At 48.8% G+C, this 106,340-nt stretch overlaps 12 protein-coding genes, 1 long non-coding RNA gene and 1 pseudogene across 24 annotated transcripts; 10 read left to right on the forward strand and 4 right to left on the reverse strand.

Moving 5' to 3' along the window:
- Positions 1-4,805: 4,805 nt before the first annotated feature.
- LOC120668634 (ubiquitin-like protein ATG12) lies at positions 4,806-7,150 on the forward strand. Of its 3 annotated transcripts, XM_039948378.1 has the most exons (6): positions 4,809-5,257; positions 5,486-5,551; positions 5,649-5,707; positions 6,080-6,148; positions 6,232-6,294; positions 6,810-7,150. In XM_039948378.1, exons 2-6 carry the CDS (start codon positions 5,527-5,529, stop codon positions 6,867-6,869), a joined length of 276 nt encoding a protein of 91 aa, XP_039804312.1. In that variant the 5' UTR covers positions 4,809-5,257; positions 5,486-5,526; the 3' UTR covers positions 6,870-7,150. The 3 variants fall into 3 exon arrangements, with proteins under 3 accessions (XP_039804310.1, XP_039804312.1, XP_039804313.1); XM_039948376.1 differs by lacking the exons at positions 5,486-5,551; positions 6,810-7,150 and adding an exon at positions 6,670-6,803 and having other exon boundaries at positions 4,806-5,323; positions 6,232-6,420; XM_039948379.1 differs by lacking the exon at positions 5,486-5,551 and having other exon boundaries at positions 4,809-5,323.
- A 22,099-nt stretch (positions 7,151-29,249) lies between these two features.
- Positions 29,250-30,574, forward strand: LOC120668638 (xyloglucan endotransglucosylase/hydrolase protein 22-like). Its single transcript, XM_039948382.1, has 2 exons — positions 29,250-29,838; positions 29,938-30,574. The coding sequence occupies exons 1-2, from the start codon at positions 29,378-29,380 to the stop codon at positions 30,344-30,346; spliced, it is 870 nt and encodes a 289-aa protein (XP_039804316.1). The 5' UTR covers positions 29,250-29,377; the 3' UTR covers positions 30,347-30,574.
- A 3,676-nt stretch (positions 30,575-34,250) lies between these two features.
- LOC120668641 (xyloglucan endotransglucosylase/hydrolase protein 24-like) lies at positions 34,251-36,137 on the forward strand. Its single transcript, XM_039948386.1, has 2 exons — positions 34,251-34,817; positions 35,295-36,137. Exons 1-2 carry the CDS (start codon positions 34,551-34,553, stop codon positions 35,889-35,891), a joined length of 864 nt encoding a protein of 287 aa, XP_039804320.1. The 5' UTR covers positions 34,251-34,550; the 3' UTR covers positions 35,892-36,137.
- Positions 36,138-42,420: 6,283 nt separating this feature from the next.
- LOC120668640 (probable xyloglucan endotransglucosylase/hydrolase protein 23) lies at positions 42,421-43,943 on the forward strand. 4 transcript variants are annotated; one of them, XR_005672507.1, is made up of 3 exons: positions 42,421-42,859; positions 42,969-43,651; positions 43,688-43,943. XR_005672507.1 is itself a non-coding variant. In XM_039948385.1 (2 exons), exons 1-2 carry the CDS (start codon positions 42,545-42,547, stop codon positions 43,548-43,550), a joined length of 897 nt encoding a protein of 298 aa, XP_039804319.1. In that variant the 5' UTR covers positions 42,421-42,544; the 3' UTR covers positions 43,551-43,941. The 4 variants fall into 4 exon arrangements, 1 of the variants encoding a protein (XP_039804319.1); XR_005672508.1 differs by having other exon boundaries at positions 43,697-43,943; XR_005672509.1 differs by having other exon boundaries at positions 43,700-43,943.
- A 4,948-nt stretch (positions 43,944-48,891) lies between these two features.
- On the reverse strand, positions 48,892-50,379 carry LOC120668643 (probable xyloglucan endotransglucosylase/hydrolase protein 25). Its single transcript, XM_039948387.1, has 2 exons — positions 49,710-50,379; positions 48,892-49,603 (listed from the first exon to the last, which is right to left on the reverse strand). Exons 1-2 carry the CDS (start codon positions 50,168-50,170, stop codon positions 49,189-49,191), a joined length of 876 nt encoding a protein of 291 aa, XP_039804321.1. The 5' UTR covers positions 50,171-50,379; the 3' UTR covers positions 48,892-49,188.
- A 19,875-nt stretch (positions 50,380-70,254) lies between these two features.
- On the forward strand, positions 70,255-71,268 carry LOC120670305. Its single transcript, XM_039950390.1, has 2 exons — positions 70,255-70,848; positions 70,886-71,268. Exon 1 carries the CDS (start codon positions 70,418-70,420, stop codon positions 70,790-70,792), a length of 375 nt encoding a protein of 124 aa, XP_039806324.1. The 5' UTR covers positions 70,255-70,417; the 3' UTR covers positions 70,793-70,848; positions 70,886-71,268.
- A 1,625-nt stretch (positions 71,269-72,893) lies between these two features.
- Positions 72,894-75,809, reverse strand: LOC120668645 (DNA-directed RNA polymerases II and V subunit 8A-like). Its single transcript, XM_039948389.1, has 5 exons — positions 75,652-75,809; positions 74,933-75,010; positions 74,572-74,723; positions 74,294-74,391; positions 72,894-73,220 (listed from the first exon to the last, which is right to left on the reverse strand). Exons 2-5 carry the CDS (start codon positions 75,003-75,005, stop codon positions 73,109-73,111), a joined length of 435 nt encoding a protein of 144 aa, XP_039804323.1. The 5' UTR covers positions 75,006-75,010; positions 75,652-75,809; the 3' UTR covers positions 72,894-73,108.
- Positions 75,810-77,398: 1,589 nt separating this feature from the next.
- Positions 77,399-79,192, forward strand: LOC120670745 (AAA-ATPase ASD, mitochondrial-like). The gene has a single exon (XM_039950891.1). The coding sequence runs from the start codon at positions 77,477-77,479 to the stop codon at positions 78,803-78,805; it is 1,329 nt and encodes a 442-aa protein (XP_039806825.1). The 5' UTR covers positions 77,399-77,476; the 3' UTR covers positions 78,806-79,192.
- A 595-nt stretch (positions 79,193-79,787) lies between these two features.
- On the forward strand, positions 79,788-81,609 carry LOC120668646 (probable protein phosphatase 2C 59). Its single transcript, XM_039948390.1, has 7 exons — positions 79,788-79,911; positions 80,124-80,222; positions 80,316-80,471; positions 80,733-80,819; positions 80,884-80,975; positions 81,064-81,138; positions 81,216-81,609. Exons 1-7 carry the CDS (start codon positions 79,839-79,841, stop codon positions 81,375-81,377), a joined length of 744 nt encoding a protein of 247 aa, XP_039804324.1. The 5' UTR covers positions 79,788-79,838; the 3' UTR covers positions 81,378-81,609.
- Positions 81,610-82,403: 794 nt separating this feature from the next.
- LOC120668648 lies at positions 82,404-85,100 on the forward strand (annotated as a pseudogene).
- A 3,426-nt stretch (positions 85,101-88,526) lies between these two features.
- Positions 88,527-89,926, forward strand: LOC120670759 (homeobox-leucine zipper protein HOX18-like). Its single transcript, XM_039950903.1, has 3 exons — positions 88,527-89,159; positions 89,385-89,464; positions 89,588-89,926. The coding sequence occupies exons 1-3, from the start codon at positions 88,803-88,805 to the stop codon at positions 89,841-89,843; spliced, it is 693 nt and encodes a 230-aa protein (XP_039806837.1). The 5' UTR covers positions 88,527-88,802; the 3' UTR covers positions 89,844-89,926.
- A 2,386-nt stretch (positions 89,927-92,312) lies between these two features.
- Positions 92,313-94,706, reverse strand: LOC120668650. Of its 5 annotated transcripts, XM_039948393.1 has the most exons (5): positions 94,588-94,706; positions 93,800-93,827; positions 93,569-93,651; positions 93,202-93,221; positions 92,313-92,821 (listed from the first exon to the last, which is right to left on the reverse strand). In XM_039948393.1, the coding sequence occupies exons 1-5, from the start codon at positions 94,653-94,655 to the stop codon at positions 92,679-92,681; spliced, it is 342 nt and encodes a 113-aa protein (XP_039804327.1). In that variant the 5' UTR covers positions 94,656-94,706; the 3' UTR covers positions 92,313-92,678. The 5 variants fall into 5 exon arrangements, 2 of the variants coding, with proteins under 2 accessions (XP_039804327.1, XP_039804326.1); XM_039948392.1 differs by lacking the exon at positions 92,313-92,821 and having other exon boundaries at positions 92,828-93,221; positions 94,588-94,704; XR_005672513.1 differs by lacking the exons at positions 93,202-93,221; positions 93,800-93,827; positions 94,588-94,706 and having other exon boundaries at positions 93,569-93,655.
- Positions 94,707-94,854: 148 nt separating this feature from the next.
- LOC120668651 lies at positions 94,855-98,163 on the forward strand. Of its 3 annotated transcripts, none has more exons than XR_005672516.1 (3): positions 94,855-95,064; positions 95,144-95,287; positions 95,740-98,163. It is a non-coding gene; the product is annotated as an uncharacterized LOC120668651 (long non-coding RNA). The 3 variants fall into 3 exon arrangements; XR_005672517.1 differs by having other exon boundaries at positions 95,180-95,287; XR_005672515.1 differs by having other exon boundaries at positions 94,857-95,064; positions 95,164-95,287.
- Positions 98,164-100,196: 2,033 nt separating this feature from the next.
- On the reverse strand, positions 100,197-103,743 carry LOC120668649 (protein ENHANCED DISEASE RESISTANCE 2-like). The gene is made up of 3 exons (XM_039948391.1): positions 103,224-103,743; positions 102,475-103,063; positions 100,197-100,607 (listed from the first exon to the last, which is right to left on the reverse strand). The coding sequence occupies exons 1-3, from the start codon at positions 103,599-103,601 to the stop codon at positions 100,600-100,602; spliced, it is 975 nt and encodes a 324-aa protein (XP_039804325.1). The 5' UTR covers positions 103,602-103,743; the 3' UTR covers positions 100,197-100,599.
- Positions 103,744-106,340: the final 2,597 nt, after the last annotated feature.

Genomic DNA, 106,340 nt, shown 5'->3' on the forward strand with positions numbered 1-106,340 from the left:
TACGCGTGCGCGCGTGTTGTGGCACGGCCGCGTGTGTGTGCGTGCGGCTCGGCGTGAGCGCGGCGAGCGGCTCGCGCGGCGTGAGCAGTGGGTGGCAGCGGCGGCGTGCGCGTGTGCATGTAGCGGGGTAGGGGAGGCGTGCGAGCGGGGCAGGCGGCCGAGGCGTGGTGCGGTGTGGGCCAGGGGCGGTGTGCGAGCGCAGGGGCAGCGGGAGCCGAGCGCGCGGGCTGGGCAGGGCGCGCGCGAGAGTGGAGCAGAGGAGGGAGAAGGAGAAGGAAGAGGGAGGGAGGAAAAAAAGAGAAAGAGAGAAAAGAGAAAAAGAAAAGGAAGAAAAGAAAAGGAAAAAGAGGAAAAGAATTGGGAAAAGGGAAGAAAAATAGGAAAAAGGGAAAAAGGGGGAAAAGGGGCGAGCGCGCGCCGGCGGCGTTCGCGGCGGGCGGTCGCGCGTGGCGACAAACCGCCGAGCGGCGCGGAACGGGGCGGTGAAAAGGAAAGGGTAACGTCGGCGGAAAAATGAAACGATGATGGAAATTAGATGTCAGGACAGCGGAAAAATTGAGGGAGGGGTTTAGGGTTTAGGATTAAATGAGTTCAACGATAAATTTTGAAGACAACTTAGCGCGTAATTTAATTAGTAGATTTTTTCCGGGATGTCACACTATCCCTTGTTTAGTTGCCTTCAAATTCCAAAATTTTACAAGATTTCCCATCACATCAAATCTTTGAATGCATTCATGGAGAATTAAATGTAGCTAAACAAAATAACTAATTACACAGTTTATCTATAATTTGTGAGACGAATCTTTTGAGCCTAGTTAACCCATGATCGGATAATAATCATCATATACAAACAAAAATACCACAGTACTTTACACCAAAACTTTATGCATCTAAACAAGGTATTTTTCAGCGGGATGGCGAGGAACCTATATGTCCCATGCTGACCCACCTCACCTCTACAGCCGTTGCTTCCCCGCGCAAGCCTGCGGCCCTGCTCCTCCAACCGGCTGCGGCGGAGCTTGAGGGAGTGGATTGGGAAGGAGCAGATCCACGCCGCCGGCCACTGTGGGGAGGGCGAGATCCGAAGTTGCTCCGGCTCGGCTCGCTTTCTCGTCGGGGAGGGGAGGATCCGGCAGCGCAGGACGCAGATTCAGTGACGTACGTCGTGACTGACCAGTCATAGAGAGAGAGGAGGGGGGCCGGATCGCGATGGCCTCATGGTGGAGAGGGCCAGATCTTGACCGCGCGGGGGCATGACGCTGGAGACCAAGTAGGGACGGCGCAGGCCGCGCGCCCACACCGATGCCCTCACGCTCTCCGCCCGCGCGCCAGTTGCCTCTTTCGCGGGCCCCTGCTCGCCTCCGCCGCCATGGGCCCAAGCTCCACCGCGGATGCTGGTGCCCTGCCGTAGGCCCAAGCTGCGGGAGGCGCTGGAGGCCTCCATGGCGGGGGCGCGAGGAGGAAGAGGTGGGGAGGTGGCTCCGGCGAGGCCATGGTGCGAGCAGGGGAGCCATCGGCGCTTCCGGCCATGGAGGCGGAGGAGTCGAGGGTGAAGAGGAGCTGGCGGCGCTTTCGGCCACCACGCAGAAGCTCCGCTCCAAAGGAGCGGCCGACGCTGGACGCTGTCGGCATCGGATCCGGCTGCGAAAGTAGAGGCAGGGGAGGCGGCGAGGGTACAGGAGGAGGGGAGCCAACGGCGGAGAAGGCGGGGGGAGGAGCAGGAGGAGGAGAGAGAGAAAGAAAGAGAGAGAGGAGAAGGAGGGTGTCAGGTGTCATTAAAAAAGAGAGAAAAATTGACCCGTGGATTCGACCGCTTGGTAGTTGTATAGAGGTTGAGATATACGATATGACGGATGCGGGGGAAATTGGGATGGGTTAGAGAATTTCGATGGCCGGGATCGAATATTCGTTTTAGAGGATTCTCTAAAAGGGAATTCGTCGAGATTCTGTCCTCTATACTCAGTTTGTCTGCACCCGTCATACTCTATATTTTATTAACTATACCAATTAATATATATTTTATTCAACCATCTCGAACTACCATCTCTTTTTAACAAATAATTTTTTTCCTTTTCTTTTTTCTCTTCATTTCCCTTTTTTCAGTTTTTTTCTTTTCGTTTTTCTCTCTTTTATTCTCCCTTTCTTTTATTTCCCCTCCTCTCTTTCTCTCTCTCCCCTGCTCGCCCTTAGGGTTGAAAACGGACGGGAACCTGCGGGAAACACTCACTCCTGTTTCCATTACCATATTTTTTGACTGAAAACGGGAGCAGAAGTGGAACAGCCTGTAGAGTAGAATAGCCGATTATACAATAACAGATAAATACAAACAGACATGCAACGGAAACGCTCAGAAACCGAGAACTTAAGCCGGAATCACAGCAGCCAGCAAGCTGCACTTGCAGCTTGCAGGGCAGCAAGCCTGCATCGAAGCACGACAGCACAGCACCACATGAGCAGAGCCCGCACATGGCACACAAATACACAGTGACATAGCTATAATTGGACAAGTAAATTAGACAAACAAGAGAATAACTGAAGCACCATAGCAGCACACAAGTCACAGCAACAAACACTCTATTCATCTGTCTTGTTTTTCTCTCGCATCAAATCAGTATCAGCCACCAGTCAGTCAGCAGTACTTTTCTCTTATAATAAATCAGCACCAGCTACCAGCCACAGTCAGCCGGACAAAGTTAATAGGGTCCACAATTCCACATGACCAAACAACAAACAATCACCGCGTTCGGCAGGCTGGAGCTGGAGCTGGAGTGGTGTGAGAAAAAAACACTATTACCTGGCTGGTGGCTAGAGCTGGAGTGGTGTGAGAGGAAATTACTGTAGGGATGGAGTCCTACCCACCAGCCGAACACGGTGAATAGGTAACTTATGGAGATTGGTAGTATCAGACTCCCTGCCTCAAGGGTTGTTTGGTTTCAGGGCTAAAGTTTAGACTACGTCTCATTCAAGAGAATCTTGATATTTATTAATATTAAATAAAATATGATTACAAAACTAACTGTAGAACCTGTGGCTAAATTGCGAGACGAATCTAACGAGGTATATTAATCCGTAATTAGCAGATGGTTACTGTAGCATACTATAGTAGATCATGAATTAATTAGGTTCATTAAATTCGTCTCGCAAATTAGCACCCATCTGTCAAAAATATTTTATAAATAAATTTTATTTAATCTCCCTAAATAATAAGATTCTCTTCGATGTGACAGAGACTAAAAAGAAATCCCTGAAAACAAACATGCCCTCGAGCGCCTCCGCAGCTGATGGGAGATTGGTAGCATCAGGCTCCGCCGGTCCGCCCATAGTGCTGTCGCGGGGCTCACAACTGCACCGAGCTGTTTGGTTTTGATGGTGTGCCGCATGGCCTTAGGCTGTCCACAATGGCAAGAGCAAAAGCAAATTTGCTCTTGCCTCGTTTCCCACGGCTTCTCTGTCTACAGTGCCAAACAGTACATCTACAGTACCAAACAGTAGATTTACTCCTCCATTTCCTCCTATCGCTGTGGACGGTCTTATCCTATAAAATCCGCGGTGAGCGAATCGAGTTGCGAGCGTGGTTTATTTCACCATGGGCAGTCTGCAGGTGCAGCTCCGCGCCTCCGCAGCTGATGGAGGCCCGTTTAGTTCCCAAAATTTTTCCTACAGTACCCATCACATTAAATCTTTTGAAAAAAATAACTAATTACATAGTCTAACTGATTAGCACGAGATGAATCTTTTAAGCCTAATTAGTTCATGATTGGACATTATTTATTAAGTAACAACGAAACGTGCTACAGTAACTTTTCACCCTACTTTTCGCAAACTAAATGCGGCCGGAGATGGGGAGCAGCGTTGGCAGGCGGTCACACGGCGCGACCGTGTGAGGATGCCGATGCGCCGTTTGCCCGAGTCGGATCGGGGTCTGGGGGTGTGGCCGCCTGGGGCTCCTATCTATCTTGTGGAAGATAGATAAAATATATATCTTTAAAGCCCACTTTGACCCAATTATTTGTTATAAATATGTTCAACATCTTAGTAGAATTAAATCAACATTTTACTAAATATGTTCAACATTTGGCTTTCAAAACGTTGAAACTGTGAAAATAAAATATTGAAATTGGAAACATAAAATGTTGAGAATATTAAAATAGAAATGTTGAACGGTAATTTTTTTCGGGCGGCAGTGTGCGCGGGTGCGGCATAGCAGCAGCATCATCCAGCAGTGCGCAGCCGCATGCAGCAGCAGCAGCCACACACAGCAGCGGCGGTGGCAGCCAGCAGCCAGCAGCGCAGCAGCAGCGGCAGCCCGCGCGCGCAGCGCAGCAGCCCCATGCAGCAGCGGCGGCGGCCCGTAGCGCGTAGCACAGGGCGGCAGCAGAAACAGCGCGCAGCGGCGACGGCGTGCGACGCGCAGGCGGGCGCAGTGCTCGCGACAATGCGGTGGGCGAGGCGGCGGCGCAGCGCACGGTGATGAAAGGGGCAGGAGAGGAAAGATGATAGGGTTGAGGAGATCCAACGGATGAGATGATTTGTACGAATCTCAAATATTGGAAGATGAGAAAGAAAAAATTTTCCGGAAGATATATAGGATTTTCGGGCCGCCTGTGCCTGGATGCGGGCTGGGGTTTTTTGGGCCAAAATAGGCCTTTGCTAATGGACTTCTAAACCGGGCTAGAATCTAAACGGGATGGAAACGGAATATTCCAAATCCCGTTTGCAGTAATCCCGCACGATCCCGTCCCGTTAGCGGATTTTTCCCGGAAACCCGAAAACAGACGGGATATAAACAGTATACGGTACGGGACTGTCCCGTCCGTTTTCAACCATTGGCTCGTCCTCCTTGCGGCCGCACCGGTTCCCGTCTCTGCACTCTCTATCTCCCCGTCTCCGGCGGCCACACCGGCGCCGCCCCCACGCCTGCTCCCTCCACCGGCGAACCGCGGAGCTGCACCGCCCCTCCCCTGCTCCCTCCGCTCGGTTTGGCTGGAGGTGGACCGAAGCGGGGCGGTGGGGAAAGGCCGGCGCGCCTCGATCTCGTAGATCTGGGCGGCGGCCGCGGCGCAGGGCGGCCCGGAGCGGCGGCGGAAGCGGCTTGGCGCGGAGCTGCTGCGGCGGAAGCGGCGGGGCGGTTTCTTCCGCGCTACGCTTGCGGACGGGCCGGCCACTGCGGGTAGCCTAGCCCCAAAACTCCAAACCGAGTTCTGATAGACTTGAGAGGAATCAGGAATCAGAGGGTGCCCGATTTCCAACTTCCGAGGAGCCGTTGCCGTCACCGGACCTGTTGTCATCGTAGTCCCGATGGCCGCGGAAGTGGATCAGAAAGGTTCTTCGCAACACCGGCAACTCCGGCCACCTTTGTGAGTTGTTATCTTCTTCCCTTTTTCATCTTTCCTGATCTCCCTACCGTTATGGGATTGCAGTGGTGGTGCACGTGCGATCGACGGGTGATGCCCCGATACTGAAGCAATCCATTCCAACTTCCGAGGAGCCGTTGCCGTCACCGGACCTGTTGTCATCGTAGTCCCGATGGCCGCGGAAGTGGATCAGAAAGGTTCTTCGCAACACCGGCAACTCCGGCCACCTTTGTGAGTTGTTATCTTCTTCCCTTTTTCATCTTTCCTGATCTCCCTACCGTTATGGGATTGCAGTGGTGGTGCACGTGCGATCGACGGGTGATGCCCCGATACTGAAGCAATCCAAATTCAAGGTGTGAGTTCCGTCTCCTCGTCATCCCTCTTGTTTCCATACTGAGAGAAGGGTAGAATACTAGATCGATATATCGATATATTTCATGCAATGGTTGTGATGCTTGTGAAGTAATTGCGACACAGTTGCTTACATGCTGCATATTGATACCATTTTTTTTCCTGTTTTCTGAAATAGTGAAATAAGTATTTCTCTATCGTAGTTCTATAGACACAATTTTTTTCTCATGTTACTTAGGAAACTTTAGTTCAATTGGTTGATTCATTAAGTCCTACCATCTTTTGTTATTGCTGTGCTGAAATTGGTTTAAGGGGTTCTCCTTATTTTTCTTACAATCAACTTGATTAGGCTGTTTTTTGTATATCTCTACCAGATTTCGGGACGAGATAAATTTTTGAAGGTCATTGAGTTTCTTCGCCGACAACTTCATCAGGATACACTGGTAGGAACAAGATTGTTAGTTATTTGAGAATTTAGTCTGTGACATGCTGGAATGTTACTAACTATTGTTTGTGTTGTCAACAGTTTGTCTATATCAACAGTGCATTTTCGCCAAACCCAGACGAACTGGTAATTGACTTGTATAACGTAAGATTCTTACCAAAAATGTACTTACACCAATTTTTCTTGAATCTTTACTCGAAAATTGATGTCTCTGCATATTTTTTTTGTATCACTTTGTTACAACATCTAATAGTTCTTGAGTTTCCTTTAGTAGTTTGTTTTCGTATATGTTCAAAGATTGATGTATATCAGAACAACTTAATCACATGAGTTTTCATCTAGAAACATTGGCGACTATAGAGTCCTGGTATTATGCATTCCTGCCTGTCGATGTCTATCAGAACAACTTAATCAAATACGGTTTCATCTAGAAACATTGATGACCATAGAGATTATGCATTCCTGCCTACTAGATTGATGCCTATCACAATTACTGAATGATTTCATGATTTCGGATAGGTTACTTCTGCAAACAATGACCACTGACCACCATAAAGTACCGGCCTTGATTGTACTTACTAGTTTTTAGATTTCTTCTGTCCATGTGACATACAGACTAGAAAAAAAGGGTGGCTAACTTCTTATTTTTGACACTGCAGAACTTTGGAATTGATGGGAAACTGGTGGTAAATTATGCTTTATCAGCAGCATGGGGCTGAAGTTGCTGCAGCAGCAAAGAGATAGACCCTGAAAATTCTTCCTAGCGATTGTAAATCACATCTAGTTTTAGTGCTAATGAGACTGTAAATGTAATTTTGTAAAGGTTATTATTCACCTGTATTTCTATTGTAGACGATTCCACCTGTACTGTTCATCACGTTGCACCACAGCCCGTGCTCGTGCATGTGGCTTTCTGGATTGTGTAATGCACCAGCGCAGGTGGTGGATTGGAAGGACTGTCTTAACCACTTCATTATGTTGACCCCTTTTGTCCCTGAAATGTGGTGGTTGTTTCTGAAACTGGGGCTCTAGGGCTTAATTTTTCCTTGGGCCGAGTTGATTGCCATCAAATTTCCCGTTCAAGATTTGTAGCATGTGACAACGAGATGAGATTTTTTTTTAGAAACAAAAATGAGACGTGCAGTCTCTTCTTTCTCCGTTTGTGGCCCAGTTCATGCGTGGGTACAGAAAATAACTTAAGGGAGCCCCTAAATAACTTTATCGCAATGTCTAAGAAGCGACAGGTCGCGCTAGCGACCTTTCGCGCAACCCCTGCGGCACAGCAGGCCAACACGGGCCTAGGTGTGAAACCTTTCGCGCAACCCCCACGGCCCAGCAGGCCAACACAGGCCTAGGTGAACATCCGGCCTCCCTCCACATAGACAAGAAGCCTTCTCTCTTTGTCAGCAGTTCAGACACAACAGGCGGGCGGCCTCCTGTGGCGGCGGAGCCAAGAGCGCGACTTCGGCGACTCCGCGATTCCGGCGACCGCGGGAAGACAACTTCGGCGAGGACACGGGCGGGCCCAGGATTTGGAGCATGGGTATTCAAAATTTTCAAAGACTTTTTTTGACAGCCTCAAATATAGACTCATATCACATAATCCATTGCTACCCTTTCCAAAAAAAAGACCTCATCAAGAATTAGTGGTGGCACTACCATTCTTCTCTAAAAATTTAACGCAAATTCGCTATCAGTTTATCACAAACATTTTTTGCTCACTGCATTGCTAACGATTCACCACAAATTCACAACTATTCACCTATTACAAGGGTTTATTAACAAAGCATGAAACATTAGACCTGCGATGCTGCCGCCCACCGTCCTTGCGGCCTTGGGCACTAGGCTGTGCGCTGTGCGTGGCGCTTGGGCGTGGCGCCTCCGCGCCGAGCAGCTTGCAGGCAAGAGGGGCTGGTACCTTGGTGCCCCACGCCATGTGCCTGATGCCTATGCGCCTAGCCGGCCTGCTCGGAGCCGCCTCCCGGCAAGCGGAGTACCGGAGCCGCAACAGTCTGGGCTCGGGCCACGACTAACTGCCGCCGTCCGCCCATTCCTCGTTCGCCGCAGTCTGGCCGCCGGCAAGGGTCCGCCGATGCGCACCTCCAGTCTAGGATTCTTGGGCGAAAGGGCGGTCTTGGAAGGGGGCAATACTGCAGGATGGATCAGGTGCTGATATGGGCCATATTTTTGGACGGCAGGTGAGGAGGGTGAGGAGATGGACTTACTATTATTTTTGGGCTTGAACAAGAGAAGGAGAGACGGTAGGCCTGTTATACTGTGGAGTTCTTTTTTTTTTGAATCATATACATGGGATACAACACATATACAAAGTTTTATGCCAAAAATAATGGGTATTCAGTTGAATACCCTTGAATTCAACTGGGCCCGCCCCTGGGCGAGGAGCGACGGCAAGAGAGCGCCCCAATCTTCCCGCGGTATGAGCCCGAACCCCACCCCCCTCTCCCGCAGCTTTTGGTACCCAATCCCCATCATTTCGATCCGATTCAGGCGAGTGGCTCGGCTCTGCGGCGTGACGCGCTGCGATGATTCGTGCAGCGGAGGGCGGTGGAGGAGGACGGGGAGGCGCTCGTGCAGTGCTGCGAGCTGCAACTAGTGGCAGACCCAGAGATTTTATAGAGTCTGGGCACATATAATAGTTGATAATAAGCTTACACAAGCATATCGACTACTAACATTAGCAAAGTTGACTATATTAGCTTGATTTAGTTATTTTTGGATGATCTTATTAGTTAAGTATAACTATTGATTGACAAAAAACGAGTAAAAAACAAATTTTCAGTAAGTTGTTTGGCTCCGGGAGATTTTATAACTAACAAATCGTCTTGTTACTCATATGCAACGAAGTCGCGCTATTTGCCTGCTCTTATTGTGCCTTACTCAATTGGTATTGGCTCCTGCTCACAGTTTAAATATGTGCCTGTAAGACTGCAACTGCTCAACTGCTACTGGCTCCCTCCTGCTCCTGCTCACGGGAGCCCGGGCCAGTGCCCCGGCTAGCCGGGCCCTGGGTCAACGAGGGCGCTGGGTGGTCGGAGTGGGGACTGCCCGTGCGGTGGTGCGCAGGGGTTTCGAGGGGGGAGCATGACGCACGCGGGTCTTGAGCTTGAGTGGGGTTGGCGTCCGGGAGGCATAGGATTTTGGTCGCGGGAGGGAGGTAGGGAGGGCCCTGGTTGGGGAGGATTTGACCATCACACCCCCCCCCCCTCTTGGGGATTTTGATGCTTAATCATAACGAATTTGATGCCCTAATCCACTGGCGAGCAACATCCCCCTCTGAAAAAATATTACAAGTCGTGCTATTCCTTTTTGCATGTAAATATTGTCAAGTTACAAAATGTTGTAGCGACAAGTTTAGAGAGTCATGTTAGGGCGAGGGCACTGTCAAATGCTACAATATAAACTGTCAAGTTACTTTGAGATTAATTTGAGATTGTGATTCTAGTTTGTATCTGCTTTTTCATGCATGAATTTCAACAATATATGTACTATGGGCCATCTCATTTTAGAAAGTAAGATCTATTCTATTGAAATTTGACCAAAAACATTTTGTGTTTGGCGAAATTGAGTTCTACTTATAGTTGATCATATATTTTCAACTACCAACATAATAGCTATATACAAGATATATGCAGCTAATGTTCTGAATGTATTGTGCCATGCTTTCATTTTTCAGGCTGCAGATATACTAGCCGAGGGTATCAGTGCCGAGGTATTTCATTTTCTCATGCAGGCCATCATAATTTACTTATGGTTTAGTAATTCTTTGTTCAGGTAATCAATCTTCATTCAATTCGACTGCTGGATAGAGCTGCTATCAACATGGGATTTGTAGCGTCAAGTTTTACAGATTTATGATATAGTGTCAAGTTACATTTTAACTGTACCACAAGCTATTTTTGTGATACAGTGACATGTTTTTGGTCTTTTCTATGTGTATGTTCAGCATGGCTAGAAAACGGAAACTTGAAACTGTCGATCATCCTTTCCCACCGAGAAGGAGTATAAGAGCATCTTCTAAATCAGACTTAGAAGGTGGGGTGGAGGGGGGACAGGGAGCTCACAAGCAGAGGATGATAGTAATGATGCCCCCTCGCCAAAGAGAGTCACTAGAGCAAGTTTCAGAAATATCAAGGGAATCCCAAATCAAGATGCTGCAAACAAAAAGGTGTAAGGATATCATCATCATTGGCGATGAAGTAAAGCACAAATCAAAGGGGAAAGAGGCAATGGATGGATGCAAAACAATTAAGAAGCAATCGGATAAGGTTCAACACAACCTTTTTTTGGTTTGCAAATTTTTATATGTTCTACATTTGAGTACCTTTTTTTGTTCTTTTCCGCGCCCATTTTCTGATTTTTTTCACAACCTCTTTTTTTCCATGGTTCAGGATTTGAGGAAAAAGGGATTAGCTAGAAGATTCATGTTTATCAATAGTACACTAGAACAAGAACAGAAAAAAAAGGCCATCCAACGTTTTGATTTCGAGGGGTTGCTTTTGATTCAATGTTGGCCAGTTCCAGAGAATATATTTATGGCTCATCAAAAGATTTGATGTCACAAGATCCGAATTGGTCATACCTTACAGGGGCAGAATAAAGGTTGATGACCATACTGTCCAGAAGATACTGGGGATCCCAATGGGTGAAGAGCATATTGATTATGCAAAGAATAGCTTCTCTGATACATATGAATAATTCTACAAAGTTTTCAACCATGAAAATGATCAAAGAGCACCATCATTCACTAAAGCTGAAAGTTGGTTATTGGGAAAGGGAAAGAAGAGGAGTGATACATTATGGCTGTGGTATTGGCTTGAGTTCGCTATCAGCTCATTCTTGTGTCCCACTTCAAACACACCTTTGTGTGTGCGGGCCTTCCATGCGATTGCAGATGCAGGAAAGATCAGAAAATACAATTGGTGCAGGCATGTGGTTGAAAGGTTGATTAAAGACATCACACATTTCAATCAAGGAGGAAGGAAATCAGTGTCGGGCTGCCTCCTTTTCCTAACGTTATGCCGCAGCATCTTTATTTTCACTCACACAATGCAAGTTGTTTGTTTTTTCCAACTATATATTCTGACCCTCCCCACCAATACATACGGTACATGCATATTTTGTATTTGGATGCCCTCGACATCGGAGATGTTGTAGATCAATCTGCAGAAGTAAGAGTTTTTGTTTGGACACGAAGATCAATTTGGGAAGTTACATGTAAGTCATATGTCCAGCTTTTTTCAGCTTTTTTTTTCTCGGGGAGTACCAATCCGCATCTTACCGAAGTAGCAACTTCACTTATGGACATGTACCAACTTATTCACTAGCATGTTGCAAGTTCACTAATAATTCATATAATGTTTTTCGCACCTCAGCTAAATACCAAAAAAACTCCACCACAATGTTGATACAACCTCAAATGATTGATGACTTTGTTAGCTCAAATATGCCTGTTGAACCAATCACCATGGCCATTGCCAAGTCTTGATCGGTGATAATATTGACGGGATCCTTGTTACCCATAGCCTTCTTAAATTCAGTAAACAACCACACAAAAGCTTATGTATTTTCATTCCTCATGAAGCCACAACCAATATGTATAGTTATACCATTTCTATCAAATACCTATCAAATTTGCACAGTAGAAATAAAATAAGTTGCTACAAAAGTTAAACATAAGTTGCTACAGAATAACACATAAATTGATATAAGGGGGAAAATGAACTTTTTACCTATGAAAGGAGCACAAGGCATATTATACATGTTGGTCAAGTAAGATGTGTCAAAAAATATACAATCACCATAGAGCTCATATGATAGAGCATATGATTTTCTTGCTGCACCATCGACCCAAAATAGATTCTCAACCCTATCAAATTCATCAAGAGTATAACTGTAAATGAAATCAGGATCTTCCTTCTTCAGCTCCTCAAAGTGATCAAGGGTTGCCTTCATGTCCTTTTCTCGATACTTAGCACGGTACTGCACTCGCAAATCTTTTGCATCACCTTCTGTGTATGGACAGTTTTCAATACCACCATAAAGCTAAACCATTATCTCATAGATTTATGCATGGTGCTGAAGTAAAAAAAGGAAAAAGTCCACTTTTGGCCCCTTAACTATTGTGTTGGTCTAATTTTAACCCTCGACTACAAAACCGTCTGGGATCAGTACCCCAACTACCAAAACTGTTCACTTTTAGCACTTGGACTTGATTTTGGTGGTTTTCATTTGACGTGGTACATGTTGACCGGTATTGACCCGATGATGTGGACAGAGAGGGCCACGTCGGCCGGCATCTCCTCCTACCCTGTTCCCCTCTGCCTGCCACCGCCATCGGCCTCCCCTCCCGCCCCGTTCCCCTCCGCCAGCGCCGCCTCCCCTCCCACCTCCATCTCGACCTCCGCAACCGACCCCGCACCATGCCATACAGGCTGCAGCAGCGGCCCTGCCACAAACCCCCACGGAGGCGTTGTAGGGGGCGAGCGCGGCGTGGCTCGGACGTCCTCAAGTCCGGTGACGGGGCAGGGCGGTGAGACCTCACCTCCGAACTCGTTCTTCTTCGATTGATGGCACAAATAGCATCGTTCGGCTCTCGCGTAGCTCGTGCTCACACTAGATAGACGCGTTTGCCGCTGCCATGACCGGAACGCGGCCGGCCGCCACCGGCCAGCCTGCCACCGCCGCGCGCATGCTGCGGGCCGCCTCCGCGCGCCCCTGCGTCGCGCCACTGAGCACCGCGGCACCGCACGGCGGCACTGACCGCCGCCCCACTGGCCCCGCTGCCGGTCTGCCCCCCTGCTTGCACCGAGTTGCGCCACTGCCCGCCATGGCCGCTACGCCGGCAGAGCCTGCCTTTGCCACTGCGCCCGCTTGCCTGCGCCGCCGCGCGTGCGCCGCGCACCGCCCCTGCGTAGTGTTAGAAGGGGCTGGTTAGGGGTGTGGCTGAGTAGGAGGTGGTGGCCTGGGCCGGTGGGATTTGATCCGGCGGCGGTGGAGTCTGCTCTGTTTTTGAACCGAGGAAGAAGGAGACTGAATGGGAGAGGGAGGAAGATGGAGAGGTTCTAGCGTGGGTTCACCGGCGGCGTAGGCGCGGTCCCACGGTAGCGCGCATGGGGCTCCCCGGTGGTGGCGCGCAGAGGGATCCTGGCATGGGCTGCCGGGCTCGTCGTGCTGCTTCCCCACTGAGCCAAGGTGTTGGAGAAATTCGCCATCATCGGAGAAATTCGTCGTCCCCGAGCAAGCTTCGGCCGATTCCTCCAGCTTAGAGCCCCGTGCACACCCCACCTCCATTCCTAACTCATCTGTTCAAGCCCTCGTGCCTTGAATCGACGCCGAGTACCCTGCCCTGTTCTGCTCGCCGCCGGCAAGGTAGTTCACGGTGAGCCCTATGCTCCGGCTGATTTTCTTCCAATACGACTGCATGGCTAGCTTTCCTAGGTTGTGTAGGTGCTTGTTGTGCCGTTTGTTGGCTTGCTGTGCGCGTGCCATCGCCGGGATGCCTGCGCCGCCGTGCATGGCGCTGCCGTCGGGTTTTGCTGGTTCCCATCTCGCGCTGTCCAAATTAGGGAGCACGCCGCGTATTCTAGGCTCTCATGATGCTACCCATGCCGCTTGTTGCCCTGGATCTGCGCTCCTCGCGCCTACCGGTCGCTTCGCCGCCGCCGGTCAAGCCCTAGCCGCCGCCGTCGCCGTTAACCGCTGCTTCGCCTTTGTCTTTGAGCTCTAGCGCCACCCGTTTGTTCGCCATGTTGCGCTGAGCCCCGCTGGCCGAGGAGGTTCGCCGCCAGGCGTTCCTGGCCGGGTCAGCGCCGCCGCGCCTCGGTCAAGCCCGGCGTGTGCGCGACTTGGCCATGTGCGACGCCAAGGGTCGGAAGGGGCCATATTGCAATTTTGTTCCCCTCCCACGTGGCCCTTTGTCCACACTGGCCCTGCCACGTAGGCGAAAAGCTGTCGTGTCATGGTCAATGTAGTCAAAACCACTGCCACATCAGCTCAATACCAACCAAATCAGTCTCAGGGTATAAATTGATCTGGTTTTGAAAGTTCGGGTGTCCACTGTGCCCAGTTTCGTAGTTTGGGATCAAAGTTGGACAAATCTAATAGTTGAGGGGTCAAATGTGGACTTTTTCCTAAAAAAAAGCATGTTTGTGAGAAGCTTCTAGAAGGTTAGAGAGTATGCATGAACCATGTTTACTATGCTTAATGGTGAAATATGGAATACTGTAGAAATTAGATATTTGTATAGTTCGATAAGCATGAGAAAAATTTTAGAGTTAGATATTTTGTAGAGAAGTGTGTAGAAGATGAACACATGGCAAAATCATATGAGCCATGGTGTACTATAAATAGGGTGCTCTCCTCCCCTCTTGCCATACCATGGCATAAAAGGTCTCAAGCAGTAGACGACAAGGTTGCCATGTAGCGTAGTAGTGTCATAGTAGGGTAGCAGCATAAAAAGTGAAAGAATCTTGTGTTGTACTATGAATAAAGAGTTGAGTTTCAATATAGAGTTGAACTCTCATATTACTGTCTAGATGAAAATCTTCTTCGTGTAGTGTGGATATAGGATTCATGGAAGAAGTCGTATCACACAACTTTGGTACCGATTCTCGAAAATCGGTGTAAAGATTAGGGATGCCGATTTCTCAATACATAGTATTTACATAACCGCTAAATGGGTTAGCTAGACTATAATCCGCTGTAGCCTATCTTAGACTCTACAAACACCAACCGCTAAATGTCTTAGCCTGCTATTTTAAAAATTGGTTCCGATAAACTCAAGAGAAATCAGAGGGTGTCAAGTGAAATATCCGGGTTTCTTGTGATTTTCGACTTCTGAGTTGTGTTGTCGTTGCCATTGACGGAAAACACCAGCTCCTGACCCTGTCGTTGTCATAAACCCGATGGCCACAGCTCCTGACCCTGTCGTTGTCGTAAACCCAATGGCCGCGGAGGTGGATAGAAAGGTTCTTGCAACTCCGGCCACCATATGCCTTGCGAGTTGCTATCTTCTTCTTCTTCCCCTTCTCGTACCTCTCTATTGCTACGAGATTGTTGTGGTGGTGCACGTGCGGTCGACAGGTGATGCTCCGATACTGAAGCAATCCAAATTCAAGGTGGAAATTCCGACTCATCGTCGTCCCTCTCCTTGTCCCGCTTGCAATTCAAGATCTGTTCTACTCCCAGCATAGTTGGAAGTTAGGGTTTTGTGCCTTAGTCTCTAGGTCGCGACTTCAGAATTGGGGACTTTTCTATCTATGTTCGAACTCATTTCATACTGTGAGAAGGGTAGAATACTATATTGATATTTCATGCAATGCTTGTGATGCTTGTGACGTACTTGACACAGTTGCTTACATGCTGCATATTGATATCATTTTTCTTCTGTTTTCTATAATAATGAAATCACTATTTCTCGGTCGCAGTTCTATAGACGCAATGATCGTTCAAGTGGTTGATTTATTAAGTTCTGTCGTCTTTTGCTATTGCTGTATTGCGGACTGTCCCTGAAATTGGCTTAAGGGGTTCTTATTTTTCTTACAATTGACTTGTATAACTAATATTCTTACCTAAAATGTACTTACACCAATTTTTCTTGAATCTTTACTCGAAAATTGATGTCTCTGCATATGTTTTGTTTGAGAGGCTGGCTCCATATTTTTTGTATCACTTTGTTACAACATCTAATATTTCTTGAGTTTCCTTTACTATTTTGTTTCCCTATATGTTCAAAGATTGATGTATATCAGAACAACTTAATCACATGAGTTTTCATCTAGAAACATTACTGCAATGATGTTATTACCATAAGAATACGTTGAAATAAACCAGGAATGACTTGCTGGAACTTAAAATAAGTTACTAACCATCGAGGTCGTGATTATATTGAGCTCGTTACTGTACTCCACATAAGCCCGCCAAGGCCTGGCGAAGTCAACTCTGACCTGGTCTCAAAAGTACGCAACGGTAGGTCCAAGTCGCGGTTCGGCTACCTCGAACCAGCGAGGTGGAGCAAGAACTGTGGGGCGCCCAATCGGTATACAGAACCACATCCAAACCTGCAGAAGGCACACATAGCCGCCTATGGACCCGACTGTGAAGTCCGTCGGCACGCCTTGCAGAGCTAGCGGTACAAGAAACCCAGCACCTTGGACCCCAGCTGCGCCCCCCCCCCCCCCCCCCGCTGCGTCCCCCCCCCCCCCCCCCCCCCCCCCCCCCCCCCCCCCCGCTGCGTCCCAATCAGTCAAGCAATGGAGGTATATCCAAGACGCGCTGTCACCTGCACATTGGTGAATGAAACGGTATTCATATTAACTCTAAATTATGAACTGGCGAGATGTAATTGAAGCTATAATGGTAATGTGAAACATTGAAATGAAATATGAGATCTCACCTGTGCTATCTAGGAAGAGAACGCTTCCAAACAAGTGTAGTATCCAATTCCGTCAGTGCTGGGACATTGCCAGGTCGAATGCACCATCCGGACAGTGCCCAAAGGTGCCGAAGACAACTGATAGGTACACCTTAGGTCCGGGTAACTGGTCCCGCTGCAGGAAGCTCTCTCCCGAGGAATCCCTCCACTGGAGCTCTCCAACCATCTGGCCTGCAATGCTCTGTCACTGGACAGCCTCTAATATTGTGGCCAAGGATTTGCAGAACGTCCTGCAGCATCACTGTCATCTCACCACAGGGAAGGAGGAACGTATGGGTTTCCGACTTCCACCTACATCAAATATGGCAAAATGTAATGATGTGTTACGAACGTTAATTTAAATAAATCAATTAGAATAAATCAAGGTTATTGTGCTCATGTGCTGGAGACGGAGCCCCGGCAGTTAGCTTTTTTTAAAAAAAATGGCACCGCTAGCTCTGTTGAAAACATGAAGCTGGGTGCGTGTTTGGAACTTGGAACGTAATTTTCCGGAACATGGCGGCACGGAAACCCTGCTCCAGACTCTGATGCGATTCCGGTGACGGAACCATCACGGAAACATGCATCCACAATACAACTACTTCATTCCAGGTCCCATCTTTGATGCGTCGCGCACTCGCACGAGTAGTTTTAGTTTACGCACCATGCGTGTTCATGCAATGACTGTAATCAAAGTGACGCGTCATTTTGTTTGGTTGGCAACGACTACATGGAATTGATGAGACCAACAGCACACCGCAACGCTGACGTGACAACAAGAGCCGGCTCTCTCTCTCTCCCCCCTTTCCTTTCTCAAAAGTTTTTGTTACGTCGTAGTAGTACCTATCGTTGGAAGATGAAAAATGGTGAACTGTATTAAACGGGTACGGTAAAAATAAGCAAAGAGTTCGTGATAACATGAACATGAGCGCTGAACTGCTGATAGACACGGATTGCGCTAGGACTGGAGTTTTCGGCCCATGTAGTTTGGACTGGATTGCGTTAGGACTGGAGTTGTTGGTCCAAATTGTAAAGACGGGCCGGTCACTGGGCTGTGGATGTTCTTCAAACCAGGCCGGACCCGGACCAACTCGATGCACCTTTGGGCTAGGAAAATACACTCTGAATTCCTTCCTCAGAGACCTTTTCTGCATTTTCCTCAGAGTGTTGAAGTCTAGCAGCAAACAATATGAGGTGAGGTGTGCAGATAGAGACTGTACATGACGAGTGCATGCCTACAAGGGGAAGTTCAAAAAACACTGGGAATGTTCAATTGTTACACCACAAACTTGTAGATTGACAGGTGTTGTGGGACATCACCGTAATATCACATCTACTTTCGTGGCCAAGAAGATGTATGTGGTGATTCTTGACAAAATGGATTACGAGCCTGCATTGATAATTAGAGACATTGAATAGAATTTCCAGTATGTGATCAGCTATGCAAAGGCTTGGCGGGCTAAACAAAAAGTGTTTGAGATGCGGTTTGGCACTTATGAGGCTTCATATGACAACCTACCTCGTATGCTTGAAGCAATTGTGCACAGAAATTCTGGAAGTACTTTTGATACATACAGTGTACCGAGCTTGTCCGGGGGGCCAAGCATTTTGCTGCGAGCTTTCTTCTGCATTGGTGCATGTGTGAGGGCCTTTATTTACTCCCTTCCTGTTCTGTGTATTGACGGCACTTTCCTGAAAGAAAAATATAAGGGAACAATATTGACGGCGATCGGAATTGATTGCAACAAGCAAATAGTTCCCATCGCCTTTGTCTTTGTTGAGAATGAGAACACAGAAAGCTGGTACTGGTTTCTTGAACGTCTGAAGAATCACGTTTTTGCTGGAAGGCCTAATGTTTGCCTTATCAGTGATAGGCATGCAGGTCTCCTTGAAGCTATAAGGCAGCTCCAAGAAAGTAGTCCATTTTCACCTCATATATGGCCAGATGTTGTCAGTAGGTGGTGTGTGAGGCATATGGCTGCTAATTTTTATGAGCGGTTCAAGAATAAGGATTTGATGAGTTTGTTCAAGTGATTGTGTACTCAGAATCAGCAGAGGAAGTTCGATGCTTTGTGGGGTATAATTGATGATATGAGCGCCGAATTGCTTAAAAGCCAGACCTCATCATCCAGCAGGAGACGTTCTACAGATTCATTAGTTCGAGCTGCTAAACTATTTACACAGATGAGAGGCATTACGGGATCGAGACGACCAACCATGCTGAGTGTTACAATATGGTAATGCGTCGTGTTCGTGGATTTCCTTTTGTTGGCATTGTTGAGTTCATCATGTATGGATGTGTAAGGTATTTCAGGGAGCGGTACGCATCAGCCGCTTCCTTACTTCATGATCCAGGAGTGTGTTTTTGCGAAAGGGTCAATGAGTACATGGAAGAAAAAAAAGATGAAAAGGTTCAATTTCACTCAGTTATATCGATGGGCACAAAAGAGCAAAGGTTTGAGGTATCATGCAGGGACAGGACCGGACAGGGTGTCCGCAGACAAAAGGTAGTTCAAGAAGTTTTGATAACCATTGACGTGAGGGTGTTCTGCAGATGCTAGAAGCCAAAGGTGCATCACTTACCATGCTCCCATGTCATCGCGGCTTGTTCTGTATCTAGGTTAGATGCTGCGTCATATGTTTCTCACTATTTCACAAAGGAAGTCGCTGCATAGACTTGGTGTCATGAGATATACGGCATCGGTATTCTAAGACCATTCACTCAACAAAATTTCCATCCAATACTCATCCCAGATCCAGCTATGAAGAGGGGCATATGCCGACGGCAGACGCATCGTATCCAGAACAGAATGGACGAGTCCGAGGTTGGAAAGAAGAAAAAACGTTGTAACTTGTGTGGAGCAGACAGTCACACTTATAAGAAGTGGCCACAGCTTTCAGTACCCACTGCTGCTGCCGAGACTGGACCTTCCGGGAATTCGACGGATGGATCTGCTCCACCTACAAGAATTCGTCGCATCTAGTTGTGCACGCAACAGCTTGCAATGTATTTGTGTGTACGAAACTAATATATTATGTATACACTATGTCTAGATGTCTTGTTTAATTAGTTGGCAGTGTGTATTTCTCTCGAATTTGGTTGTAACGAATGAAACCTTCAATATAATATGTTATGTGGTATTTTGTTTAACGTTCTATTTATATTTCGTTCATTTTATCTTATGTGGTATTGTATCATAGAGCCACACGAGGTTCAAGATTCACAAATTAATATAATCATTGCAATCAAACATAGCAAACATATAAATATTGCAATTAAAGGTACATGAGGTCTGCCGTCCCGTCACAATTTACATCACAATCTAAAACCGATGAACATCATATGTTATAGATCATGTCATGAAATCATCTAGGTCGTCATCCCAGTTGACAGATGGTGGTGCTGCAGGTAGTGTAGCGTGACTTGACGAACCTCTCGACTTTCCCTTTCTCTCTTTTCTGATTCTAGGTTCATGTACAGGGGGACAAACATCATGAGTTGGAGGCCATGGTTTTGGGGGTATGAAGACATCTATATCGTCATCCCAGCTAACACAAGTTGGTGCTTGAGGTGGTGCAGCATTACTTGACGAACATCTTGCCTTTCCCTTTCTCTCTTTTCTGGTTCTAGGTTCGTGTACAGGGGGAGGAATATCATGTGTTGGAGACCACGGTTTGGGGGCATGAAGTCATTCATATCGTCATCCCAGTTAACACAAGTTGGTGCTTGAGGTGGTGCAGCATGACTTGACAAACCTACGGCATCTGTTCTTGCGGAGGCCAAGAACTATCACCCGAAAAATTTCTCCACCTCCTTCGTCTAGTTTGCGGCATAAGTCCACCGAAGATACATACCAATTTACGGAAATTTGGTATCGATTTGTTAATCAACTCCGTGTCCTCGGGGTAATTCTAGCATATAATTACACAATAATTTTACTATTTCGTAAATATGGATTACAAATGATGGACGGGATTAGAACTGAATAAGAGTTACCTTAATGTGCATCTCATACACCTCTGACCGCATCCATATCTTACAAGTATTTTGTAAGAATCCAATAACATTAGGATGATTCGCTAATTCACATACCCTCATGTATATCTTCCGACGTTCTAGCAGGTGTTCATTTACATCTTGCGTGGTAATACCTTGAAATAATGTGAAATTTTTAAACTCAACTAATTTTGACAACACCATCTCTATCGTACCATCCGCTAATACATCCAACTTCTTACTGATTACAAGATGTGTCATGATCTCAAGTATTATACTAGATTTTTCTTCGGTCCATGAAAATCCTCCAAAATTGGAGGCAGCCATTGCCTTATGCTGCAATATTTAGAAACAAGTTTAATACTATATTTCACTATCCAAAACTTAATTCTATTTTAATTTATAATTAATTTAGAAACAAGTCTATAATAAACTAAAATTTTAATACTGAAATGAAATTTTAATACTATAGCATTAATTAAATTAAATTGCTTTACAATATTAATGGATTCATACGTAACTTACCTGCAGATCACAAGTGCGGAATCCGGCAGGACTTCGCTGCTGCAACTCCCTCCCTCACACCACGTCTCTCATTTTTCCCTCTATGGATGTTGTTTGCTGCAAATGCAGGTGTGGGGGGACCTCAGCTTTTATATTGGGGAGAGCCTGCCGCCCCCCTGCCGGGCGGTCGGCCTGCCTGCCGCCCCTCCACCGGGCGGTAGGGGGCTCCATGCGATAGAACTCAAATTTTAATTACATATAGGTCCCTACCGCCCGGCAGGGGGCGGTAGGGGGCCGGCCGGCCCGCAGACGGGCGGTTGGCCCCCTGCCGCCCCCCTGTCGGGCGGTAGGGGTATAGAACTATAAATTGTGAAACCAAAAATATATTTCTGTAAAAAATGTTTTTAAAAAATATAAAAATAGAAGAATGCGTTTTTTACCCACGAGCACAGTGTATAATAGCCCACACGCAGGGAATTGCCGAGGCCCCGGCCCGTAGTTGCACTGCTGCAAGAAGCTGGGCTGAGAGACAGCTCTTCTCCTTCCTCTCGACTCATTCCCCATCTACAGTAAAAAAGAGGGCGAACCGAGAGTGACTGCTCTTCCGACGACGATTTCGCTGGTTCCCCCTTGCCTCCGGTGGCCTCGACGGCACCGGAGGTTGGGGGGAACCTCGATTTTTGTCGTGCGGTGTACATACCCGTATCTACTAGGTGTGTATTTGGTAGAGTAGGGTTGGATCCTTCCATTCCGGAGATGCGGAGTGGGTTCTTGTACTAGTGCTGTTGCGGCTTCAGCGGTCGACGACGAGAAGGCGACGGTGTCTTCCAATCGAGTTTTGATGGGAGCTTCTTCGTCGTTTTCGGCTTTCCTGTCTCCGTCATCGGCAATAGCTTCAGGTTAGGTTTAGGTTTTGAATCTTTCCCGAGCTTCTCCGGCATGGGTACTGTTGTTGGGCGATGGGTTGCTGGGTTGCTCCATGGGCGAGAGATGCATGGCGATGTCTTATGCCTGGGGTTTGGCATCGACGGTCTTTTCTTGGTCTCATTCTTCTGCGTTGATGCTCAAACCACCTGTGTGCTTCTTTGGGTTGTCTGTGTTTCTCTCATCAATGGTGGCGCCAAATCCGTTACCTATAACGTGCCTGCTGCTCGAATGAGTTTCGGTGCTTTTGCCGGTGAAGTGCTCATCGGAAGGTTCTTCTGGTACTCCTTTGTTCATCGGAGGAGTTTTATGTACCAACACAAAGCGAAATTGGGTTGGTTGCTTGATCCCACTTTTGGTGGTTCAGTTCCCCTTCGGGGTTCTTCGTCGCCCGGCGATACGGGGTTCCTAGAGGTCCTTGAGACGTCGGATCCCTTGTTGCCTGTCGATGCGATGGTTTCTGACCATCATCTTCAGCCAGTTCGTTCAGCGTTTATAATGCATGTCGATCCCGATGTGCTACTCAAGACGGCGCCAAAAATTCATGTTCTTCGCCAGGGAGGAGGTCGGCATCAAGCTGGGAGCTCCGGCCGGCGGCGGCGAGGACGACCGGGAATGTACAAGGACTTGAATGTAACCTCCAATTCATTTAAGGATGTTTTTGTAATTTGGGCTGTAATCACCAAATATTATGAATCAATGAAAACCCGGTTTCTCAAAAAAAAAGCTGGGCTGAGATTTCTACTTTTTTTTGTGGGGGGAGGTAGCTGGACTGTGAATTTATTCTCTTTTTTTTGCGAGGTAGCTGGACTCAGAATCTGACCGAGATCGTCGTATCGTATGCCACCCCTAGTTCCTTACCTAGCTTGAGCCAAGAGGAGAGCTGAATCGTCTTCGCAGTCGCAGCCAGCATCTACCAAGCATGCAATTTGGCAACTGGGATTAATAAAAAAAGCTGCTTTTCTATTTCCAAATAATTTGTGTTTTTGGTGAAAAGTCATTTTTTACTAGCACCGTGTTTGATTAGCCTCCTGAGAATTTTCTCACAAAAAGACGAATACATGCATAAAATACTAGACGGCGAAGTTTATTTGCGAAACTTTTTCACGGATGGGTGTAATTTTTCGAGACGAATCTAATGAGACAAGTTTAACCCTGATTGGCTACAGTGATGCTACAGTAACCACGTCTAATTATCTCCATATCGTACGGTCAAAGATCTCATTAGCTACAGTAATTGCTACGGTACCATAGTTGTGGAGGTTGTTTTGTAATTAGACTTCATTTAATACCTCTAATTAAAAGTTTTCATGAATTTTTTCTCAAGAAACAACCAAACACGGCCTAGATTTTGGATTATTATTGAACTCTTGAAGTGACACACGGGAATAACCGATCCGATGAGGACGACTCTGACGCGGTGCCGTGGTGGGTAAAGCAATAAGCAAGCCGTTCATGGCAGCGCTGGCGTAGCCGTGCTGTACTCTCCTCCTAAAAACGGCCGGAACAAAGAGCATTCTGCCGCCCGTGCGAGGCGGCGACCGCGAGACGGCGAGAGCTTTCCTGTACGAGTACGAGGAGACTAGGCCAGGCCAGGCCATGCGTGAAGCGCGCGGCGGCAAGTAGCTGCAAGCCGCCGCGCCGCGTGAACATACGCACCCGGCCTCCCTCCCAAGCACGCTCGGCGCGTGGCAGCGCCCGCTCGGGAGCGGCGGCCGGCTGGCAAGGCAGCACGCGTCGCGGACGAGGGCGCTCCGTGCGCGGTCATGGCCCCCCTCGCGTTCTGCTGCTCCTCCTTATCCTGGCGCCGTATGGGCAGGGCATGCACCTCGCGGTCCCGGCCGGGGGTTTTCAATGGTGACCCGTCGCGCGCCGGTCTGGCCGGCCGGGGCTCATCGGGCTGGCACCAGTGCGATGCTCCTGGACGAGGTCCGGCAGGCGACAGCTAAGCATCCGATCCTGTCCTGTCCTGTGTCTTCCCTCCGTCTGCTTGGAGCGGCATGGGCATGGCAGTGGCAGTACTGGTACCGGATTGGAGGGGCAGCAGCGCATGACGCACTGATGAGTAGGGCCAGCCATAGGAGGAGGAGGAGGCTGTGCGGGAGCGAGCCCAGCTGGATCCCGCGAGGCAGGCGGGGCCGTGTCCGGCGCGTGACGCCATGGACGCACTGATACTGCAGTGAACGGACGCGTCGGGCATGCCAGCGTAACATCGCGCAACGGATGCGGCTCATCAGAAGACGGCAATCCAATATGACCTCGAAGGTGCCAGAAGCCAAGACACATCGATTGGGCGAGAACATACGCTGTAAACCTCCATTTCAAAGTTGGAAGAAAAGGATTCAAATTCGAAAGTCGCGGGACCCCTGAACGAACCGACAAGTACAAGAGCGCTCGTGGAGACGCGTCGGCGTGTCCCGTACCCATCAAACCCAGCCGCTCCAGCCCCAGTCTGTACGTATCATTGTAGCATGCCAGTGCCTCTTGGGAGGAGGAGAGGTTCCCCTTAACAGTCCTAACTTTAACCAGAATTGGCTCAGATCACACACCCCTACTTCTTGATACTGGTGACTCAAAGAAACACCCACCAAGACAATTTCACTTTGAGAAGCAGTGGTGCCTGGAAGAGGACTTCATCACATTAGTCCAAGATAAGTGGGACAGACGTGCAGAAAAGTGGCCTCAACAAACTTAGGGGTTGTTTGGTTCCAGGACTTTAAGTCCCTGGAACTTTTTAGTATTTAGAAGTATTAAATAAATGTTAATTATAAAACTAACTGCAGAACCCGGGGGCTAAACTGCGAGACGAATCTAATGAGGTATCTTAATCTATGATTAGCGAATGGTTACTGTAGCATCACTGTAGCAAATTATGAATTAATTAGGCTCATTAGATTCGTCTCGCGAAAAAGCACTCAGCTGTCAAAAAACATTTATAAACAGATTTTATTTAATACTATAAAATATTAAGATTCCTTTTGATGTGATAGGGACTTCTGAAAAAATTTGGTTCCAAACAGGGCCTTATTCTCTGGACAAGTGGCATGGGGGGATTTGCTGTCTGCTACAATTTCTAAAAGGATGGGGGGATAACCTCAGAGGAGAGTACAAGAGAAAGAAAATTGACATGCTGTCTCAAATTCAAGTACTAGATGACCTAATGGAGGCAAAGGCCACAGATGAGGAATTAAATAAGAAAAGGCTTCAACTGGAAGTAGAGCTGGAAAAGATTATGGAGGCTGAAGAGATGTACTGGCAACAAAGAGGGGGCGAAAAATGGACACTTGAAGGAGACACCTACTCCTCCTTTTTTTCATTTAGTAGCCAATGGGAGAAAGAGGAAAAAGACAATTCTGTCACTCGAACATGAAGGAGTTAATGTAACAGAACCAAGGTCAATCCAGAGTATCATTTACGATTACTATAAGAACTTATTTTGTATGAGACCTAATGGAAAAGTTAAGCTGGGAACAGGGGCCTGGTCTGCTGGTAGGAGATTAAATTCAGAAGACAATGTGGAATTGACTAAGCCTTTTTCTGAATAGGAGGTCAAGAAGACTGTTTTTTATATGAAAGAAAATACAGCCCCTAGACCCGATGGATTTGGTGTAACTTTTTGACAGGGATACAAACCCAGGACCCCTAACGGGCCTGACTCATGTAAAAGAAGGCCCAGCAAACCTATTGGGCCAAGAATGGGACAGCCCGCTAACCCGCGCGGGGAGCTGCCTTCGCTGCTAAGCCAACGGGTCCGGGAGCCCGACCTCCCAGGACACGTGGCGGCCCCCCGACCTAGCACCCCGGGTCAGAACCATGCCGGTGACCCGGGACGTGCGCTCCAAGGGCGCCGCGCCTCCTGACAGGCGTGCCGGCCAAGACAGACTCCGTGCAAGCCCCGAGACGCCAGCCATCCTTATCTTGCGGCAAGGGCTAAGCCAGCAGGACTCCCTGACAAGGGGACAACGCCGCTCGCACGGGCCCAGCGACACAACAGGAGGGGGCGTCCACAGACGCTGCCTCCCCTCACTGTAATGATGGTTGCCTCTGTGCCCCACCTCATTACGCCAGCGAGTGTGACCGGACGCCACCGGACAGGCCTCGGTAAGACACCCCTCACCAGGCGTGCCGTCCGGTGACAGAGCTACGTAAGATAGCCCCGCGGGTAAGGAACACAGGCTCTGGCGGACAAGACCGGAAGAGACCCCCGAACGATCGTCCGAGTGGTCGCGCCGCCCCGACTAAGCCAGGATGGGACAGCACCGGGGGAACGCACCGCCCAAGGAAATCGCCAGGATCACCCCCTGCCCTAGAAGATCGCCAGGATCAAGGCTGCCGACTCCCGACCGACCGAGTGGGCCCCGACGACTGAGAAGGACGAATTGCACCCCGGCGGTGTCAAGACACAGCGCTAGATATCTGTAAATGGGGGCCCCACCTTGGACTATAAAAGGGAAAGCCCCCCACGTAGGAAAGGGTTGGACTCCCACGGTTTCGACACTGCTTGACCAGCTTGTAAGCTCCCCTCTGAACTTTGAGCACCTGGGCTCGAGAGCAATAGAGCGAGAACACCACCCCCCATACTGGACGTAGGGCATTTCAGGCCCGAACCAGTCTAAATCCTCGAGTCTTTGTGTGCTAGACCATATCCGATCAAGCGCACAACAAATGAGCAATTGAGTAGTTTTGTAGTCGCCCATTTCCCGCATCGACATTTTTTATAAAACTTGTTGGAATACTATCAAAGGAAACTTGATGGAGATGACAAATGACTTTTACATGGGCCAGCTAGACATAGCAAGGTTAAACTATGGGGTGATTACTCTGATCCCCAAAACATCTGATTTTGGGAAGTCAGATTTTGGCAGGGAAGTCAGATTTTGGGAAGATGTTTGGATACTCAATATTCCACTCAGACTAGCTTTTTCAGACCTGTACGGCATTTGCTCTAACAAGGCTACCTTGGTGTCAGATTATTATCAGGATGGGGAATGGGTTGTCAATTTCAGAAGATCCCTGTTTGGCCATACTCTGGAGAGATGGCAGGAGCTGAATAGTCTATTGGCTAATATTCAGCTTGAAGAAAGGGGGTGGGGGGGGGGGGGGGGATAAGGTGAATTGGGCTCTGGAGAAATCAGGAAAATACTCTACTAGATCGATGTATCGCTGGTTGTCTCACAGAGGGATAGTTAACAGAAGAATGATGAGGATTTGGAAGAACAAGCTACCTATGAAACTGAAAGTCTTTCTTTGGTTAGTCTATAACAACAAGTTACAAACCAGTGTGGAACTTCGGAAGAGGAATTGGAAGGGCAATCCGTTATGTGGAATTTGTGGGAAACTGGAGACTGCTGACCATATTTTCTTCACATGTATTACAGCCCGGTTCACTTGGGCCTGTCTGAAAGAAGCTCTGGGATGGACAAGAAACCCTATCTGTCTACAGGAATTCCTAGACAATTGGGTTCCGTTGGGGTGTAAACAGTATAGCCTGAAAAATTTTCTTATGACAATAGTCCTCTGGGGTTTGTGTACTTCGCAAAATAAACGCGTTATGAAAGGTAAATTTACACGCACGCCTTCTGATATCATCTTCAAAATTAATGCTTTATTACAGAGGTGGCAAAAGCTTCTGCGCAAGGATGATCGCGGCGCCTTGGAGGTTATGGTGTCTCAGATCAGGGGGTAGGTGGAAGAATTCCAGGAGAAGTTAAAAGACTGTCCGCCGGATGATGTTTTTTTTAGTGCTCCTCAGTTGTTCTTCTGGCCTTGCTCTGGTAGCCAGCGTGTTCTACTTGTGTCGTTTCTCAAATAGGCGTATGGCCCGCGCATTTGCGCGACTAGTATTGAAAATTTAAAAATTTATATGTCATTGTATCCTTACTATTTTTAAAGATTATACTATTTGTTATTATACATCACCCTGTTCATTATCATAAATTATATCTTATTGTTGGTTAAAACAATTCAAATATTATCTACTTATAATAACAATTTAATTTGTTGAGCTCTAATAATATTATGCATTATAATTATTCTTATTTTCTTTTTATATTGATTGATTGTTGTTAGCTTTAGTTTTTATTAATAGTATATTTGTAACTGATACATAGCTAAATGATATTTTATATTTAATTTTTTATAATGGCATTGGTGGGTAATTGTTAATTAGGCACACGGGTATTTTAGGCTAATTTTTATTATAATGGCAGTGGTGGATAATTTTTATTTTTCTATTTTTCTCTGATTAACGTGAGAATTTCTAGGCCTAGAGAACGAACGTGAAAACTCCGTTTGTTGGCCAAATAATAAAATAATAGATCTCTTATGACTTTCTTAAAAGCAGGGTGAACCTTTTATCAATAAAAAAATTGTAGCATGCCATGCCATGGGCTCATGTCGCCGGCTACAGCGACCTCGCCCGCCGGGCGTAAATGGCGGATCGAACACTGAAACCTACCGGGTCGTGAGATGAACTCACCAGCAGGTAGCAGACGGTTCCACGGTTTAGACCCTTTACCGTGGACAGTATGCACACTTGCAGCTCGCAAGTACCAGCCCTGCGTCCAATGCCCCATGCCACATGCGGACATGCCGCGGCCGCCCGCCGCGTTCGCGTTCCTTCTCCTTGGGGCAAGCGGCCGGACACTCGCACGCACGCACGCGGCGAGGCCGGACGAACCTTCCCCGAATCCCAGACCCTGCACGCACGCCCATGCCACATGCCGCCACGGCCCTGCCGGATCGGGGATCACGCCGCGCGGGCTGGCACTGGCAGCACAAGCGGAGCAAGCAGCAGGCAGGCAGGCAGGCAGGCAGGCTGCCCACCACCAGCCGGCGCCTCACTGGAAAGCAGCTGCGCGCGGGCGAGGCCAAGCAAAGCACCCGCAAAAGCTGCCGCTTTCCCCATCCCTTGCCCGGAAGCCGCCGCGGGTGGCCGGGCGAATGGGGCTCGCCGCCTGCGTGGCCGAGTAAAGGCGCCCCGCGCCGCGCGGGCCCCCACCGCCGGAGCCTCCTCCACTGGATCCAGTGCGCGGCCAGCCATGGCTACCCTACCGTGTCCCAAATCTACCCGCCCCGCGCCGCATTCACTCCGCCATACGCGCCAGCCAGCCGAGGCCGAGCCGGCACCCGCCCGTTGGTTTCCACCTGCTGCCCGTGTCCCCCCCCCCCCCCCCGGCGGCTGCCTGCCTGCCTGCCACGGCCTCCTGCAACACCCCTTATAAATACCCACCCCGCCCCGGCTGCCATCTCCATCCCACCAATCTACTCGATCAGTGACCACCTCCGATCCTCAACCGAGCTCCCAACGCTTCCGTACTCTCGCTAGCTAGAGCAGCTGCTGCCTGCAACAATCAGCTGAGAAGAAGAAGATGAGGTCGTTGGCGGTCGCCGTCGCGGCGATGGCCTGCCTGGCGGCGGTGGCGCGGGCCGGCAACTTCTACCAGGACACGGAGATGACCTGGGGCGGCGGGCGCGGCAAGGTCGTGGACGGCGGGCGCGGGCTCGACCTCACGCTGGACCGCACCTCCGGCTCCGGGTTCCAGTCCAAGAGCGAGTACCTCTTCGGCAAGATCGACATGCAGATCAAGCTGGTCCCCGGCAACTCCGCCGGCACCGTCACCACCTTCTACCTCTCGTCGCAGGGGAGCACCCACGACGAGATCGACTTCGAGTTCCTGGGCAACGTCACCGGCGAGCCCTACACGCTGCACACCAACGTGTTCACGCAGGGGCAGGGGCAGGGCCAGCGCGAGCAGCAGTTCCGCCTCTGGTTCGACCCCACCACGGCCTACCACACCTACTCCATCGTCTGGAACCCGCAGCACATCATGTGAGTATCAATCATCTTCTTTCCACAGACCACATCACCATTGTTAGGCATGGACGCATGGTCGCTGACAGGCAGGTTTGGTTTCCTCGTGTTGTGCAGCTTCGCGGTGGACGGCACCCCGATCCGTGACTTCAAGAACCACGAGGCGCGCGGCGTGGCGTTCCCCAAGAGCCAGCCGATGCGGCTGTACGCGAGCCTGTGGAACGCCGACGACTGGGCGACGCAGGGCGGGCGCGTGAAGGCGGACTGGTCCCACGCGCCGTTCGTGGCCTCCTTCCGGGGCTTCCGCGCCGACGCCTGCGTCTGGTCCGGCGGCCGGCAGCAGTGCCCCGTGGGCACCATGGAGGCCGCCGCCGCGGGCGGCGGGCGCGGCTGGTGGAGCCAGCAGCTGAGCGACACGAGCTACCGCCGCATGCGCTGGGTGCAGAGGAAGTTCATGATCTACAACTACTGCACCGACGCCAAGCGCTTCCCGCAGGGCGTCCCCACCGAGTGCCACCTCCGGTGAGCTGCTAGCGGCTGCCGCAGTGCCGTGCACGCACGATGGTTCCTCGCCGTCCCAACCCATCGCATCATGGAGAAGAATAAGGGTCGTTTTTGCATGATGGGGCCGGGCGATGTACAATGTAAATGGAGCAGCACGCGTATCGCATTCTTTGATTTGTTTCTGTAACACCAGATGTGCACCTGTCATCAAGTTTCTTTCAGCATAATCTTCCGTCAGCGTCCTTGATTCTGCATGCGTGTTTCTGTGTGCGTGCCGCTAGATGATCTAAGCAGGCAAGGCTGGCTGGCGCCAGTGGCAAGACATGCCATGGCCCATGGACATGGAGTGATGGAAAGCAGGAAAGGGACACTGGGACAGGGACACCCTGTAAGGCTGGGAGAGGGCCCGGGAGGAGGTGGAGCTTATCCGGATTTGATTTGATTATTTTAACCGAGGAGGAAGACGACGTCCATGCGTTGCTTGCTCTTGTCGATATCGAGAGTCGAGACTAGGGACGACCGACATCCGTGATGGATTCCTGTTCATGCGAAAAAAATATTCTAATCTAAGTGCTAATGATCTGACGATAACACAGTTACCACGTGCTAGGGCTAAAAACAACAAGCGACACTGGCGTCATCCGTCCTCGGTTTTCGCTGCTAACCACAGACGCGTAACGCGTTTTCCTCAGAGACTGCACGTTACCGGCTCCTCCCCACGGAAAGGAAAACCACACGAGTGGAGTCGGGCACTCAGGCTCGGACCCGAGTCACATGCCCCTGTGTTCGAGTGTGGTCTTCTCCAAACTTCCAGATAGAGCGACTCCGGCCGGTTTTCCCCTTTGTTGCTGTGCTTGTGATGCAGGAGTATCTCCATTACATGCATGTCCAGTAAATTTAGAGTATTATTGTTGTTGTTGGTGACTTGATGTAATTTACCTCCTCTCTCTCAGTACGTACCCGGTAAATTCCTTGCCGGTTGCTTAGAGTCTATGATGCGGTTAAAAACCTGCGGCCATGTTCATCTGTTTTTTCTTTAGCAACCCTGTTTGGTTTAGGGATTTTTGTAGAAGTCCTAGGACTTTAGGGACTTTTAACTCAAACAGGGTGGGATTTTTAGGGACTTTTTTTTTTGTAGAGATTTTTTTAGAGAAGACCCTCATGAGGAGCTTTTTTGAGGCTTTTGGGCTATATTCCCATCTACTGCCCCTACCCTACCCCCGGTCCGCCCCTCCCCCACCCCGACGTGCCCTCCCCCATCCACATCCTCTGGCTCTCTCGTCCTCTCCCCTACCCGTTCCCCTCTCTGCCGCCACCACCACCCCCCATCCCCCCCCCGCCACGCGCGCCTCTACTCCGCCCGCCCGCCGATTCGAGCCGCGCCGCCGCCAGTGCTCGCTCCACCTCGCAACCGCCGCCCGGCCCGCCCGCCGAAGCCCGCCGTGGGCTCACCCACCCGCTCCACCTCCCGGCGTTGCTCCCGCATGCCGGCCTGGAGAGGTCCGAGCTCGACGCCCGCCACCATGGCCGGAGCTCGACGACCGCCGCGGAGCTCGCCGTCGCCGCAGATCCTCTCGAACTCGACGACCGCGCGCACCCGCATGCTGGCGCAGGGGATGGAGGCCGCGCGCCGGAGCCGAGCCAGCCGACCGCGAGGGAGGAGGAGGGGCGCCTCGCCGCCACCGGCCGTGCGCCGGATCCGAGCCCACGAGGCCGCGCCCTCCCGTCGGCACCCGCGCCGTCCGCACCACCCCGCACCCGCACATCGCGCCGTCCCGCTGCCTCGCCGCTGCGAGGCCGCACCGCCAGGAGCCGCGCGTGGGCCAGGAGTCCCAACGACTCCGCACGCCTCCGCCTCTCCGCCTCGCCGCGCGCTGGCGACTCCGCCACGCCGCCGCCGAGCTTGAGGCCGGCGAGACCGAGCTTGAGGAGCTCGCCGCCGTCGGGAGGGAGCCGCCGTCGGGCGCGTCAGACATGCCGGAGGTTCGGCGCAGGTGAAGGGTAGGGCGCCTCGGCGTATGCATGCAGGAAAAGGGGTAAAGAAGTCTTTTGAACACTCCATTAAATGATGTTTAGACCATTCAATTGTTGAAACCAAACAGGGTGGGACTTTTGTTTAGCCCCAGGGACTTTTGGAGAGGCTAGAGACTTCTGAAAACCAAACAGGGTCTAAGGATGAGTTGACTAGCAAGGATCTTGCCAAATAATGCCCCACTGAACCCAACGATCGTAACCGGCCCAAACGATGAACACAGACGTGGCCCAGGCTCTTAGCCATCCATCATCTGGCCTTATCGCCGGCCCAGATGAGGACAGCTGCTTATTTCAGCCTTCCGAACTTAAAAAACAGAACTGATTTCCTTCCCCCCTTCAGTCAAGTGACCCACCAAAGTCCCTTTCTTGAAGGATGCTCATTTCAATTGCGAGAAAGCAATGAAGGAGCCCTTGTGAATCTCGTAAAAATATCTAGAAGCGTGTGGAAATGTACAAAACTACAATGTAATAAATATGCATGATTTGATTGGCTATATATAGAGTCTGGAATAATAAATAAAATAAGAAATACACCAAACAAATCACTTGGATTTACGTGCTGTTGTACTGCTACTATACTATGGGTTGATATATAGGATGGCACATAGGCACTAGCAGCGGCAAAAACATGCAGCCAAGGGCACGGCTGTAACGAGAGGTGCTGCTGCATACTGATATTTTGCATCATTGAATTTGAATCTTTGCTTGAGGGACCGAGTCCCCAGCTTTGCCATACCTTAATCTTTGTTGCTTAATTGTTGGCCTTCTTATTCTTAAAAAAATTGTTGACCTTCTTATATCTCCAACCAGTATGTATGTAGATACACGGTTGACGGTGGAATGATGATGATTCAAGTTCCATGAGACGACGAGTGTAGGAGACATGATGAAGAGAGTGCAGCTCGGAACGAAAGGTCGCGGGGTGCAGAAGTTGGCCCAGGCAGGCGCTCTCGATGACGGCGGCGCGGGTGATGCCGCGACCAGGGGATTGTTTGATTTTATCCTCGTATTATTTTAACTGCTAATTACGGTATCAAATAAACCTAGTTTATAAAATTAACTTCAGAACCCCGTGCTAGTGACTCTAAAGAATCTAATGAGGCCTTTGATCGCGCGAGGATATTTACTGTAGTATTAGTGTAGCAAATCATCGATTAATTACCGTCATTAGATTCGTCGTAAAAAATTACACACATTTCTAAAAAAATTTGTAAATAGACTTCATTTAATATATCATACATGCGAAATTTTCATTTCGAAAAATGTGCACACTAGAATTGTATTGTTGCAAAACCAAACAAGTCCCACAAACGGGAGGGACCGCGCCGGGGCTGCCGCACCGGCCGCACACCCCGTGAGTGAGGCACGGAACGCCAGAGTGAAAAGTTGGGCTCACCACCAGTCACCACACCACGGATCCCTCCCTCCTCCATCTTTACTGCGCTACGGCGGAGCTGTCGCCGGGCAGCTCCCACCACCCACCCCTCATCCACCGTACCACGTACACCTCCGCGCTCCCACACCGTTGCTCGCGACGCCATAGCCATGGCCCATGCCCGCAGATTCAAAGCCAGGACGGACGGGGCCAGCCAGGCCTCCGCCTCCGCCTCCGCCTCCGCCTCCGCCTGCGTCGTCGTCGTGCCCTCACGGACGGAGCGTCATCAACTCGCCTCAGGCTCAGCACAGTGGCTGCCACGTCGTGCTGCCACGTCGTGCTGCCAGGGACGACCCCACATGGCGCGCCCCCATCCGCTGCGCCGGCGACTCCCTGTGCCCAGTCCTGCTTGCGCCGCCGGTTTCCCGTAATCCCATGGCTGGCCGTTGCGCCACAGGAATGCCTCGCCGCAGAAAAGAGCGCGCGTGCCGGCTCGCCCTGGCATTTGGCGAAAGCGCCCCGGCTACGTGCCATCAAACTGGGCGCCTCCCCGGGGCCCGGCCTCTTTATCTTGGCGTGCCGCAGTGAGCAGTGACGCACACCACCACCATTTCTTCTCCGCAGGACACACACCACCTTTCGGCTTTCGCCTGCCTGGGTGTGCGGTGTCTCCTTCCTTATTCCTTCCACCACCTGTTCGTTTCGTCCTCACCTCGCCGCAGCCTAGCTGCACACCCGTCACATTGCCCCCAAGCCGATCTCCCTGCGAATTCACTCCCTCCTGCTGGGCGGTGCTCACTGCTCTGGTCAGTCAGGCATGCGCGCCTCCCGCCCCTGCCGGCTGGCGCTCCTCCTCCTCGCCGTGGCGGCGGCGGCGGGCGGCCACGACTTCCGGCGGGACTTCGACGTGGTGTGGGGGGAGGGCAATGCGCGGTTCCGCGACGGCGGGCGGGAGGTGGAGCTGTCGCTGGACGAGCGCACGGGCGCGCGGCTGCAGTCCAAGCAGCGCTACCTCTTCGGCCGCTTCGACCTCGAGATCAAGCTCGTCGCCGGCGAGTCCGCGGGGACCATCACCTCCTTCTACGTGAGCGCCCTACATATACTCGCCCGATTATTACTTTTTACTGATCGATCTGCGGCTTGGTCGAACCGCATTGTTGCTCTTCGAAAAGATTACTGGTCAATGTCGTTCGAAATTACCCCATCCCGTGAGTAGCTAGTTGAAAAGGTTGTTGGGGTTCGCCGCGCGCGGTGAATTCTGTACGAGTTGGCGAGTAAATGCTGGTACTAGTAAATAATTGATGGATTCAATTGGCATTTGTGATGAACAGTGCGAGGTAGCTAGACAGTCTGCTACAGTTATCGCGTGTAGTACGCGTACATACTGCATGTCTCCTCCTGTTTTAGCTTGGGTGAAAATGAGACCCTTTCACAGTAGTAATACAACTGTAGAAGTTTCTAGTAATTTCCTGCCAGTAAAAATCAAGAGGGAAAACTCAAACGAGTCGTGGATCCCACGATTGAGATTGACAATTCTGTTCCTGGGCACATTGTGCTGCAGATCTGCAGCGGCGGCGCGCGTCACGACGAGGTGGACTTCGAGTTCCTGGGCAACGCGAGCGGCGAGCCGTACCTCCTGCACACCAACATCTTCAGCGACGGCAGGGGCGAGCGGGAGCAGCAGTTCGTGCTGTGGTTCGACCCCACCGCGGGCTTCCACACCTACTCCATCCTCTGGAACCCGCACAACGTCATCCTCTACATCGACGGCGTCCCCATCCGGGTGTTCCGGGACAACGCCGCCCGCGGGGTGCCGTTCCCGGCGCGCCAGCCGGCGCACGTCTTCGCCAGCATCTGGGACGCCGAGGACTGGGCCACGCAGGGCGGCCGCGTCAAGACGGACTGGGCCAGCGCGCCCTTCGTCGCCGCCTACCGCCGCTACAACGTCTCCACCACCGCCTGCGTCTGGGACGAAGGGGGAGGGCGCGCGCGATGCCCGCCGGCGGCGTCGTGGATGGCGCGGAGGATGGACTGGTGGAGCTGGATGACGCTCAGCTGGGTGCGCATGAACTACATGGTCTACGACTACTGCGACGACCGCAGGAGGTTCCCGCACGGAGCCCCGCCCGAGTGCGACATCCCCATCGGCAGGTCGTGACCTGCTTGCTGATCGAGCTCCAACCTCCAATCCGGCAGTCGTGTCGTGTCGTGTGCAGGGAGAATGAAGAAGTCTTCTTCTGCTTCTGCAAGCTAGCTAGAGAACGTTCTGTCTCGCCACGTGACGGCACTGTAATAATCGGGCTTGCTTTTTTGTTGATCTCTTGAAGACCGATGCAGTTGCCGGGTTGTTTAGCCTGTGTATCCGCAAAAAGTGGTAAAAAGTGTGACATTGGATTCTGTCGCACACGGTAGCATTTTTCGTTTGTTTGTGTTAAATATTGTTCTATCATAGACTAACTAGACTCAAAAGATTCGTCTTGCAACGTACATCAAAACTATACAATTAATTTTTTTATTTATCTACATTTAGTACTCTATGCATGAGGCAAAAGATTTGATGTGATAGGTGAATAGTGAAGTTTGGAGAGAAAGATTTTGCAGTTAAACACAGCCTTAGGGTGTGTTTAGTTTATTTTGCAAAAATGTGTAAAGATGTAAACAGAGCATTTGAAATACTAAATGAAGTCTATTTGCAAAACTTTTTGCATAGATGGGTTGTAAATCGCGAGACGAATCTAATGATGCTAATTAATTCATGTTTAATCAATAATTAGCGGATGGTTATTGTAGCATCACTGTTGAAAATCATGGATTGAGTAGGCTCATTAGATTCGTCTCGCGATTTACAGCCCAACCATACAAAAAATTTTATAAATAGACTTTATTTAGTACTTCAAATTAACAAGATTTCTTTTTAGTTTAATACGTTTACGGTTTTTTGCGTTTACATGTAAAGAAGACCTTAGTGAGGAACAAGGTGCAAGCATTAATTGGACATGATGATGCGTGCTTAGATTCGTCAGAACAAGGTACACGAACTGTGAATGATTCCTGCTTTTATGCATCATCAAGGGAATCGTCTAAACAAACAATCGTGCTTTGGTTGGAGGAAGAAACGGTACGGTTGGTGTTGGGCCGGGCCAAATGCTTAATGTACGGGATTTCTGGAGAATTCTCTGAAACAAATGGGCCTAAGCCTGTTAGCTTTCCTGGCGTTTTTTTCATTTTTATATTTAAGAAAAAACAAAATTTCAAAAATATATGTGGAAATTTTCAAAAATGGGTGCCTGTCGCCCATTAGGGTGTCTGTCGCTCATCCAGTGGGCGACAGGACCTAAATATAAAAAAATTTACATTTAGGTCCTGGCGCCTAGGGCGCATTAAATAGTGAATTTGTAAAATTGATATAAAATCATAGAAAAATCAAAATAATACAAACTCAACTGTTCTGGATTCTATGAAACAATATCTACAACTTTTGTTACATAAATTTTTTCATTTGATCAATGTATATTTCTCTATTTTAAATACCAGTTTAATGCACTTTTATTTAAATCTCAAGATCCATCCTTTGGATGCATGTCATCTTTGGCCAGAGTGTTGAATATGGTGAGCATAGGCTTGTACAAAATTGGTAGGCCCAGAAAACATTTCTAGAATAACTTTTAAATTAGATCTTGCAATATGTCTAGTTTAAATGGGTTATTTATCCATGCTGTTATATTGAGTATTAGAAGGCATAACTTTTACAGTACCATTATTTTATTTCCTAAGAGCTATAAAAAATTTTTGGTAAATTTTAGATGAGTACAACTAGACCAAATGAATTATTTCAGATTTTTCTAGGTACAAGAACTATTTTTCTTGATTTAGATACATTGATAAAATGAAAAACTTTATGTAACAAAAGTTGTAGATATTATTTCATAGAATCCAGAACAGTTGAGTTTGTATTTTTTTCCGATTTTTCTATGATTTTATATAGATTTTACAAGTTCACTGTTTAATGCACCCTAGGCGCCAGGACCTAAATGTACATTTAGGTCATGTCACCCACTGGATGGGCGACAGCCACCCTGTCGCCCATTATGGGGCGACAGGCACTCATTTTTGAAAATTTCACTATTCGACGTATATTTTTGAAATTTTGTTTTTTTAATATAAAAATGAAAAAAAGGCGCTTTCCTGGACTGAACTGTTGTTGTGTCCAAAAGGCCCAGTAAGATGGGCCGGGCGAGATGCGGTTGAGTTGACTTGCATGCAGGCACTCGGGGGGGTTTTTTTTAAAAAAAATACTCGCGGGATTTTTTTTGAAGAAATACTTGCGGGATTTTGTGCTTACAACCACGAAAGTGTACAACCCTTTATTTTTGCAATATTCCTAAAAAGGTACCGAGTATTGGGTGGTATCTGTATTGACAGACAGGCACTCGCTGAATTTTCTGTTTACAGCCACGCACGTGTACGTTTTTCTTTTTAAAAAAATGTCCCTTGCTAGTTGTTGCTCCGATTTGCATACATACACGCACGGTATACTACTGACTTTTCTATTCGAACCAATATATAAAGAAAACGAATATATGTGGCCACGCAAGCCTATACCTGCTTGCACAGTAACTACATTGGCAATTGGCATGGCATGTCCTCCTCACGTTCCCCTCAACCAGCTGTGAACAAGCCTCTGGGATGGATGGATGGACATTTCACCAGCAAAAATCCATCCATCCAGCATTATCTTGAGATGAGCCCATCCATCCATCGCCTCCTGAAAATTGAGCTCCGCACGGTACTCCGCCGACCTCACTTTCGAGCGGCCGCCGTCCGCCAGAGGCGCCGAACCCGCATGGCCGCAAGCATGCATCTGCCTGCTGGTGGCCACAACCGCCGCTTCAGTTCAGAAATCAGAAGCCGCTCGGGATGGTCACGAGAGCAGGGAGGAGATCGATCAGTCAGCCAGCTGCTTCCAGATCGAGACGGCGTCGCTGTCGCGGCGGATCACGGTAGCCGTGGACGAATTGTCGTGCGGCCCGGCCGGGGAGGGGATGTACACACACATGCACAGGAGAATGAAGGGGACGTCGGACGTGCCTCCAATTCACTAGCTACCCCTTGTGATCGATCGATTGACCTAAAGGAACTTGTTGTTGACGAGTTGGTGCTCGGTCCGGTTCGATCGGTGATTGGCGTACGCACGCGCACGCGCACGTCCAGGTGGAGTCGCATCTGCCAGTAGAGTTGTGCTGCTAGCTAGCCGGTTCGATCGGTGATTGGTGATCGAGCACGACCGGTGGTAGGACCGGCGCCGGAGTCCCATATGTGTTGCCAATGGATCTGATCTCCCTCCCTCGGCGACAGCGGCCGGTGCTTGGAATTGTTCGTACGTGTGAATGACTAGCAGGCTCCAATCGCCTTTGCACTACCTTGTTGGTGCTGGATGGGTGGCGGGCGACCTTGGGTAGCTACGGTACAGATTGCGATGAGTGCATATATGCGGGCACCAGCAGAAGGATAATGCCGATGGCGATGTCCGGTGCTCAACAGAAAACCGATGGAGACGAAAAGGTGGCGGTCGGAGAGCGACGCTCTTTCTTTTTGGGTTCTTGGTTGTGTCCGGTGGAGGAGGGAGGCTCTCCGTCTCCGATCGATCAGATGGCACACCGACCGCCGACCACCGTTCGGTTCAGCACCGGCCGCGCATATATTGGGATGCCGCAATGCGTGTGCTGCGCCCTCGATCAAACTATAGACCTTCTTCCTTGCACGCCTCATCTCAGAGATGGTCGATAGCATATGATTTGATTAGTTATTTTTTAAAATTATGAAGTTTGATTTTTTTTTTGAAAAAAAAAACTACGGCCGGTTCATATATAGATCGATTTTGCGACTACCTAACCTAATCCTCAGGGATTGCAGGTACTCCTGACCTGATAGGCTGATTGGCCTCCATGATAGATCCTTTCTTTCTTAATGAAAGTATGCATTATTATGTTTCAAAAAACAAGAAGCTAGCTAGCACACGTGACACGTGTCCCTCCCAGCACCGTCGGGTCAGCAGCACAGCAACGAAATGCCGCCTGCACGCGCGCACGAACGAACAGCAATCATGCAATCAGTATCATCTCATGCTCCCAATCAGCCATCAGTTGGTGGTGGCATGGACACTAAGGAAAGATCACCCCTACGGGCTACGGCGCATCATGCATCATCCACGGGACGGACGGGCGAGGCACGCTCTGGAAGTTGGGAAAAGACGCTGCCAATCGAGCGATGGAGATGACTGAATCGACCGGCCATTCAGCCGCCTACTTTCAAGGGCCGGGCAATTGGCCGCTCCACTTGATCGGATGGAAAGCGATCGTCGATGATGTGCACAGGCCCAATACTATTTGCTGACGACTCGACCTCCTTTCTGTTGCAAGAGAGACGTATGTGGATAAGTTTAACTACTAGCAGCAGCCAGCAGAGGTCGGGGCTGGGGCAGGTGATGAGCGTGAGCGCCTATATCTTCAATTATATTGTGTTAGTTTCACATATATAGAAGAAAGTGTTTTTTAGGTAAAGGTCAAAATGAAACTTAGCTCTCTTGTTTTTTGCACAAGAGACATATACTCAGCAGTGTCAGCGTGGATAGTTTTTTTGGGGTGGTAAAGGTAGACTTGGTGGTCAGACTCATAGCTTTTTTAAGCAACATCTACAGCCAGCTGGCGGCACTAGCTGTTTTTTCTTATCCAAGCCGCGAGTACGCTGTCTGTGATTCACAGTGGGATGATTTTGAAAGACAGTAACAGGTCCATTCTATTCTGACTGCAGCCCCTGACCGTGTCTCTGACCTGAAACAATACGACCATTGATCCCAAAAGCCAAAATGTAAAATTTTTATAAATCGCTTGCATGGTGTACTAAATGCAATCGAAAAATAGACTGTAAATCGCGAGACGAATCTAATGAGCCTAATTAGGACGTGATTAGACACTAAATTGCTATAGTAATGTTATAGTAAACATGCTCTAATAATGAATTAATTAGGCTCATTAGATTTGTCTCGTAGTTTAAAGATGAGATCTGTAATTAGTTTTGTGATTAGTTTATATTTAATACTTCAAATATTGAAGATTTCCTTCCAAAAATCTAAAAAACCAAAATACAAAGTGATCTAAGCAGGGCCTCACTCGCAGAGGCGATGAAAACAGATACGTGGATCGACACATAGTGGTGCGCCAGGTGCCAAGCAGCAGTAAATTCAGATTGCGATGTTCACTCGGTGCCTAACGAGCCGTGTTACACTGTTCTTTGACTGGCACTCCTCTCTGATTTCCCTTTTCGCAGTTTCCTACAAGAAATTTGTTAATCTGTAACGCTCAATCCACAACGATATTCTGAAAACCGTCATAGATCGCACAAATTTTTTCAGAATCTGTGACGGTTTTCAAAATATCGTCATGGATTAACAAGTTTCTTGTAGGCGTGCTACTAAGCTGGCGGTTGAAGCAGTGTCCCCCAGAAATCCCCCCTGCTAGTGCTAAAGCTAGCTACTGAACAAGACGTGTAAACCAACAGGATACTTGCACGGATGGAACCCATCGTCGTGCGTGTACCTGATCACACAATCATCGTGGTCCTAATAATCCGATGCCTGCCCCATGCGCGTTCGATCCCTTTTGCTTTCCTTTCCAAATGCTGGACGCTTTATTTCTTTCTTCTCCTAAGAGTAACTCCAACAAATTGATCTTTCCCTTTCCCATTTTCACTTTTTCTCAATATAGAGGATTGATGTTGAAAAAACCTACTCCAGCAGATTGATTTTCCATCTCCCTTTCTCCTTTATTTTTTCTCAATCTCCAATAATTTCTCTCCAATTCCTAATAGAAAGGGGAGATATCACATCTCCCTTTCCATATAGAAAAAGGAAAATCAATCTGTTGGAGCACTTTTTCCATATATGTTGAAATTAAGAAAGGGGACTTCCCTATATAATGAGAAAGAGGAAAGGGGGAGATCAATCTGTTGGAGTTGCTCTAACGACATCAATTTCCTTTCCCTTTCCCTTTTTCTTTTGTTATTTTTAGATCCGTTTTTTTTCCTTTTCTTTTTTGAATTATTGGAGCTGCGTCGATCATCATCAGTTTCTACCATCTATCAAAACTGTATGCAGGGCTTCTACCAACAGTTCCATAGTCGAACCATTGCACAGCTGCGAGATCCGCACGTGTGCCGACCGGGTCGTGCGTGTGAGCGTCGCTCACGGATCTTCGGCTGGGCGGCGGCGAAGCAGCTGACGTCGTGGCGAGAGCATCCGGCGCACAATCCTGCAGGCCGGCCGGGCACTACTCGCTGGGCGGCGAGCCACGCATTCAGAACCCCCGTGCCGCTGCGCGTGCAGCATCAATGTGATCTTGTCTTGGTGCGCCACCGTCGATCGAGAGTCCGGCCCCTGGGTCCGAACAAAACGGATGCCAGGACGAAGCAAGGCCGCAGCAGTTGGCAGGCAGAGCCGTGTGGTTCGGTGATCGATCCGCTGCACGCCTGCACCGTGTCAACATCGGCGAGCCGGAAATTAACCAGCTCACGCACGGACACCCCCCTGCGATGAGATGCTCTCTAGCTATGCTAGTCCTCTCTCTGGTCCAATTCCAACCAACCACCCGACCGAAAGCTTCGATCCGGTGGGCTATAAAAACCGCGCCCCGGATCGCCTCTTGTTCACTCACACCACACCAGAGGCATCGGTTTCCTAGGACGCCATCCAGAGGCGGCGGCTGGTGCTGGGATCTCCAATATATTATTCTATCCAAGCGATAGATAGATAGATAGATGCCGGCAGCGATGGCTTCTGGTTCCAGCAGGCTCGTCGTGATGAGAACAACGCTGCTGGTGCTCGGCGCCGTGTGCTCGGCGGCGCTGCTCGCCGGCGTCGCGAGCGCCGCCGGCAGCTTCTACCAGGACGTGGACATCACCTGGGGCGACGGCCGCGGCAAGATCCTCAACGGCGGCCAGCTCCTGACGCTGTCCATGGACCGGGCCTCCGGGTCGGGGTTCCAGTCCAGGAGCCAGTACCTCTACGGCCGCTTCGACATGCAGCTCAAGCTCATCCCCGGCGACTCCGCCGGCACGGTCACCACCTTCTACGTACGTCGTCGGCGTCTCGATCGCCAGCTCGTTTAGCTAGCTAGCTAGCATCTCGATCGATCGATCAATAATAAGCTAAGCTAGCCCATGGTGGCATGCATGCTTGCAGCTGTCGTCGCAGGGGTCGCAGCACGACGAGATCGACTTCGAGTTCCTGGGGAACGCGAGCGGCGAGCCGTACACGGTGCACACCAACGTGTACAGCCAGGGCAAGGGCGGCCGCGAGCAGCAGTTCCGGGTGTGGTTCGACCCCACGGCGGACTTCCACACCTACTCCGTGGTCTGGAACCCCAGCCACATCGTCTTCTACGTGGACGGCGTGCCCATCCGCGACTTCCGCGCCCGCGCCGCCGCCGCCGCCGGGGTGCCGTTCCCGGCGAGCCAGCCGATGCGGGTCTACGCCAGCGTGTGGGACGCCGAGGAGTGGGCCACGCAGGGCGGCCGCGTCAGGACGGACTGGTCCCGGGCGCCGTTCGTCGCGTCGTACCGCGGCTTCGGCGCCGCCGGGTGCACGTCGCCGGACGCGGCGGCGTGCGCGCGCTCCAACGGCGCGTGGATGTTCCAGGAGCTGGACGCCGCGGGGCAGGAGCAGCTCCGCCGGGCGCAGGCCACCTATATGATCTACGACTACTGCGCCGACAAGTACCGGTTCCCGCAGGGCCCCCCGCCCGAGTGCGCGGCGCCCAAGTAGAAGAAGAATCGAACAAGAAGCACAATCCGCACGTGCGCATCTGGAATTTGGATGGATTACATAGAGTATAAATACATAATTCATCAAGTAGAAGAAGAATTGAAGAAGAAGAAGAAGAAGAAGAAGAAGAAGAAGAAGAAGAAGAAGAAGAAGAAGAAGAAGAACCCGTGCGCGTTTGGAATTTGGATGGATTACATAGAGTATACACTATAATTCATCGATTGGAATATAAATACGCGACCGATACGTATACGAATACGTAGACGCCTTTCTTGTCATGTACTGTACTATATATGTACGTGCAGTGTATAGTCTGATGGGAAGGAAGCTCTAGTATATATGTACGTCACGCCGATGACTTCTCCTTTGTTATACTAGACGACTGCGTCAACACGGCGTCATCTGTTTGTCAAAAGGATTTCAGGTAGGATTCGGAGCCAGATTGTGATGTCAAGACGGACGGTGAGCTTGAAACCCTGAACGCGTACAGCAGAAAGCTAAACGAAATTTGTCATGGGAAAGCCAGCGCGAGAGTCTACGTCCGTGTGAACGGGGGTCTGTCTCGGCAGACAGGATGATGGGGCTCCGTGGGCTGTGACGTAAATCACGGCCCGCCGGACAGGCTAGCTAGGTCTCATCTGGTCTTGGGCCGCATTCGCTATATATAAAGACCGCGGGGCCCAATTGAAGCCCACGAAAGGATCTCTACATAACTAACCCCAACTACACCAAGGCAGGGCTGCATTCCCGAACAAAGATCTGGACTGGGCTGCATGAAGAGAGAGGTCCACCATGTGGCGATTCGGCCCGGCAGAGAAGAACCTGGAATCGGCCCAATTCTTTGTCATAAAAGACGCGCACCACTTCGCCGGCAGCACGCTAGTCGTACGCCGTGAGCGTGACGGTGAGCTCTCCCGGCCGGCAGCCTGAGACGCCGGCACGGCGTGGTGTGATTTTCGCAGGTCAGGTCGATCGCCCATGGATGGTGCCCGCGATGGATCGCGACGTACGCGTCGGCCCCCGGCCCGCTGCCGACGAGCACTCCGATGGCTGGCAGTGGCAGCTACCCGATGATGCGTCCTGTCGCTGCATGCCGGTCGACGGGTGGGCAGATCTGATCGAGTGGCGTAGACCTGCCGATGGCCGGGCCACCACCGGCAATCGATTCTTGCTTGTACCGGTGCCATGATATCTGCACTGCTCGCTCCAAGCCTCCAAGCAGAAGGAAGGAACAACGACGCCCCATGCTGATGATACTTCTGTCTTCTACTCTTCTGGTACTATTTTCTGCATCGACTCTGACGAGATCACCCCCATCAGAAAACAAAGCTCTGACAGATCAGATCGTGCGAAAGAAAAACGCCGAAAATGCTTGCGGCGACATGGCTTGCATTGTGCAAGTGATGAACTGATCAAGTTCCCAAACGCTGGGTAAATGATTTGGTTGGGGTTAGCGCTGGAACAGGAAAAGATCCAGGATCCCGGGCACTTTCAAGCTGGATTAGCATCAGACCATCAGTAGTAGTACCACCACAAGTTCAGAAAAAAGGTGCCACTCTTAACGTCAACCCTACGGAGTCGACTGCCTAACTTAAACCGAGGCTTTTCCGTCCTTTCAGGCGCCGCGCCTCACTATTCAGCACTCGGCACGGGCTTTGCCGGATGGATATAGGTGAAGAAGTCAGGGATCAGCAGGTCACTTCACCAACTCAGATTTCCACACCAACAGTGGCAAAAAATTAAGCTCCTGCTGGCGATTCAAGGCGGTTACTGCATCCAGTTCAATGCTCACGCGGTGGAACTGTAGTGCCTCTAGATTGCCAGTTCAATGCTCACGCGGTGGAACTGTAGTGCCTCTAGATTGCAAGTCTCGACTATACTGTTGCAGTAGCCAATTGCCCCGAGTTAAAATTCAGAACCTGCGGCTGTTCGTCACCATTGTCAGGCTCCACCGCTGCTTGTCAAAGCTTCGCTCCAGTTCTGTTTTCAGGTTGCATGCCCCCTAGCTAGATTCATTCATTCATGGACAGCCAAATTTTTCTTTTGCCCGCTGGTATATTACTAGATATTGACAGACGACCAAGATTGCTGAGATAAGTATGGGAACTCTACAACAGCTCTGACCTAGCAAGGCTCGCCTGCACTGGATCCCCTTGATGCTGATCCTGACTGGCAGACGCCGATCTAAGTGGAAGCAGCTGGCCTGCTGGTCCTGGTCCGTGGAATTTGGAGGAAGTCGCTTTAGCAATGCCATTGACGCATCAAAGGTCGTAGCACTCCCAGGGTCCAATATATACCATACTGGTCGTCTAACTAAGCAACTTTGGCGTCCTGGGGGCCAGGGGGGCCACTCTCCAGACTCCAGTTGTCTGTACTCGGGCATACCAATTATGCAGGCACTGATGGAGGTCGTGTGTTTGGTTTGGACGGCTGAAGAGAAGCTTTACCTGCAGCCGGCCTAGCTGCATGTACGACTCCAGCTTTCACTTGCTGCGTGCATTGCAGGCTTGCAACTGAACCAAGAACCTGTGGGAGATGCAGGGTGAGATGGTGGAAACACATGCAGAGTATGAGCGCTTTCATGCCGGTGTCGTGATTGTAAAACTTGAGTAAACTTCTGATATTTCGATGACGATCTGAATGGGACTGCTTGGCTGCTCCGGTCCTCTTTCTTGTTTTAGGACCATTCTGCAATCATCAGGGGACTAAGCAAGTGTGGTGTGAAGCTATGGGAGGCTCTTGTATCATTTACCAAAGGCAATGATGATGTTCTTCATATGGTGATTTTGCACAAGCAACATGCGTTGCACGAACATGGAGGACCAGATAGCTGCAACCTTGGCTCTCTCTTTCCAGTCCTGCCCGGGGCCAAGGGCGCTCTACGTCTGCTTGTCTGTACTAGCACTCCAGTACTGTTTATCACTACTAACACATGATCTCCCCCAGAAACACAGCAGAAAGGCCATAACTGAAATCACATGGTATCACTGCAGACTTCACCTAGCTATACGCATGACTTTCAAAGAGGCGATGCACATGAAGATTCACTAGTTAGAGCTAACTGGGACTGTCAGGTCAGGTGAATATCCCTCGTCTGTTCTTGTTGGTTTGTTCAGGCGTAAATACAGAGACAAAGCAAACTGTTTCAGTGCTAGAGTCTAGTAGCCATCTGTTGAGCATGAACCAGCTAAAGCATAATACTATAATAGCGTGCCCCACCCGGATAAACATCGGGGGACACCCTAAGATTTGGCACATTGTCAAATATAAAAATCTGACAGTGGGGGCTCCCCTGCTGCGAAGTCTATAATTGCACCAGAGGTACAGCTAGCTCAATCATGCAGAGACGCACTGCACAAGGAACAGGTAGGAGTAATTTATCTGAAACCAATGTCTCTTCAGACTGTAACATCCTACTAGTAGATAAGCGTTGGAGAAATGGTGAAGGGAATGAAGTTCTCTCCTGTTGCAGCTGCAGTTGATGACTTGATCAGTCCAGAGGTTAGAATAGTATCATGCTCTGATCGATCCCGTATGTGATGGTGCTTATGTGAGCAGGCATGCCGAGAGATCCAACCACTTGACGCCCCAAGGGTCATCATGAGGAGACATGTAATAGACTGCTGTTGGCTCCATACACTTCATTTTCAACTACACTCTGTGCAGACAATAAAAGGTCCCTTGGCCAAGAACCAATCAGCTGTACTTTACACTGGCAGCCACTTAGTTCTTGGTCCAAATTGTGGCCCATAACTCTCCTCTACTCTCTACTACAAGTCTAGAGTAGCGAAACTGGATTAATCTCGTCAGTAGAATCCTCATCCCAAGAGCCTTTACATGGCAACTGATGATGAGAACGGCAAATATCTCGGCGACATTCAGATTGCTGAATAGTAGCTAGTAGGTTGCTGCTAGGCTGGGCCATGGCCTGTGTTCTACTCGGAGGTCGAAGAGATAACAGGATATCATGGCAAGAGTCCCTTCACTGCGCGCTGCCTTTTCCTCAGGAAAAGGGCCACGAGATGCTCCAAGAAGCTGCCAGGTGCTATCGGCGCAGCGGCCAGCGCACAGTGCGTCCCGAGACCAGAGCTGGGGCAGAGCTCCATGCTGATCCAACGAGCAGCTCCTAGCTCGCCGCCTAGCCGAGGAGCGGCGGAGGAGGAGATGGCCATTTGTCGGTGCCGCCACCTGTCGGCATCGGCACTCCGGCACCTCGGCCTGCCGCGACCGAGAGGCCCGCTCTGGCGCTGGGAGCTGACGGACCATTACGAGCCGAGCGAGCCCCTGTCCTTGTCGTCGCGCTGCTCGTGGCCCTGCCCTGCGATCCTGTGACCGCGAGCCCTGTCACCTCGCGCCGCATGGAGTGAGTGGCCGCGAGCAGCCGGACGGGAGCCATGGAGTGGAGCAACGTGGTAGTAGCTTCATCCAGGCGGTTGGCAAACACAAAATCCGATGCCATGCCATGTGTGGCCTTGTTTGCTTCAGGAAGAATGGTAGCGCTAGTGAATAGTAACAAATTTTGATCACTAATTATAGTGTCAAATAAAGTCAGTTTACAAAACCAACTTCAGAACCCCGCACTAGTGACCCTGAAGAATCTAATGAGGCTTTTGACCGCGCGATTAGAGGATGGTTACTGTAGCATCACTATAGTTAATTATTGATTACTTACCGTCATTAGATTCGTCGCGAAAAGTTACACACATCTCTAAAAAGATTTTGCAAATAGACTTCATTTAGTGCTTCATGCATGCGAGATTCTTTTTTCGGGATGTGTGCGTGCTAGAATTCTAGCATTGCCAAACAAAGCCATGGTCTCTTCCTTGCCGCTGAGGCACGGAGGCTTGTCGATCTCTGCTAAAACACGCGCACCCTGCTGCCATGTCGGTCGGCGAATGGCACTGAAAGCCCGGGCCTTCTTCGATCGCCGAACATCCTAATCGTGACAGATCGAGACACGTATGGGTCTGCCGTGTGGTTTAATGGAGGGAGGTTGCTGTTGCTACGCCAGTAGTGCAGAACATGAACATCTGGCGAGTGCAGAACATGAACATCTGGCGACGGCAACATCTACTTGCCGCCATGCCGATCGGGCAGGCGATGCCATCAACGTGGTCACCTAATTTTTTACTTTTTTTTATCAATTGTGCTAGATCAGTAGACAACGATAAACTAACTGACTGACCCAACATCAACGCCTGAAAAGAAAACAAGAACTGCTGATGAATAGGCGAGTTCCAGTTGTTTATGCAGGATCTGCATAAACAATTTCCACGAGCTGAGTGATCCAAACCAAACATCACAACTTCCAAGGCGTAAAGGAGCGCAAATGCAGTACACAGAAGCAGCAGGTGAAGACCACGTACGTATGGCTTTCGGTATATTACAGACGGCCACGAACACGGCGAGTTGGTTACAATTACAAGGCGACACGAACAGAACAGAGGCGACAGGCTACAGACAAGACAGGAAGAATTTACCACCAGCTACTGCATATGCATTACAGGTCCCACGATCGAATTTGCCAGGTCCTTATTTATTTACCCCACAGAAGATGAGACCGACGCCGATGATGATCTATCCGCCATTGCAGCCGATGGAGCTCGACGCGCGCGGTTGGGAATGGTGGACAGGTGGGCTACTGCTGCATGGAGCACTCGGCGGGGAGGCCCTGCGGGTATCGCTTGGGGTCGGTGCAGTAGTTGTAGATCATGTACTTGCGCTGCACCCAGCGCATGCGCTGCTGCAGGGTGAGGTCGAGCTCCTGGTTGTACCAGTCGCCGGCGGGGGCGGCGGCGCGCTCGGTGCCGACGGCGGCGCCGCAGCGGGTCTTTCCGCCGGCGACGGCGACGCAGGCGTCGGCCCAGAAGCCCCGGTAGGAGGCGGAGAAGGGCGCGTGGGACCAGTCCGTCTTGACGCGCCCGCCCTGCGTGGCCCAGTCGTCAGCGTTCCAGAGGCTGGAGTAGAGGCGCATGGGCTGGCTCTTGGGGAACGCGATCCCCTTGCTCTCCAGGTTCCGGAAGTCCCTGATGGGCAGGTCGTCCACCATGAAGCTGCATCATCCATGGATTGTCAAGTTGTCAGTTTGTCAGTTTGTTTGATGATGATGAAGAAGAGCAGTGAGCATTGAGCAACAGCAGGTGCTTAGCTTAAGCTTACATGATGTGCTTGGGGTTCCAGAGGATGGAGTAGGTGTGGAAGTCGGTGGTGGGGTCGAACCAGAGGCGGAACTGCTGCTCGCGCTGGCCCTGCCCCTGCGTGAACACGTTGGTGTGCAGCGTGTAGGGCTCGCCGGTGACGTTGCCCAGGAACTCGAAGTCGATCTCGTCGTGGGTGCTCCCCTGCGACGAGAGGTAGTAGGCGGTGACGGTGCCGGCGGAGTTGCCGGGGACGAGCTTGATCTGCATGTCGATCTTGCCGAAGAGGTACTCTCGCCTGGACTGGAAGCCGGAGCCGGAGGTGCGGTCGAGCGTGAGCGTGAGGAGGCGGCCGCCGTCCTGGATCTTGCCGCGGCCGTCGCCCCAGGTGATGTCGAAATCCTGGTCGAAGCTGGCCGCCGCCGCCGCCGCCAGCGCGCCCAGCAGCAGCAGCAGCAGTAGGGACGACACCCGCCGGGCCATGGCCGAAGCGGTCGCTCTGACTGTGGTGAGATGTGTGGTGGTGGAGGTGGACGAAGGGGCCCGGCGATCGAGCTTGCTTCTTGTGCTGTGTGAGTGAGTGGAGAACGCGCGGGGTGTGAGGGATTTTATAGGGGGTTTGGGGAGGCGAGAATGGCGTCGCTGCCGGGTGGTGGATCGGATGGTTGCCTGCCGCGAAGGCGGAGCAGAGCGATGGGTCGAGGAGGGACAGGGAGGCAGCCAGCCAGCCAACCCCAGGCGTGTGATCCGGGAGGTAATGCGTGTGAGTTGGCGCCAGAGGTGGTGAGGACGGCCGCTGCAGCAGCGGCAGCGGCTTGGTGAGGGTGTGACAGGGACGGGGGGACGGACGCCACGGCGTCGCAGGCGTGCGCAGCGGAGTCCTTCTCCTGACGCGTCTCTCCGTCCCGTTGCGTTCCACTCTTGCTGATCGTGAAGATGCAACGGTACATGTACAATTTTTTTTTTTTGCGGGACGGTACATGTACAAGAACGGCCGTGCTGTAGCTGGTCATTCTACTACGACGAGTATGGCAACGACAGACGAGAACGTGTGACACGAAACACCATTGGCATTGTGATGTGATGACTGCGGGCAGCCAGCAGCGGGCGGGCTCCCTATCATACGCGCCCGATCCAGTGCTAGTATTAGCCACTCTAAGAGTAGTGTTATACTCCATCCGTTCTAAAATAATTGTAATTTTACATCGTGTTTGGTTCTAGAATTTTATTTCCCAAAAAACCGAGTAATTCTTGAACATTTCATCAAAACAACTAACAACTCATCCATTCATCACAAAAGACAAAGGATATTTTTGTAATTTTATACTGTGTTTGATTCTAGAATTGCATCTATTATCTTATTATTTGGCCAAGAAAAAGAGGCTTCACGTTCGCTCTCAAAGTCTAGAAATTCTCACGTTAATTAGAGAAAAATAAAAAAAATAAAAATTACCCATCACTGCCATTATAATAAAAATTACCCTAAAATACTCCTATGTCTAATTAAAAATCACCCACCAATGCCATTATACAAAATTAAATATAAATATTATTTAGCTATGTATTAGTTACAAATATATACTATTAATAAAAACTAAAGTTAACAACAATCAATCAAAATAAAACGAAAATAAGAATAATTATATGCACAATATTATGAAAGCTCAACAAATCAAATTGTTATAATAGGTAGATTATATTTGAATTATTTTAATCGACATAATTTACGATAATGAACAAGGTGATATATGGTAAAAATTAATATAATTTTTAAGTAAATATACAACTATATATAAAATTTTGATTTTTTAATACTAATCGCGTAAATGCGTGGTCTATACGTCAAAGATATCGTGTTGCGGCATCCTATCAGTACAGACTACAGAGTGGCAGAGTGCTCCTGTCCTACTAGAGCAGAGGACAAGACGAAAAGAATATCCCCAGTAGCGCGGGTGCCTCGTATGCACAAAAACATTGCAACCTCACCGTAATCTGGCATAAACTCATCATACTACATGTACATGTACACACAACGACACATCATGTCACCGTGAACACACGCACGTTGGGGCCGGGATGCAGTAGTTACCAGTAACATCCTGACCGCCACGGGTCGAACATCCTGTTAAAGGCGCGGGTAAAAGTAGGGGGACACGTACGGCTGGCAATTTTGCTCGCCGGTCCGTACGTGCCGCGCGTACTGGCCTGCCGGCCTCCCCGATCCTCAAGCTAGTACTCCCTCCTTCCCCGTTTATAAGGCATGGTGGAACATGACACGGTCTTCTAAACAACACTTTGACCATTTATTTATCATATATTATATCATTTTTTATTATAAATTTATAATCATTGTAAACTATATTTGATTATGAATCCAATCATATGAAATTTACATTATAAAAACAAAAATTTAATAGTCAAATTATTGGTCAAAGATGAGAAAGTTTGAATCTTGATATACGTGTATGCCTTATAAACGGGGAAGGAGGGAGTAGTAGTCAAGTTGGCACGATAGATGTGGCCCGTGACATAACATTCCCCGCGCAAGAGGAGAGGCAGGGAACTGATCGACTCGCTGCTCAAGAGCTACACCCTCCGTTCCAAAATAACTATATTTTTTTTACCATCAGACATCATATTTGATCATTCGTCTTATTCTAAATTTTTACAAAAATTATAAAGTAAATAACTTATTATTAAAATATCTTTAGTGGTATAGTAAGTCATAAAAAATAATTAATATTTACGTAAAATTTTTGAATAAGACGAATGATCAAGCATGATGTCTAATGGTCAAAGAACTGCATTTATTTTGGGACGGAGGGTGTAGGTAGTAGTTAAAACCAGGGTTAAAAATCCCGACCGGTATCAAACCGGCCCAAATTCAAAATTAAAATTTGAATTCCAAAAAATAAAAAATTTCCAAAAAAATTCCTAAAAATATTTCAAGTTGCGACGACTCTAATGGTGTTAATTTTTTTTCAAATATTCGCTTATTTAGTATACTTTGCGGGCATGTGAAGTTAAATCAAAAAAGAAAAGAAAAAAATAGGACGGCCCATAAAAGCCCACTTGGGCCCATTGCGCGGCAGCGTCCACTTAAAACCCCCAAGAAACCCTCCGCCCGATGCCCCCGCCCCCCCGACCCGCTCCCACTCCTCTCTCGGGCCTGCTCCGCCGCCAGCACGCGCCGACCGGAGGTCGACCCCGGCCGGCCGCCCGGAGCACGCGGCTAGCCGGGCAGGAGCGCTGGTAAGCCGGGCCGGTAGCGGATCTACCGGCCCGGACCGGTAAACCGCTCGTGCAGCCCGGTTTACCGGCCCGGAGCGGCGGTTAGCCGCGGCCAGGTATGATTTTTCCCTCTCTATGATTTAGAATATTAGATGATTTTTTTTAAAATTTAGGTGTATGACTTTAGTGTATTTAGAATTTAGATAAGACTTAGTTGTATTGGATGATTTTTTATACTATGTATTAGAATTTAGGTAGATTTGATATAGGTGTATTAGATGATTTTTTGCACTATGACTTAGGATTTACAATATTAGATAATATATTTTTGTTGTCCATTTATGCAGATAGACAATGACAGACAGAGATAGAGATGTTGTATGAGAATATGATGAAAATCTTTATCCCGGATGGCGATGCAACTATTGTCGTACACAGAAAGGAGGAGGTGGTGCGACTAGATTCAAACAACATTTGGATGGGCGCGGAGCGGAGTGTCATCAACTAAGGATGAGTGATTCATGGACTGGCCCGATGAGGATGAGTGTAATCAACTTTTTGATATATTGCAATGAGATCATGTGGTTCCACAAGTCTATTGATGCCAGTGGAAGAACTCAAGATGCCGCATATTTGCTCAAGGTAGCCCCTAAACATGTTTCATTGACATTGAGTATGTTTTGACATGTTAGTAAATATTCTGTTTATGTTGACAGGAGATTCGAAAGGTGGTGGAGGAGATTGGACCGGAGCATGTCGTGCACGTAGTCACCGACAACGGCTCGAACTACAAGAAAGCATGCAAGAGACTAAGAGAGGTGTATGAACACATTGCTTGGACACCTTGTCTAGCACACACCGTCAATTTGATGTTGAAGGATATAGCTCAAAGGACCGAACATGCTATTACGATGCGTGTATATATCAACTACAACCTTCGTTTGCGACTTGAGGTGGTCTCCGGCCCACCGATGCGTGAAGAAGGTGATTTTATTGACCACCTGGCCCATCTTTTATTTTATGATAAGAATAATCTGGTGCAGGAATTAATGGAATATGGTAGATCTAACTGGGCTCCAGTTCTGGACGAGGATAATGATGACGGAGACGTCCCTCTCCCGTCCCATATTGTCACAGATCAAATAAATCTCTCAGATCTACGTGAGGCTACGGGGAATAATTGCATCAGCGATTGGGCACGCAAATATGTGGGTGACACTCACCTAGAGAAGAGGAAGTTCCAGAAGAGGCCTACGAAGGGTGACCCGAAGCGTCAAAAAGGAAAAGGCAAAGCAACAGCAAAACCAGTGAGCAGCGACACCGAGACTGATGATGGCGAAGGTGAGCGTAGTCCACCGTATCAGGAGTCCAAAGATAGCAACTCGGCTGATGATGGTGATGATAGTGACGGTGCTGATGCTAATGCTGCTGGTGGTGGTGGTAGTGGTGGTGGTGGTGGTGATGGTGCTGGTGGTGTTCGTTTCACAGGTATACATTGCACCTACATATGCACACAAATTTCTGACTATGACTACTAATTATGATATATGTTTGATTGCAGGAGAGACTCAGTTCATACATGCTATCCATGACCCCGACCATGAAATACCGCAATCGCAGAGGAGAACGGTTGGACCGACGGACTACGACACTCCACAGTACTCTTCTTCCTCCTACAACGATACCTCGCAGTCTTTTCACTATCCCATACCTGACATCAGCATGCAGCCACCGACGAGATGAGTGTACGAATGGGAAGACCCCCATTTTTACACTATGTTAGTTCAGGAATGGGAGACAACATCGGCGTGGATGGGCCAAACTTGGCAACACTACAAGGCTGAGCTGCTTAGAGTGCGAGATTTGAATGTGATGTCCACCGTCGAATACCAAATCGCGTCCCAAATGGGGGTCTTCTCATTCGTGCGTTGAACTTTTAGTGATGTGTATCAGTGTATGCACGATTATTACTATTGTATTTGTATGCACGCTTATTACTATTGTATTTGTATGCACGCTTATTACTATTGTATTTGTATGCATGATTATAAATTATTATTTTATTGTGGTCTTTTACATTAATATGTGCATAGCTCATGCTAAAATTTTCATTTATTTCACACTAGGAAACCACTTTACAACCGTTAGATTTTTTGCTAAAATCACCGGTTACCGCTCAAACCGTACCGGTATACCGGTCTAACCGGTCGGCTTACTGATAGGAACCGGTTGAACAGAGGATTTTGATTTGAATTTTGAATTTGTCCGGTTTTTACCGGTAACCGGTCAAATCAGTCCGGTTTACCGCTACCGGTGGGCAGCGGTTTCATCCCACCGGTCTGTAAAAAAACCCTGGTTAAAACCTCTCCAAGCAATGATCCCGTGCCAGCTCGGTCATCGTCGATCATCTGTCATTGGCACCGGCACCGGCACCGGCACGGACGGGACGTTAAGAGCATGCGTGGTCACGCACGCGGCACGCACCGGGCGTTGCGAGCTGTGGGGGCGGGCGGTGACGACCAGCGATGGAGCCGCTAGCCGGCGTGCCTGTGCTGTGTTGGAGCAGAGCATCGGAGCGGAGGGGCTTGAAAGCTCGCATCGCACGCATGGGCATGGCTGCGCCCGCTCCCCCATGCCCTTCCCCGTCGTCGACCAGGGCCACGGAGTTAAGCCCTTGACGGGCCGAACGCCTTAAACACGGCCATCAATTTGCATTGGCAGCAGCCTGCTGCCATTGCCAACGCCAAATAAATCGCCAATGATTTAGAGCGGGCGCATGCACGGACGGCCACGCCGCCTCCGGGACGGATCCGCGGCCGCCGACGAGCCCAGGGCCCAGGCGCGCTCCCCACCGGCGGGCAGCGTGCGTGGCCACGCGCGCGACGCTCGGCCGGATCATATTCGTACGGTTCGCTAGTTCAGGCTTATCCGTGCGTGGGGCATCGTCCTGCCTGCGAGGCCGTGACGGCAGCCGCGCCTGCTTTCCAGCCTGGGCCCCGGCCGGGTGGGGCAGGTGGGCACCGGGGCACGAGCTTTTGGGTCGTACGCGCCCGCGCGGTACGGCTCCGTCGACGACGGCCGCCGTGCATGGCCGCGCGCGAATGATGCACCCCTCCTCCTCCGCGTCCTCGCCTCCGCCGTCGGCCGTGTCGCGTCTTCTCCCTGCTGCTCCTGCGCCTGCGACGGCCGTGCGTGCACCGCTAGCACGCCAGGGGGCCGGGGCGGGGGCTCGGCTGTCACGTGCTGTCCTCCTCCGCCTGCACAGCGGCGACCACCCCGCCGCGTCCCCATCCCCCATTCGCCGTGCAGCCGTGCCGCGCCAGCTGCTCGCTTATCCAATCGCCTTACTTTGCGGTCACGGGGCGCGGGCGGACCACGCACGGCACGGGCCGCCAGCGTCCGGAGCCAGCTGAGGTTCGCTGCACCTTCACCTTGTTGTTATTGGCTTGGCTGCCATCATTGCTCGGCTCCGGAAGCCAAATCCGACGGATCCATCCATTCGACTCTTGTGCTAGGGTTTTCCAATCTTTCTCGTCCCATCTCGACCAGCAGCTGCTAGCCACGACGAGGCAGGCAGAGGCAGCTGATGCAAATCATTGTTAGGACGCAGCGTTCATGCACGGCATTCATGCCGCCCCGGCCCCGGAAGGCAGTCGTCCTCTTCGTCCTCGCCGCCGCACGCTCGCTCACGAGCCCATGGCTTATTTGGTCCGACAACAAAACTAATACGTACGTTTTTCGAGAAGAGAATTTCGTATGTATGTATGAAATACTAAATAAAATCTATTTGCAAATTTTTTTTAGGAATGAGTGTAACTTTTCGCGACGAATCTAATGACGGTAATTAATCGGTGATTAGCTACAGTAATGGTACAGTAACCATCTTCTAATCGCACGGTCAAAGACCTCATTAGATTCTTCAGGATCACTAGCGCAGTCAAAGACCTCATTAAATTAATCGGTGATTAGCTATAATAATAACACCGTAATTAGTAATCAAAGTTATTAATATTTCTAGCGCCCTACAATTACAGCACGAACCAAAGCGCGCAGGCCCGGGCCCGCTCGGGATGCCGCGTCACCCATTCATCCACCCAGAGCGCAGCCAGCCGCGCAGGCCTGGAATGCAATGAAAATCTAGGAGCAGGCTGCGAGGCCAGCCAATCGCGCGCGCTGCGTCCGAATCCGCCACCGCCAGCAGGGTTGCCTGAGCGGGGCAGCGGGCTGCCGGCTGCCGGCTGCGGCTGTGTACGGCCGGGCTGCCGTGGTGGCGGAACGCGACGCGGAAAGGACGTACTCCAGCGCTGGCGCCCGCAATGCGTGCTGCAGGCTGGCATCGGCATGCCAAACGAATGGCAACCAGCTGTGCTCAATCATGGTGACCAAAGCGATCCGAGCAGCCGCCTGCTGGGTCCCGGCCGCCCCCCCCCCCCCGTCCGCAACCCCTTCCACGCTGCGGCTGCCGGTTCCCGCACGTTTAGAATAAAGGAAAGTGAAAAATAAACGTACTAGGAATATAAACTACAGAATTTTAAAACACAGGAATGAGAAGATTAGAGTGTTTGTTTGCATGAAAATGATGAAACCTTCACAAGTGCCAACGTAAAATAAAATTCCACCACGTCCACTCTAATCAAACTGGGTTTTGATGCTAATACATGAGGATCAGATCTTATCCCTTTATCTTTGCTCCTCTTCTCATTTCTTCCCTCTTCCTATACTCTCATCCCTTCTTATCCCTACTCATTATTTTCTATTTTATAGCTCCCATCGTATTGCCATTCACATGACCTTCTTGTCCCTATTATTTTCTATTTTTCTAGCTTCCATCGTGTTGCCATTCACTTGAACATGGGCAGTGAAAAGGACTGCTAGCCTGAAGCCAAAGATTAACGGGCAGCAAGAGCAAATCATTTTTTTATCACAACCGTAGCAAGCAAGGTAGGACCAAGGTTAACCTAACCGGTGGGAACCGGTCCGGTTTGACCGGTTACCGGTCAAACCGGTCCGGTCCGGTTCCGGTTCCGGCCGGTACCCAACCGGTCAAAATTCAAATTTTAAATTTGAATTCAAAAAATGAAAAATTTTCAAAAAATTCCTAAAAATACTTCAAGGTGTGATGAATCTAATGGTGTCAAATTTTCTCAAAAATTCATTCATTTAGTATAGTTTGTGAGAATTTAAAGTTAAATCAAAAAAGAAAAAGAAAAAAATGGGCCGGCCCATGAAGGCCCACCGATCAAACCGATCAAACCGGCCAGTAAACCGGTCAAACCGGTCGGTAAACTGGTAAAACCGGCCGGTAAACCGGTTGCACGGGAGCGTTTGAATTTCAAACCGGTCAAACCGACCGGTAAACCGGTAAAACCGGCCGGTAAACCGGTCAAACCGGCCGGTAAACCGGTCGGAACCGGTTGCACGGGAAAATTTGAATTTATTTGAATTTGGATTTGAATTCAACCGGTTTCCACCGGTTACCGGCCTAACCGGTCCGGTAAATCGGTACCGGTGGGCGGCGGTAACCGGTTTCCGGTTGGGAAATAAAACCCTGGGTAGGACAAACTCTGGTAGTTGCAGCCTTGCAGGGGTGCCAGCTCCACGAAACGCTCCACGAAAGAAGGTAGGACAAACTCTGGCAGATGCTTTTTTTATTCCTACCGCTTTGTGAAGGAACGGAAGCCTTTCCTCTAGAAAGGGATCCCCTTTTCCTCCATTCCAAACAGCAAAACGAGAAAACTTTCCTAAGGAATCCATTCCTTTGTTTTCCCTTTGATGAAAAATACTCCATTACAAGCGGAAGCTGAAGCTATTGCAGTGAGATGGAGCACAATCAAATGCTGCCACTGTTTTCTCAAGAAAGTTCGCTTCATTCTGCTCACTGCAGCGGAAGTGAGCTCCTCTGATTGCCGGTTCGCGCACGTTATTTAGACCCTGTTTTGTTTCCAAAGACTTTTTTTAGCTCCTGTCACATCAAAAGAAATTTTACCATTTATGAGTATCAAATAAAATCTGTTTATAAAATTTTTAATAGATTAGTGCTAATTTGCGAGACAAATCTAATGAGCCTAATTAATTCATAGTTTAGTACAGTTATGCTATAGTAATCGTCTATTAATTACAAATTAACATACCTCATTAAATTTGTCTCGCAGTTTAGTCCTAGAGTTCTGAAACTAGTTTTGTAATTAGACTTTATTTAATACTTCTAAATACTAAGATTATTTTTGACGTGACATGGTCTAAAGTCTAGACCTTGGAACCAAACAACCCCTTACTCGCCTACTACCTTGGCGAAGGGAACACGAGAAGATGCTGAGTTAGTATTTTCAACATCTTCAAAATAACATATTCAATATTTCGCAATACTAAATTCAACACTTCAAATAGACTGGATTCAACATTTTACATAGCCATGCCGAAATAGTATGTTAGAGATGTTGAATTTCAAAATCAAATTAAAAAAATTCAAAATATTGGATCTCATTTTTCTGCATTAAATCTAAAGAACACTGTGTTTAGAACGGTTTTAAAATACGATAACCGTTTAAGAGAAAGATACATTTGAAATATCGAGTTCAAACTCAACCCTCCCATTCTCCAGCCAATAATATCTTGCCACGTGCGCGTGTTAGGCCAAGAGGCTAGCATGCTGCGTGCCCGGCGCTTGTTCTGTTCGGCTCCCGTATGCATGCGCATCCATCAAACTATTTGCACGAATCTCAAACATCACAAGATATAAAGAAAAATTTCTTCCGAAAGTTCTTCCAAAAGATGAATAGAACCCGAAGATGGCTGTTTTTTTTTTTTTTGGATGCGGATCCTCGTCTCCCTCGAACTGGCCCATCTGCCAATATCCTCGCCATCCCTTGCTGAGCTCAAGCCCGTCCTAAAGTCCACCAAGGGCCTAAAGGATGTGAAAAACGTCCAGTCCAGATGTTTCCCCAGCTGGCGGCCCACTTCCATCGAGGACTGACATTGCTAGCCCTTCCACCTGGATCGTCGCGGCTTTTTTTATTTTTATATTTTTTAAAAACATTTTTTTACAGAAATATATTTTCAGTTTCACAATTTACAGTTTTATATTCTTACCGCCCGGCAGGGACCTATATGTAAATAAATATATTTTTTTTATGCGGAGGCCCCTAGCAGGAGCCTGCCGCCCGGCAGCCACGCGGCAGTTAAACGCTGCCCGGTGGCGGGGCGGTAGGGCAGGCAGCCGCCCGGTAGGGGGCGGCAGGCTCCCCCCTCTATATAAAAGGCTGAGCTCCCCCCTCCCTCCTCATTTGCTTCCCACGACATCCAGAGAGGGGAAGGGAGAGAGGAGGGGTGAGGGAGGGAGTTGCAACGGTGAAGCCCTGCCGGATTTTGGATCCGAACCGCAGGTAATAAATATTTCTCAACTTTCTCATTCTAAATTTTTTGTATGTTTAATTCTATAATTAGTGTATGCAGCAGTAATGATATTTCAGCGATTTAGGTACTGTTTTTATTATAATTTAGGTAGAATTAGGATTAGTTTTTAGAAAAACCATTTAGGTTTACCAACCAATTTTGTAGTATTGATTAGTTGTTTAATACGAGAATTTTTTTTGAAAAATACTCAGAAATTGTAGAAAATGCCAGAAAAGTATATGAAAAATTCAAATAAATTGTAGAAAATTAGAAAAATTGTAGAAAATGTTAGAAAAATTTATTTATAAAAATTTATTGTACAAAAATTGTAGGAAATGCTAGAAAATGCTAGAAAAGTTTATGAAAATTTCAGATAAATTGTAGAAAATGCAGAAAAATATTTTTTTTGTGTTAGTTATGGCCGAAGATACGTCAGCTCTACTTGACCGAGTCATAGACTCATCGCACCGGTCCTTCCTTGAAGTGGTTCAGCGTGTGAAACTTAACGTGCTGCGTCCACGTCCACCAGCGGAGTGGATTCCTGTTGACCCACGATGGGTGCCCAGGTGATATGTCGTCGGATTATGTTTCTAAGAATACATTTGTTTCATATACGTTTTCTACATAATGTACTTACCTTTGATCGTTCTACTTTTCAGGTTAAGTGAGGCTGGTCTTCTTACTATAGGCCGTCTTGCTGATAGTGGTTTGGCAAAGCTGGACAGGTCCCTACTGACGGCTCTGGTTGATAGATGGAGGCCTGAGACACACACCTTCCACCTCCCTTGTGGGGAGATGACACCGACCCTACAGGACGTAGCGATGCTACTGGGTCTTCCTATCAGTGGGGATGCCGTAGGGCCTCGCGTTGTCCCGTCTACGTGGTTGGACGATCTAGAAGAGCGTTTTGCAAATATTGACATCGCGATTGATGTAGAGGAGCACCCAAAAGCAACATGACCTGCCAAGTCATGGATCCTGCAGTTCCAAATATATACCTTGTTTTGTTATGATTAATGTTAGAGTTATGCTTTTGACTAGTGCAGTTATGGTTTTATTTTATAATTGATCTTGTACTCATAAATATTCATTTTTTCTATGCAGTCCGACAATTTGGCACATGATGCTGATGAGGATAGCATCACTCGATCCCTTGAGACATAGCTGTTGTGGTTGTTTGGATACATAATGTTCAACAACCCACACGGGGCCTATGTGGATAGGGTGCTTGTGCCTTACGCACAGGAGATCGCAGAGGCAGCTGTGGAGGAAATGCCTCAATACAGTTGGGGTTCAGCGGTACTTGCAGCCACGTACCGTGGCCTTTGTAAGGCATCGATGCATAATAAGCACAATGCAATTCTTACAGGATGTCCGATTCTGCTACAGCTTTGGTCGTACGAGAGGATAGCAATTGGTCGTCCGATTATCGACCATTCACCGTATCAGTTGGATATGTACGGTAACACCGAGGACGATAGGCCCACCATGGGGACTCTCTGGTACGCTCGTCAGGTACGGAAATGACTGCTACTCCTACTATTCTATTGGCAATTCTGTTGCTTTGTTTGACTCTTTTTGTATTTCTTATTGGTATATATTATTATTAACTTTGTGCAGAAGAGTTGGGCCCACGTACAGTCTCGTCAGGCCTATCCTGACTTTGTGGCTGAGTTTGATCGGTTGACACCTGAAGACATTGTGTGGGAGCCCTACTCCGAGTTGGCTATAACCACTCGTGCACCGTTCGGGATATCTTCGGTTTGCTTTCAGGACCAGGCCTTTTGGATGACAACTACAGTGTTGGTGTACGACGTTTACATTGAGGCTCACTGCCCGGACAGAGTCAGGAGACAGTTCGGTCAAAGGCAGCTGTATCCTGTGCCGTCAGCATTGGATCGGGTCCAACGCCATGACCACAGGTAATGATTCATATGTCATTTCAGTGACTATACATTGTATAGTTAACTAATCATATTTGACTAAATTGTTTTCAATATTTAGTTTGTCGAGGACTGGTCAACCCTTCTCGAACATGTGGGTGACAAGGGTGCAGCTTTGGGTCGATGGCTGGGACCAGGCAGAGGAGAACGTGGCGCTTGCGACCCCTGCACACACGGAGGCTTCGTACAAGGCATATCTGAGCTGGTACCAGCCTAAGACTCGTTGCCGCTTGATATATGCTGACATGCATCCACAGCCGCATGTTGCGACCCCACATGATGGCTATGCACGACATAGGGATGAGGCATTAGCTGGGGCGGTGAGTCAAAATTATCATTGCTTTTCAAATACTTTGGATTAGAGTGTTAATGTCTTTTTTTTCTTGCTTGCAGTTTGAAATGTGCAGGTTGATGGATGTAGATGCCAGGGCGAATTTGATGAGGATTCGAGCGGGATCTATGATAGATAGGAATGAGCAAGAGTCGGCCTGGACCCGATTTTCACAAAGATCCCATTCGATGCTTGAAGCCTTTGGTAGCCGTACATCGTACGAGGACTCCTACGGTTCGTCTCAAGCCTCGGCCTCGTTTTTTTGTGGTCCCACACAGCAGCAGCCTTCCCCAGCACCTTATTGGTCTCAGCAGCATTATCCAGGTACGTGAGGATACTTACTAACTTCCTACTTTGATAACAACAATTAATTTTCAGTCCATACAAGTGATGGACACCCACCTTATCAATCTCACGGAGGGACCCAGTTTAGTACCATGGCACCAGCTGCAGGGATGTCATTTCAACCAACACAGGCACCACCATGATCTTTCGGTAAACATATAGTCCATATCTTAATTTCAATTAATTTTGGTATGAAGTCTAATTCTTTTTGCATTTACATATAGGATCACAACAGTTATATGATGCGGGACCTTCTTCGTATTACCCTATCGCGACAGCAGAAGGAACGCAAGGTAAATACCTAATTCGTAGCCCGAATTTATCATGTTCTTCTTATTTCTATGAATATTTTAAATAATTTGAACGGTTTACATGATCGCACCACCAGCTTCCTGATATGGGTCCTTCTTCGTATCCACCACCAACAGATACGTATGATGAATATGTACCCAAATATATGACTTATAAGACGATGATTATGATATCTTAATTGCTACTGTATAGGGGCCACACAGGATACCTTTGAGGCGAACTTCGAAGACTGGAGTCGGTTATTTTCTACACCTAACCAGCAGGCCGATCCTACCTTCCAGACACATTTGGCCACCGGACGTCCAGGTAGAGACGTAGGGCCTCCAGACCGACACACCTACCCTACAGACCACGTCCACGCAGAGCATAAAAGAGATCGACATGGCCGGGGTGGTTAGGAGGTGCTTCTAGTTGTTTCTGTATTTTTGTTATGGACATGTCGTCATGTTATACTTATTTTGTTCTCATGCATCACCTATTTCGTTCTCAGTTGCGTATGTGTATGAATTGCTAAGTTATACTTTTCATATTCATCTATTTTACTAACGATTTTTATTTCTATCCAAAATATCTAAAACCACATCTAATGCCGCACTGACGTTCAAGGTTTAACTTGCGGGGAGGAGGAGCCTGCTGCCCCCCTGCCGGGCGGCTGCCTGCCCTACCGCCCCGCCACCGGGCGGCGGGCTCCCGCCAGGGGCCTCCGCACAAAAAAATGTTTATTTACATATAGGTCCCTGCCGCCCCTCGCCGGACGGTAGGGGTATAAAACTGTAAATTGTGAAACCGAAAATATATTTATGTAAAAATCGTGTTTAAAAAATATAAAAATAAAAAAGCCGCTGGATGGTCGAAGGGTGTTGCACTGTACATTCCACTGCTATGGTGCACATACCACTGCTGTAGGAGTGTAGAGGTTGCCATTCTGAGATGCTACGCAATTCGCAAACCCAACCCGCCCCGGCCCAAAAAGAATAGCAGCCCATACGCAGCATAGCCCATACGGCCTCGTTCGTCGTCGCTAGTTTCTGGGGAATGTCATGTTGTGTAGAAACAAAGCTGAACAACCACTGATGGAATGGCTAAATGCTGTCGAAGCTGTGTTACCGGAACTGAATTTTGGCCTCGTTCGGGAAGAGGTGGATTAGTCGGCAAATATTGGGACTCACAGGTGTGACTGGGAGTCAGATGATCACACCTGGCGGAATAATCGTTTTATGCTGGAGCAATTTTTTTGTTGATGATGCAATTGTTCCATCAATACAAAAATTATTCCACGTTCAAAAAATAATATTCCAAAATTTTTATATTTACTGCAAACTGATATATTTGGGCCAACTTGACTTCTTACTTTCAGCCCATTTAAAAATAAAACAAGCCACTATATGCTTCTGTGACTGATCCACTCAGGGTCACACGACACTCACGTGAGACCAAGTAGCGCCCGATTAGTCCCAACCTGAATGCTTCAAGGCTAAGGATCAAACGAAACAAATTGGGTCACTTAATCCGACTGGATAGATCCACATGATCGGAGGCCTTTTTCCTTCTGAGCTATGGGAGGGGAGAAATGGATGTTCCATGCCTGTTTTCCTTTCGGGTCGGCCCAAAGCGAACAACAATTCCAGGTCAGAACTGATCTCAAACCAGGTTGGACAAATCTAGCTGAAATGGCACCCGGCATGGGCCATTCCGGGGAAATCGAACGGGTCTTAAGTTGTTTCCTTCAATCATGAACCGAGCTAAGCCAACTCGTTACCTGCACATACTATCCAACATGTTCAACTGCTATCAATACGACTCTTTTTTCATGACCGTTCCTTAGCACAATTTCCATTAAAAGTGGGAAGAAAAGAGATCAGTACAATCCGGAGCTAAGGAGAGAGATCCAAAGCTCAAAAGACCCAACAAAAAACCACTTTTGTATTCCGGAGCTATGAATACGATTCACGAGGTACATTTGTATCCGGCAAGCAGATGCACGGCTCTACTGTACGTACATTTGTACCGCATCGTGTGGTGGTGCTGGTGCTGGAGCACAGCTCAAATCAATGGACCTGAATCTCCGGTGGGCCCGAGCGACCAATGCTGCGTGCCATTTATGGCAATGCCAAGGCGAGGCGAATGATTCCACCTCTGAAAAGCACGCTGAGATTTGGGACTACTATGGCCGCGTTTAGATCGCGAAAAACTTTGGGTTACGACACTGTAGCATGTTTCGTTTTTATTTGATAATTAATGTCCAATCATGGATTAATTAACGTCGTTAGATTCATCTCATGGTAATCAGTCAGACTGTGTAATTAGTTATTTTTTTAACTACATTTAATACTTCATGCATGTGTTGAAAAATTCGATGTGACGGAAAAGTTTGGGAACTTTTTGGGAACTAAACGCGGCCTATACTGATGAAGTTTTGCTGATTCTTCAGAACTCAGAAACATGACGACGCCAGGTTTATTCTAATAAGCTTCTTCCTCTTTTCTGAACTTGGAAGGTTTATAATCAAGCTCTGTCTCTCATGAAGGCACGGCTGCGCGCCTGTACGTGGACTGCGCATGCACGCCATGATCAGCGACGAACGCAGCGTGTGGTATTTCTTGTCAGTTCCTCGGAGACGCTATGACTTGCTGCTGATGCCTGCACGTCTCACCCGCCACGCACCCAGCTCCTCAAAAACATGGAAAGGGAAGAGGATCGAGCTGGAAACAAGGCCGCCAGAAGCACATAAATAAACCTCTCACTTTATTTGAGCCATTGCCAGGCTTTGCGGCTTATTACATGCTGCATCTATCTAGTAGCGGTATAACTGTCGTCAGACAAACGCTAGGGAACGCTAGGGACGGGCCAAGAGAAGCTTTGCCACATCGACATCATCGCACATGAACCCCACAGGAGAAGCGATCATCATGAGACCGGCCAGGGGGGAAGAAGATACAACCGCACGCTGCACTACCATACAGTTCCCCGCACTGTACATGCGTGCCACGACGAAGGAGAGGCTGAAACCAAGGCGTCAGTGCTCAGCGCAGCAGGAGTTAAGTAAGGCATCGCGTCACATTCAGTGGTCAGTCGTCCATCCAAACAAATCATCCTCTTTTACAGTAATACTACTGTGTATACGTAGCTAGTGCAGTGGTATCATTAATTCGGCAATGTGGCTGCTCTTTTATTCCTGCGCTATGAGGACGGACGGTGAAGTAGCTAGAGCCTCAAAGTTAACTCACATTAAGGGGCCATGTTTACATTTGGAGTGCACGATGGAGCTAGCTAGCAGTAGTTCTAGTTCTCCTGCAAACTTGCCTGTTTTTGAACAAGGCGTCCTAAGCTGTCAGTAGCAATCAACGGCATGCGTGGAGCACAGAGCTCATAGCTGCATGTAGTACTGAAGAACTGGCACCTCTATGATTTCAGCGCTGCGCAGGCAGCAGTCGAGTTCCTCGGGGGCATCCCACACCAACCGTACCGCTCCACTGCTGACTCCTCAACTGAGCTGAGCTGAGCTATATGCTCGCGTACATACCCTAGTGAGCCACCAGCCCACCACACTCTGCCTTGTTTAGTTGGAAATTTTTTTGGAATTTTAGTACTGTAGCACTTTCGTTTGTGTTTGGTAATTATTATCTGATTATGGGTTAATTAGACTCAAAAGATTCGTCTCGCAAATTACAAACAAACTGTGTAATTAGTTATTTTGTTTAGCTATATTTAATACTTCATGTATGCGTTCAAAAATTCGATTTGATGAATAATTTTGTAAAATTTTGGAATTTCGAATGCAACTAAACAACTGAGCTGAGCTAGCTGCTGAAGACGACGAAGAATGCATCGGGCATGCGCACGCCGGTGGATCGCGCCAGCCATCTTGCTTGGAACATCCCGCTCGTACCCCAGGGCATCCGGGCGTCTCGCGCTGCACCGGTGAGCATGGAAACGGCAGCAGGTCAAACGCGCCGCGGCCGGCCGGACAGCATTCCTCCGTGCGCGTCCCGTCGACGTCGACCCGATCCCATACCGCGCCGGCGCCATCCGCGGGAGCGACGGTGTCGCCGCGCGCGGCGACCTCGAGCCCCTCGCGTTGCCGGGCGCGTGCTGGCGCTGCAACCCCTTCCTCATTTATCACGGCCAGCGCGCGCACCTCCTCCGATCCGGCCGGGGCCGCCGGCCGGATCGCAAAGTGAGGGCGACTGGGGGAGTGAAGGCTCATCAATGTGGTTCGGTGGGTGCGGCATGGCGTCGCTCGCCGCGCTGCGCCGAGGGATGGGGCTTTGCTCTTCTGCTGTTTGTGCCTGTCCGGCCTCCTCTTTTTACTCCCGCTCAGCAGTTCATCAGCAAGCTGTACAAAAAATCTGCAGCTTTAGATTTATTAATGGATAAAGTCCGATTTACAACTCTAAACTTTCACGATCATCTCCTTTTTAATCCGGAACTCCTAAATCAGACATCATACACCCTTGAACTAACAAAACCGTGCAAATTACACCCCTAAACCGAATCTACCCCGGTTTTCAGCCACGTCACCCGTCCACGTGGCTCCAGTGGTCACGTCAGTTATCTCCTCTCTCTTTCTCTCACAGGCAGGTGGGCCACCACCTCTCCTCTCTCTTCTCGCTGCCGTCGCGACGGGGTGGAGGCGCGCGCCATGGCCTCTGCGAGCTCGAGCTCCGCCGCCACGGCCGGCGCGCGCGAGCCGCGCGAGGGGGAGGGAGGATGGAGGTGCGAGCCGCCGCAAGGGAGCCAAGCTCGAGCACGCGGCCCGCCGGGGCCGTCGAGGCCGCTGAGCTCGCCGCTCGCCGCCCGCCATTGAGGTCCGCCGAGCTCGCCGCCAGCCGAGGCCCCCATGGGCCGACCGCCGCCATCGGGCCCGCCATGGTTCTCCGCCGCGCGCCTCCACCCGTCACGGCCGCCGCAGCGGAGCTCCGCGTGGCAAGGAGGCGGCGGCGGCGGGCCGGATCTGGCCGCCACGCCCGACCGTCTCCAGCGCGCGGGCCGGCGAGCTAGCTCCGCCACGCCTGTCCGCCGCCGACACGCGGGCCGGTGGCCCGCGGCCGTCACGCGAGCCGGCTCTTCATCGGCGTCGGCAGGCGACGGCAGGCGGTACTCCCTCCTCCGCAAGCTCGAGCTCCGCCGCCTCGCGGGCCGCGAGCTCGAGGTCAGCTCTGGTGCGGCGGCTCGCACCTCCCTCCTCCCTCGCCCTCCCGCGATTCGGGCGTGCCGGGCGCAGCAACTGGCTCGAGCTCTCGCGCGCGCCGGCAGAGCTCGAGCTCACGGAGGCCATGGCGCGCGCCGCCCCCTCCTCTTCCCTCTTCCCTCCACGTATTCGGATGACTGGGCAAGTACCGCCACGTCGGATGGTGACGTGGTCCAAAACCGCGCTGGATTGAGCTTAAGGTGGTAATGTGCATCGTTTGGTTAGTTCAAGGGTGTTGGATAACTGGTTTCGTAGTTCGGGGTCCAAAATTAGACGATCATGATAGTTCAGGATCGAAAAACGGACTTTACCTTTTATTAATTTGTAGTACCTGTGCTCAACTGCTCACAACCTCCTTACCATCGAATAAGCAAGTGGCCGTTTTGCCATGCAGCGATGATACTCCCACCGTTTGTACATGAATGATGTGTTGGTTATCAACAAAGTCTACAAATTTACATTTAAATGACAATATTTTGTGTGTGTGAAGGGAGTGTGCATCAATTGTTTCTTGTGGTAAACCTGTTTATGCTGTCTTGAGATTCCCGATCTCTTTGATGAGCTCATAATCCATAAGGGAGGGTGTTTGCGCATGTATCCATATAAGCGCGTGTGTATATGTATGTGTGTAGATGAGCGCCTGAGTTCGTATTTATTTGAAAAATAATAACTTTTGTACGAAAATTGTAAACAAATAACTATAGAGTTATTATAGTAGAAATGTATTTTTCATGATAAATCTAGCAATATAGGGCCCTTAATTCCTTGTGACAAATCTCAAATAGTCCCCCTAGTACTTAAAATACAATTTCCATTTACAAATAGTCCATCTGTTTTTATTTACATATTGTATTAGGTTTGTACTAAGTCAAACTTGACAAATTTTGACCAAATTTATAAAACGAAATAATAACATTCACAATACCTAATTTATTTCATTAAATCCACCATGAAGTATATGTTGATAATGCATATGTTAGATAGTATAGTTGCTATATTTTTCTGTAGATTTGATCAAAGTTAGATAAGTTTGACTTAGCATAAACCTAATACGATATGTAAATAAAAACAGAGAGATTACTTGGCAACTTCGACTTACAGTGCAAAGTTTGACTTTTACTTTTCACTCATATTTATTGTTAAGCACTTTCAAACATGCAAAGTACCTCAAATATGTTTAATAAAAAATACAATGATACTTTTAGTGCTCTAGTTAAATAGATACTTTTTCAAAATAATTAGCATGGATGGAAAAGGTTAAAATTGACAAGTGAACCGAGGTTACTGAATGGCCAAACTAAAAGTGCTAGTTGCACGTCTACAAACTGAATCATATGTTACAAGCCAAGGTTTTATTCAAAAATTGATGCAAGCCAAGGCAGCAAATGTTTGGCTTCTGAAACCTGTTCTGTCGTAATATTTCAAAAAAAAAAACCTGTTCTGTCGTCCATGCCAGTTGCCAGTTCCTCTACACACACTGCTTGCCGGTGAGGAGTTCCACGCGGTTAGCCGGGGCTCGACGCAACAATTACTGCTTGCTCGCGGCCAGTGGTCACCACGCGCTGTTAAAGGCCCGTTTAGTTTGCAAAAAAGTTGGCGAAAATTACTGTAGCACGTTTTGTTGTTATTTGACAAATAATATCAAATTATGAATTAATTAGGCTTAAAAATTCATCTCGTGCTAATCAGTTAGACTGTGTAATTAGTTATTTTTTTCAACTATATTTAATATTTCATGCATGTGTTGAAAGATTCGATGTGTCGAATAATGTAGGAAAATTTTTGGGAACTAAACGGCGCCTAAAACCCAGAGCCGGCTCGGCTACTCTTCCAACAGTGAGTGCCCTTCGTTTCACTTCACCACCTCACCTGAGCACCCGCCCGTGTCTCCCAGTGTCCCCCGTCCGGTCTCCTCGCACGCCAAACTCTGCGCGCCCGTGCGCTGCCAAGCCAGCAGCCTCGGCCAGGCGCGTGCCGTGAGCCCCATGAGGCGGCGGCGGTGGGCGCGCGCCGCGGCCGCGGTGTGCCTGGTCGTCGTGTTCGTGCTGCAGCTCGTCGCCGCGGGCGAGGGGAGGCGGGCGCCGCCGCTGCCGCCGGAGCGCGCGCGCGCCCACGCTCACAGGGGGAGCGGGCTGCCGCCGTCCACGGGCAGTGCGTCGTCGCTGCCCGTGCGCCACGGTGAGGCCGCCGCCGGCGCGTTCGTCGGCTTCAATGCCGCTGGCGCCCGGTGCAAGAGCGGCGGCCGGAAAGCAGCCGGACGACTGGCTCCTGCTGCTGCTGCTGCTGCTGCGTGCGCTGAGGAGGACGACGACGACAAGCGGCGCATTCCGACGGGTCCCAACCCTCTCCACAACAGATGATCGCGCGACGGGGCACAAGAAATCGGTGTCCATAGAAGAGTCTACCAAGCAACAAGTTCTCAGCTTTTTTTTTTTTTTGAGGTAAGCAACAAGTTCTCAGCTGTTCAGGGGGGAAAGCAACATGCACAGCCAGCCAGCAGCAGGCATGCATTGAATTGAAGCTCTGGCCGTCTTTTGGTACTCATGAATTCATCTCCTGTTCTCCTGCTGCTGTTCATCATGAACATGAACACGGACTAGATAAGTAGATAGCGATCTAGTAGCTCAGTTCAACAGTGAATTTTTTTTGGATGCTTAGATTCTTCTATCCATTTCTTCTTTTTCGAGCTTTTGTCTGCCAGCACCCGCTGTATATTCTGCCTAGCTGTTGGTCTCTTGTTCTGTCAGAAAACAAGAATTGCTGGGCTCAGCTCCCTCCCAGCTTTCCTCCGCGAGGCGTTTGTTCCGACCCTGGAAATGGAAGATTCTTCTGTTCATCATATCTGAATTGCTTCTCTGGCTGTGTTTAGTTCTGCGAAAAATTCCCAACATTTTTCATTGACGCATCACATCGTCTTACGATATATGCATGTAGTATTAAATGTAGTTAAAAAATATAACTAATTATATAGTTTAGTTGTAAATAACGAGACGAATTTTTTGAGACTAATTACTCTATAGTTGGATAATAATTATCAAATAAAACCGAAACGTGCTACAGTCCGGCACAAAAGCTTCACAAGGCACACGATCCTCTCTTCCTCTCTCTGAACCCAAAGATTTCCAGAGATCCTACGAGTATCAAATCTCGTGTAGGGCCTGCATGTGTTATCATGGCAGAAAAGGGATTTACTTACCAGAGGGTGGAAATACTCATTTTCAATGGTGTGAGAAAAAAAAGAATTTTTAATTACTAGTTACTCAGATAACACTGTTCCAGCCAATCACCTGAGGTGCTCTCTCTTCGAACGGGCATGTGTTAATGCTCTTGTACCCTTTTGCCTGTCCTTGGTCTTGATCAGTATAGCACGCGTCTGATGCTTGAATTGAAGGCCACTCTGCACACGCCTTTCTCAGATTTAGTCCTGGCGCCAGTACAATTGCTGGACATGATAAAAGATGGCCAGCCAATCTGCCAATGTGTGTGGCCGTGTTTAGTTCGGTAGGGTGTAAACGCAAAAAAAAATTGCGTTTCGAATCTTTTCAATTTGAAGCACTAAATGAAGTTTATTTACAAAATTTTTTGCACAGATGAGTTGTAAATCGCGAGACGAATCTAATGATGCTAATTAATCCATGATTAATTAATAATTAGCGGATGGTTACTGTAGTATCACTGTTGCAAATCATGGATTAAGTAGGCTCATTAGATTCGTCTCGCGATTTACAGCCCATCCATGCAAAAAGTTTTATAAATAGACTTTATTTAGTATTTCAAATTAGCAAGATTTTTTTTCACTTTAATACGTTTACGACTTTTTTACGTTCACGGTGTGGAACTAAACACACCCTGTATCTCTGACTCTGAAGATTTATATGAATATGATCCCAGGAAAAAGGCTGTGGCAGTATACGGTGACCGCGGCTCCTGCAGTCCTGCTTCTAGGTGCAAATGCAATGAGTATGTAGGAGACGTGCTCCTCCATGGGATTGTTCTTGCTTCTTGGTCCAGAGCCAGAACCCCTTACTGCCAGCTCTTCAAAACTTGGTTGGGGATGCAGCGGTGGTCCAACAATCTCCAATCCGTTTGGTTCTTGGCAATAGCCCTTGGAGCCTTTCTGTGGCTGGCAGGGTGGCAGGGCAGTGAAGTTTTCTGCGTACACAAAGGCTGTCCCAGTTCATATCCTGATCTATATGTGGTACGAGTAAAGGCTTGTGCTCCTGGGCCGCAGCTGGTTCTTGTCCTATGGGAGACTGGGAGGGAAATGGCATGTGAACTTTGTAATAACCATCCAAAAGCATGTACCGGCCGTCTGGGGTTCATTGATCGGCTGCTGGAGATTGAGTGTTCCAATGCTCCTGAGATAGAGCTCACTCTGATACCACTGCATGATCATATGTAGCAAGTAGCAACGACAAGCAAACCCACCGTATCATCATCAACATGCACAGATTAAAAATGGATGTGAAGACAGCTTTCGCAGTGTAATAAACCAGAAGATAGAACAGCCATAGTATTATCCGCCAATGAAGCACTTCACGTGCTCAGTTGTAGCGAGATTACATCACTACATGGTAGAAGTTGTTTCTACCAATTGAAAGCCCACTGATAGTACATATAGGGTGGAAGTTGAGTACAGTCAACAAGGTAACCAGCCTTTCGAGTAGCCAATACGTTTACACCTTTCTGATAAGAAGAAACAGCCTCTGATCCAGCTGGAAGCTAGCTGCACTGGAACTATCACACCTAAGCAGCATCAGGAGGCCACCAAAAGAGGCATAGATCTCCCTGGAATGAGGGCATAGAGGTATTGAATATAAATAACAAACTGACTTAACTACGGAATCAACACTGGTAAACGTATGCCAATAACGTGCGCAGATCAGTCTACATTGCAATTTTGCCTACCAACATACATAGTGCTTACTGCTCAACAAGATGAATAAAGTTGGAGGTGTAACAATGCCATGCACTTCTGTTTCACAAAATAACGGCTTCAAGTAACTTAACTAAAGATATACTGCTTCAAGTTGAAAGTATAACCTACGCATCAAATTTGTCTAATTAAGACAGTTGCTTTAAATATTTTTTCTTCTTCCTTTGGGATAACTAGACTAAGCTTGCGATGATCTTCCATTTGTTTCAGACAGCTACACACAACGAACATCTAATGTGTCTAACCCATGAAGTTTGCATTGATCAACTGACATGATTCTTCAATAGACGCTCGCATGGCCACAAGCCAAGGCAGTATTTTATCCATAGAAATTTTGCTTTCAAACACAATGTAAACCAGTAAAGTAATTTCATCTTAAAACATAAAAGAACAACATTAATTGGTCAGACTACCTTAGCAAATTAACATTTAACAGGATTCAACAGACCATGTACCAGTACTTGTTAAGAATTGGCAAAAAATTAGACTTATCATAACTAAGAAATGATTGGTATCCTGCGAGGCTCTAACAGACTTATGTAATTCACAGGGCAGATCTAAAAAAATTACCATTACGGATCAATCATAAGAAAGAAATGATTTGTATCCTCAGAGGCTCTAACAGATTTATGTAATTCACAGGGCAGATCTAAAAAAATATCACGTGGGATCAATCATACATGTTCCAACTTATGTTGAGGATCATTTCAGTCACTTTTATTTAGTTATACAGGTTGTTAGTACTTAGATATTACAATGGTGTCTTAAGAAAACACACCCATAGGTCGCAATCATCTTTAGTGGTTCATACATATGAATTAGGACCCAGAAAAATGCACAGGAACAAGGAAACAAACCAGTGTCACAGTAAATGATGTAGCATCATATACACAGAACAATTATTACAAGTTCAGAGAAAGCATACACTTTAGTAGATGAGCTGGTGGAACTGTCTTCTGAGATCTTGTAAAGCTTTCCATGCATGACATAGTCAAACTTGTCAGCAAGTGTTTTCCTTCCAGCCTGAATGAAAGGAATGGCATCATATTATTTATCCAATAAAAATGAGCCTCAGGGAAGACAAGTCAATAGAAACAAAAAACATATCGTGGCACCTAGAACACATTCAGATCTGTATTCCCATAACAAAATTTTCACTATGGCAAGACCAAGTTATGAGAGAAATTAGGTGCGCTGTATCACCTGTGTGTAGTAGCCAGTGTCTGGTGTTCCATCCAGATTCAGAGTAGGAGCTAACACCATGTTGAACTTGTCACCGACACGCATCGGGTAAATCTCAGTAGCAATATCTAGTTGCATGTGCATCTGCTCATTATGAGCTTCGATGCGAGTGACTGCATTAAAAAAAAACAATGTTACATCAGCCCACATGTGCAGCAAGAGAAATATGAACAATCCTGTTACCAGCACTCAAAGGCCTGCATAACAAAGAGCGAAGTAAAGCAATCACTAACAACAATTTACAAGACACATTCACAGTTTCGGAACAGGAGGGAACATCGTGGGAGTCTAGATTACTGTGTAAAAGCCAGAGATAAATTACCTCTGTCAAACTTCTTGCCATCAGGATCGAGCCTGCTCACACTGAAGTTATCGTCCAAGAGGTACTCAACCATTTCCCCTGTACATGATGGATAGCACTCGTTTTATTAAATGATACAAGCCGAAATAGCCTAGCAGCAACACGAATTAAGTTCACAAATCGCAACAATAAAGCACAGAAGTTCAACATAGGCAAATAGCAGTCTCCTGGAGTTCTATTACATAACATGGCAGTCCCAAACTTACGAAACTACACTAATAAGAGCATGATAGCAATAAAGTGCCGCTTGCAACCCAGGCTTCTTCTCCACCCCGATTTTGTTCATTCTTCCACATCCACGGGACCGAAAAACAAAGCGTTGGTGTCTGTAGAGGATGCAGAAGTTACACCAACGCTAGCACTAACTGAATTTGCTGCCATCTACTAGCGGCGGAGAAAAGTCGAGGAAGAAAAGGCACACTATATCAGGAATGGGGAGCAAAGAAACAACGCAAGACGAAAACTAGATCGGAATGGGAAGAGAGGAATCATGCCACAAGAGCTGAAGAGAAGACCAGTAGTCTCCGGATCTAGGGGGCGCATAATTTTGGCAAACGAAATCGAAGTTACTAGTTGGTAATATATTGCAGCTGGACCCAGATCCGAATACAAAATAGTTCTGCTAGGGTTTGGGGTGCTCCGTCTCGCACAGCAGAAGGAAGGAGAAGGGGCGGGCATACCTGGTGGATGCTCGTCGCCGGCAAAGGGCTGGGCGAAGACGTGACGAGTAGCGCCGCCGCTCGCCCAGTCGCCGCCGCCAGGAAGGAAGACCAAGGGGAGGAGTCGGAGAGAAGGGAAAGGGGGAAGACACAGAGGCCCAAAACCCTGAACGGGGGTGCTCGCAGTCACTTACACGTGGGTCCGGCCCCACGTGTAAGTGACTGAGTCCCCAGGGAAGCGGAGACTGTCAATGAGCCGAGCCGAGCCGACCTCGAGCGAGCCTGCCACCTCAGGTTGGACTTGGAGTTCGGTAGCATCCGGAGCCGAGCTCGAAGCCTTGAACTAGGTTCGTGAAAAGCTCGCCAATACTCGGCAAAACTGTCAAGCGGTCACCACAAAATCCCTAGGAACAGTTTTTTTCACAACAGAAAAGAAAAAAGGACAAGCTGTTCCAAATTGAAAACGATGCTCACCTAGATCAATTCCGCTATACCTCTCGTGCTAGACACGCGTGTTAGGATTAAGGAAGATGGAGAAAGGATATATCCATAAAAATAACAAATAGAGAATATTTCTACTGAAAATGGATTATTTTTTCACCATGCGATTCTTACACCCGCCAGTCGTACTCTTCCCGTTCATTGATAAACCAAATCGGCCGCGTCTAAGGGATGTTGGGACCAAATCGACACCACCTTGGGTATCCATAGGCCGATCCACGTTCCCTCCACCTTCCCATGTCTTTGTTCCCATCGTATAGCAAGATTTAAGCACTGCCGTTAATATTTTAACGTCCTCCAACTTAGTCGTGATTAGCTGGGCTTATCATTCCTTGCACCGATAAGGAGCAACGACTAGATCTGGGTGACTAGAATTCTATTCGTTCGATTAGTTATCGATTAAACATGATTAGTCATCTAACTAAGCAAGGAAATGATCAAATTTGCAGTAACAGGGTGCGTCCACTGTGTGGTTGGACTACTGGGCTAGCATTAGGCCCATTAGGTTCTAGGTATATATACACAGCCGCACTTTCCTCCCAAGCCGCCGTCGCCCAAAATGCGAGCCAGAAAACGGACGAACCATCATTGTGGTGTTCATACTTGATATATATTGTGTAACGTATAGTATACATATCACATCAGTTCTGATATGATAGGATAACTATACAGATGACTAGGCTCGATTAATTAACCTATCGACCTAATCACGACTAATCTCGACTAATCACCTTATGATGCCATGGCGACTAGGCTTAGATTTGCCTCATAAATTAGCTCTAAACTTATGCAATTAGTTTTATCAGTAATTTACGCCTAATATTTCTAGTTAGCATCCAATCATTTGATATGTTAGGATTAAACTTTAGCCCTTGGGCTTGGAACAAACACCTTGCCAAGAGTCTAACTCAACAGTTCCTTCGGCGCCCCGGCTCCGTTGAGCGTTGACGCCGAACCGAGCGTTGGTGCCTTAACTTTGAGTCTATGACTATTCCCCTCCATGCACATGCACCACCTGCTAGTGCAACCAATCATGTTCTGATGATCTGATCCCTGTCAGAAACATCGGATCAAGGACGCATTGTCAGCCAAGTCAACTCGCCGGCTCGTTGATTTTGATCGGCGTGCTGGCCAAACCTGCATCTGTCAGTTGCGTCAAATCAATGGAGCCATCGTCACCGACGAGCACAGGGTCGGTTCCGACGAGCTATATAAAGAACGCGCGAGATGGCACGGATGATCCAGACCACATTCGAGTCGCGATCAATCATCCCACAAGACACACAGTCACTGTCAGAGTGAGAGTGAGAGCCCTGACTGACCTTGCGATCGAGCCCCGAGCAGCATGAAGGCAGCCGTGAGCTGGGGCTCCCTGGGCTCGCTCGTCGCCACCGCCATGGTGGTGCGCGCGGCGGTGCGCGAGGTCCTCCCGCCGGAGGCGCCCGGGGCGCTGCGGGCGCTCCTCGCCCGCGCCGCGGCCGCGCTCGCCCAACCCACCGACGCCATCGTGGTCCACGAGGTGGACGCCAACGGCGTGCCCAACGAGCTCTACGACGCCGCGCAGCTCTACCTGGGGGCGCGCTGCCTCGCGTCCGCGCCCGCGCTGCACCTCCACAAGGCGCACGGTGCGCCGGAGGCCGTGGCGTCGCTCCCGGACGACCACGCCGCGAGCGACACGTTCCGGGGCGTCCGCGTGCGGTGGACGTCGCGGAGCGCGGAGGCACCGGGGGGCGGCGCCGCGCACCACTACGCGCCGTTCCGCGGCCCGCGCGGCTTGTTCGGGGCCCCTGGAGGCGGCGCCGGGCGGCAGCAGCGGTGCCTGAGGCTCGAGTTCCCGCGCCGCCACCGCGACGTCGTGCGCGGCGCGTACATCCCCCACGTCCTCGCCGTGGCGGCGGCGCTTCGGCTCAAGATGCGGGAGCGGAAGCTCTACACTAACAACCCCATGTTCGGCGGCGGCGGCGGGATGGACGACCACCAGATGCTGTGGTCGTCGCACCCGTTCGCGCACCCGTCCACGTTCGACACGCTCGCCGTCGACCCGGCGCTCCGCGACGGCATCCGAGCGGACCTGCTCCGCTTCGTGCGCCGGCGGGAGCACTACGCGCGCGCCGGCCGCGCGTGGAAGCGCGGGTACCTGCTCCACGGCCCGCCGGGCACCGGCAAGACCAGCCTCATCGCGGCCATCGCCAACCTCCTCGAGTTCGACATCTACGACCTCGAGCTCACCGCGGTGGGCTCCAACTCCGACCTCCGGAGGCTGCTCGCCTCGACGCGCCCCAAGTCGCTCATCGTCGTCGAGGACATCGACTGCTCCCTCGGCCTCTTCGACCGGACGAGAACGTCGCCGCCAGGCCAAGGCGACGAGCTCGACGACCCTGGAACGCCGCTCCCCCTCCGCATGTCGCCGTACCCACCGCGTGGCCGGGAGAGGATCAGCCTGTCCGGCGTGCTCAACTTCGTCGACGGGCTCTGGTCGTCGTGCGTCGGGGAGCGGCTCATCGTGTTCACCACCAACCACGTCGACCGGCTCGACCCGGCGCTGCTCCGGCCCGGCCGCATGGACCGCAAGATAGAGCTCGGCTACTGCAAGGGCCACGCGCTGCGCGTGCTCGCCAAGAACTACCTCGGCGACGGCGACGACGATAGTGAGCCGGCTGATGACTGCAGGTAAGAGGAGCTGATCGGAGAGGCAGAGAGGCTGCTGGAGGAGGTGCATTTGACGCCGGCCGATGTCGCGGAGGTGTTCATGGGGTGCGACGGCGACGGAGCCCCCGCCGCGATGCAGAAGCTCGTGGACGACCTCAAGAGCAAGATGATTGCTCAGAATTCCGCAGGGAGCAACGACTGCTAAAGATCGGTCGCTATCAGGTTGTCACTTATCAACAAGTGCTATCAACGTTGTCGGCGCCAATGCAATGTCAGAGCAATGTCAAGTAGTTTCGGCAGAAGACATCAGAAGAGGCTTTTGCTTTGTAAGAGTGAACTCTGTTTTAAGTAGAAGTCTTCTTGAAAAGGAACTCTGTTGTAAGAGTGAACAATCTTTTTATCTCTTTTCTTTTAAGGCAAGTACATTGGTGTCGTCTTAAAGGCAATCTCATATAGTGACATATAATCTTGAGACGACCTACTAGATAACTTCTACAATGGTTTGTCTTTTTAGTTGTTTCAAAGTTATACCACACCCCTTAGTTTGCAGATGAAATAAAAAAATATTTTGAGTTGTATGGCAATAACAACAACTCATATAATGGTGGGAAGTAGTCTCATACTCCTAAATTTTAGCCTATGAGACTGTTGTTTTGCGAGGCAACCACCTCTGTCTCTCATCTCGCTCTCTCTCCTCCACATCACCAAAAATTCTACGTGGCATTTGCATGAGACGACCTTTGAGACCCCTGACGTGTAGCAATATACATGCTCTTAGGCCGAGGTCTTTTTGTTTTTGTTCTCACTTTACAGGGTTATCTGCAAATACAAGGCATGACCGCATGAGTGCAGGACCAATATTTTAGCATGTACTATCCACAAATACTTCCTGAATTCCTGCTAAATCGTGATTAGACTGCATGTGAAGTCATCCATTTGAAAAGTTCCTAGAAATGGTGTCCGATAAGCCTACCTCACACAAACGCTCTTCATCTTGTGGCAGTGAAAACGGCAAGTTCAGCTACGGGTATGCAAGCTCTCCTGGGAAAAGATCTTCCATGGAGGACTTCCATGAAACCAGAGTAGATGGTGTCGATGGAGAGACAGTTAGGCTGTTTGGCGTTTTCGACGGTAAGACCCAGCCTATCTCGGACGGAAAATTCATGACACTGAAGAAAGACTTTTAGGTGTAACCGATGTAAGCAAGCAAGAGTGATCTTTGTTCAACCAGATCATAACTTGTTCCATAGCAGCAATTGCTAGTGTCCAACCAGATCACTGACTTTTGGTGGGAAAAATTGGCAAGACTGTTTGATTGCTAACTGATTTCTTTCCCCCTGTAGGCCATGGTGGCGCTCGAGCAGCAGAGTTTGTAAAGCAAAACCTTTTCACCAATTTAATCAAGCACCCAAAGTTCTTCAGCGATACCAAATCAGCTATTGGTATTATAACCCTCTGCAGTTGCTACAGCTTTGAAGAAAAGTAGTTAAAATTCTGAACTTGGGAGTCTGAATGTTGGTAATATCCTCCTGCAGCTGAAACTTACACTCACACAGACTCGGAGCTTCTGAAAGCTGATACCAGCCATCATCGAGATGCGGGGTCAACCGCTTCCACTGCTATTCTTGTAGGTGATCGCTTGGTGGTTGCGAATGTTGGCGATTCTAGGGTAGTCATATGCAGAGGGGATGGTAAGTCAAAATCCCCTAGTACATATTTCAGCCGGTGCTTGTGACATTTCAGCTTCCACTACACATTTCTTTGTCCTTTTTTTATAGGCATTTCTTTGTCCTTTTTGTAACGAGTTGCAGAATTGCAGTCTCTTCTTGTAACTAGGTAGTTTGTTTAACATGTTTGCTGTTAGTTAGAGCAACTGTCACGTAGCACAATTGGGCCTTTTTGTGATCCAAATTTCTGACAATATAACCTTAAAATTCTCCACCGTGATGCAGCTATAGCAGTGTCAAGAGACCACAAGCCAGATCAGACAGACGAGAAGCAGAGGATAGAGGAAGCTGGTGGATTTGTGATGTGGGCTGGTATGTCCATCTCCTTGGTTTATTGGCCACCAAGATACGACTTTGATCTGTGAAAAATCGGCAGGAACATGGCGTGTTGGTGGCGTTCTTGCTGTTTCCCGAGCATTCGGTGACAAGCTCCTAAAGCAGTATGTGGTTGCTGATCCAGATATCAAGGTTTGTAGGTTTCCCAGAGCATGCAACTGATGCAGACCAGTCACCAGCATCATTTGAAAAAAAAAAATCCCCTGTTTGGTTGGTTCAGGAGGAGGTTGTGGACAGCTCCTTGGAGTTCCTCATCCTTGCAAGTGATGGTCTGTGGGACGTGGTGACCAACGAGGTAAAACACCAAACCTTTCATCAGAAAAAAATCAAGTGTCCCGGGAAGCTCATCTGAAGCTAAGCATCTGCTTGCAGGAAGCCGTGGCCATGGTGAAGCCGATCCTGGACTCGGAGCAGGCGGCCAAGCGGCTCCTCGCGGAGGCCTCCCAGCGGGGAAGCGCCGACAGCATCACCTGCGTCGTCGTGCGCTTCATGGAGCAGCACAACGGGCTGGGCAGGGCCACCAACCAAGCCTAGTAAACATCTGCTGCTGCGAGTCTGTGACAGCTTCTGGGCACCAAATATACAATTTTACTCTACTTTCTGCTTCGTAGCATCATTCTAGAGATGCATTCTAGAGATGCAGTTAAACCAGCGTCATGTGTAAGTCCGTTGTTTTATTTGCGCTGTAACTGAAAATGTAAGCGAACTGTCTTGGAATGTAATCTGGGGAGAAAAAGAATCATTCCCCAATCGTTTCTTGAGCTCATTCATATTGCCAATGCGAAGAACAGGGGTGGGTGATTGATGGATGGCGTTGCTCAGGTAACCGCTCAGGGGGAAATAATGGTGATTATTTCCCAGATTCATCGAGCAGGGACCTGCTCTCGTGATTGAAGAAATCATCATGGCAACACCCCTTATCATCCGAAACCAAAACATGATACTAGGAAGATTGAAGAAGAGAGAGAGAAAAAAAAACAAGCAGCGTCGAAAGAAACAAAGAGCACTGGATCGATCCAGAGGAGGAGGGCGTTGGGCTCGGACTACTTTTAAGCTCCGCAAGGCGGGGGAGAACCCGAAGTTCAGACGAGCGAACCATGTTTTTCGTCATCGCCGCCACTCTCCTCGCATCAACCACCAAATGAAACCAAAACAAAGAAGAATCCGACGAAGAAGAAGAAGCAAAAGCAACAGAGAGGATCACGAACAGCACATCTCGCATCTGATCAGGACGAACGGCGGACGTTTCTGCCTCTCGGAGCGGCGCGGCGGCACAGGTGATGCGAACCCTAGGCGGGGGGCGTGTCACTTTATAAGCCGAGCGCTCGGCGAACGCCCACCAAGTTGCCTTTATTTCCGAATGTGCCAGCCACCGTTGCAAGCGCTTCGGGCCTACTGATGTGGGCCGTGGATCAGTCGGGGGCCCAAGAGTTAAACGCTGCTGGCTGCCTACGAAAATATCTGTAATGGGCTCAAATCCTCGCAGCCCAGTCCACGAAAAAAGAGCCCAACTTAAGCATACATTGGGCTCAGCGATCCCGTCTTCCGGAGGCCCACGACAGCAATGGCGTAGTCTCCCCTTCCCCTCGGGCCTCGGCGAGTCGGCGGTGTGTTGTGCCGGAGGAGATGGCGGCGGCGGGAGGAGTCGCAGGCGAATCCTCGGCGACGAAGACGAAGCGGCTCAGGGTCGCCGTCATCCGCCCCGACCTTGGGATGGGTACGCCTTCCTCGCCCTCCCTGATCGTCCTATCTGATCCTTGGGCGGGCTGCGGGCGCGTCCCCTCCCTTGCTGAAGATCCAGGAACGAGAAGGAAGTTGGTTAGGTTGGGCGTTCTCAATTTTTGCGCAGGTAGGATTATGACACCTCAGGTGGTGGTGGGTGTACCTGTTTTGAGGGAAAGGTCGAGTGTTTTCCGTACGAATTTCTACTACTAGTAAAACAGAGACGCCATTGTTAGCATGCTGCAGTGCAGGAAACGTTGCGCTAACTTAATTCGTTGCTGTATCCTAGTGTCATGTCATGGGGAGCACGCAGTTGGAAAATTTAAGAACAATTTCTGAATAAACTTTTTGCAGTGCCAACAGCATGTAGAACTACAATGGCAACACAAAAGACCTGAGCTGCTCAACTATTGTGGATTTCTTGTGTGTAGGTGGTGCTGAGAGATTGATTGTTGATGTGGCCTGCCAGCTTGCTGCCCATGGACATGATGTTCATGTTTTCACAGCACATCATGATAAAAACCGTTGCTTTGAGGAGACTGTTTCTTGTAAGGCTCCCAACTCTACGTACTTATTACAGTTCCCGATGCCCTTTCTGCTCATTACAGCTAAATTAGCTTCCTTGTGTTATGTTTGCGTTTTTACACATTGTGCACTTTCTTCTTGATTTTGGAGTACAAGTCAAGTCATGCCCATGTGAACTCAATTCCTACGAAATATTACAGAATTATGTGGATGGCAAAATTCTGCATATGCAAATACAATCTTTACCTGGTTTATCTCTGATTGTTTTGCAGGTCTGTTCCCAGTGACTGTATATGGGGATTTCCTGCCCCACCATGTGTTTTACCGCTTCCATGCTGTTTGTGCTTATCTCCGCTGCCTTTTTGTTGCACTCTGTGTGCTACTTCAATGGCCCTCCTTTGATGTCATAGTGGTAGACCAGGTTTCTGTTGTGATTCCACTACTTAAACTAAAGTCATCATCGAAGGTATCAATCTGTTGTTTGAACTGCTCATTGTCCTGTAATTTCTGTTCTTCTTCAATAATTTATACCTTGCATCTCCAGGTAGTATTCTATTGTCATTTCCCTGATATGTTACTTGCGCAACATACCAGCATGATTCGGAGATTATATCGTAAGCCAATTGACATAATTGAGGAGGCCACTACTGGTATAGTCTTCTCTACCTAGAATTGTATCTGCTTTTTTCCCCCTCTCAAATGCATATCTGCTATATTTTTTCCTTAAACAACCTCTGTTTAGCTGTACGTCTTGGCATCTAGCAGAATTCTATTTATTATGATTATTCTTCTACACATGTCAGGTATGGCAGATTTGATTTTGGTCAATAGCAAGTTCACTGCAGCAACCTTTGCAAGGACTTTTCGTCTTTTACACACTAGAGGAATTGAGCCTGCTATTCTGCATCCAGCTGTCTCTGTTGAGCAGTTTCATGAGCCTCATGCTTATAAGTAACTTCATACTTGTATATCTCTTCATAACTGACTTAGGTTTCACTCATTCAGATTGCATATACTATAGACAGATGTTCTCAACCATATCATGTAGAGTTTAGCTAAATTATGCTACCATCTTTTGTGCAGGTTGAATTTCTTATCGATCAACCGGTTTGAGAGGAAAAAGAATCTTGATCTAGCCATTTCAGCATTTTCTTTGACGCTTCCTGGTGACGCTCTGCAGGAAGCAACCTTAACAGTGGCTGGTAATTTCTGCTTATTGCTTCTCCTTTCAGTTGCATGTTCAGTGTTATATCACTACATCATTGATTTAAAAATGTCAAATTATTTGCTGTGCTAATTTCTTGCAATGCTCCTTCTTTAGGTGGTTATGATATGCGTCTCAAGGAAAATGTTGAATACCTTGAGGAGCTTAAAAGATTGGCAGTGACTGAAGGGGTTTCTGAACAGGTCAAATTTGTGACATCTTGCTCAACATCCAAAGAAACGAGCTTCTCTCCAACTGCCTTTGTGTTTTGTACACTCCAAAGGTGAATGTGTAGCAGTCTAGTTGTGCTATGACTCGCATTAAGCTAAGCATTCAACTTTAACAAGCTCGTGGTTGCTACTTATCCAGGACGAGCATTTTGGCATTGTTCCTCTTGAAGCCATGGCAGCCCATAAGCCTGTAATTGCATGCAACAGCGGTGGCCCAGTGGAAACAGTTGTGAATGAAGTGACAGGGTTTCTTTGTGAGTTGTGACCCCTCTCCCGCAGAATTCTCAAAAGCCATGCTGAAACTTGCGAGTGATCATGACCTTGGTGTCAGGATGGGTAAACAAGCACGAGACCATGTGGTGCAAAAATTCTCGACCAAGACATTTGGTGACCTCCTCCACAGCTATGTCCTGAATGTGCACCATCAGAGGATGGAGTGATCTATAATACCGTGTAGCCACTCTTTCCAATGCAAACAATAGGCACTCCTGCACTTGTATAGTTTTATTATGTACTTCCTCGATTTACTTTTGTATAGGTGTTAAGATTTGAAAAGGTCAAACGTTCGAATTTGAATTTGTAATTTTCAATCATATATATATATATATATATATATATATATATATATATATATATATATATATATATATATATATATATGTGTGTGCGCGCGCGCGCGCGCGCATGCTTAGCGTACAAAGTCATATCAATAGATTCACAACTCAAGATCTTGTGACGCCACGACACTGATTTTTCGTAGTAACAGTTAATACACGGCACAGCTACTGAATGATTCGAAACTTTTCCAAATCCTAATACGCCTTTCAAAAATTAGAGAAGGAACACAAATCACGAATTTCACTAAACAGGAAAGTCGAGCAAACGACTGGAATTTGGACAGTGCATGGTTTTCGCAAAGAGAAAAGGACGGTTGGGTCAGCACGTGTACCCTGCAGCGTAGTTTTTTCTCCATGTGTACGGCCGCTACAAAAGTAAACGATCAGCAAATCTCATCATCACACAAGAAAAGTTTTTCCTAGACTAGAAAAAAACCTGTCCCTATCACATTTGAACTTTGGACCCCGGCTTTTTTTCAGAAAAAAAAAACTTTGGACCCGGCCGCGTGTGCTTCATCTTCTTCTTCATCCTCCTGTTGGTCTTGGGCAGCCAACGCCGCTACAACGGCCGGACGAAGCCGGCACGTGCGGCGCGACGATTTCCACCGGCGGCGTCACCCCAAAATCTAGCTACGGTTCACGCGTGCGAGGCGGCGGCGGGTCCAAGGTAGCACGGCGGAGACACGGTACGGACGGAGAACGCCAACCGCCGGCGCCCGCCGGCACCGTGCATCCGAGACGACGAGACATCGAGAGTCACTGACATGCAGGGCAGGTGAGGTGAGAGGTGCAGTGATGTCCTTGTCGCCCAGTCGCTCACTCCAACGGAGAGCTACCCAGAAGAAGGAACGGAATGGAAGCATAGGTTTCTTGTGAGCTCTGCTGCTCGTTGGTCTTGCTCGCGCCGTCGCGCGTGCATCCAGGTGCAGCTCTGTGCCCTGATTGACCGTCGTCCAACCATACTTGCCCGTCAATGAAAATGGCCAGTAGTCCAGTACAGACATCCATGCTTACGTGGACAGCCGGAGAAAAGGGTTACATCAGTCAAAACCCTGCACTGATTAGTGCTCGATTACCATTACTATAAGCCGGTTGATGGCACGATCAGGCAGTAGCTAGGATCGGTTCTTGGCGTCTCTGTCTCAGCTCCAGCCCAGAAGGAAGCAAATCCAAAGCTGCCGCGACTGGAACGATGTCTCTGAACCTTCTAGGAAGGACGACACTGAATGCAGCCAAGGCAACCTAGTACCTGAAATCTGATGGGTTGGTGTGCATGGTTACTGTGTCTCAGAAAAAGAAACATAATTTGTGAAGGCAAAATGGTAGTAGCAGTTCAAATGAAGACCGTTTCAGACGAAGGCTGGTTCCTAGCCTCCTCCCTAGGAGATGACCTGAAAACGTAGGCGTTGAACTCTTCTGAGTTGAAAAGCTTAGGAGTTGAATTCTTCTGATTAAACAAACGATGCTTCATGCTAATCGATTGCTTTTTGTTAACACGTGCTACAAGCTAGATAATTCTAACCATCATCTAATACTAAAAAAACAAAGACTCTTCAATTCTTCCTCTATTTTTTCCACAAAGATGGCAAGAGATTCGCCGTGAATATTATTAGAAGAGAGAACACAGAATCCCAAGAAACAAAAAATAGCAGTCCTTTGCCCAATTCAGTTGATGCACAGTGCATATAGCATAAAAAACAGTCCACATGTGTGCACAGGCGAATTCTGTGAAAAGGCCAGGTTGAAGACCTCTGAGCCAGACTGGAAGAAAAGAAGCTGCAGCTGAACCAAAGACGAAGACCTCGTCGAGAGAGCATTCAGTGGCTGGCTGGCTGGCTCATTGGTTCGACGACGACTGAAACGTAAGCATCCAAGGGGTTGAATCAGGCGACCCATGTCGTCTTTTTGAACGAATCAGTCCAACAAAAAAAACATTATCATGCGAAACAGTGAAGAACATGGTACGAATCCGTCCAAAACAGCATATATTTGTCACCGGAAATAATTGCAGCGTTCGCACTGCATGATCAATCTGCATCGCCGCCCTATAAGTTCAGTTCAGAAGCTTCTGCGCCAAGGTTAAACCCCTCCTTTTTGACCGCTTCAATTTTTCCAGAAAATGATGGGGAGATCTCAACCACCTCCACACTTTACCCTAACAGTAAACAGAACACAATCAGGTTTTGGTAGGATGAAACTTCTCCCTGAGTTAGCTGCTGGTAAATCATCAACTACAGAGGGATTAGAATCGGTTTGGTAACCCTCAGACCTTTGAGAAAAAAGTTACAGCATGCCCTGCCTGATGAGATCAGTTCAGAGACTTTTGTTTTCTGAGCTGGTCGGCGAGAGATTTGCAGTCGAGGGTTTTATGTTCCAGTTGTTTTTGGCTTGCGTGATCGATTTGGGGGTGAACGTGTGCGTGTGCGTGTCACTACTGATCATACATTTTCAGCAAATGCGGCACATCTGCCGCCGCCGTACGACTGGTGTGTGCTAGCGATCGATGCAGAGCTCACTGAACTCGTTTGGTTCCATGAACCAGTTATATACGGACAAGGACGAGTACACAATAGTAGTACAAATGTTCTAGCAGCTAGGAATATATATAGGATACGTGTGGAGAGATTGGGTTCATCAATCGTTTCTTTCTGACTTGTATGCTCTGAAACTCTGACTTTGATCCATTTTCCACACTACTCTTTATAGATGCGTTTGTGCCTGTGTGTAAACAACTAACATGGATTGTTCATCGCTTGTGACTAGGAAATCTATCATGCATCTGAACCCTTGCCACTTGCTTGATCGCCTCCAAGGGGCCAGCCAAGTGAGACTAGAGGACATAGGTGTTGCACTTTGAACAGATTCTTAGCAGCTTGCCGTGTTTTTCCAGAGTACATTCAGAAAAGACAGACGTAGCATTTTTATTTTTATTTTGAAAAGTAGCATTTTTATTTTAATTCATGTTAACCTAGTATATGTATTTCGTTCAAAAATAGTTTTAGACTACTCTAGCTATATCTACTGCAATTCTCATGAGTCATGACGTCCTTCGTTGCTAGTCTCAAGCTCATTTTCACAGAGGTAAAAAAAGGTGGGGGATATAATCAGAGAGGGATTTTATCTTTACTGTAGTCTACACGGTTGAATAATGAGCGCCCAATTATTCAGTGAGCCTCTTAAAGTGTCGTCGGTTTCAGGAACCATCGATGCTTGCATCCGATTCGCGGGAGACCGGGAAACGGCCCTCCTGGTCTCGATCAACCGGTTGCCTTCCTCGCGTCTCATCGATCACTCCGTCTCAGCTCGCTCCCTCCCTATTCAAACAAAATAAAACGTCCTCTCCCTGTAATTGGAATTAACCTCTGAGTGTTCTTGTCGTCTTCAATTCGCACACGAAACTGACCTTGTCCTGCCATTATATTGTTTCCCGGGCATGAACAGTATGTAGTCGCCTGTCTACACCTATAAAGCAACGCCAAACCTTCATACGCCGGCTACTCACTATACTACTCCCTAATCCTTACCTTCTCCTCCTCGATCTCCATTGCGAACCGGCCTCTTCTTCCTCTTCATCGGAGTGATCTATACTAGGCTAGGGCGTTGCTAGCTAGCAGCTAGGTCTCTGTGCAGTGACGAACTGACTCTCGATTGGACACCCGCCATGTATAGCGCTAGTGCCATGGAGGCCGAGGATTTCGGGAAATCATGGCTCGGCCTAGGGATAGGCGGCGGCGATCTGAAGCGGAGCCACGGCGAGCGGAGGTCGGCGGTGCGGCTCGACTTGCTGTTCCCGCAGCAGAGCGTCAAGGAAGAAGAAGCTGCGGTGGGCAGCACCAAGGCAGAGAAGGGTGCTCGGAAGAGGTTGAAGATCACCGATGACGACGGCGTCGGCCGCCGGTCTCTCGAGCCGAGCCCGAGCGACGACGGCGGCGCAGGCGCGAGGAAGAAGCTCCGGCTCACCAAGGAGCAGTCGACCCTGCTCGAGGACACCTTCCGCGCCCACAACATACTTTCCCACGTAAGCATGTGCTCTATCTACCTCGTATCATCTGCTACTTTAGTGGCATCAACATGTGTGAGGTTACTCACTTACTCTAGCTAGTGGCATGAACATGAACAAGTGTCTGTAGAACATCTCATCTCTTGATGCAGCATGGATAGATGTTCGTTTTCTGTCGAAATCCTCATGCATGTAAGAACTATCTTCTTCAGGTCTCTAAGATTATTGTTTGGCGTTTGGCAGGCTCAGAAGCACGAGCTCGCGCACCAGGTGAATCTAAGCGCGAGACAGGTAGAAGTGTGGTTCCAAAACAGGAGAGCAAGGTGTGTGCCAGCATATACACAAGGACAAGCTGCATCTGCTGCTGATATCTTTACTTTTTTTTTTGGCATTTCTAACACGTGCATGCTCTGAACCTGCGATCGTGTGTTGTGCAAATCTTCCAGAACAAAGTTGAAGCAGACGGAGGTGGACTGCGAGATCCTGAAGCGGTGCTGCGAGAGCCTCACCGGCGAGAACCAGCGGCTGAAGCACGAGCTCGCGCAGCTGCAGCGGTCGGCGGCGGCCGGGCTCTACGTGCAGCTCCCGCGGCGGGGGGCCCCGCCGGCGAAGGCCACCATATGCCCGTCCTGCGACAAGGTCACCCTGACGACGAGCGGCGGCGAGACAAGCAAGAGCTCCAGCGGCAGCTATTCCTCCTGAGCGAGATCGAGGACGAAGCCTAGTATATATATATATATATATATATATATATATATATATATATATATATATATATATATATATATATATATATATATGCTTCATCTTGGTTTGATGAGATGGTTAAATTTCGAGGTTTCATGTGAGTTTGTGTAGATAAAGCGTTCATGCATGCATGCCAATAACTTTGGTGGCCTTACAGTTACACACAGTATAGCTAGCTTTAGGAATGCTGGTGGTCTGCAAAATTCTGCATGCTTGCATGCTCTTTCAAAAAGAAAAAAGAAAATTCTGCAAGCTGTTGCAACATGCATGCAGGCTTTGTGTTTGTGCTATAGAGAGGTGATAAAAATATAGTAGTTGCAATATGATCAGTCATGAACTGATTTGAGTTTAGGATAAACTCAAAGATCATGTAGCACCAGCAAATGTAGCCACACACCACACCAATTTCTTCTTCATTTGTTATGTTTGCTATGTTTCATTGTACATAGCAACACTACATATATTACTTGTAGCAATTTTTGATTTCTTGTATTTATTATGTTTGTCCGTATCGCCGTCGTCTTTGTTATGTCCTTGTTACTTGTGCTGAGAGATATTTCCTGTGTGTACTTGTCAAGTACGGTTACCCCTCACGAGTCAACTGTTATTACCTGTTTGTATGTTTGGTAAGCAGCAGCCAGTTTTTGCTGTCCACCACCTACACTGGTTTCTTTTGAGGGGATCAACCATGCATGGTGACGAAAATGATCAGAAAAAAACACGAGGAAATCGCAGCACTTCTGACTGGCTGCTTGCATTGCATTGATTGGTGCCCTGACCACCGTATCTAACAAAAAATCTACTGGTCTTCCCAGTCCTCCCCCAACCGCCTCCCACAGACATCATTACCTAAGTTTAAAGTTGGCCCATGAGTCCAGCAAAATGTGGCCCATAACAGGAAGCCCACCAGATTAAATAATAAACACAAGCCTATATTCATAAAGTTTATTCATGGTGTATAAACTTAGTTCCAGCTGTACGACCATTTCTTTCAGCCTTCCAGCTATATAAACTTTTCATGTACTCCCTCCACTTTAAATTGTAGATTGTTTTAGCAAATTTTAGCAAAATCTAGATATATAATTTTTTTACTACGTAATCTAGAGTTTGGAACGGAGGGACTACAAGAAAGCCTAGTTTAGGCTTAAGTGGGTACACGCCCTACTACAAGCATGACCCTGTGCATAAGGTTGCTGCCCCATATCTGAAGCTGCTGTAAATTTTTACTTGCATAGTTTGTGGACCTCAGTAAAATTATACCGTAGTTTCAGAAGAAGGGTTGAAAACAATTTGGTAGAACGGATGACAGTAACAGATGTGTTACTGTGGGGATACTTTAGATTCTGAAAATGTCTCGGCGAACTGACAGCGACCACCGATGAAAATGGAACAAAAACGAATGGGCATGAACACGGTATCCATTTCCAATCCACGTAGGGTTAGGTATGTGGAGTTTGTGTGGCTCCTCATCAGCTTAAGGTTTTTAGGTTAAATTAGTCGGTGCATGTAACTCAATAGAATGATAAATTTGGCTCGTCTTAAATTCTGAATAACTGAATCCACTGGTTGTTCTGCATGGCCCAATTTGGCTTGTCTGAATTCAACGTCTGTTATAGTCACTTAATATTGAATCAAATTGAAATTATTTAGGGACATCGAGAATATGAAATCATTGTGTTTCATTTTCATTGAGATCTCAAGAATTGGAGTACACGGAGAGGGCATGCCCACATGGCATGAAGCAATACAAATGTAACCAGCATACATACAAAGTCAGATATAATCATATAATTGAAATTACTATTCAAGTTGACAAATTTAAGCGAAATGAAATGATCCATCAAATAAAATGCAGAGGACTCTTAAGATCTAAATATGTGCATGTCTTATAACTCAATTTGGTGCATTTCTCTGCACCAGGAGGTATCCACGTAGGTCAGAATTCCTGGATTGGCCGACCCGACGCAGGAACAGTCGGGGACATAAGTTTTGCAAAAAAAACTCTCTCAAATTTTGGTGAAATTAACCCACAGCCCATGTATGGCAATTTTATAAAAGAGTCTCCTGGACTTTGTGAATGTTAATTTTACAAAATACCCCTTGAACTTTAACGTGATCGACACACACTCTATTGACAAAAAATTTATGAAAAATTCCCCGAACTTTGGTAAAATAAAAAAGACCCTCTAAATGACTGCAATTTTATTAAAAACTCCCTGAACTTTGGCAAAATCAATCTGCACTTAACAAATCCCAAATTCATAGAAAACTCGTGCATCGGTGATGGATTGAATCGCCTCGAACATTTACATACTGCATATATCACAGTATTGATATCTATGATGACTGCCACAAATAAGCTTTCTCGCTACGAACCCATGAACGATAGATATATTTCAACGGTCCGCACCTCACACACATACATTTAAGAACCCAAATCAAATTTGATCGAGCCCGCAATAAAATTTTATATACATGAATCTATACGTCCGTGACGGGCCTCTCAGAGGGCGCCAAACGGCCCAGCATTTTTCTAGTTCTAAGTCAAGCACCAATCTCAATATACTAAACAGTCATTCCACACTCCAAAATCAGAAGTGTCTTTTATATGTAAATCTATATCGCTGAAAAATTTCAAGGTCTAGGGGAGCCTCTGCTCCTGTTTACTGCTACTCACGAATGGAAGATTGCCACCTGACTGTCACAGTGCTTGCGTTTTCTTTACACGCATGGAGTGGTGGCGTGGCGTGCTTCAGCTCATTCAAAAACGGCGTCCCACAAGTGGGCCCATCAACAAGCCGGCGCGTCGTCAGTGCCTGCGAAACAAATCGCCTCCAACACCGATGCTGTTACCTCCCATGCATGGCCGTCTCCCATCTCGCTCGGGACGCTCACATGTCCCGCCGCCGGCCCACTGCTTCTCGCACGTGCCCCTACAACCCTCGCCGATTCAAACAGTGACCGTTCAATCAAAATTTATTGAATTATAAAATGATCCTCTGTAAAACACCAAATAGGTGAAGCAAACAACAAATGAAACAACAGTGTAAACACTCCCGTCAAAAGTATTGGCACACAGCACGGGCAGGCGCGGCGAAGCGCGCCTATCGTCCTAGTTTGTTATGTCCTCAGATGAGCACCCTTATCACTACCATTAGTCCATTACTACTCCTGCCAAACATCCCCTTGACTAAGAAGTCCGCAGGTAAGCACACTTTGTTTATCAAGCACCTGCTTAGTCCCTCGCCTATGCAGATAATTTCTAACACCGCAGAAATACAAAGTTTAAGGAAACAAAAGCAGTTGGTTCTACCTGCTTGCAAGGAGTCCAACCTGCAATATGGAGATGCCACTGTCACCAATTACTACAAATCTATAATGATCATATATACCCTTTTATGATCAAGAAGACTCGTAACTTCTTGCTTGTTTTTTCTACTTCCTTGTCTTATTTCAGCGTTATAAACTGTCTGGGAGCTCACTATAAGGTGAGTCTAATGTATGAGAGAGAGACCCACGGAGGCATTCAACTAAACACTTTCCAGGAGGCCTAGTCACTAGGACTCTCATCATGCATTGATGCCACATATAGTAGATCTGTTGGATTGGACAAGGTCAAGTTTCAACTTTTCTGCATTACCCATAATTAAAGATCAAGGGAACAAAGCAAAACACTATACCTTCTACTGCAATCATAGCATCCAGGAAGAACTACCGTAGGCTTCACGGTCACCTGTGCGAAGAATGGAGAGCTGATTCCAAACTCACCGCATTCGGCAGGCTGGAGCTAGAGGCTGGAGCTGGAATAGGGTGAGAGAAAAATACTGTTGGGCTGGCTGGAGCTGGAGCTGGTGGCTGGAGTGGTGTGAGAAGAAATTATTGTAGCGCTGGAGAGGAGAAGATCAGCCGAACTGAATTGAATATGAGCTCATGGTCAACCTGCAATAGCGAAGAAACAGATGTCTTGGTCAGTTTCTGTTTGCCACCAGCGAGAGACGAATGGGGGGCTGGGGCTCGCAGTCGCAGGAGCCACCTCGCCGACCCGGAATAAAACTGCAAATAACCCCATGACGCGACCCAAATTGTTTCATTTACCCCATCATTAGATCGTGATTAATCGTGATCCGATTATTTGCATATATCCCCTGTAGTGGACTGGAATTTTGCAATGTGCTCCCTGGCTGGTTGGCTCCCGGCTCCCGCAGTCCCGCTCTCTTCCCTTTACAGATCGGCTCCTAATCCTCCGGTGCTGTCGCCGCTGGCTGCCGCTGCCGCCTGTTATCCCTGCCACGAAGCGTAGAACCCCAACCCACGAAGCGCGGCGCGAGGCGCCGAGCCGCTCGCGGGAGTTTGTAGTTGGAACCCGGCCGTGGCCGGGAAGGGAGACGAATGGTGGAGAGCTGTTTGTTGACTCTGACTATTCTATTTCTAGGACACCACCAAAGAGAGAGTTTGTTGTGTCCCTCCACATGGCCACGGGCAAGGACACCACCAGGCCCCGGGGCTTTCCCTTGTGCGAGCTAGTACCTCGACGGCGAGCTCCACGTGGACCTCGCGCGGCAGCGTGCGGCGCGCAGCATGGCGTGCAGGACGCAACCTGCCGACGACAACGACGAGCACCGGCCCTTGGGCTCTGAGGACGCCGCGTCGACGCTCACGCCTGACGCAGCGGCCAAGGTCCGGGAACGAGACGACCTACCCGCAGGCCAGCAGCCGCCGCCGCGGCTGAGGCGGCCGGAGGACGGCGAAGCCCGTTCCAGGCGTCATCCGCCGCTGCGCTGCTGCAGTGCTGGTCGATCCAACGATCGCTTGTTTGTGATAAAACGTACCTGTATTACTGGATAAGAAAACAGATTTGCTCCTTGTCAGTCGATTGATATATTGCTTATCCATCAATCGACGCTCTTGAACGTGTGTTTAACGATCAACGGGAGGACGCCTCATATCTTAATAGGTCATCTGGTTCCGCGCGATCACTATTTTTCATGCCCGTTTACTGTGTCACAAGTCACCCGAGCCCCGGCCACTCCCTGTCCAGTCCCGTTCTTCTCTTCTCATTTGTCCTCGCCATTTCCCTCAGCGAGCGTGGCTCCCGGGTCCTTCCGCTGCTGCCGCCCGCCGCCGTGCCGATTTCCTCTGCTCCGAGCGTTCCTCCCTGCCTCCGTCCCCCATCCAGGTACTCGACAGCTCAGGCTCTTTTTTGATCCACTCTCCTTTTCCACCTCCCTTGACAGCGACTGCACAATCGCTTGGAGGCAATTCATTTGTCTTCTAGGGTTTGATTATGTTAGGGTGTCCATGATGGCGACGGTGAGGAGGTGGCGTTAGCTAGGCCCTCTGACATTTCCCCGTCGCAGCAATGTCTGCTCCAACGCCCTGCGGCATCTGTGGGGATAGAGGTCAGATCCCTGGCCTATTTGTGCCACATTTGCTCGAGTCTAGTTCATTTGTGGGTCAGTTAGATTCAATTTTATAGTGTGCTTAGGTTTCATTTGGGGATTTTCATCTACTAGTGTACCATTTTGTGCCTGGGGTGAGCTATCTAGCTGTTCTCAGGTTGAAGAAAGTATGTAGAATGATTTATGTCTTGAATCAAACTTATTATTTATTTTGTATCAATTTTTACACCGCTAGCACTTTTGCAATTTTATCACATTTATGTGTTTTGTTGCAGGCAACTGTAACATTTATCAGCAAATTATTGAAAATTTTTGCAGCAAATATGGTCTGGAAGCACAACAATGAATCTCAACTTATGTGCTATCATCATTGATGCCGCCTATGTGTTGTGATTTGCCAAAAGTATTGGCTATCTGATCGATGCGCTAACATGTGTGTGGTGTTGTTGCAGGCGACAAGCTCCCGTTGAACTCGCTCCCTTACAGGGAGATCAAGAATGGCGTGCTCTGGGGGTTTAGGGGCAAGGTATGTTTGCTCCATTGATTTGTCCTGCAGTTTTGGTTAGAACAACCATGTGTTGAGTTATGTGCTTTGTTAATCTGGAAAACTCTGAAAGTCTGAATTATTTGATCCTGCAGTGGTTCACTTTGTGTGGAAAGCAAATTGGCCATGTATAGTGGGTGTGTTATGTGTGCTGTGCTCCTTTTTTGACTCCCATGGGGAGAGCTAATCCACCAAACAGACTGAATGTTTTATGCTTTCGCTAATTGGGTAATTTTTTTAGCTTGCAAAAAATTAGTTATTTACTACATAGGCTTATTGATAGGCTGTGAAATAACCTAGACTTTTTTTAAAATTCTCACATACCAGTGCTCCACAAGACTACATACACAAAGTAGGTTCCTAAGGTGACCCTAAAAATAAATGGCATACACAAACAACATAGTTCCACCAAACAACATTATATTGTTAGTCTGAAGGTCGTGATTTTGATTTCGATATTTGCATTGTTTCCCTTTGTTTATTTATCTTGAAGTTAAAAATATGCATTTGTGTTGAATAATTCGACCTAAGGTATATTCTAGGTCGTGATTTAGCTTCTAATTTGTTTGGAGTTGCTTCCTTGTGTCTGGTGCTGCTGTTTTGGCTTTTTGAAGTTGGAGGCGAACGAGCACTGAGAATCCGTGGTCATCTCTCTGTTCACCTCTTTTTTTGCACTCATTGCTCTTGTACAACTATTGTGGTGTGTTTCTCAGAACCATTCATATGTTCTCTGTTGGTGGGTCTTTTGAGTTGGAAGACCAATGATCACCAAAGATGGCCACTAATGTGGCGATCTCTATGTTGTCTTCTCCAACATGGTGTTCTTGATCTTTAATCACCATCTTTTTTTGTTGATGCCTCTTTTTTGCCCTTTGTGTTCCTGATGTCTTGTCGCCTGTTTTCCTACCACTTTATTTCTTTTTTCAGTATGTACTAACTTGGATATTTGAGATAAGCTAAATTGATCTGTAACGAGCTGTCAATGTGCATGTATTATTTGCTATTATCTTACCATTTGCTAATTGTCCTTGTCCTGTCCAGATCTGACAGCACATGCCTACTTCAGGCACCTCAAATTATCATTGCTCTAAACTTTTTTACATGTCGTGCAGCTGGATATGTGCACATGTTCTGTTCAATATGGTAGGGTGTATCAACCTGAAAAAATGCATACTTTTTTTCTAAAAATTTCAGGATATGTTCCACAATGTGTAGCTGATTAGCTAGTAATATTACCATACCCTTGTAAATATACTATTCACCCTCTCAAATTACATCCTACTACATGTGTCCCTTTTCCTCTTTTTCTGCAGAGCAGGTGCTTTTCTTTTTCTATGTCCTCGATTTGTCTGCAAAAATAATATATGATACGTGCTGCTCTTTTCATGGTGTCTTGGGGCTCCACCTCCAGGCTAGATAAATTCTGAATGTTGTAGCCTGCGAGCATTGTGGTACCCTCCAGCTGCTTAATGTGTTTTTTTTTTGTTTTTTCTTGTCAATATGAGTGGAAAATCTTTTATGTTGTATATATTTCTTTGATAGTTTCAATATGAGTGGCACCCTCCAGCTGCTTAAACTTTGATTCTGATGGAAGTTATACATAATTATGAGAACTTTTTTCAATGTTACATCGTTATATAACTTTTTCCAACCATTTTTCTGTATTTCATTAATAGTTTCAATTAAAAGTTTTCTTTTTTGATAGTTTAATATTGTCCCTCATTGTATCTTTTTTAATTTGTTGAGACGAGATCATAGCACCATGCTTTTTATTTTATGAAACAGTAAATATTAATGTTGTATGGAAAATTACTATGTATTTTTTGAGATGAGATCATAGAGCCATGTTATTTGCTTAATAAAATATGAGCATAGTATGGATGAGAATCTTATATGGGCAGTAAGGCCATTAGCTGGTTTGTAAAATTTTGGCACCGTCAATAGTTGTATGCGCCGTTCTAGGGGTTTTGTGGCTTATTTTGGAATCTTTTTTTCTTATTAATCATGTGGTGGGAAGTGCTGGTTCAGAATGCTAAAGAATGGTGTCTTAGATGGGATGCTGAAGAATGGTCATGAGCCCACTCCTGAAAATGTAAGAAAATATTACATGTAACCTTTTTGTTTTCGTATTGTAACTTAGTTTCAGGGCAAAATCTTGCCTATAACTTTATCTTTAGAATTTTTTTTTTTGGGAATGGGCATGAGCCCACTCTTGGAAATGTAAGAAAATCTTACATGTACTTTGTAACTTTCTAACGGTTAGATGTAACTTTTTTTTGGACTATAACTTTAGTTTCAGGGAAAAATCTTGCATATAACTTTTTTTAGTAGTTAGGATTTTTGTTTATGTGGTTGGAAAGAAACAAAACACAGAAGGATGTTACTGGGCTGAAGTGCCGGTTGCTAGGCAGTGAACATTAACAACCGTCTTAACTGGTCCCAGACCCAAACGGGTCTGCAACCCTCTTAACGGTTTGCGTAAAAATATCATTGCAGGCCGGATAACACCAACCTATAGTTAATTGGGGCAACATGTGGAGCCGTTGGATGGGTAATCAATGGCTTGCATAGTAGGTGATTGATAGATTACGAAATCTCAATCGACTGACGCCGAGACAGATCCATAAGAAAAACATATATAGACACATACAACGTACTACAAGGATACAGGGACAGCTGCACCGACCAAACTGCAAAGGAGCCCCTAAAAGACCCCCGAGCCGGAGATCGCCGCTGCCGGTCACTGCCGTCGATGAAGACCCCCGAGCCGCCGTAGATCTGGAGAAGCTCCACCGCACACTGGCTTTGAGAGGAGTCGCAGTAGATGAAGTCTTCGGCGGTCGTCCATCGACCGGGGCCGCGCCCCAAGCTTCCCGGATCCGGAACTGCACTCGCCATCGACGACTGTCGCCGCCGAGGGATGCTGGAGCTCGATCCGGCCACCCATCTTCCGCATGACCTCCAGCATGCCCTGATTCCTCGAAGCAAAATAACGGAAGGCACAAAGACGCACCACAAATTCGTGCCACCGTTGAAGAACTCCAGTACAGGGGCTGCACACCAAAAGCCCCACCTCCACAGGCCCTTCGATGGCACCGGAGCGGAGTGACATCGAGGCGAGGTAGAGCCAGGAAGGACTTATTCCTCTTCCGCGCCGCCGCCGTCGCCTCGTCGGCACGAACAGGACACTGGAACCTAGACAACCTAAAGAACTAGGACTGCATCCGTCCGCCAGGCGCAGATCCATGGTCTTACCTACCGCACGACAGCCCAAAAGGCCATCGGCAGCAAGGAAGACCGCAGAAATCGCCGGCGGGAGGCACCACACTCTTAGACGCAACGATCGCTTGTTTGGCAGAGAAAATCGCTCGCTGTACATGTTCCCTTGGTTTCCTTTGCTGGCGAAACATCGTTGTCATGTGGACGCCGCAAACGCGGACGACGACGACGCACTCGATGCGGCAGCCGGACCCCGCCGCCGCGCTGCCCACAGAACCACCAGTCCACCACCCAACCAACCTGTCCGCGCGCGATCCTTTCCGCCCCAGCGAGCCAGGACAGCACGGTGCACTCCGATCTGCACGATCCATATCTACAGAATTACCAGTCGCCATGCCCGCCCGTCAGGCCACCATGCTTGCATCTCATCTCCAACCTAACCGCAGTACCTTCGTCCAAGGAATTTGTCAGGTGACACAGCACTGCACTGCCGCCAGTGCTGCGTGGCGCCGGACATGAGGGACCATTCGAGACGTTGTGCTCGGTGACACGGGTCTGACTGTGATCTGCGCGCCGGATCTCTCGCCATCTTTAATCGCCATCACGGACGAATGAGTTGACGGGAGCATGCAGATGCAGGCGCTCACCCCACGCACGCGGGCGCGGCACCTCTGCTTTGCTTTCGCGGATCCTGACGAGACGCTGCGCCTGCAAAACAAAAGGCACACGGAGGCGTCACATCGCACCACCCCGCGCTGTGACCTGACCTCCTCGGCTCTTTGCAGAGTCAGGATGTGCCTTTCCTTGCCGCAAGAGGACCCAACCAGCCAACCAAGGTCCGTCGTCCTCCGGAGTCCGGACTGATCTGGTCTGCGTGCGTGCGTGAGATTCTTCACCCTTTTCCTTTTTTCTGCGTCGACATGAGCTAGTGCTGTCCTAACTCCTACAGCACTGGGTGGGATTCAGAGAAGGAACACGGAGCAGCAGCAGCAGCAGCAGCTCTGCCAATGTCTATGCAGATTGGCAGATTGCAGCTTACAGCAGCTAGCTAGTCCAGATACAGAAACTGAGCAACTGAATCGCGACAGCTTCCTGAACAAGGGGGGACGGAGGAGGGCCGTCACGGTCACGGCCGAGCAGGCAACATCAGGCCAGATATTTCCACCAACACCAAGCAGAGACAGACAGACAGCAGAGAGACCAGAGATGTGGCTGGCAGCGGCCCAAGAACAAAGCCGGGCGCCATGATTATGTTATATTAGGAAACGCACAGAGGATTAATATTTATACTAGTACTAACTTTGATTTCTCAGCATCATCCATCAGGGCTTGGCTTAGGTTTCTCATCACAACCAAATGAACTCGAATCGACTTTATGAAGGGATCCATCCATCCATATTCGTGGTCGTGGCACCAGCTTTAATTTTCCTCCCGTTTTATGCCTCGTGTAGTTGTGTTACCCTCTGCCCGGCACTCGTCCTCCTCCGGCTCTAGCCCATCTTCCTCCAGCTGATGGATGATTTCGGCACCGCACCAGCATCCTTTGCGCCTATTTTCCTGGAAAAGATGAAATCAGAAACGTCACTTGGTTTGCCAGTGGTTTATCTTGAATATACTAGAGCATGGCATTGTAAATTTGTAACCCTGTGTGTATAAATGTAGGGTGCCTCTTTAAATAAGAACAGAACACGGTAACACAAATGCTGGATTGCTGGCTGAAGTTTTCGTCTAAAAAATGCAGCCTGAAGAGTAGTGTTTGAGTGGTCGGGTAGAATAAGCGCACGCCAAAACTGAAAATCCCAGACCTTTTCCAAATGCGAATATATGCATAACTCATCTAAATGGGAAATATAATGTGACTAGATTCGAAATGTCTGGTTTTGTGTTTCAAAAACTTCTTCAATTTCTTATGTACTTTCAAATAATATGCTAAAAGGTTACCGAATTGCTTTGCTTATGGTCTCATTTATAAGCCCTACATGCCATACACATGAAGGCACTGACAGAAATCACGTTCTCTTGTCCAAAACAATGAACTTCCGGACCACCAAAAAGCAACATGTAGTTCACTTCAACCAAGAAACAAACTATATCATCCTTGACCCCAATGTTACTGTTCTAGAATGTTAGCTAACCCACTAGTAAAATGCATCAAACTATCAAGACAGTACCAAAAGGTTGCTTAGCAACCCACCTAAATGAAACGCTGGTCCTAAATGTATGTCGCTATCAATCATGTATCAGGCACATGCCCATGTCTCCCTGCAAGCAAGTAAACAACTACACATGCAAGCAAAGGAACCATCAAGTCAATCTTGTTCGAGAAAGGTTTTTAACCCAGCACCAACCCTCCCGTCCTTAACAAGGGAAGCAACATGCTTTCCCAAGATACTGATCATGCCCAACATGGACCACATCAATCCGTGACCAGAGTAGGTACAGAAAACAGCTAGATTTTAAAAGACATTATTGTGAGCATAATGGGGGCCGGGGCAGCAAACGGCAAATGCCCACCTTCCCATTTACTCCCATGTAACCTGGCAGAAGTGCCCAATGTGGAGAAAATTGACTGAATTTCACTGTTTACATTTTTATCTTCTCTTTCACCTACTACAGTGTTTGCTCTATACAGGCACCACAGACTAAACAAGTAAAGAACTTCCGGAGAGGAACTATGGTTGCATACACTTGAAAAGTACCCAAATTTACAACCTTTGCATGTTCTGAAACTGTGGGTACAAAGTGGGTGCAGTACCATATACTAACAAGAAGAAGCATGAGATTATCTTGATAGAGATTGGTATTGTCATCTGATTTCACAATCTTAGACGTCATTAAAAAAAGTCGCATCAAGACAAACTCGGCCCTTTGTTTTTGCCAATGGCCGTACTAATTATTAGCTCGCAGCATCAGATCTCTAGACCACACTTCACATAAGTGATGACAGAAGCAATGGTCCTTGTCATCACAGTACCAAACGAAATAATCAACACCCCCCCCCCCAAAAAAAAATTGCTCGCATACAAAGCCTGTTCACTAAACAAAAAAATTACTCGCATACGAAGCCTGTTCACTAAATAACTCAAAGAAATCAAGGATGCGTTGAAGAGTGAAGACTAAAAACGGCCATTCTCATGCCTTCTAAGACTCAAACTGCCTACACTTAACAATATAATCCAGCCCACCCTCAGATATCACTTAGTGACATACCTAACTAAAGATGAGCATGTGACCATGTGCTGCATAAACAAGTACTTGTCATCACGAGCTGGCATATTCTAGCACAAATAATTGCATCTTTTATTCTAATTCAACACTAAAAATTCGCGGTCTCTGAATAATTGTAAGAAAACTAATAATGGCATTGCTGTATTTATCAATAATGTGAAGATAATAGGGATAGCATGAAGAATTCAGTCCTCACCTCCCCTCTCTCGCTCTGGGAGACTCATCGACCTGCCGGCCTTGCCGCCGGCGTGTTCTTGTTGGCGGCTATGATTGACTACCTTGGCCGAGCTGACCCTGAACCCCGCCCCAGCCCTGCCGGCCGTCTCAGGCATCGCCTCATCGGGTGGCAGCTCAACGTACTTTGCCGCGCTCATCTCCATCTGCGCGATGCGCACGGCACCGAATAGCCTCTCAGGCAGCTCCTCCTCGGACTGGGACTCGACGAGGAACCCCATGTCAATGGTAACCGCCGTGACGGCGCCAAGCGCGAGGTGCAGGATGGCGCTGGCGATGGCCGAGCTGCCGATGTCGACGTCGATCTCGAGGTAGTCGTCGCCCTTGTGGTAGCGGCAGGTGAGCGCGCGGCCGAGGAGGCACGCGGCGTAGTTGCCGACGGTGGCGCGGACGATCCAGGGGCCCTTGACGATGCGGTTGGCGATCTTGAAGCGCGCGTTGCGGTAGGCGTCGTCGCCGTGGACGAAGCGGCCGAGCAGCGAGTCCGGCGGGATGGGCGCCTCCGCCGCGAAGTAGAACACCGCGCTGTACGCGTCCGGCCGGCCCGGCACCTGGAAGAGTAGCACGCGTCACAACTCGCAACAAAAAATAAAAATCGAATCTTTTTCTTCTCTCTCTCTCTCTCTCTCCTTTCGGGTTTGACGACGCCCCAGCTGCCTAGATGCGATCGATCGGGTGCGGGTGCGGGTGCGGGGGGATCGCAGCGCAGACCTGGAGATTAACGGCGAGGAGGAAGTGCGCGGTGGGGTCCTTCCTGAGGCGCGCGCGTCGGAAGGCGGCGGCGACGGGGTTGTCGTCGCGGGCGAGCACGTGGTCGAGCCGCGCGTGGGAGCGGAGCCAGTCGACGCCGGCGGGGCGGAGCAGCCACTCCGCGGCGGACGGCGCCTTGCCGCGCTTGCCGCCGCCGCCGGAGAAGTAGCCCCGCGCGCGCAGGTGGAAGAGGTCCCCCGGCGGCGAGGCCCAGCCGTTGGTGCCGCGGTCGAGGTCGACCTGGCGCAGCGAGCCGGCAGCCGCGGCCTCCTCCCGCCAGCTCCGGTCGCCGGAGCCGGCGGCGGCCTTATTGGCGCGATCGGGCTCGGTCGGGCACATCGCCGCCGGGCGCCGGCGAGGGGCAGTTTGGGGAGAGAGATTTTGTGGGGTGGGCTTTGCGCGAAGCCGCGAATGGAGGAGCTCGCTTTCGGAGGAGCTCCCTATAAAACAGTGGGGATGATGCAGATGGGCTGGTAATGGGATTCGGTCTTCTGGAAGGGGAAAAGGAAGAACCAAAATATTGGCAGGCACGCGGTGACTTTGCTTTTAAGCACCTCGCCTCCCCTGTAATCTGTTTCTTGCCCAGCTCATACGCAGATACGGAGTACGGTTCGGGTTTCACCTGATGAAAAATGAATACTCCATCGGTCCCAAAATAATTGGAACTATAGAGTTCAAAATTTATCCTAAAAAACTTGCTAACTTTGACATATCTACCACAAAAGACAAGGCGATTCCGAAAAATTCCCATAAAAGACAACTAACAACTCATCACAAAAAACAAAAAATATTTTTGTAATTTTACATTTAGCATTGGTTTACGTGTTTGGTCCTAAAATTATATTTATTTTGGGACGAAGGGAGTACGCAAAATAAGAGATATCATTGCACAAAGATTAAGGTGAGAGCAAATGTTGTGAAACACGATGTTTCTCCTTGAATAATCATATTTATTTCATGATCCATCCACAATATTATAAGGAGAGTTTAGCATAGGATTAAAAGTGCAGTTTTGCATGGTTCTCTCAAAGTCCCAGCCGTCCCTTTTAACCGAGCAAGCTAGTAGCATGTAGTTTCGCTCACATGGTGGATTAGTTGGGTTCCTTGTCCGTTTTTTTTTTCATAAAGGCTCCGCTGATCTTTCAGATGCCAGCCCGGCGACCTTGAAGTTTTAAACCAATCTCAGTAGGAGTATAATATGACACCATCTTTTAAATAATATTTTAACTATTTATTAATGCTAAAGTATATTTAATTATCAATCCAATCATATAAAGTTTAAATTATAAAAATAAAAAATAATAGTAAAATTATTGGTTCAACATGGTAGATTCGTTGGGCTCCTTGTCCGGTTTTTCAAAAAGGCCCCGCTGATCTTCCAGAGGCCGGCGATCTTGAAGTCTTATTACTCCACATGGCAGCAGGCAGCATGGCACCCGGTGTCGTTTTGCGCATCATTATCAATAATACCATACCACGAGATTGGTTTATGTGTTATTATAAAGACGAGGAACAAACCTGCCCGAGTAGAGTAACCACGGGAAAGAACGAAAACGTGGCCAATGATACGAAGGAGACATTTTCTGGTCGTAAAACAGACGCGATTTCGCCTCGGCGGCGCGTGGTGCGCGGCCGGCTTTGCCTCGTCCCGAGCCCAGGCCGGGGGCCGCCGCCGCCGCCGAGGTGCTGCCGGCTGGCGTGGCGGCCGCGGCAGCGTGGCGTCGGCCCACGCGCGCGCGCATCGGGGGACGAGCACGCGTGCGCGGCCTCGCCGGACACGTGCGGGAGCGACCACAGCACGAGGAGGGTGCGCGGAGTGATCGGCGGCCAGAGACGCGGGCCCACTGCCAGGAAGGAGGGAGGGACCCCGGGACGGGGCCGGATCTGATGCTGATGCTGATGCGCCACCGACAAGATTTGGATTCAGATCTGCCCCGATTCTCGCACCGCATCTCCGCCGTCCGAACGGCATCTGGCGGACCAGCGTGCCGGTGGTGCCCAGTGCCCACGCCTCGTACTGTATGCCCGACGCGGCGCCCATACATATCTCTGGCGCTCAGGGCAGCTCCAATGTATGGAATCTCAGGTGATGCTAAGACCAAGGCACGTCATTGTTCCTAGTCTAACCAAATTCAGTCCGGTGTATAGCACTTCATATATAGACTAAGCTGGAACTCACAAACACAACTTTTCCTAACCTCTCCCTTCTCTCCTCTCTGCATCCAGCCTCTCCCCCTCCCTTGCTTCCCCGCGCTGGCGGTGCTGCGGACCGCGCTGGCCGCGTCGCCAGCCCCCACTCCCCTGCGTGGGTGTGGGCGGATCTGCCGCCGCCCTGCCCCCTACCACCAGCCCCCACAGCAGCTCCGCCCCACGCCGCCCTGTCCCGCCGCCACGCAGTGGAGCAGCAGCCGCCGCCGCACATCTTGCCGCGCCCCCTCATCATCGAGCTCCCGTCCTCGGCCGCAGCGCGGCCGGCCGGCGCGGAGGAGGCACCTGCCGTAGCGCGGGCGGCCGACACGGAGAAGGCACGCAGCAGCAGCACCTGCGCACGGAGGAGGCACGCAGCAGCAGCACCTGCAAGGCTGTCGGGCTTGTCCTTGTGGGCGCCGAGGCAGCACCGGCGGAGGAGTGGGCGCGCGCAGCGGCAGTGGCGGAGGAGCGAGCGTGTGCGGCGGAGGAGCGGGCGCGCGCACGGCTTTCTCTCTCCTCTAACACCGGGTGCCCAATCAAAATCCCGGTGCTAGCAATTGCTAAACTAGCACTCTCGCTCCAATATATAGCACTCTTTTTTTTCTCTCTCTCTTCCAAACACTCCCTTAGCACACACATTGGAGCTGCCCTCATTGGTATGGTATGGTATGGCACTGTACCTCTACGCCGTACCGCCAGTGCGCCACGCACTGCACACGACCCTAAGCGTGGGCTCACCCCGACCCGGGCCGGGCGACGGGCGTCAAGAGACGGCACAAGATGACAAGAGCCATGCCATCTGCTCTGTAAGGCCACCTCCAAAGGTAGCGACGTCGCTAACTGGAATATTATTTTAATCGGTAAACATGGCTAAAACCATCTGGCTAG

The sequence above is a fragment of the Panicum virgatum genome, chromosome 4N (genome assembly GCF_016808335.1).
Source record: "Panicum virgatum strain AP13 chromosome 4N, P.virgatum_v5, whole genome shotgun sequence".
Classification (NCBI taxonomy): Eukaryota; Viridiplantae; Streptophyta; class Magnoliopsida; order Poales; family Poaceae; genus Panicum; species Panicum virgatum.

Bases quoted from the DNA above. Each gene is read 5' to 3' on its own strand.
- LOC120668641 (XM_039948386.1), top strand. From the start codon at position 34,551: ATGCGCGCCTCCCGCCCCTGCCGGCTGGCGCTCCTCCTCCTCGCCGTG. The intron at 34,818-35,294 runs GTGAGCGCCCTA...ATTGTGCTGCAG, and splicing joins GGACCATCACCTCCTTCTAC to ATCTGCAGCGGCGGCGCGCG.
- LOC120668634 (XM_039948376.1), top strand. From the start codon at position 5,299: ATGGCCGCGGAAGTGGATCAGAAAG. The intron at 5,324-5,648 runs GTTCTTCGCAAC...ATGGGATTGCAG, and splicing joins CGCGGAAGTGGATCAGAAAG to TGGTGGTGCACGTGCGATCG. The intron at 6,421-6,669 runs GTAGTTTGTTTT...GATTTCGGATAG, and splicing joins TAGTTCTTGAGTTTCCTTTA to GTTACTTCTGCAAACAATGA.
- LOC120668638 (XM_039948382.1), top strand. From the start codon at position 29,378: ATGAGGTCGTTGGCGGTCGCCGTCGCGGCGATGGCCTGCCTGGCGGCG. The intron at 29,839-29,937 runs GTGAGTATCAAT...CGTGTTGTGCAG, and splicing joins TGGAACCCGCAGCACATCAT to CTTCGCGGTGGACGGCACCC.
- LOC120668640 (XM_039948385.1), top strand. From the start codon at position 42,545: ATGCCGGCAGCGATGGCTTCTGGTTCCAGCAGGCTCGTCGTGATGAGA. The intron at 42,860-42,968 runs GTACGTCGTCGG...GCATGCTTGCAG, and splicing joins GCACGGTCACCACCTTCTAC to CTGTCGTCGCAGGGGTCGCA.
- LOC120668650 (XM_039948392.1), bottom strand. From the start codon at position 94,655: ATGACGCCTGGAACGGGCTTCGCCGTCCTCCGGCCGCCTCAGCCGCGG. The intron at 93,828-94,587 runs GTAGGTCGTCTC...TCGCTATTGCAG, and splicing joins CGGCGGCTGCTGGCCTGCGG to GTTGACCATGAGCTCATATT. The intron at 93,652-93,799 runs TTCGGCTGATCT...GAATGCGGTGAG, and splicing joins TGAGCTCATATTCAATTCAG to TTTGGAATCAGCTCTCCATT.
- LOC120668643 (XM_039948387.1), bottom strand. From the start codon at position 50,170: ATGGCCCGGCGGGTGTCGTCCCTACTGCTGCTGCTGCTGCTGGGCGCG. The intron at 49,604-49,709 runs GTAAGCTTAAGC...TGGATGATGCAG, and splicing joins TGGAACCCCAAGCACATCAT to CTTCATGGTGGACGACCTGC.
- LOC120668646 (XM_039948390.1), top strand. From the start codon at position 79,839: ATGGAGGACTTCCATGAAACCAGAGTAGATGGTGTCGATGGAGAGACA. The intron at 80,223-80,315 runs GTATTATAACCC...ATCCTCCTGCAG, and splicing joins CGATACCAAATCAGCTATTG to CTGAAACTTACACTCACACA. The intron at 80,820-80,883 runs GTATGTCCATCT...AAAAATCGGCAG, and splicing joins TGGATTTGTGATGTGGGCTG to GAACATGGCGTGTTGGTGGC.
- LOC120668645 (XM_039948389.1), bottom strand. From the start codon at position 75,005: ATGGTTGAGTACCTCTTGGACGATAACTTCAGTGTGAGCAGGCTCGAT. The intron at 74,392-74,571 runs GTGATACAGCGC...CCTTTCATTCAG, and splicing joins ACACTGGCTACTACACACAG to GCTGGAAGGAAAACACTTGC. The intron at 73,221-74,293 runs GTATGCTTTCTC...CCCTCATTCCAG, and splicing joins ACCAGCTCATCTACTAAAGT to GGAGATCTATGCCTCTTTTG.
- LOC120670305 (XM_039950390.1), top strand. From the start codon at position 70,418: ATGAGGCGGCGGCGGTGGGCGCGCGCCGCGGCCGCGGTGTGCCTGGTC.
- LOC120670759 (XM_039950903.1), top strand. From the start codon at position 88,803: ATGTATAGCGCTAGTGCCATGGAGGCCGAGGATTTCGGGAAATCATGG. The intron at 89,160-89,384 runs GTAAGCATGTGC...GGCGTTTGGCAG, and splicing joins CCCACAACATACTTTCCCAC to GCTCAGAAGCACGAGCTCGC. The intron at 89,465-89,587 runs GTGTGTGCCAGC...CAAATCTTCCAG, and splicing joins TTCCAAAACAGGAGAGCAAG to AACAAAGTTGAAGCAGACGG.
- LOC120670745 (XM_039950891.1), top strand. From the start codon at position 77,477: ATGAAGGCAGCCGTGAGCTGGGGCTCCCTGGGCTCGCTCGTCGCCACC.
- LOC120668649 (XM_039948391.1), bottom strand. From the start codon at position 103,601: ATGTGCCCGACCGAGCCCGATCGCGCCAATAAGGCCGCCGCCGGCTCC. The intron at 103,064-103,223 runs GTCTGCGCTGCG...CTACTCTTCCAG, and splicing joins TCCTCGCCGTTAATCTCCAG to GTGCCGGGCCGGCCGGACGC.